The following is a 142,378-nucleotide window of genomic DNA, read 5'->3' on the forward strand; positions in this document are numbered from 1 at the left end:
CTCCACCCCATCCTGCCTGTGTGTCTTTGGAAGGATCATTTCCGTCTTTGGTCTTGGTGTCCTTGTTTACAAGTTGAGGGATGATAAGAGTCACCTGATCTGGGCAAGTCAGGGCATAAATAAGGCTTGTATGTAAAGGTGCCTAGCATAGTTCTTGGCAAAGTAAGGATCAGTCGATATGATTGAATTGGTTTCTGCATCTGGGAAGAATAAGCAGACTGCATACTGTGTGTTAGGGTGTAGGGAAGAATCAGACATGACCCTGCCCTCTAGTCATCTGGGTGCACACATTCTAGATTAAAGGATGTGGGGGTGGTAACTAACAAGGAGATGGAGAGGAGGTGTGCAGTTCCTGGGGGATCTGATGAAGAATTAAAGCAGAAGGGTAGGAGATGGAGAATGGGAAGGCGTACCTGAAACCCTAAAGCAACTCTTGATGAGTGGGCATTGGCAGGAGGCCCCAGAACATTTTCTGATCCTTAAACACTGAGAATTCATGTCTGCTGGGGAGCAGTAGTGAGGGTGCTAAGGGTTATGGGGGTGTTCATGCCTGAGTCAGGGGCTCTGGATGGTAGAGATGTCTGGGAGTTCTGATGGAATGGGGGTGAGGAGGCCTAAAGATAACCTGTTCATAGTCTCAGGGCCTTAACCATTCTAGCTGGGGAATTGGGAGGTGCTGATGGGGTATGCAGAGGAGGGCAGCTGTGATAGTACATTTCATCCTGAAAGCACTACATGAGGCTAATGACGGTAGTGATGATGATGCCCTAATTTAAAGTGTCATGGCAACATTTCTAAGGGGATGGAATTGGGTACCCTCATTAGTGTCATTTTTGTTTGAGAGATTTCAAGAGTCTATCTAGGTGTCATTTTAAAATCTATTGAAAAAAAATCTTGAATGCAGGTCATTGACCAGTTGGTTCCATGTAACTGCAGTGGCCTTCTGCTTCTACTAAAGCAATGTTGTGACAACATGGACAAGTCATGGGAAACCTATTTGAGACTTAGTATTTTCTTTTTCTTTTTGGAGCTGGGGGTCTCACTATGTTGCTCAGGCTGATCTAGAACTCCTGGGCTCAGACAACCCTCCCGCCTCAGCATCCCAAAGTGCTGGGATTACCGACGTAAGCCACTGCGCCCAGCTGAGACTTAGTTTTTTTAATCTGGAAATGAAGGCGACCTTTGTGATCCCAGTGGGCCCTTGCACTTGCGTATAAGGTGATTCCCAGCACTGCTCATGAAAGTAGTGATGGCAGAGTAGCCTCTGCTCTCCATTTTATTTTCGGGGTAGGGGGGCAGTGGTGGAGGGGACGATGAGGATGGTATTTCCATTAAATGAGTTTCCTTGTTGCGTTTCTTCAGGCACCACTGACCTCGAAGGAAAAATGGAAGTCCCCGGCCCAGGAAAGAGACCCAACTCTGTGGCTGTTCTGGATTAGTTTGTACAATGCCCTGCAGACCTACTCTCTCAGGAGGCTCCAAGTGACCAAATGTGACCAGAAAGTTTTTTGTCCAAGGCAGTTTGGAAGAGAAGTTGGTGACCGTCGGGATCCCACAGCCGCCCCAGGACGGCCTGGTTGAGACATTCACCGGAGGGCCTGGGTGCAGCCCGCTGCCTGGCCGGTAGGCGGCGCGCACACGCCGTGGGGCCCGGGTCCGGGCGTGCGCGCGGCTGGCAGCAGCGGGGCCGCGCACGCCAGGGTCCGGGAGCCGGGCCGGTGCCCCCGGAGCCATTTCCGGGAGGGGCGAGGCCGGCGGCTGCCGGGCCTCCAATCTCGGCGGCGGCAACAGGAGATCCTGGGTCTCGCGGCCTGCGAGTACGTCGCGTGTTGAGGGAGACGCAGGAGGTGGCGCCGGCCGGGTGCTCGAGGGAAGGAGACTGGAAGCTGGTTCCGGCGTGAGGAGGTAGAGGGGCCGCCGCGGGCTCCGGGGGGCTGTGAGGGTCGGGACGGAGGCGCCGCGGGATGAGGAGAGGACAGGGGCCCGGTGGGCCGAGGGCGCGCAGAGGCGGCGGGGGCGGGCTGAAGGCGTGCGCACCAGCCGCCGAGGTTCAAGCGAGTGGACGGCGGGCGGGCGCGGGGCAGCGGTGGGGCGGGTCTGGAGCCCACGCCTGCCGTGGGGTAGGAGTGGGCGTGGGCGGCCAGGATTTGCTGGTCCTCCGACGGGAGGGGAAGGCTGTGAGGAGGGAGGGGTGACAACGAGAGCGAGGCCGTGCTGCTTCTGAAGGGAGTGCGGAGGAGGCAGGACCTTGGCACCCTCGGCACCTTCAGCCCGGGTTAGGTGGCCTGGGCTGGGCTCCCCACCCCGATCGCGCACAGACGGGGCGTTTCCCCTAGTTTCCACCTGGGTGGAATGCTTTGTGGGAGTCTGGGTCTGGTTTAGTTTCATCAGCTGTGGGAGGGAAACCTAGTTGCAGCAGGATTTTGATTCGCTGGTCTGGGGTGCTAGGGGTGGAGTGATATCTGGGAGTGAAAGCTGAGCCTTCAAAGGAGGGAGAGAACCATAACTTGGCTGCTCTGGCGAATCTAGGTGGGCCGGCGAGACAGTTTAAAGCTCTAGAAGTAAACAAACCTGGTTCCCTTTTACAGAGTCTGAAAAAGGGGAGCGCGGAGAGGAGGCTGGAAGAGGAAGATGGCTAGTACAGACCTTCTGATGTTGGTGAGCCTTTTGCAGACATCCTCCTGGTTCCAAGGCACTTGTCTCCGTTTTTTTAGTCCAAAGGATCCCAGTGTGTAGATTTCACCTCTGATGCTTGCTTTTGGTAGCTGAGCATTTCTGCCACCTTTTATTTTGTTTTGTTTTGTTTTTTTGGAGATGGAGTCTCACTCTGTTGCCCAGACTGGGGTGCAGTGGCATGATCTCGGCTCACCGCCACCTCTGCCTCCTGGGTTCAAGCAATTCTCCTGCCTCAGCCTCCCGAGTAGCTGGGATTACAGGCGCACGCCACCACGCCCAGCTAATTTTTGTATTTTTAGTAGAGACGGGGTTCTCCATGTTGGCCAGGTGGTCTTGAACTCCTGACCTGTGGTGATCCACCTGCCTTGGCCTGCCGAAGTGCTGGGATTCCAGGCGTGAGCCACCGCGCCTGGCCAACCACCTTTTATTTTGGATGAATGATCAGGATGAATAAATGGCTGAATTAAATATATCAATACAGTATATGTAGAACTTAAGTTATAGAAGAATCTTTTTCAAAATTATATTATTTTTTAAATGAGACAGGGTCTTGCTATGTTCCTCAGACCGCAGTACAGTGGCTATTTACAGGCATAATCATAGCTCACTGTAACCTGGAACTCCCACTTCAAGTGATCCTCTTAGTTCAGCCTCTGGAGTAGCTAGGACTAGGAGCACAAGTCACCTCTCCTGGCTTTCTTTTTCATAATTCTTGCAGTTTTAATCCCTCCATTCCCATACTACCAGAGCAGTTTTGAAACCTCTATTACTACGTTTTATCAGGGTCTGCCGTATATTAGTTTATCTGAGTGTTTGTCTTCCAGATTAGAGTTATGGTTCCTCAGCAGGCAGATAATCGTGTCTTCCTTGTTTAGAGATGAATAAACACCTAGCATGGTGCTCTGAATATAGTATGTGCTTAACAAATGCTTGTTGGATTGAACCAGTCTGAATTTAAGTTCTTTTGTTGGGCAGAGAGGTATGCCTGCTTTAGAGCTGTTTCCTCTCCTCCTGAGATCTTTCTGTGCTGTTTTATTGAGCAGGGAAGAATAGCATTGCTAAATGCGTGTTTACCAAAATGGCATTTTATTTTTGGGACTTTTATGATTCCTTATGGACTTTTTAGTGAGAATTATGGAGAGTTTATAGCTTTGAAATTGTGGTATAGAAAAAGTGTCCGGGTTTAGTTTGTTTGTTTGTTTGTTTTGTTTTTGAGATGGAGTTTCGTTCTTGTCGCCCAGGCTGGAGTGCAATGGCACAATCTCAGCTCACTGCAACCTCTGCCTCCCGGGTTCAAGCGATTCTCCTGCCTCAGCCTCCCGGGTAGCTGGGATTATAGGTGCACAGCACCATGCCTGGGTAATTTTTGTATTTTTAATAGAGATGGGGTTTCACTGTGTTAGCCAGGCTGGTCTCTCAAACTCCTAACCTCAGGTGATCCACCTCCCTTGGTCTCTCAAAGTGCTGGGATTACTTACAGGCGTGAGTCACCGTGCCCAGCCAAGTTTGTTTGTTTGTTTGTTTTTGTCACTTCTCTGAGTGCAAAATCAGTGGTTTAAAAACAATTAATTTCTCTCTCTCTATTTCACTATACCAGAGGGTGGGTTGGTGTCACTGGGAAACTGGCAAAAACTGGTAGTGAGATTTCCTTATACTGGGTGCTGACATCGTAGTGGCATAACCTGTAAGGTGTGCAGGGGGCATAAAGAAGAGAGAAACTAAGTTTTGATCCATTGTGATTTGAGGCAGGGAACTAGGATAATTTTAGGTTGCATGTGAGAGACATAGATGAATACTTAGGTTATCCACAGATCCCAATGAAAAGTTGATCTAAAATAGTTTCTTGCCCCAAATTTCATGGATTTTTCAGTTTTAATTAATACCCTTATATAACTTAAAATTCTTATTAAAAGACCATTATGTTAGAAATACTGGAAACTATAAGTAAGGGAAAGGAAAGGGGATTTGTTAATCTCCTCTATCTCCTACATCCCCTTCATTCCCCTCTACCCCATGCAGTAATTTATCACCCAGAAATAACTGCTGTGAGCATCTTGGATGGTTAATGCAGAGTGACTTGTAGCAATTGACAGTTTCTGTTTATCCTCTTACAGAAGGATATGTTTATGTAAATTATAGGTTCTTATATGTAAGATATTTCCCCATGCACAGAGATATGGTTATTACTTCTAGGGCCTATGCATTTACTTCAACAGAACAATGACTGCTTTTACTCGGAATATTAACTTTGGAATCAGTTTTGTTTTGAGGTATTTCTCTAGCTGTTGCCACCACCTTTCACCTCCTCACCTGTTAATTTAGAATGTTTAGGAGTGTTGCTTTGCTTGTTGCTGTAAGGAATTAATCCACATAGATGTGAGTGGCCCTAGGCAGTCATCACTTTCTGAAGACAACATACATGTTGTGTGAAGTGCTTTCACTGGAAAAGTTGTCATTCATTCCTTGACTGTAATGTGTAATACCATTTGGAACTAAATGATAAAGAACCAATAACCAAGGCTGGGTTTTCAGTGGCACACTAAACCATCATTCTATGAGGTATTTATCTAACTACTTTATATGATATGTCAGACATGTTCTTGGCCCTCCACCTGGGAAGAAAGGACCTAAGTGAATGAAAAAATAACCTCAGTGCAGTTTAGCATCTCAGAATCAGAAATAATCTTAGAAGTCATGTGATGCAGCTTTTTTTTTTTTTTTTTTTTGGAGACAAGGTCTCACTCCAATGCCCAGGCTGGAGTGCAGTGGCATGATCTCAGCTTACTGCATCCTCAATCTCTGAGGCTCAGATGATTCTTCCACCTCAGCCTCCTGAGTAGCTGGGACGACAGGCACATGCCACCGCGCCCGGCTGATTTTGTATTTTTTTTTTGTAGAGATGGTAGTTCGCCATGTTACCCAGGCTGGTATCTAACTCCTGGGCTCAAGGGATCCAACCGCCTGCCTTGGCCTCCCAACGTGCTGGATTACAGGCATGAGCCACTGCACCTGGCCTGTGATGCAGCTTATATTATACACGAATCTGTTGAAGAGTGTCTCTGAAAAATGGATATCCAGTCTCCCATCTTTTCTGGTAATGGAATAAGAGAGCAAAAGCTAGGAAACAATACAAGGTGGATTCAGGAATAGTAATGTTAACTCCGATAGCTAACATTTATTGAGCATGTATTACATGTTAAGTGTAGGAATACTGTACTTATTTAATTTTCACAAAAACCTTTTGGTGTCCTTTTTACAGATGAAAAACGAGGCTTATAGAGGGTAACCACAGCAGTTGAGTGGTGGAGCCACGTTTGACCTCAGTTGGTCTGACTTCAGATCCCTCCCTCTTGCCTACTTTGTGTCCTTACCTCTGGTAAGGGTAGAGGTTGCTGACCATTATGACTGATGGGAGAGGGTCTTTGTGGAGCAGATGGGATAGGATAGCTCCACCCTCTAGGGGGCACTTTGGGAATGGGCGACTGGGGGAGGAGGGAATCTTTTTTCTTCTAGCGTAGTCTGAAAATACATGTTTTATTATTAAATTATTATTAAATCTTGTTTATTGGGTCAGGTGTGGTGGCTCATGCCTGTAATCCCAGCACTTTGGGAGGCGGAGGCGGGCAGAGTACTTGAGGCCAGGTGTTCTAGACCAGCCTGGTCAACATGGCAAAACTCTGTCTCTACTAAAAATACAAAAATTAGCTAGGCATGGTGGCGTACACTTGTATTCCCGGCTATTCGGGAGGCTGAGGCAAGAGAATTGCTTGAACCCGGGAGGTGGAGGTTGCAGTGAGCTGAGGCTGCACCATTACACTCCAGCCTGGGCGACAGAGCGAGACTGTCTCAAAAAAAAAAAAAAAAAAATTGTGTTTTATTCTCCTTTACGTCACATTTAATGAATTATATTGAAATTTTAAAACTTGTGTCTGCAGGCATAGTGTTATAATCTTTAAATGCCATTTCAGAATAGTAAAAGGGATTACAGAATATTTGTTATAAAAAGAGGGCATTGAGTCATAGGGTTGAAAACTACTTGTGTGGACAGCATGCTGTGAGAGAAAACCTGGAGATGACCTGGAGTCCACATATAACAAGCCTTGAATCCAGACTGACAGGCTCGGGCTATCAGCCCTCAGTGTGTTCCTGCCCTCAATTTTGTCATCATTTGATTAGGATAATTTGCTTGCCTTTTTCCATTTGCTAGTATGTGATGTGTCATAGACTGCAGTACTTTCCACCTGTGTCTCATAGAGAATAAAATGAGTATGTTCATCTGCTGAGAGTTGTGATGATGTCAGGGAATTCAAGTCAGGTAGCTTTGTAGCAGCCTTTCTCCCCCTTGGCAACCATTCTTTTTATTCATACTCTCCTCCTTGGTGCTAGAGGGTGGTATCACTTTGCAAGTTGCCAAATATTTGTAGTTTTTAAGAAAAAGGTATTTTATAAAGCCAGTCTACCCCTTAGGTGGTTTTTTCTTTTCTCATCAGAAAATGATGACTAAATTAGCTGGTATTCATAGATGAATCAAGGTTAGCGTGTGCACCCTGGTAGTGCTAGGTGGGGTTTGAGTGATAATTGCTTATCTAGGGCAGTGGTTCTTGACCAGGGGCAATTTTGCCCTCCGGTGACATTTGACAATGTCTAGAGACATTTTGGGTTGTCACACCTGAAGGGTTCTGCTGGCATCTGGTGGGTAGAGGCTAGGGATGCAACTAAACATCCTACAATGCACAGTTTCCTGCAAAAAAGAATTATCTGGCCTAGAATGTCAATAGTGGTGAGGTTGAGAAACTGGTCTGAAGGTTCTTACCATAGATACCTGGATATCTGTGTAGTCTATGCTTTCATATGGGTGGGGGAGTGATTCCCTTCTTGGAGGTTAACGTGTTTGTTATTGTCTCACTTGGGGTTATTTTGCCCATGGGTCAAGCCTTGCTGCTCAGGAATATGTATTGGAGATGGTGCAGCATGATCTTTTATAGCAGTGCAGAGCTCTTAAGCAATGCTGTCCTCTGCAACATTTCTGCACCACTCTTTTCTCGATTTGCAAACAGCAAGCTTTCCTCAGTTTCGTTTTTTGGGTTCAAAAATTGAATATTTCCAGGTCCCTGAGCGTCTTTATCTGTGACCCTTGAATCTTCTTCAGGGATGCTTTCTTTCTGAATCTCAAATGGGATTTAAGCAATAAACTGAAAGATTGACCTTAGGAGCTCTGTTCTATTATTTGAGCCTTGTGTCTTGTTTGTAGGATTTGTTAGAAGAAAGGGAAAATTCATTGGGATTGTTGCTAGGATGTTAAAAAATTTGTTGACATTTGAGTGGCCGTTGCAGGATGAGCACTGTATTTGGCATTCTCCCAATGTTATAGATGAAACAGATCTATAATAATTTCCACAGCCTTTGGTTTAAAGGAAAAGAGAGTTATAAACAGATAGAATCCAAATCCCAGTATTTAACTTAGCTTTTCAGTCTATGTGTCAGGAATTTTTAGTAATATTTACCTTCTTAATTAGGTTTTACCCAATCTAATATTACATACAGTTTGTGCACATTGGTGGCAGAATTGAGAATCAGCCTGGGTTTAAGAATTTCCATAGGGAATTGATGGGAATCAGTCTGTATGTGTAAACGTACAGAACCCAATTACTGAGAGAGAAACCATGCTGTGGGGGAAGGGGAGATAGGGGCCCTCTGAGAAGATGGAATAGTGAAGGCTGCGAGTAGTTTGTGGATATATCAGTCATATCTTGGCATAATCCAACAGCGTACTAAGGGATCAAGGGACTATTTTCAAGGCTGAGCAGGTTTAAGGAAAACATCTAGGTGAAACATCTAGGGGCTAGCTAGCAACAGGAGAGCCATTATCACTCTTTTTTTTTTTTTTCTTTTTTTGAGACGAGTCTTGCTCTGTTGCCCAGGCTAGAGTGCAGTGGCTCGATCTCGGCTCACTGCAACCTCCGCCTCCCGGGTTCAAGTGATTCTCCTGCCTCAGCCTCCCGAGTAGCTGGGATTACACTCTTAAGCCTGTGAGAGGGCAAGGAAGGGAGTATTTTCTGGAACTTTGAGAGAGTTGAGATGAAGGAGAAGGTAACCTGTAGGAATGCCAGCCAGTGACCCAACAGGAAAGGAATCAAGGGGAATAAATACTTCAAACTCTTTTCCTACCCTCTGATCTCATGCTGTAGCCTCCCATTGGTCTAACACAACTGGAAACCAGAAGTTAAGGAGTCTGGTTGATTTAATTCAGAGGGTGGAATCTGGAGGCACATAGCCGAGCTGGAAAATGCTGGATGGAGGATCTGGAGGAGGAGATCATCTGGAGGGGAGAACACCCAGCATGCTGGAGTTGAGGTCAAGTTTGTCTTAAAAGGCACAAATGAGGAGATAATTCTTGAACAGACTCTTGAAGGTGGATAGGATATGGATTATAGAACGGGCATGTTCCCACTGATTTTAACAGGATCGATTCGGAGGCACACAGTTGCCACAGCTTTGGCAAGCCCAAAGCTGCTTTGTTCCAGTAGTAGCCTTAGAATCTTAATTGCCTGAAGGGCCTTTAGAAGTCCTGCAGTCCAGCTTTCTTGCTGCCTAGGGATCCCTCTACAATGCCCTGTCAGGAGTGAGTGCTACATACTTTCTCAGGGAGTTCTTTCCACTGTTGGACAGCTTTAATTTTTAGAAAATCTTCCGTGTGACCAGATCACTGAATGCATCAGCTAGAATTAGTTTTGAGTGTATATAACAGAAAAACCTAAAGTAATAGAGATTTTTTAAAAGATACAAATATATTTCTTTAAGAGAAAACTGGCCCGGCATGGTGGCTCACACCTGTAATCCCAACACTTTGGGAGGCCGAAGTGGGTAGATCAGTTGAAGCCAGGAGGTCAAGATCAGCCTGGGCAATGTGGTGAAACCCCATCTTTACTACAAATACAAAAATTAGCTGGGTGTGGTGGTCGGCGCCTGTAATCCCAACTACTCAGGAGGCTGAGGCATGAGAATCGCTTGAACCCGGGAGGTGGAGGTTGCAGTGAGCCAAGGTCACACTACTGCACTCCAGCCTGGGTGACAGAGTGAGACTGTCTCAAAAAAATTACAACATAATACAATACAATACAACACAACACAACAATACAATACTACAATACAGTACTACAGTACAATACAATACAATGCAATACCAATACAATTCCATTCCATTCCATTCCATGCTGATAAGGCCATTCCTGAGTCTTTGAGGCGCCAGGCTGCTTCTGTCTTTGTCATTCCACTGTCAGTAGTGCATCCCCTACTGGGCCAGGGTAGCTGCCTGGGGTTTCACCTGTCAGGTTCATGTTTCATTCATGAAGAGGAAGAGGAAAGGGAAAAAGAAGGGCTTGTCTTCCATTTTGATTAAAGAAGGGCTTGCCCTCCATTTTAATTAAAAATTATTTTGGAATTTATTATACATGCAGAAGAGTATAGAAAGCACATATCTACATTTTAATGAACAATAATAAAACAACGATACCAGATTAGGATATAAACCATTTATCTCTAACTCCGTATGCTCCACCCTGTTACAAATACTTCCTTTCTTCCCCTCTAGGGATAACCCCGTCCTGACTTTTATAATTATTCCCTTGCCTTTTTAAAAATAGTTTTAACCACCTGTGTATGCATCCTAAGTTTAGTTTGTTTTTTTAAACTTGATGTAAATGGATGCATATGTATTTTTATTTTTGTGATTTTCCTGTGTTGCTCAGTATTCATGAGATCCATGTTATTGCATGTAGTTTAAGTTCATTCATTTTTATTGCTGTATATATAGTATTTTATTGTGTGACTAAACTGCAGTTATTTATCCATTTGACTTATAATTCACATTTGGGTTGTTTCCAGTTTGAGGCTTTTTCAAACATTACTGTTATGAGCGTTCTTATATAACAAGTGATCACAAGTGCAAGAGTTTTTCTGGGATTTGTGCCTAGGAGTGGAATTGCTGATTGTAAAGACGTACATGCCTAACTTCACTAGATATTGCTAAACTTTTCTAAAGAGACCAATACAATTTATACCACTATCAACAATATATGAGAGTTATTTCCACCCAACTTGGCAAACCTGGTATTTATAAAGCTTATTTTTTGCCAATCTGGTAAGCAGATAAATGTAATTTCCATATGCATTTCCTGATAACTGATGTGGTTAAGTACCCTTTTCAATGTTTACTAACCATTTGGATTTTCCGTTTTGTGGCTGCCTCTTCCAAGTCATATGCCTTATCAGTTATTTCTCCTTTTTAGTTCTATTATTAATAGATTTTGCTGTATATTTGCTGAGATTTTGTTACTAGGTGCATTCAGATTTAAAATTGTTACATCTTGTAAGTTGAGCTTTTCATATAATTTGCTTTTTGACATAACATAATATAGCTACATCAGCTTTTTGTCATGAAATAGGAAACTGCAAATGTATGATAAATGAATGAGTTGCCTGTTAGTATAGGCAGAAACTGCAGAACAATCCTAGCCCATTATTCAGGCTTTATGTATCAGCGATTTGTTCTGTTATCCCATAAAGTGAATGAGTCATTTTTGAGTTTAAAAAAATCACTGGGCTTTTTTTTTAAGGTCCAATTTGCATACAGTAAAAGGCACAAATCCTAATTATCCAGGTCAGTAAATATTTATGTATTAATATACTTCCAGATCAAGATATTAAACATTTCCAGCCCTCCAGCCAGCTTCTTAATGTCCCTTCCCAGTTGATACCTACCAAAGGTTTTGCTTAGTTTTGCCGATTTTGAACTTTACTAAAGTGGAAACATACCGTGTATTCTTTTTTGTAAGTGGCCTTTTTGCTCAGCATTGTGTTTGTGAGATTTAGTCATGTTCTTAGGTAGCATTAGTTTTTCTTTCTTACTGCTGTGTAGTGTTACAATGTATAACTATATTGTAACTAATTTGTTCTGTAGTTGTAGAACATTTATGTTTCTAGTTTTTTGGCTATTGTGAATGACACTACTGCCTTCTTGAACATGTCTTGGTAAACATAAAACGTAGAGTTGCTGTGTGGTAACGTGTACTGCCAAACAGATTTCCAAAGTGGTTGTACTAATTTACACTCCCAGAGAGTTTTAATATATAACTTCTTGATTTAGCTTTGGGCAGCAAATGTTAAATTTCTGTCATCTGCATACCACACATGGAGGAGAGCACTGAGAACTCTTTCCTGAAGCTGTATAGGCACTTTGATTTTATTTTTTATTTTTATTTTTTTCTGAGACAGGGTTTCACCCTGTTGCCCGGGCAGGAGTGCAGTGGTGCGATCTTGGCTCCCTGCAGCCTTGAACTCTGGGTCTCTAACCATCCTCACTGAGAAGCCTCAGCTTCCTAAAGGGCTGCAATTATGGGTGTGAGCCACCATACCCAGCCTGTACAGGCAATTCTAAAATGTGAAATGCCCTTCCTTTTCTGTAATTTCCCCAGAGAGTAAAGCTTACTGCATTCTTGTTTATCTAGTCTGTAAATGTTAATACACAATTGATGGGAATAAAGCAACCTTAGTTCTTTTTGAGTATGAAAAGGACCCTGTTAAGGGCAGAATTTAAAATATTTGTAGTAGTTAATTCTCAGGTTAAAATCATAATCTTCTAGAATGCTTTAGATTCTAAATGGCTATTGTAGTAACACTTTATACTCAATATTGGGGGACCATGTTGTTTGGAGGCTTTTGCTGAAGCATTTAATTCCATTCTTTTGAATTCATTTTGACAGATGGGTCTAAAAAGGAGTAGATCAATTCTGTATTGAATTCCAGTCTTAATGGCACCAAGTCTTTGAGACAATTGAGGCAAATTGGAAACTCTGTTTTCACATTCTTCTGAAAGGGGATGCCTTTCAGAAGTGTCCTGAAGGGCCCCGGGGAGGGCAAATATGAGGATGCCAGGGTAAGTCTGCTCCCTGTCTGGCTGTGTTGGGCCAGAGTGGAAGAAAGCCTAAGACTCTGTTACCCAGCCCTTTCTGAAAACGTTTTCGAATGCTTTCTCAAGAATCATGACCGCAGGAGTCAACAGTCTGTTTGGATGACTGAAAACACACAGGTTTACGATCTGTAAAGATAGTAGGTAACTGATTTAATCCTGTTGTATAGGTAGGCCAGAGGGCACTCACAGCCTTCTAATTGATTTAACAGATTGTTGAAGATTAAGAGTTGACTTAACATCTTTCTTAGAAAACTGAGAAACAGCTCATTACTAAGGTGTGTTTTATTACCACCATCTGTAAGAAAATACAACATAGGCATGGGAATCAAACTACTTAAAGCCTCTTCCAGCTCCTTTGTGACTGGGAAGGTTGCTTTTCCTTGTTGCTTATTGAAGAGAAAAGGAAAATGTTTATCATTAGATAATTCAGGTTCACTAAATATTTAATGAGTGTTTATTATCTGCAGTCATTTTCTTATTACCTTATCTCATTTAATATTCACAACAACCCTGTGAGTGGATGATGATATCTTTTTTTTTTCTCCTGAACTTTTTGTTGAATTATCCTGATGGCTTCTATTTTTGCAGATGAGCAAAGTCCAGTTGCATAGAGGTTTAGTGTTGTGCCACACATCACACAGCTTCTAAGTGAGAGCTAAAATTAGAGTTGAAGGTTTTGATTACCAGTCCAGACTTTCTAGGACACCACAGCTGCCTTTCTGTAGAACACATTAACATGACTCTCGGAGTCCACAAGAATAGTGGTGAGGTGTCAGTTCAGGGGAATACTCAAAGGTCACTGTCCTTTTCAGATATCTGGGTAGTTGCTACAGTATGTGCTTAGGAATTGCTGGAAAAAAAAATTCTTTAAAATCTCACCATTTTAGCAGTTAATAATCCTGGCTATAAACTCGTAAAAATATACCTTTAGGCAAGTTATTCTTAGGTAGTTATGGTTGCTTTCATTTGGAGTCCAGAGCTTTACTCTCTATTTCTGGAGTTGCAATTTCTGCTGTCCTTGGCCCATTTAGACACTTTTTCAGAAGGCCTTTTAAATTTTATTTTTTTATTGAAAGAAAGCCTGTGAATCCAAAGAATCTTAGGTGGTTTCTTAGCTGAAGGGACATTTGGTGAACACAAATGGAATTGTTAGGTTGTGATGCTTTTTTAAGTGTACAACTCTGGTGTTTTGTATATTCACAGTTGTGCAGCCATCCCCACAATCAATTTTAGGACATTTTCCAAAGAAACCCAGTACTCAGCAGTCACTTCCTTATTTCCTTCTCACCAGTCCTCAGCAACTACCAGTCTACTTTCTGTAGATTTGCTTAGTCAGGACACTTCATGTAAATAGAATCATAGAGTAAATATGTGGTCTTTCCTGATTGACTTTTTTTGCTTAATGGTTTCAAGGTTCATCCATGTTGTAGCATGGATCAGAACTGCACTCCTTTTTATTGCAGGTATAGAGCTTTTCCTACAGAATTTTAAGTAATGGATATATCTAACAATGTCTCTTGTTCTCACCTGCAGGAGACACAGGGCCTTGGGCTTACTTTACTTATATAGGACCTTTTGTAATACTGAGGCTGTTTCTATGCTTTATTGTAGAACAGAAGTTATTAACTGGGGAATATGGACCTTTATGACTGGCCTTTAGGATGTCCTGAATTCTTTGAATTATATAAGATTTTATGTTCACAAGCATTTTCTGGGGGTTGGAGGAGTCTGTGGAACAGCAAAGATCTCTAGCTTTTGTTGAAAGATAATTTTCAAAAATAATATCCTGACTCTTATACAGACATAAAATGAACACGTGTTGAAGATTTTATTTTATTCCAAAAGAGGAAACCAGGCAGATGTTATAACTCGTTCAAAGGAGAGGTCTAAAAAGCCGCTCACTTACAGATCAGGAATATCAAATGAATGTGCAAATGGAGGCAAAACAACTCTCTGTTCTAGGGGTAGGAAAGTCAGGTGAACCTTCACCTGACAGGGCAGAATTTGCATATTTAGGGATCTAGATTACTTTGCACTGCTATCAGTTATCTACAACTTTCAGAGCTGTAAACAGCCTCCTCATAATCAGAATCTGGTAACCCGGAGGGGTGTCCGAGATAATGCATAATTTTTCATTGGAAGCTGTAGGGAAAAACTCTCTCCTCTACTCTCACACCACAACAATCAACACAGAAGAGTTGCGTGACCAAATGTGTGGGATTTTTTTCTCCACACTCCAAGCAACAGACGTCACTGGGTATCCTCTAATTCAATTCTGACACCGTCTACCTGGAGATAGCGTCAGATCTATGGGTTGAGGGCTCAATCCCAACCCATACCTGTCTCCCCCAACCCTAACCTGTCGCAAGTCTGGTCCTTTGAAATGTCTGACTGACTGTCTTTAAGGTGAGGTTCTCACGACTTCCTCTTAGATTGGATTAATTTGCCGGAACAGCTCACAGAACTCAGGGAAACATTTACTTAGGTTTACACGTTTATTTTAAGGGATACTGCAAAGGTTACAAATGAAGAGATGCATGGGGCAAGGTATAGGGGAAGGGGTGTGGAGCTTCCATGACTCCCTGGGTGCACCACCCTCCAGGAACCTCCATGTGTTCAGCTATCCAGAGGCTCTCTGAACCCTGTCCTTTTGGGTTTTTATGGAGGCTTCGTTACATAGGCATGATTGACAACCATGTAGAAATGTGACTGGACGCAGGAGGCATGATCTCATACTAATAGACTGACCGGAAACCCAGCAAGGCCTGTCTGTTCAGGTTGTCGTTGGCCTTTCTGTGCAGCCTTCCTTCCTGCAGAATATGGGGCATGACCCTCCCAGGAGTGAGGGTTTTTTGGCCCACAGTTGGACTAGAGTCTTGCTTTGAGGCAGGTAAAAGGAGGACAGGAGAAGGTCGAGAGAGATTCTGTTTCCTGAGGCCCAAAGTGCCCCAACATTATAATAAAAGACTATAACAAGGGCTATGGGGGTTATGAACCAGGAACCGTGGATAAAAACCAATATATACATATAACATCACAGAAGCACACTTTCCTGCTCACTTTGAATAGATATCACAAAGTTTGAAACTCTTCCAAATATTAATTTTAAATTAAATTTACTCAGCTGTGTACTTCAGCTTTTAAAAGTAGGTTCTTGGTAATTTTGAAGGTGCACTTTCCAAAGGGTGTTTATATAGGTTGAAGGTCAGTCAGAGACCTAGGGATAGGTCCCTGTTTATACTTTTGAGCAGGCTTACGTTTTGGAAATCTCTAGAGAAATAGCTTTAGTTAGGTTACACTTCTTAGCAAATATCCAGTATTCCTCACTCTAATAGCAGCATGACTGTTGTAGGGAAGGAATTTCTGCAAATGGTTATGAAAAGTCTAAGTGTCTTAACTCCGAGACAAAGATAGAGAATTCTGTTAGTAAGATAAGTATGGGACTGGAGAAGTCAGCTAACTTCTGCCCTTCTTCCCCAATCGTGATATGCTCAGATAAGTTAAGACTTCTTTCTGTGAGAGAAATACGGGATCTTTTCCACTAGATCTTGCTTATTATCCAAGAAATTATCATTTCTAGTTTTTAGAGAATGATGAAACTCATTTGTACTTTGAAATATAACCTGTATACATGTGCACAGTAAGTCATTTAGCTGTTTACTTTCAGAGACTCTGGGAGTTCATAGCAAACTTAGCAACATTCCATGTGCAAATTTGTATATTTTTTCCCCCCATATCTTACCTGCTTGCCTTAGGCTGGGAGTTTATTTTCGTACAAAACTGGTAATTGCTCTTATCTCTGTGTCCTTCAGTGTGTTCCTCTGCTTATTGAATTCAGTTTTATGCATTTAGTCTTCTCTCCTAGTATAAGCTCCTCCTGATACTTTTAAAAATGTATTTCAGAAGAGAGGTGCTCAGAATTGTTACTTAACAGAATCAGCATCTCCCTTTACTTGATGCCTTGTCCTGACCACAAGTAAATTAATAAAGTGACCATTTAGCAGTGTTTCGGATTCAGCTTTTAGGAACTTAGAAGCTGTGGTTTTCCATGAGTGCACTTCTGAAGACTTAGGAACATTTCATATGTGTGTTCTTTCTGTGGTCAAGATGGTTTTGTTTTTTCAGGGATGGAAAGATGCTTTGCCTGAATACTCCCGTGCTAAGTGTATAGCAGTTGGTGCTTGGGGAATGGTACCAAGTGTACGTATCTAGCAAGGCCTGGCTAGAAGGGAAAATGTAGACTCTTAAGCTTTTTGAGACGAACTTCTCAGATACTGGATCTCTTGACTCACATAGTGGAATTTTGGGGGAAGTATGTGGTTTGCTTTTTGTCTCCTAAGAAATGATGATTCAGTTTCCTCAAACATTTCTCGCAGTCACTACTGGTTGCTTGGAATGGCGGTCTGGTTTTGTTGCTCAGTTCTTACTTCTTTAATGACCCAAGAGGATTTTCCCTTTGGGGTTGTGATGTGTTTTTTATGAAAAACTTTAATGCCTTTGGAGGCTATAAAGACAATAGTATTTTCTTACCTGTTTACTTTGCACTTTGAAGTTCTGTAGACTGTAATATGAAAGAAAATCAGATTAAATTAGCTTTGCTTTCTGTTTTTTTTTTTCGGGGTGGGGCAGAAGTTGATAAGAATAAATATACTAACCGAGTCTCTTCTGTATTTTAACTTCACTCCCTAATCTGAGGCTTAGTCCTTAGAGTAACATTTGAACTGGGTAGAACAGATTTTTCTTTTCCTCAACAGCCCATTCCTGCTGTAAAGCTCAGATTTATGGTCCTTCTGGAAAAAGTATTAAGCGTTGAATAGTTCAGGAAAACAAACAAGAAATTCTGTCTTCTTTGCAGGATTGTGGGGTAGAAGATTTTGATTTTGATTAGTATCTGGCCAAAGAATAAATATTAGGCAGGAACAATGAATTGATATCTAGTAGAGTGACGTGACTGGGCCCTGACTTTTAACACTTCTGAGGAAAGCTTGGTGGATATCTTTTCCCTGCTACCTGTATACCGGGTAGCCATTAAGTTTGGTGATTGGGTGTCAGTAATATGTTAAGTCAGCTACTGGGTCATCTTTTAATAAAATAAAAAGATGGGGAAGAGAAGGGATTCTTAAGCAGGGTTGCCTGTCAGAATCACCTGAGGGAGGTTTACAAAATACACATTCTGTACTCAGTGACCCTCTGGGTGGGGTATTCTCACCCAAGAAGATGATTCATTCCAGGAATCATGCTTCTTGGATGATATTGATGTACCCCCACTGGCTTAATGGAAAGAATATTGAAGAAGAAGATAGATTCTCATGGGGGCTGTGCCTCTAGTTTGAAACCAGGGAAGGCACATTTTGGTATTAGTCTGTGGCCTCAGTTTCTTCATCACTGAAATGAGATTGGACTATAGGTGGTCTCTAAGGTTCCTTCAGACAGTAACATTTTATGATTTTGAAGACAACTCTTCTGAAGTACTTTTCAAACTAATTTCTTTCCATCTTTCTTTTGTAAGCAAATAAGTAGTATGAGTGTAAGTCTCTAGCTCAGAGAAGAATGAAGCTTGCAGTTCGAGAAGGCCATGCAATAGCAGTTCACTTCCCCAAAATGCTCAGCCCTTGTAGGACGCTGTTAGGTCATCTGGAAGTTCTGTATGCCTTCACTGGGAGCATAGTGAAGATGAGAGCCTTCCCTTTGGCTCTTGGAGTAAACTAGCTGACAGGACTATGAGAACTGTTGGTCTCCTGATTTGTGCCACTGATAGTTTGGCTCTGGAAAACTAGGCAGTGGAAAAAACAATGCATTTTAAACCAGAAGATTTGAGTCCTGGCTCTGCTATTTCCCAGCTTTGTGACCTGTAGGCCTCAATGTCTTCATCTGTGAAGGACAGATTCAGCTCTGATGGCCTATGATGTGATGAACCTTGTGAACTTGTAGGTAGAGTGCCACTGTGTGCAGAGTCCAGTTACAGATTACCAGCCATTCTCCTCTGCATATTCAACCCACTGCCACTGTGTCTTGTTAAGCTTAAATAGGAGAGATGTGGGAGAGAGGAGGCAGAAACATCCTAGGATCTTGCAAAAACAAAACTGTCAAAATATAGGCAATATCATAATTACTTTATTTGAATAAACATTGAGTTCCTGCTGTGTTGAAGATGCTGTTTTAGGCAGTGTAGGAGATAGAAGACTTATGTCCTCCTCTTAATTTGTATTCTTATCAGCACCTGGTACCATGGAGAGTTCATATATTAAAATTATTTGGTTATTCTCCCTAACCAGAGTTGAATTCTTTCCTTCTAGGACAAATTAACTCATAATGCAGTAGGCTAATGCAGTTTGGCCTGAGTGACTCTTGAGAAATACCCTGAGTTGAGGCACACTGGAAATGTGGCACATTAGAAATGCCAAGAAGAGGCCGGGTGCAGTGGCTCACGCCTGTAATCCCAGCGCTTTGGGAGTCCGAGGCGGGTGGATCACGAGGTCAGGAGATCGAGACCATTCTGGCTAACACGGTGAAACCCTGTCTCTACTAAAAATACAAAAAATTAGCTGGGAGTGGTGGCGGGCGCCTGTAGTCCCAGCTACTTGGGAGGCTGAGGCAGGAGAATGGCTTGAACCCGGGAGTTGGAGCTTGCAGTGAACCGAGATTGTGCCACTGCACTCCAGCCTGGGTGACAGAGCGAGACTCCGTCTCAAAAAAAAAAAAAAAAAAAAAGAAATGCCAAGAAGACATTGTACAGGAGAGTGAAGGAAAACTTTCTGTGGGGAAGTAGCTTTCCCGGAAACTTGACTCTATAATGAAGCTATAGAGATCAGTAAAATCATTAGGGCATTACTGTTTTGAACATTTCCTCGAGTGAATAACAGACTTACACTCAGGGCTTTAGGTCTCTGTTGTAGCCCAGCAAGCTGCATTCAGACAAGGAGGCAGTTTGAGAGGTACAAGTTGTTATGGAAGCCTGAGAAAACTGGTTTGTGTGCACTTCAGTTTTGACCATACAACCTTCACTCACTTAGCGCTGTGCAGTAATCCACTGAGCAAAATTGCCACATTTTCCTTGGCAGGGAATCTGTGTGCCTGTGGCAGTTCAGAAATTATTTGTAGAGTGGGTCAGCCTGTCAGCAGGAATGTTTTTCTTTGATCTTCAGCCTGTTTTTCTTTAATGTGAGCAGAACAGTAAAGAGATAATACATTGGAATATCTTGTTGGTTCCCCTGTTTGGCTTTAATTACAGCTCTTTAGTTTTCTTTTTTTAGGTCATACTTTTCCAATTAGTATGTAGGTATTTATGATGTTTTGAAGCCCTGAGTGATGGTTCCAATATCTTGTGGAATTCAGCTCAGAGTGTGAAGTCCTGACTTTGCCTCTTTCTATCAGTTTGACTGAGCAAGTCACTTAACCTTTCTTGACTTCCGTTTTCCCCATCTAAAGAGTGATACTGCACACTGGTTTCTTTTCTTTTCTTTTCTTTTCTTTTCTTTTCTTTTCTTTTCTTTCTTTTCTTTTCTTTTTCCCCTTCCTTTTCCTTTTCCTTCCCTCTCCTTCTCCCTTTGCCTTTGCCTTTCCCTTTCCTGAGATAGAGTCTCACTCTGCCTCCCGAGTTGTATTGGAGTGCAGTAGCATGCTCATAGCTCAATGCAGCCTCAAATGCCTGGGCTCAAGTGATCCTCCTGCCTCAGCCTGCCGAGTAGCTGGGACTACAGGAGTGTGCCACCATGCCTGCTGTTTTTTTTTTTTGTTTGTTTGTGTTTTAAATTTTTTTGTAGGGATGGGATCTTGCTATGTTGCTGAGGCTGGTCTTGAACTCCTGGCCTCAAGGGATCCTCCTGCCTTAGCCTCCCAAAGTGCTGGGATTACAAGTACTTTATAATGTGTAAATGGCCTGTACATTCTTAATCTAATAGCCTCATGAGGTTATAAAATACAAATAAAATAACATGAAAGCCATTTAGAGTTTTAAGTTGTATAATACCATGTATTCTCATTAATTAAATTTTAATAATTAAAAGATAAAATTATTTTTATAAAATAAATTTATTTTTAAAATTTTAATTACGTTAAAAAGTTAATGCTTTTGTTTTTTTTTTTTTTTTTTTTTGAGACGGAGTCTTGCCGTGTCCCCCAGGCTGGAGTGCAGTGGCGTGATCTTGGCTCACTGCAACGCCCGCCTCCCAGGTTAAAGCGATTCTCATGCTTCAGCCTCCTGAGTAGCTGGGACTACAGGTGTACGCCACCATGCCTGGCTAATTTTCGTATTTTTAGTAGAGACAGGGTTTCCCCATGTTAGCCAGGCTGGTCTCAAACTCCTGACCTCAGGTGATCTACCCACCTCGGCCTCCCAGAGTGCTGGGATTACAGGTGTGAGCCACCATGCCTGGCCAAATTAAAAAGTTAATACTTTTTAAGTGCTTCACTCTTTCCTGTGCATGTTGTCTTGGCCTCTTTTTCTAAATTAGTTTTATTCCCTCTGTAATCAGAGGGTCACCAAATCTTTGAGTTTTAAAGGGAAGAGAAAGTTTTTAGTGAAACAAGTGGGTGGACTCTGATCCCTGTAAAATAGTGCCTTCATACTGTAGGCACTCCAAAAATAATTGTTGAATGACTGAAAGTCTTAAACAGCAGTAGGCATATGTATAGCAGAGACAACATTACAGAGTAGAGCTCTTTCTAGGTTGGCATGGTAGAGAGCTCTGAGGGACTACCTGAATGGAGATGCCATTGCTTTTGAATAAAACAAATATACGTGGTGTCTTAGTCCATTTTCTGCTGTGATAGCGGAATACCACAGATTGGGTAATTATAAACAATAGAAGTTTATTTGGCTCATGGTTCTAGAGGCTGGGAAGTCCAAGAGCATGGCACTGATATCTGGTGAGGGCTGAATAATAACATGGCAGAAGGGCAAGTGAGCACACGAGCTAGAGGGGATGAGCCAAGATGTCATCCTTTATCAGGAGCCGACTCCCAAGATAATGGCATTAATATACTCATGAGGGCAGAACCCTCCTGATCTCAATCACCTCTTAAAGATCCCACCTCTCAACACTGTTACAATGGCAATTAAATTTCAATGTGAGTTTTATGGGGGACATTCAAATCATAACAGGTAGTTAGCCCTGTTGAGTAATGGAGAAAGGATTGTATTAGTTCCAAGGAAAGATGCATCATCCAGTGTGGGTCTGGAAATATTTGCCAGATGGCTTTTCTCTTTTAGTAATATTCATTTGTAGAATGTTTCTTTAGGTATAAATTGGTGCTGAAATAATTTAATAAGGAAAAAATATCCCTGCCTAATTGGTATTTGGTCACGAGCAGTACCAGTTCTTAAGATTTTTTTGGAGGTGGCAAGGGGTGGATAGTGCTGCTATTGGAAGTTTGCTTATGGAATCTTTTGCTCTCTTGAAGTGATTTGGAGATTAAAAGAGTTTAGTATTATTGGGGATAGCTGTGGTCTACTGTCAGTTAGGAAGTAACTCATGACTAGATATCCTGGGCCTGTTACTTCAGATCATATTCCTGACCTCACAAAAATGTTAAGAGAATAAATCATAAGTATAGAAAGCACTGAGATTGTGTAGAGTGGAAAATAACATTAGTGTTAGCTCCCTCACTGTATTACACAACCACATTCTAAATTTAAGGAAGCCAGAAGTAAAATCACTCTGAAGCACTGGTTTTAAAACTGCAGATTATGATCCATTTAGACGGACACAAAATCAGTTTAGTAGATCAAGCATTAAAGAAGGAAGAAATAGAAATGTGAGTACATTACAAGTAATAAGGTGCTAAGTATTATTTTGGAAACTTTTGATTTTATATCTTTCTGTTTCTACCTGTATTAGATTGTGTTGTAAAATACATTTCTTTGGGACTGTATTTTACAACACAGTCTCATACACGTAGAATCTAATACACATATTGGAACAGTTTGAAACTCAGCAGTCTAACAAGTAGCATACCCCAAATTTACAATATTTGTAGCCTTCTGCTGTTGGGTACATTCACGAAAAGGTCTTGCACCCTTAAAGTGAAGGCTGGAAGAGTTTTATGTCATTGGGCCGAGTGGGCTACCAAGCTCCCATAAATTCTAGGAGCTGCCTTTTGTCTAATGATTAGGATTATTGAGTACTATTTTGATGCCTTTTGGGTATCATCTAAAATCTAATCATTGAATTGGAAATAGAATAAACAAGAGAAAGGCTAGTTTATTCATTATTTGACAATAGCTCTTTAAAATAGTTAATATTATGAATATTCCTACTACTAGGGTTTATAAGAGTTTGTTTTTTTCTTTAATGTTATACTTTAAAAAATACTATTCATTCACTGGGCAAATAATTTTTTTTTTTTTCTAAAGGAATACCTTTCCGATTTTATAACAGTGAAGGAAGGAATGTTTTACTTGTAGAAACTGTACCGAAACTACTGTTCTATTAAGCAAGGGTTGGAGATAAGCACCCCTGTCCCCCATCCCCACCCAGGCACACACATATACAGATACAGCTTATTTTATGACTGTATTGTTCTTGTGTTTCTTCTTCTAGATAAAGACATAAAGATTGATGAAATAATTTACCTGGAGTTGCACAGTAAGCTAGTGGCCTTCGTGGATGATCATTCATAGTTCTTGTATTTCCAGAGACACAGTACATTGATAAAGATGAAATAAACAGAAGCCTAAGAATTATAAGTATATATTCAGAGATATATAGACAAAAAAGTACTGTTATAAGTAAAAAGACATAGTGGAAATAGTAATTATAATCACATTAACTTCTGTGCCATCTCTAGCTAGATCAGAGGTGTCCAGTCTTTTGGCTGTCCTGGGCCACATTGAAAGAAGAATAATTGTCTTGGGCCACACATAAAATATACTAATGATAGCTGATGAGCTTAAAAAAAAATAAAAATTGAAAAAAAAAATCTCATGATGTTTTAAGAAAGTTTACAAATTTGTTTTGGGCTACATTCAGAGCTGTCCTGGACTGCATGTTGGACAAGGTTGATCTAGATGTTTACCTATAGTCATGACCTAACTATGTAATTTTAGTATGTTATACATGGTACCATGTATCCAGGGTAGATCCTGCCAAGAACATAAATTGTGAAAAGAAAACTCTTGGGATGCTGCTGGATTGTAATGTGTTACTCCTCTGCCCATGAATACTGAGAATCAAGAATTGAAAGGGTACTGAATACTGAGTCAAAAGGCATGCGTTTCTTGACTCCACTTAATCACAAGCATGTCTGTATGAGCGTAGTCATGTCATTTCACTTTGGGGTCTCTACTTGTAAAATGAAAATGTTAGACTTGATCTTCCAGGTTCCCTTCAGCTCTTAGATTCTGTGCTTCCCAAGGGCTAGAGTATTGCATCAGGACCCAGCCTGGGGTTTGTGCTGTTTTCAAGGCCCTAAGGAACTGCATCATCCTTTAACTGCATCATCCTTTAGTCCAAGGAAATAGGATACATTACACCAGAGAGCCTGATAATTCAGCGAGCTGGGAGTGTTGTGAGTTGCATCTACATTGGGGACTGAGCCTAGGTTGTAGTAACACTAGGAGGACCTTAGAATGATGCCAGGAGATGTAATTTCTGTGATCAACTAGTTGACTTCTCAAAAAGCTTGTCAGGACCCATCCAACTACAGTGTCATTCTGTCTTTGGTGTTAAAGAATTTAGATGTATCTCCTTTTAAAGGACCCCCTTTGAATTTAAGAATTGCCATTATCTTCGTAAGAATCAAAGCAAATACAAAGAAAATATATTCTTGCTGAATATAATTTTTAAATGTTAGTGAGAAATGTCTTTATATCTTAATTTTAAGGCTTTTAAAAATTAGTTTGCATTTCCTGGTTCTTTGCTGTCACCCTAATACTAGTTATATTACTTTTTTGCTCAGTGCTGTGAATTGTTCATAATATCTGTAGTCATCTTTTGACATTGGTAACTTCTGTTTTCTGGGTGAATTAGGAATTAGTATCACCAGAAGAAAAGCTAATCTGAATAATTGTTCTTTCATCATCTTGTTCATACACAGTATTTAACCATCTGGTTTGACCACAACTTTCACACTAGACGAGTCTTCATAATGATAGAAATCATGACATACTTTTGATGATAGACTCCTCTGGTCTTTCCCAGGTTTTGGCTGGTATTGCCATTGCTTTGGATTGAGGTTGTTGATGCAACAGTGGGCTCTGGGGAATGGTCACCAAGAACTATTGGGGAATTGCAGATAAACTGTCTCCATGGCTAGCCCTCCAGGGAACCTAATAGTTGTCTAATGTTAATTACCTTATACCACAGTCTAATTACCAAGAGTATTGTCTGAGTCCGTTCAGGCTGCTATAACAAAATGCCATAAATGTGGTGGCATATAAAGAAAAATCCATTTCTCTCAGTTCTGGAGGCCAGGAAGCCCAAGATCAAGGCAACAGCAGATATGGTGCCTGATGAGGCCCACTTCCTGGAAGGTGGCCTTCGTAAAAGTGGTTCATAGAAAATGTCTTCTCACTGTGTCTTCACATGGTAGAAGGGGCAAATTTGCTCTCTGGGAGTCTCTTTCATAAAGTCACTAATCTTATTCATGAAGCCTCTGCCTTCATGATCTAATGACCCCCCAAACGCTCCCTCTTCCTCCTACCATCAGCTTGAGGGTTAGATTTCAACATATGAATTTTGGGGGGATGTAAACATTCAGTCTATTGCAGGTATAAATGTTTTCAACAAGCATTTGTTAAGTATCTGTCCTTTTTCAAAGCTTTCATGTTCCTACTAGAACACTGGATGTGGATATCCAATAGGAATATATTTAAGTCAGTATCATTATCTTTTTCTCAAAACATCTACCTTCTTTACCTTCCCTTCCTCTTCTAGTCTTACCATAGTTAATAGTGATATTAACTGTTAACATCATAGTTAACCAGTCTGTCAAACTTGAACTTGAAAATTTTGAATGATCTATACCCACACCCGACAAAATTACTCACATACTTAAAAATCCATGACTTTTGTTTTGTTTTATTGCTGTTGTTTGTAATTTACTTATTTTTACCTGATACTATGTTCTGGAAATTTTTCTATGTAGTTCATGTAGATCTGTCTTCTTTTTAATGTTTCATAGTATGGGTACATAAAATACACGTATTATAGTTTATTTAACCATTCTTCTGTGGGTGGACATTTACATTATTTTTTCCCTTTTGTTATTACAGAGAATACTGAAATGAATATCCTTGAACATGTTTATTTGTATACATGTGCAAAGTATGTGGATGCCAAAAAGTGAGATTGCTAGGTCAAAATGAATATGCGTTTAAAATGTTGATAGATACCAACAAATTGCTTTACAAAAGTTCCTATCAGTTTAAATATCAGTTTTTCTAAGTCCTTTTTAAACATGGACTGGATTAGCCCATTCTTGCATTGTTGTTAAGAAATACCTGAGTCTGGGTAATTTATAAAGAAAAGAGGGTTAATTGGCTCATGGTTCTGCATATTTGTACAAACATGGCTTCAAATCTGCTTCTGGTGAGACCTCAGGAAGCTTACAATCATGGCGGAAGGCGAAACTTGGGCAGGCATGTCACATGGCAAGAGTGAGAGCAAGAAAGAGAGAGGGGGGAGGTCCTAGGCTTTTAAACAACCAGATCTCAGGTGAACTAACTGAGCAAGAACTCATTTATCACCAAGGGGATGGTACTAAACCATTCATGAAAGATGCGCCCCCGTGATCCAGTCACCTCCCACCAGACCTCATCTGCAATGTTGGGAGTCACAATTCAACATGAGATTCGGAGTATAGGCATCCAAACCATATCATGGACCTAGCATACTTCTCCCAGCCTCACATCTCTGATTTAAGTGTTCACTCACTTACTTGGGCACTGTTACTTGGGCACTGTCAGCCACTGTCCATGTTTGTATTCAGTATAAATTGTGTGCCGGGCACTCTGCCACGTGTTGGGGATTTAGCATTGGATGAGACAGAAATGGTCCCTGCCATCATGTAGCATACACTTTGCCACATAGAACTTTTGCCATATGCAGACTCTTTTTATGCATTTGCAGCTACTATCCTCTCTTTCTGGTGTGACTTTTTTCCTTTTAACTTTTCTACCTATAGAATTTTCTTTCATCCTTTTAACTGGCTTAAATTTTACCCTCCGTCATTATCTTTATCCCTTCAGACTTAGTCCTTCCTCAGTGCTTCATCTTGGCACTCATATGCTTTTTTTGGCTATTCCCCTGAGAAGTTTTCGTGATTTGTTTATATATGTATGTGCCTGTGTGTGTTTATGGACACACATCTACCTCTTGCATATTAGATCATAAACTCAGTATAGAGTTGGAACTATGATATGTACCTGAACACTTCCCCAGCTTACTGCCTTCAACCGTGGAGATGCTTAATCAATGTTGATTAAGTGAATGAATAGTAAACTATAAAATGACCTTAGTTTGTACAGGGCATTGTAGGGGATTGTAGATATGAATAGAACTGGTCTGTCTTCAAGGACCTAACCATATAGTCAGGGAGATAAGAAACAGATGAGTAGACTGCAAGGCAGGTTGTGATAAGCTCTGTATAGGACTTATCACAAATGAGTACTGGAGGAGAATTTAAAGGGAGAGAGGAATTCTCGTGAATGAGATACTCTGGTAAGTTTACAGAGGACAGATTTTTTTCTTGCTCGTACCAGGTGTTGTGAGGAATACACATGATGATAAGATATGGTTGCTGACTGAGAGATTATAGTCAAGTAAGGCCTTAGAGCAGGCATTGGTAAATTGTGGCCTACGAGCCAAATCTGGCTCTTGCCTGCTTTTATATGATCCTTGTGCTAAGAATGATTTTTACATTTTAAAAATTGTTAAAGAATATTTTATGAACATGAAAATTATATGAAATTCAAATTTTGGTGTCCATAATTACATTGTGTTGGAACACAGCCATGTTCCTTTGTTTACGCACTAACTGTAACTGTATTTGTACTCCAGCAGCAAAGATGAATAGTTGTAAAGGAGAATGTTTGCTTCGCAACACTTAAAATATAAAATAATTTAGTATCAGGCTCATTACAGAACCAGTTTGCTGACTACTGGGGTAGAGAATAGGAAAGATTCAAATAGGGAAGAGAAATGACATTCATATTGGGGGTATTAGTGTGAGTTAAGAGAGTGGGACAGTGATTCTGGCAGTCATATAGAAACTTTAGGGCTGAAGTGACGATCTAGCTTAACCCTCTTACTGTATAAAATAGGCACAAGATTGAAAATAGTCTCAAAGTCCACTAGCTGTTAAGTGCAGTGGAGTGCTGCTGGAGTGACTGGTACAGAAGCCTTGAGGGCTGTAGATGATCATAAGATTATTGCTGAAGGGCAAGATTGGGAATGACCTTGCCCTTGAAAAATGAGAGTTGAAGTACAAACTAAGAACGGACTTCTTTTCTCACCCTAAATGTAATGTTTCTATTTTTCACTTGTATTTCTAGAAGGCCTTTGAGCCCTACTTAGAGATTTTGGAAGTATACTCCACAAAAGCCAAGAATTATGTAAATGGGCATTGCACCAAGTATGAGCCCTGGCAGCTAATTGCATGGAGTGTCGTGTGGACCCTGCTGATAGTCTGGGGATATGAGTTTGTCTTCCAGCCAGAGAGTAAGTATGCTGTCTCCTCTGTAAAGGTATAGTGGTATGTCACTAGCCTCAAACTAATTGCTGATAGGACTAATTTATTGCCTTTTGGTTGTTTTTTGTTTGTTTGTTTGTTTTTGAGATGGAGTCTCAATCTGTTGCTAGGTGGGAGTGCAGTGGCCTGATCTTGGCTTACTGCAACCTCTGCCTCCCAGGTTCAAGTGATTCTCCTGCCTCGGCCTCCCGAGTAGCTGGGACTACAGGCACGCACCACCACACCCAGCTAATTTTTGTATTTTTAGTGGAGATGGGGTTTCACCACGTTGGCCAGGATGGTCTTGATCTCTTGACCTCGTGATCCACCCATCTCGGCCTCCCAAAGTGCTGGGATTACAGGTGTGAGCCACTGCACCCAGCCCTGGTTTGGTTCTTATTTTTAAAATCTGTTTAAATGTAAAGCAGTACTTTGTCTTCTGATTGGTCAAGTTAACAAGACTCTTGTATAACTAATACTCCTTACATTGATTTTTTTTTGGATTTGTAGTTTATGTAAAAACACCTCAGAATTAGTCACTGTAAGGATCCACAGAAATCTCAGTATGGCGTAAACCTTTGGTACCAGTTTCTTCCCTAGAACATAATTATGTCACCTGGAGTTCCCAGAGCAGGAATGTATTGCTTTCATTTTGTGCTATCCTTTTCAGTAAAGATTAGGTGAAATTGGAACAGCACTTATATGGTGACCATTTGAGCGCTTGTTATGTGCCAGGCACTGCATCAGGCTGTGGGGGTATCTGCACAAGTAGTACAGGATCTCTCTCCTCTTGGAGTTGAACTTCTGGTATCAGGGGATCGTATACTTTGAGCTTCCTAGAAGTGACTCAGTGCCAGATCAACATGGGGAAGAAGAGGCCACTTCTCAGGGTGCAGAAGATGAGCAGTCTCAGTGATCTGCTTCTGAATCTTCCACCTTTGCTTAGGATTAAGCCCCTCTCCTGCCCACCCACCTTTTTCCCGCCTAGAAACCTGGTTGCGTGTTACCTTCTTATGAGTTATTTTCCTCTGCAGTCTGCGCTTGGTAAGTGTTGTTAGCACCTAAACACAAGTAGTAGATTTGGTGCTGGATGTTCTATAACACTCCCCTGCACCCTTTCCCCACTCTTAGTAGGGTATGGGAGTTAACTTCCTTGGGATAAGAAAACAGTAACATTAAGATAATCATTAGCTGTTTCTCATTTGCTTGAAATTTCCCCACCACTTTGCTTCCCTGATAACACCTGTTTAAAAGGGCTCTTTATCTGTGGTTTTTCTGCCTTTCTTCTCTTGTTCAAGGAAAGTCAATTTAGAAGCCAGATTCCATTTTTATCTCTTTACCCTGCAAATAGCTTCTTAGCCATTTATGGCGCAGTAAACATTGCAAAACATGACAACCAAGAAGCAAGTTCCAACTGCTTAGAGTTTTTAAATTAAAGTGGAAATGTAACGTGACTCTCCTGTGTAAATCTGTAGCTCACTCCAGCTTTAAAAACCTTGTCCTCAGTTGCTGCTCCTAGTCCTTGCAAGATTTTCTGATAAACTCTTAAGAAATTAGACTGGCCAGCCCTTCCGCTGCATCTGCTCAATGGTTTGGATATGGATGTAGCTCGTGTCCTTCTGCTCCTGCTTATTCCTTTCCTAGGAAGTATTCAATTCAGTGAGTAAGGGGCCCATCTCAGAGGATTCTGAGGGGTAGCAAGAAATGTACTTTCTTTTTATTTTTTAACTTTTCATTAAAAAAAATCAGTCTCTGTTTATCCATCTTTCTATTATAAAATATATACAACATATAATTTGCCACTTTAACCATTTTTAAGTGTACAGTTAGTCCTGTGGCAGTAAGTACATTCACATTATTGTACAGGCATCACTACTACCAGAACTTTTTTATCACCCCACTGGAACTCCATTTTCATAAACATCAAATAATAACTGCCCATTACTCTCTCCCCCATCCCCTGGAAACCACCATTTATTGTACCTCCTTGTTTTACAAATATACTACCATTCAAAGGTGGTACATTTATGAAATAAGGCCAAGCTTAGAAATCTGAGATTTATATTTTACTTGCTATGATTAATATTAACTTTAGGTATTTACTTCTTTTTAAAACAAATTTTAAAATTAATTGGCAAATAAACATTGTTTGTATTTATCATGTACAACATATTGTTTTGAAATATGTATACATTGTGAAATGGCTAAATTGAGCTAATTAACATGTACTACCTCCCATATTTTTCTTTTTTTTGTGGTTAGGTATTTACTTCTGTTTTCAGTTATGCAGCTCACTGTGCCATACATTTTTCTTAGCTAATAGTAGAGACACAGCCATCTTAGGTTCTGATACTTATCTGCTTTTAGTGGTCAAAAAGGAATATGCTGGCCTCTGAGAGGCCAATTTTCCATGAGAAAATTGTTAGTCGTAGTATACTGATGAGATATGCCATCTAAATCCTTGTGGGCTGAACTCCAAGCCATTTGAGGTTTTTTTTTGTTTGTTTTTTTGTTTTTTGTTTTTGAGACGGAGTCTCACTCTATCACCCAGGCTGGAGTGCAGTGGCATGATCTTGGCTCACTGCAACCTCTGCCTTCTGGGTTCAAGCAATTCTCCCTGCCTCAGCCTCATGAGTAGCTGGGATTATAGGCTCCCACTACTACGCCTGCCTAATTTTTGTATTTTTAGTAGAGATGGGGTTTAGCCATGTTGGCCAGGCTGGTTTTGAACTCCTGACCTCAGGTGATCCGCCCGCCTCAGCCTCCCAAAGTGCTGAGATTACAGGCCTGAGCCAACATGCCCAGCTGAGTTGTTTTGTTTCTAAAGATATAAAACAAAAGCAGTGCATATTCACTATGGAAAAGTTGGACAATATGGATATATAATAAGAACAAAATTAAAATCTTACTACTGAAGGATACCACTATTGTATTTCTCTGTTTCTATATCTGAATCCAGTTTGAACCATGCAAAATGTAATTTTGTAAAAAAAAAATCGTCAAATGTTGACAATTTTATACAATTAGCACATATACACACAGCACACTTTGGTAACTTCCAACTTGAATTTTAGACACAGATAAGAATGTCTTCCCTCCAGAGATCAGGGATAATTTTGATAGAATATTCATTTTTTTTAGCACTTGCTCACTTGCCATGTGTTGCTGAACAATCAAGTTATTTTTAGTTATACTGCACTAAAGGAGTCTGAAGTCTGGACGAGTGATGAATTTTGCTGATCTTCCAACACTGAATCCTTCTTGAGGGAAGAGAGTATTTCTGGAACAAAGGATGGAGCCTGGGGTAGAGGAGAAGTGGGCAGCGGCATGAGCTGGGCAGGGGTTACCAGCCTCTTCCTTAATTCTGCATCTGTGATTATCAGCACACAGTTTATTACTTTTACTTTAACGTTGATTTTAACTGTGGGTTGTCCATAATTCACCAACAGAAATCAGCTTTATGTCATGGAGGAAATGATAAACTCTCAGTTTCTTGTTGTGTCACTTTGGGCGACACCCTTAAGCTCTCTTAGCCCATTTCCTTGCAATAAAGTGGACATCATAATAGCTGCTTTACCTAGTCATGGGTAATATGAGGACTGAATGGCATCTTTTGCATGAGTGGAATTTGTAAACTGTTAAGAACCATGCATTGTTCTTACACTGGCATTTTCTATTTTGTTAAACTTTTTAAATTCTTTTTTTTTTTTTTTTTTTTTTTTTTTGAGACAGAGTCTCGCTCTGTCGCCCGGGCTGGAGTGCAGTGGCACAATCTCAGCTCACTGCAACGTCCGCCTCCTGGGTTCAAGCAATTCACCTGCTTCAGCCTCCCAAGTAGCTGGGATTACAGGCGTGTGCCACCATGCCCAGCTAATTTTTGTATTTTTAATAGAGACAGGGTTTCACCATGTTGGTCAGGCTGGTCTTGAACTCCTGACCTCCTGATCCGCCTGCCTTGGCCTCCCAAAGTGCTGGGATTACAGGCGTGAACCACCACACCTGGCCTCACGTACCTTTTTTAATGGCGAGAACACTTAAAATCTACTTTCTTAGCAATCTTGACGTACGCAACACATTTTTATTTACTATGTTACCATGATCTCTCGAACTTATTGCTTCCATCTAACTGGAATTTTCTATCCTTTTGACCATCTCCCAGTCTTCCTTCTTCCCCTTACTCTCAATCCCACTAAAAAATTCTAATTACTTTTCATTCTGTACCTCTGGGGACTTTTGAGATAATCTTTTTAGGTCATGGCCATGAAATCTTTTAATTTTTAGTTTCTTCATCTCTGATGCTGTATTCTGTTCTTTTTACCCTGTACCATTTTTTTCTCACAACTTCCACAAAATTAGTGTATTCTTTTATCCTCCACCTAGTCACATTACTATACTTCTGGACAGCTGGTCCAGTTTGCTGATTTTTAGACTTCTTTTTACCTCATTAATTACTTCATCAAATAAGGAAGCATTTCTGAATGTGTACAGCTTTAACAGTTAGAAATAGTTGAATAACAAGAAGCTAAAATACCCAATATTAGATTACAGTCATTTGATGAACTATTATAACATTAAAAAATATGTTTAGAAAGAATTGTTAATAATGTAGAAAGTGCTATCAGTGAGGAGGATACAGTTATTTTACATTATACAGAATCTCAGGTATGTATTACAGTGTGTAGAACATAGGGCTAGAAGGCAATACTCCAAAATTTAAACAAAAAGTAACCACAAACAAGTGGTTTCAGTCTCTTTGTCTTCTTATTCAGTCTGTGTCTTAGTTACCTGGTTTTGTCCCAGGGGTTTACAGAATGTGGACTCTAGGGAGAGTTAGAAAGAGAGGGATGCAGCTGAAGCAAAAACAGCTAGCAGAGATGCAAGGCATGATGTGATAGATACAAAAAGGGGGTGCAGACACATCCCGTGGTTGTTGAGTGAAGAGGGAGCTCCTTCTGGCCAGGAAAGTGGGAATTCCCAGATCTCCTAGGAATGCAGTAGAAGTTCATATTCAGTTCACACCTTGGATAAAAGCCAGGCTTAGATTCTTATAGACTCAAACAGAAAATTCCTATGGTGCATTTGAAGCAGTATAGAGTCCTGGGAATCCTGGACTGAAAATACAAAGACTTCAGTTAAATCTTTGCTCCATCACTGATTTTATCTGTGGCCTTGAGCAAGTTTTGATGCTTTGATCTTGCATTGCCTTTTATGTCACTTGTGGATAGTATATAATGCCTTCTGTGCCAGCCTCAGAATGCTGTTGTCAGAGTCAGTCGAGATACATTGATTGTGAATGCATCAGAAGGTCTATTAGTCTATTTAGATGCCATGTATTTATGATTATTATAATCGACAGGATTAGTATTCCCTATTTGTTCTATGTACTGCCTGACACATTGGGCTCTGGCATCTGCGATTTTTCAAACTTTTTTTCCTTTTTGTTGAGACAGGGTCTCACTGTGTTGCCCAGGCTGGTCTCACCCTCCTGTGCTCAAGCAGTCCTCCCACCTTGGCTTCCCACAGTGCTGGGATTAGAGGTGTGAGCCACTGTGCCTGGCCAGCATCCACAATTTTGAGGGCATTTGTAGGTCCAGAAAATGTTAGAATCTGTGTTGGATGAGAGGCTGGACATAGATCCAAGAAAAACAAAACTAAAAACAGGCTGGCCATTAGTCTTGGGGGAAGGAAGAGAAATGTTGAACATCTAGAAACCTTAGGAAGGTCAAGAATTCTGGAACATATATATCATTTGACCTAGTAGTTCTGCTTCTGGGAGTTTATCCTGTAGGTGTGCAGTATGGTGTGTATTACAAGGTTATTTCAGCATGATTTGTAATAGCAAATATTAGAAGCAACCTATATATCCATCATTAAGGGGCCGGTTAAATAAATTTTGGCACATCCATAAAATGGAATACTCTGCAGCTATAAAAATGAATGAGGATGCACTGATCTTTAAGATAATACTCCTAAGTGGAAAAACAAGATCTACTACAGTGCTAGAGTGTGCTACTTTTTGTGCAAAAAAAGGGAGGCAAATAAGAATACAGCTTTACTGTTGGACGTGTATGCATAAAGAAACTGGGGGATAGCATGAGGGTCGGGGGGATAGGTTTGAGAGAGGGAAGCTTCACTGCTTTACTGTGTGTGTTATGTGTTTGTATTTTTAAAATTTTGAACCATGTAAATATAGTACTTATTTACATGGTTATAAGTACTATATTTACATGGTTATAGTAAAATTTAAATTTGAAAGTTTTTTTTTTTATTTTTTAAAGGAAAGAAACTCTTTGCAATTGGAAGGCAAGTGAGGTTGTGGAAGACACGTTGAATGGTTGCTATATGCCAGGTCATATCCATGGAAATTTCTTTGAATAAGAGAACCATTTGTTTCTTTTAGGTTTATGGTCAAGGTTTAAAAAGAAATGTTTTAAGCTCACCAGGAAGATGCCCATTATTGGTCGTAAGGTAAGTAGAATCTGTATATGTCATTTTTTCCCCTCTTGATAATCATACTTCTTTCTTTCTATTTACTAAACCTAATATTCTCAAAGTGGAGGGGTGATTTTGTCCCTTACCTCCAGGGGACACTTGGCAGCATTTGGAGACATTTTTGGTGGTCACAGCTTGGATGGAGTGGTGCTCTTGGCATGTAATGGATGGTGGCCAGAAATGCTGCTAAACACTAAACATCCTACAGTGTACAGGACAGCCCCCACCACCCGCCAAACAAAATTATCCGGCTGGAAATGTCAAAATGGCCAAGGTTGAGAACCCTGACTTAACCCTTTCTCCAACCTAACTGGCCAAAGGAGAGATGAGAAGCCTGTTAAGGAAGTTAAGAATTTGAAATGAGAAAACCTGACTGTATTGTTAGGTGCTTTGGAACAATATTCAGCTGGCTGACTTCAGGTGTTTATCTAGGATTTGGGTGCTTACATGGTTTAGGTCAGGGGTCGGCAAATGTTTTCTGTAAAGGGCTAGATATGAAACATTTTGGGCTCTCTAGGCCATATAATGTCTTGCAACTCCTCACCTCTGCCCTTGCAGAGGGACAGCAGCAAGAGGTTGAGGAATGAGCCTGGATGTATTCCAGTGAAACTTTCTTTACGAATTCAGGTAGGCCTTAGTTGGTTCCTGGCTGTAGTTTGCTGATCCCAAGTTGCACAGCGCTGTCTCTTGCTCTTTGCAATTATCTGTATTGTAGTATGCCCCCTTTGTTATGTCCTCTTGGCCCTCATCCATGCCGAGGATAAGGTAGTCACCTCTGTGCGCCTCCCACAGGTTATCACAGATGAACATAAACAGGGCAGGCCACTTGGCAAGCTCTAAGGAAGGCATATGAGTCCTTGGAATCTTCATCTCCTCCAGTGCCCTCCCCTGACGCCCCTTTGGTCTTTCCCAACTTTACCTGCCTTCAAGTTTTCTTTTACTTTTGGCTTTCAGTTCCCTTTCCTGGCTATACCAGGGTTCGTTTGCCAACCCCTGACCTAAAGTTTGCCAGTTATCTTTAACCTTTGGCTGAAATCCATTCAGACCGCTGTGCTAACTCTCCCAGAGATAGGTATCTTCAGGTTCATTTCCTGTAGGAGAGTGGAAGCAATAACAGGTGGTGAAGGGAAATGTGAGCACATAGGCTTCTGTTTGCTCTCCAAATTATTTAATCCCTAAAAGTAAATCTAGTCCTTACGGAGTATAAGGGGTGGGGACAGGGAAGGTATTGTAGAAGATGGACTGTAGCACAAAGGACATTAGGATTTCCCCTTATCTCCTGAATTTTTTTTTTTTCTTCTCGTTCAGTTTTCAGACTTTGAGACAAATAAATGCTAGGGTTCCAGAACCCACTCTTAAACTTATAAAGTAACAGAATTGGAAGATCCTTAGCTTGCTAAGGACTATCTAATCACTTTCCATTTTTCAGAAGCAGATTCTGAGGCTTAGATACAAAAAGTTACATGTTTGTATGTGTGTGTGTGTGCGTGTGTGCATGTATGTATACCTCTGTCATTTATTCACTTAACACATGCTTATTCAGCCACCTGCTCAGTGTCAAGTACTTTTCTGGGTGCTGGGGATATGGTGGTGAACAAGACCAAATCCTTCCTCTCATGGAACTTACATTTTAATAGGAAAGACAGAAAATAAAGAAGTAAACAAATTTATGGAATTTTATTTTGAAATAAATGCTTTGAAGAAATTAAAATTGGGTAACGTAATACAGGCTTTGAAGCAAGAATTGGGGGTAAGGAAGTACTTGTGCTTTCTAATATACCTCTCTGTCACTTTTTGTCTGTTTTATGGCAATAGCATACTCTATGCATGGAAGCTCAGCTTTCATAGCCTGTTCTGTTGCATGAGTTACGATTTTTGTGAATTAATGTTTTAGTTTACAACTTAAAAAATGTCTTCACATCCATAGCATGCCCAGGCATTGCCCAGGAGTGTAGCCTCTGCTCCCTGCCAGTGTGGGCCTCTTAGACTATTGCAGATGTGCTCGAAAGGAGTGGCTTTCCCTGTGGTTTCATTGAGGGCCATATCTAAGAAGATTTCTTGTATTCTAATTATCCTTGGCTAGAGATGAGAAAATCTTAGTGTGGAGTGAGTTCTGGCGTTCTTTAACAAATATATTGCTGAAACAATAGCACTGTGACATGAACAAATCGTGACATGTAGCTTTTCTCCCCAAACCTACTACCCAAGAGTCTTTTGCTATAAGTAGCAGCCCCTGCCCTTCTGCCTCCTTACTCTGCTATTTTTTTTCCCTCAGCACTTTTTGTTACCTGACTTATTTTCTGTCTCTCCTGCTGAAAATAAATTTCATGAGGACAGGAGGTTTTTTTTTCCTGTGTGCTCCATTGCCTAAGTTTGTTTTGTTCACTATGTATCCCTGGCCTGCATATTTGTGAATATGCAGTGAATATGAATGTGAATATGTAAGTGAATAAAAGAAAACAGCTCAGAAGCTGTGGCTTTGAGGATGGAAAAGAAGAGAACCATAGTTGATAAACTGCTTAGCAGAAAGGACCTTAGTTCCTTTTAACATTTTGGGGTCAGACAGTGCAAGCTGTCGACAGCAGCTTAAGGAGATACATTAGAGTCTTCCTGGCAGTTCTTAGAATGCCTTGTGCTAGTGTTGAATGGGGCCTCCAAATTCCTAGTGTGCTGCGTGCATGTCTGTTGAAGGAGCTCATCACTTGCACAAGGACCAGAATCACTTTTACTGCAGCATGGCCGGTTTTCTGGCTATTGTTCCTAGTTCTACCTTTGATGATTTTACATGCACACTGTAGCTGCTGCCAAGGCAGGATCAAAGTCCAAATATTGACCTCAAGGATGTGCTGCTGACTTTAGCAATGCCAACCAAGTGAAGCAGCAGCGATGTCAACGTGGCAGAGAAAAGGGTTATGGGGAAATTGGGTGCAACTTTTTTTTTTTTTTTAAGACAGAGTCTTGCTGTGTTGCCCAGGCTGGATGGAGTACAGTGGTGCGATCGTGGCTCACTGCAACCTCTACCTCCTGGGTTCAAGTGATTGTCATGCCTCAGCCTCTCAAGAAGCTGGGATTACAGATGTCTGCTACCATGCCTGGCTAATTTTTGTATTTTTAGTAGAGATGGGGTTTCACCATGTTGGCCAGGCTGGTCTCAAACTCCTGACCTCTAATGATCCGCCCACCTTGGCTTCCTGAAGAACTGTGATAATAGGTGTAAGCCACCACGCCCGGCTGAGTGCATCTTGACCTTTAGAGAGAAGCTTCGCTTTTCAAATTTTTAAGAGGCTGTTGTACGTGCGAGAAAGTAGCTGATCAGTCAGAATTATCACCATATATCTTTAGGAAAAATGTTAGTCTAGTTACTTGTGCAGTGCCTAGCATTGAGCAGTTGCTTGACTGTCATAATAATTCTGCTGTCTCTACTGTACTCTTGCATCTGGATAACTTTGTCTTTCTTACCTTTGGAGATTCAAGACAAGTTGAACAAGACCAAGGATGATATTAGCAAGAACATGTCATTCCTGAAAGTGGACAAAGAGTATGTGAAAGCTTTACCCTCCCAGGGTCTGAGCTCATCTGCTGTTTTGGAGAAACTTAAGGAGTACAGCTCTATGGGTATGATGCTTGGCATATACATGCTCTCTACTTCCTTAAAGAGATGGGTTTTGTCATTGTTTAATGTTCACATAGGTTAAGAATAACTCATCATTGGTTAATACATGTTTAGGAGGGCCTACTCTCTGTTTCACAGGTTGAATTTCCTATTTTTAAAATTATGTTTAGATTCATCCTTCATCCATAAAGCAAGCAAATCTCAGAGACAGTGGAACTTGGCTTTATTTCCTTTTGTAAGCATGAATAAAACAAATATATTTGTGTTGGAGAAGAGAGAATATAAGATATGTAATACAAATGAAATACATGTTCATGTAAAAATGTGAAATCTGCATAAAGGCACAAAAGAAAATAAGTCACTATAATTCCACCATCAAAGATAAACAGATGGTATCTATCTTTATGCATGTAGCTATAGGTAGAGCTGTCTATATAGTTTACATCTATCTATATATGTATATCTATCTGTTTCTGAGAATGCTAATAGTGTTTGTCTATGTGTATACACATATATGCATGAGCACATATGGGATGGATAAATACACCAAATAGCTTGGTGCTTAAGAGCGTAACCCTGGAACCAGCCTGGATTCATACCTTGGTTTGCCACTTAAAGTATGCCTTTGGCGAGTTACTTAACTTCTGTATGTCACAGTTCCTGTATCTCTACAATGGGGATAGTAATAGTAGTACGGTACTTACCTGAAAAGATGATTATGGGGATTAAATGAGATCATACATGTATAAATGTTTTATAGTGCCTGGCATATAGTAAGTGTTCAGTAAATGTTAACCATTATTGCTATTATTAACTCAAACAGATTTATGTTTGTTACTGATTAAGATCATATTACAAGTACTTTTTAAAAATAAGCTTTTTAGTTTGATATAATATATTTACAGAAAAGTAGCAAAGATGATAGGGATTTCCCTATACGCAGCTTCTCCTGATGTTAACATCCTCTATAACCATGGTACATTTATCAAAACTAAAAAATTAACATTGGTACAGTGCTATTAACTATACTACAAATTCTATTTCTAGTTCATCAGGGTTTTTTTTGTTTTTCTATGTTTTGTTTTAAGCTAATGTTCTTTTTTCTATTCTAGGAGCCAATCCAGGAGCCATGTTGCATTTTGACAAATACCCGTATTTTTAATTTTTTGAGACAGAGCCTCACTGTGTTGCCCAGGCTGGAATGCAGTGGTGTGATCTCAGCTCACTGCAACCTCCACCTCCCAGGCTTAAGCAATTCTTGTGCCTCAGCCTCCCAAGTAGCTGGGATTACAGGCGGGCACCATACCCAGCTAATTTTTAGTGTTTTTAGTAGAGATAAGGTTTCACCATGTTGCCCAGGCTGGTCTTGAACTCCTGAACTCAGGTGATCTGCCCGCCTTGGCCTCCCAAAGTGTTAGGATTACAGGTGTGAGCCACTGTGCCCGGCCTTGATAAATACCCTTACAATTTCTAAGTGACATGTGCTGAGGTCTTGACATTGAATAGTACAAAATTTGATATAGTCTAGGATGTAGATGAATAAAGCAGGGGTTAGCACTCTAAAACCTGGTGTTAAAGATTTCCATGATTACGAGAGCTGGTTGCCACCATCGTATTGCCTTCTCTTTAATGTTTAAGTCACTGTCCATTGCTGTATTCTCTAGCATCAGTAAAAGAACAGGAAATGAAACCGTTATCTTATTTTTGAAAGGCTGGTGACCACTGGTCTGAAGCTGTGTATAGTACAGAGCAGTGTCCTCTAAGGAAAGAGTGAAAGTCAAATGGGCAGCAAGCCAGAGCTTGGCAGATTGCTGTAAGAATGAGTTTGTCTGTATATTTACCACTTAGTTTTCTGTTCTCAAGAACTGAAGATCTTTGCTTTGGAGAGCCCATGGCTCCATGCAGTTTTTAGTTGGTGTGTTTCTGTAATAGCTTTCTCACTACCCACTTTCAACAGGGCACAGCTGCATTGTAGCACAAGGACCAGAGACACCCACATCAACAAATTTGTGGGTAAAATGAAGAATGTCTCGGGGAGAGAGGAAAGTGGAAAGTCAGATCTTATATTCTACTCAGGAACTTTACTTTTCTTTCCACACTGGGATAAAGGAGGTTTATCCCAATGTTGCCTATGTTCCTGATCTTGAATATGCTACAGCGTGTGCTGCTGGAAGCAGATAACTAGTTCTATGTGGGTTTCCAGGCTTGGCTTAAGGGAGCCGGCGTCTGAGACCGGGGTGCTCATGGTTTATACCTCATTGTGGTTTGTTTGCTGGTTTCATCTCTGATGATAATGTGCTGAAATTTCACACTTTTCGTCTTGCTTTCTTCTGCCAACTCTGCCCATAACAGTTCTCAAAATTCCTAGGACTGGATAGGAAAGGAGAGAAGAAGGAAGCTATTGCAGAAAAAGGCCACTCCAAAGCCATATAGAGAACAAAAAATAAGTATAGACAAAGGCAAATGTTCCTGCTGTTAGAAGGCAGTTAAGGATGAGGACAACATTATTATCAGACTGCCTTTATTGTAGCTAAATGCTATTAATATCTTTTTCACATTGCTGATAATAATGATTTTTCATCTTTATTTTATTGTGCTCTTTATTGAACTTTTTTCTTGATTTGCTATAAGAATGCTGTTGGGTTTCCACTCAACATTTTTTTCTTTTGTATCCAGAGGGGTTTCTTCCTGTTTCTTCTTTATTAGAACCTGTCTTCCCAGAGATTCTTGCTTACTGACCCAGTGACCTTACCTTTCTCTGCAGACGTCTTCTGGCAAGAGGGGAGAGCCTCTGGAACAGTGTACAGTGGGGAGGAGAAGCTCACTGAGCTCCTTGTGAAGGTGAGCGTCCAGTTCTTGAGGGAAGCCTATGAGGTCTGTGCCAGTTAACATGACCTCCTTTTTTCTCCTTACTTTTGTAATTAGAAAAATTACTGAAGGAAAGCTTATTGGTACAATAAAACCATAAAAGTTTCTCTTCACCCAAACATAGGCGAATATGTATAATATTATCAAAGACATCTTCAGTCTGTAAAATAGTAAAATGTTATTTATGTTTTCAGTCTTTGCAGATGTCCTGTCTAGAAGGCAGATTACTAGGGAAGGTAGTCCTGTCAGATGAGATTTTTGTGGTGAGACAGATTCTGTTTGATAAGAAGAGATAAGATAGGGAAACTCTTTCATAATTTTCTCAAATCATGTGACCCAAGATGAGCCGTGGTCTCATGTATACTTCGAATAATTCTCATTCTTAGCTTCTTCCATTTCTAATCAAATTTATTTTTATTTTATTATTTTTAGAGACAAAGTCTCACTCTGTCACACAGGCTGGAGTAGAGTGGTGTAATCATGGCTCACTTCAGCCTTGACCTCTTTGGTTCAAGTGATCCTCCCACCTCAGCCTCCTGAGTAGTTGGGACTACAGATGTGCACCATTACACCCAGCTAATTTTTGTATTTTTTGGTAGAGATGGGGTCTCACTCTGTTGCCCAGGCTGGTCTTGAACTTCCAGCCTCAAGCGATCCTCCTGCCTCGGCCTCTGAAAGTGTTGAGATTACAGGTGTGAACCACTGCACTTGGCCCTCATATTTATTTTTGAAACTCCACTTCATCGTATATAATTGGGGTTGTGCTGATGATCTCTAAGGTCTTTTGTTTGATTATTATAAATATGAAACTGTCCCTTACTAAATAAACATGGCAGGTTTTGCATAAGTTGGTGTAATGCTCTGATCCTCTGTGCTTAAACTCTTTGAGTAGCTTCCCATTATCTACAGGATGAAACTCAGGTTCTTATGCAGCAGAGAATGCAAGTTTCTTCATGAGCCAGCTCCCGCTTATTTTTTCTTAACTACTTCTTTATTTCCCACATAAACACTAATCCTGCCTTTTCTCTTTACTAAATGTGTCATGCTCTTATGTTGTTTTCCTTCCCTTTCGTCATTCCTCTTGTTCCAAATGATGATTCCTACTCATCTCTCAAAGTTCCACTCAGCAGACACCTCTAGATCACTCAGGATGTTAGTTGTTCCCTCTTCAGGGTCCCTTAGCACTCTGTACACAAACTTGATATTGCAGTCGATAACAACAGCTGCTTTGTGCCAGACACTCTACTAAGTGCTTCACATGCATTATGTTATTTAATTATTGCTAGAACGCTAGAAGATAGCTACCATAACAACTTCTGCATATGAAGAAACAACCTTAGATTATGTGACCTACACAGCTGAAAGTAATAGGCAAAGCTTAGACTTCCTGCTGGGTCGGTTTGGTGTTATAGTCTGCGCTTTTAACCATATTTATACTTCTTTCCTTATCACATTGTAAAATTATTTATTTACATGTCTGTCTCCTCCGCTATGTTTTGATCTTCTTTTGGTTGAGGAATATATCTTACCTTTTTTCCAGTTTCTATTGTTGTGCCTAATACTTAGAAACTGTTGTTTAGTGCATGATTCTTTGTCCTATATAGTGTAATAGTTTTGCTTTCACATCTGCTTGCATTTCTTTGCAGGCTTACGGAGATTTTGCATGGAGTAACCCCCTGCATCCAGATATCTTCCCAGGACTACGCAAGATAGAGGCAGAAATTGTGAGGATAGCTTGTTCCCTGTTCAATGGGGGACCAGATTCGTGTGGATGTGTAAGTATATGCAAGGGGCCTCCAATAGCCTTATTTTTTAGGTTAAAATAGAAGAGTTTTTAATAAATATTAATTATATTTTAATAAATAAAAAATATTAAAAATATTTTACTATACAAGAAATATTTGATCATTGTAGAAAGATCATTTTACTACACAAGGAATATTTGATCATTGTAGAAAGATCCTAATTAACTGCAGTTTTAAATGTTACTTGTAATTTTGTAACCTAGAGAATGTCAACATTTTGGTATATATTCTTCTAGATATTTTTCTCTTCACCTTTTTATTTTGAAAAACTTTGAACCTACATTCAGTTGCTAGGATAGCTTAAAGAACACCTTAGATTCACTAAATGTAAATATGTTGCCATATGTGCTCTCTACACTCCTTCCCTCCCTACCCGCTTCTTCCCTCATCCCCCACCTGCACACCTACCATTCCCCTGTTTATCTGTGTATACTTTTGTTGTACCATCCAGCAGTGTTTTTAGTGTACTTCTGGTTTTACCTGAGCCAAAGTGTAATTTATTATTTTGCTGTAAACTGAACCTCATTTAGTTGCTATTAGGCATAAAGAAAGGGGGAGGACATCATTATATTTAAAGAAACACGTGAGGATTCTTTGTTTTACCTGTTCTTTCAAGTAGATGGTTGTTAGTTTTCCTAAACTATGATAGGTAAACTTCTGTTTAGATCTGTTGTCTTTAGAAAAAACGAAATCTCAGGTTATGCAGGATAGATAGATTTAATTCAATATGCTGTAATGGTGTCCTAGAGGTGCTAATCCTATCAGATACTCATCATATTTGCAGTCATTATAAAGACTGCAGATTTAATTATTGAAGGGCCCATTCGAAGACAAGAACACCTAATAGTTTAGTTTCTTTTTTTTTTTTTTCCAGGAAGCATTGTTTTTGTTTTACTTTGTTTTTCTAATATGTTGGCACCATGAAAATCATCATGTTCAAATATTCAGTAGTAATAAAGGTGATATGCCTGGCATTCATTTTCAAAACAAAATACTGAAACTGTTAAAAACAGAACCACCCATAATGCAGCAGCAGTTTCCCTTAGAGTACTGAGGTGAACAGGGTGACTTTCAGAGGGAAGATGATAATGTACTTAACAGTATATTCTCCTATGCCATTAGACTCTTGAAGAACTTGTAAGAGGGCACAGAGTAAATAGCCACAGAACAGTTTGGCCTTATCTGGTAAATTTGAAGATACATATATCTTATGACCCAGAAATTCTGCTACTAGGACATACTCTAGAAAAATTAGCACATATATATATCAGGATATATGGACATTAATATTCATAGCAATGTTATTCATGATAGCTAAAAACTGGAAGTGATTCAAATGCCTATCCACAGGACACGGATAAATTGTGGAATGCTACATCCATTGTAGCTGTTATTCAGATTGATGCACAAATTACCTCATCCATCTTTGGCCAGTGGGAACATCATATTGGCTCCTAGGTCCATTTACATGACCCAAGTAATCTTTGAAAGCCTTTTTTCTCTTTCTTTCCTTTTTTTTTTTTTTTTTTGATGAAGTATTCCAGGTTCAGGTTCACTTTGTCCATTTCCTGCTCCAGGCCTACAATCAGCCATTTGTCCAAGGAGCCCTGGTTCATTTAAAACTAGGTAAAATAATTACATAGTTCCAAAGTCACATTTATGGAACAAGACAGATTAAAAAAAAAAGTTAACCAGAATGCAGTCCTGAGAGACAAAGAAATAGAAAGTATGAAAGAGAGGCTAAGAGATGCAAAGGATAGAATGAGAAGGCTAACACACATCTAATTGGTGTTTGAGAGCAGCCAGAGAAAATAGATTACCTACAAAGGCATAACTGTTAGGACAACTGATATTCTCAATAGCAACGATGGTTGGGGCAGTTGAGGGTAGGTGAAAGATTGGCTGTAAATTGAAAATTGCTGGAGCCTGGTGATAAGTAGAAGTCCATTGGGCTTTTAAATTTTATTTGCTCTAATTTCATTCTTAAGAATTCTGTTTTGTAGTTCTCCTTTTATTTTATTATTATTATTTTTTGAGACAGGGTCTTACTCTGTTGCTCAGGCCAGAGTGTAGTGGTGCCATCTCAGCTCACTGTAGCCTTGACCTCTCTGGGCTCGAGCGACCCTCCCACCTCAGCCCCCTCGAGTAGCTGGGACTACAGGCACGCACCACCATGCCTCGCTAATTTTTGTATTTTTAGTAGAGATGGGGTTTCACCATGTTACCCAGGCTGGTCTTGAACTCCTGAGCTCAAGTGATCTGCCCGCCTTGGCTTCTCAAAGTGCTGGGATTACAGGCGTCACCACACTTGGCCATCTTTTTTTTTTTTTTTTTTTTTTTTAATCTGCTTGGTTGTTTTTTATAGTCCCTTTCCTTGACTTAACTTTTGTTTACTTAAATATATTACACATAAATATCTTGTATTCTGTGTCTGATAATTCCAATATCCATGAGCCTTACCTGATTCTGCTGGCTTCAGTCATGGTTCCTTGTTTCCTTATATTTGTGATTTTATTTTATTTATTTATTTTTTTATGAGCCACTCATTTTTCTGGGAACCTAGGGATTCTTTGATGCCTAGATTGAAGTTAAGTCTGGAAGTTCTCTTCTTCCAGAGAAGATCTGTCATACTTTTGTGAGTTGCTGGGGATTGCCACCACACTGGAACCAAATTAAGTCAAATCCTTAGCTTGTCATTTTGTACCACAGAGGTAGTGTGAATTCTGACCACAAACTCACATAAAGGCTTCCTTGTTACACATTCTTTTATTTTTATTTTTTATTTATTTTATTATTATTATACCTTGTTATACATTCTTGAAAGATTTCCTATTTTTCTTTACTTGAACATCAGGGTTGAGAAAAACAGTTTTTCTTTTCTTTCCTCTTAAATCTTAAATAAATCCCAGTAGTGGGATTTATTTCTTGTACACTGAAGAGTGTGGTTTTTTCCAGCCATCTCCTGTTGGACGCCTTACCTTGGGCAGTCTCTAACGTATCTTCTGGTCCATCCTTTGCTCATCTATCAGTGTAGGAGTTTGAAGTCTGTAGGGGTTGGTACCACCTCAGGGTGAAAGCTAGTTTTGCCACTCATTTATCTTGCAGGATTCTTGATTTTGCTTTGTTTGGGGGTTTAGTAAGTTTCTTTATGTTAGCTTAATGATAGGTTTAAAATTTTTTTTTTGATGTTTTATCAAGTTTTTTAGTTATTTCAGTTAGGAGGGTTGCTCAAGGTATGTAATATTGCTAGAAATAGAAGTTCCATAATTGTTTTTTTCCATGTGACAGACCTTCGCCTATTTGAAAGTCCCTTTCTCCCTGAATCTTCTCTGCCCCACATTTTTCTGGGTTAGTCCGCTGTTCATATGATTTCACAGACTTCAGCCATCGCAGTCATTCTCTGTATGACTTTTGGTTGCCTCTGGCCAGATTGAACACAGTTCTCTACATGTGGAGTGGCATTGATCTTTCAGTCTCTGTCTTTTTTTAATCTGGGTTCAATAAACTTATCTCAGACCTTTTCCTTGAAGTCAGCATTTTTATTCTTGGCAATGTTGATTTTATTCCTTGCTCTTCCTAATGTCTTTGTTAGTTCTGTATGGATGCTACTGGCTTTGTTTTTTTAGGTCTGTAGCTCATTCTGTTGTTTCACGGTCTAGGTTTTGAACTCTTTGTTTTCTTTAATTCATGTTCTTATGATATTTTCCTATAGTGAGAAAGTTATAAGGGGTTTCCTTCGTCCCTTAGCTTGTTTCCTTCTGTGTTGGGTTTTTATTTTGCATGCTACGTACTACCTTTTCTCCTGCCATTTTTAGTATGTTTCCTTGCCATTTTCTCTCATCCTGGGGTGGCATTCTCCAGACATTGTTCTTATGCACTGTGGGTGCTTCCTGTCTGAGACCATTTGGCTGGGGACAAAGCTCAGCCAAAGCTTGTTCTATCTGTGTTAGAATAACCAGGTCTATTCTGAGATTCTCTTCAAAGTTACCTATCAGAGTTCACTCTCTTATTTGGAAGAGATAATACCCTTTGAGCTCTGATTATTTAATTCACTGAAGTCTTCACTCTAAAGAGCCAATCCTGATGTTCTGTCTCCCATTTTGCTCATTTCTCCCTAGCAGCCATGTTTACCACTCACTCATGAGAAGAGGAAGAAGATAAGGAAACCCCCTCAGCTTGCCTCTGCAGATTTGGGGGTATAAAGGAAAATTCTCAGGATTTTGAAGACTTTGCAGTACTGTTTCAAGGGCTGGTTAGAAACTAGTGTTTTGCTTACTTCTGCTCTCTATTTCACTGTTTCTTTTTTTTTTTTTTTGATTGCCAATATTTGAAGTTTATTGCCTAGATTATCTCTCCTTGTTTGGTTGTTGTTATTGTAGGTTTTGACTCTTTTCTCTCCCTGCCCTCACCCTTTTTTTTTCTTCCCATCTTACTCCAAAAGTCCAGGCCTAGGGGTTTTTTGCATTGCTGCAATTAAACCATATCTCTATTATTTTGATCTTCTTCAGCACATGTGTGACGGATCAGAAGAAGGATAGAGTCTGATTCCCAGGCTCTTCTAATATTTAGACTTTTATAAAATAACTAATCAGCACTGGTATTGTCGTTTTCCCTCTCCCACTCTGTCTCCCTCACTCCTCCCTTAGCTTCTTATTTGTTTCTCTGGATGAGCTGCTTCTAGTGAAGAAAGAGTTCACTGTTCAGAGGTGGGAAGCCAGAAGATAAGATCAAATGGCTGGGCAGTCTTTAGGCTATTCCTAGCTAAGAGTTGTAAGCTCTCTCATTCTTTGTTCTTCAACCTTAAACTATCTTTCCTTCTATTAACTTTATCTCAGTTACAATGATAGAGGTAACTTCACATACTAAAAGAAATTAGGTTACCATGTGAAACACTCTTCCTGGCTTGTGCTAATGTCATCAGATCCAAACAGCATCTGAAAGAAAATTTTCCAAGTAAATGATGTTCTCTTCTTTTCTGAAATACATATTGTATGTTAAAGTGAGAGTTTTTATACATGTTGAAAGAAGTTGAATAACATAACAAATAGTTACTGAGGCCTCCATTTTCTTACTTCACAGTTAAAATTCCTGTTTTTCTTTGGGTATAGGAGGTAGAAAGAAGTGGGAGAGTAATAGCATTTTAAAACACAGAATCAAAAATACATATTAAAAGTAGAAGTTAGGCCCAGGCACGGTGACTCATGCCTGTAGTCCCAGCACCATGGGAGGCTGAGGCAAGTGGATCGCTCCAGCCCAGGAATTCGAGAGCAGCCTGGGCAACTAGATGAAACCCTGTCTCTACAAAAAATACAAAAGTTAGCCAGGCATGGTGGTGTGTGCCTGTAGTCCCAGCTACTCTGGGGGGCTGAGGTGGGAGGATCTCTTAGGCCCGGGAGGTGGAGATTGTAGTGAGCCGAGATCACGCCATGGCACTCCAGTCTAGGTGAAAGAGTGAGACCCCGTCTCAAAAAAAAACAAAAAAGAAAAAAGTAGAATTTAGGTATTCCTACTTTTACAGTCAAAAGTACACTGGTGTTTGCATGACAAATAATGATGTTTTGACTAGTTATTGGACTAAAAATAGGACACATGAAGCAGGTGACTAGGAATTTGGAAATATTATTGCTTAGGTCATTACTGGATCTTGCGAAGAGATTGACGCACTGGTGACTTGGACTTTGATGGTCCCTCCCCGACTTTCTTCACAGCTGGCTTCACTCCTCTTGTGACATTCTGAGGTTTCATGCTAAACCACAGGACATGCTGCTGATTTGCAGAGCTGACCTCAGCTGTAAGCACTTTGTCTTCTGCAGCATAGAAATGTAGTGACCTACAAGTGCCCCATGCCCAAGTTCGGTGCATTATTTTGTGGTGATCGTCACATGTTTCATAAAGACTTCCTGAGTCAAAAAATGACTTTTCTCAGTTCATCTTCCATACAACTCCTGGCCACAGGGATTTTGTATCCAATGGTATTTTTGTCCTATGTGTGGATATTATTTTAGGAAAGTTCAGTGGTCACTTTCTCTGATTCCATCTTGTATTAAGCTACACTAAATATGAAAATGTAGAAAGTTTTACTTCTTATCAACACATGCTAATGTATGACATTGAGTGAAACACTTTAATTCCTCAAGGGCTCAGTTTTCTCACCTGTAAATTGAAAAAACCTTTCAAAGATTGTATGAATCTTCAGAGATGGTAAGTCTAAGAAGTTGTCCAACTAGTTTAGTATTGCGGCTTTTTGTTTGTTTGGAATGATTCCTTCTCATATATTATTTTTTTAAAAAATAGCCAGGTGGCTGTGACATGCCTGTGTTGGTCAAGGTTTACTGAGAGTCAAGTCAGGCATTAAGAAGTGTGAAGGCCAGGTGCAGTGGCTCACGCCTGTAACCCCAGCTCTTTGGGAGGCTGAGGTGGGCAGACCACTTGAGGCCAGGAGCTTGAGACCAGCCTGGCCAACATGGTGAAACCCCGTCTCTACTAAATATACAAAAATTAGGTGGGCGTGGTGGTGGGCGCCTATAATCCGAGCTACTCGGGTAACTATGGCAGGAAAATCGCTTGAACCCAGGAGGCAAAGGCTGCAGTGAGCCGAGATCATGCCACGGCCCTCCAGCCTGGGCAACAGAGTGACACTCTGTCTCAAAAAAAAAAAAAAAAAATGGATTGAGGGTTTGTTAGGTGTCAGCCACTATGTCAGGTGCTAGGAATGTTGTCATGAACAGACTGGTCCCTACCTTCATGAATTTATAGTCCAGTGAGGGAAATAAGATGGATAAAAAGACCCGTATGTCTTTTTGTTTGAACTCTGGTAAAGAAATGTGTTTATCGGAGGGGCTAGGCCAAACTTTAGGAAAAGATTTTACTTCATTTAAAAAATTAGGATTTTTGTTTTATTTCAAATAAGGCAACAAACTTCCATCAAGTGGAAACTTCTGCTTTTCTCTGTCTTTCAAAGTTGTCAAAACTAGCAGTTTACTTTGGAAAGTCTGAATGTCTCTTTTTAGTGTATTGCACAGTTTACTAGAATTGTAATCACAATTTCACATTCTTTTACAGGCATTGAAAATTTAAATTAAAATTCTGATATTTTTGAATGGCATAAAATGCTCTATCTTATCTGAAAATTGAAAAATTAATACAGAAATGTAAATGGATTGTGAATAGGTGGGATCTGGCCAAATGTGCATTTGTCTAGGCAGTGCTGAGTTTCTGCTCATTATTTAGTAGCTTTCATCCTTCTCCTGAGCCAAAATTAGGCTTAGCCAATAAAGCCAAATTTTCCTTCTGGAAGACATGGCAGTGTCTGCCTTGCAGCATGCATCCAAGACCTTATCTGTTTCTATATCAAACATTGTCAAGATCAGGGCATGAAGAGCTGGGGGCATTCCTGACTCCCCCAACAGGTGGCATCTCTTTTTTATTATAGGTGACTTCTGGGGGAACAGAAAGCATACTGATGGCTTGCAAAGCATATCGGGACCTGGCCTTTGAGAAGGGGATCAAAACTCCAGAAATGTATGTATGTGTGGCTGTTTTGTCCCCTTTTGGATTTGTCTGCCTGGAGTACTGCTTTATGAAAGTAAACCAGATAATCCATTTTTCTGCTGCTTCTCTTCCTCTGGTAATTCTGGTCCCCTTTCCCCCTGTCCTAGCCCCTCTGCCCTTATCCTTTTACATTCAGTAAAATTCTAAATGGATCAGCCAGTTATTTTTAAAGATCATTCCCATCCCGCCCCACCCCCAGATCATACATAGTATATACTACAAGCAAAAATAACATCCTTTTTCCAAAAGTGAGAGTTTGAGGACTACATCTTTGAATCCTGTGATATTTGCAAATTATTTGGAGCCTAAAGAAAGCTCTCTAGGTACTTTAGTTCTGCTTACCTTAGAAAGTTACTTAATATTATAGGCTGCCTTAGGGTGCTCTCTGGGAAAACTTTAGTGTGAGGGCTGTTTTCTGGGAGGAAGAATAAAAATATCTTTTTGAGATTTACCCACATTGCCTTCCTTGGACATACATTTGATGTTTGGTTATATTATTTTTTCCTAGACTGTCCCCTTGTACAGTATGTTTATCCTACATCTAAATATTTTTACTGCAAGTATCACTTGACAAAGGGGATTTATTGCATATGGTCTCATGCTGTGGTTCATATGTAGCATAAGAGAATAAACCAGGCTGCCGCCATTCTTTCTTCATATATCGATCTTTGGTGCTTGGTACTTCCTCAGTAGTAGAGGTTTTTCTCCTTAAAGGGAACAGATTCGTTGTATGAATGGAGTAGTTGAGGAAAGTCTAAAGCAAATACCTGTGACCTCATTTTCTCTTTCAACACTATTTGAAATACTGTTTCCAAATGTGTAGGAGAAATGGGGATTTTAGTTTCTTCAAGTTTGTGGTCTTTCAGAGTTGGAAGGGGCCACTGAGCTGATGCTTGGCCGCTATGTGAACACTTCTGCTTGAACATGCGTTGTGCCGGGAAACCTTCTTCTTCTTCTCACTGAGGTGCCTGTCTTTGGTAGGCAACCGTTAGCCAGCTCTGCCTTGTGTTGCTCTCATCCAAAGCCTCTGTCCCCCAGCTTTCCGCCTGCCCGCCTTGCTTTATGCTTTGGATCCCTCACTGTGGAATCACTTCTGAGTCCTCTTCCTATTGCCAGAATGATTTCCTAAATAGGAGGGAAGTTTCTGCAGAAAATCAGTTGGCCTCTTTTTGGGTGTGCTTAAAAAGAAAAGTAAAGCAGTCTAAACACTTAAATTTTTAATTAGGGGAAAAATAATCAGAATTTACTCCCGGTAATTTAGATTAGCTGCTAATGGTGTTTTCTATTATTTTGGCCTGAATTTCGTTATTCTCCTCTTTCCTGTCATTTAGTGTGGCTCCCCAAAGTGCCCATGCTGCATTCAACAAAGCAGCCAGTTACTTTGGGATGAAGATTGTGCGGGTCCCATTGACGAAGATGATGGAGGTGGATGTGCGGGTGAGTCCCTCTGGAGGGCCCACTGTCTGTGCTGGGCTCTGATAGCAGAAAGGTCCTCTTGTTGACTAGCCGTTTCCAGTCACACTCAGGTGGGTCTGACTGCCTTTGATTGTGGCAGCCAGAATATGAAAAACTGCATTGATAGTGGTGATTGACTGCAGCTTCAGTCTTTTCATAGGTTCATGAATTCTGAAAGGGAGGTGATCTAGTCACTAACTTGGGACTTGAGAGACACTGGTTTTGCTGTCAGCACCATCACTTTTCCTTTCTTCTCTCTATTTGTAAAATGAACATGGACTCACTTCCCCTAAGACTCTTACCATGGCCCAGGCATGGTGGCTCACATCTGTAATCTCAGCACTTTGGGAAGCTGAGGAGGGAGGATTACTTAGCCCAGGAGTTCACGACCAGTCTGAGCTGCATAGTGAGACCCCATCTCTACACAAAATTTAAAAAAGTAGCTGGACGTGGTGGCATGCACCTGTAGTCCTAGCTACTCGGGAGGCTGGAGTGGGAGGATCACTTGAGCCCCAGGAGGTTGAGGCTGCAGTGAGCTGTGTTCACACCACTGTACTCCAGCTTGGGTGACAGAACAAGACCCTGTCTCAAAAAAAAAAAAAGACTCTCACTGTGGTTTAGATTGGCTTGAATTAATACCATTGTGATTATTTTTATAGTGATTATAATAGTGATATTTTTATTCCTCACGTTTGTGTAGAGGAGTTTTCTAGTTTCAGTGTTCTGTCAGAATCCCATTTGAGCTTTATGACATTCCAGAGAGGTTGACGAAGCTGTTATATTATTGTAGTTCACAGATAAGGAACAGACTGAAGTAGTGTACTCAGGGTTTCACTGCTGGTAGGTTGTGGGGCTGGGGCTCACATTTGGCTCTTTGGCCTCTTAGCTCAATATTGTTTTCGCCCCCACAGCGATTCTATTCTTACTTTGTGCTCTCAGACTGTTCTCCAAATGGACTTACCTGGAGTCACCTGTGTCCTGTCACCATGGTGGGATGCAGTCTTCTCGCAGTTGGAGTGGTGAAGGAGCGGGTACTAGTGGAACTGGAACTCTTAAGCTAGCAGCCCAGATTGCTCTTGGCAGCAGAAGAGAAGAGTAATTGTGACATAGATTCTCATTTTCCTTTAAACTTTAAATCCCTAGGCAATGAGAAGAGCCATCTCCAGGAACACTGCCATGCTCGTCTGTTCTACCCCACAGTTTCCTCATGGTGTAATAGATCCTGTCCCTGAAGTGGCCAAGGTATATGAGAGAAATGGGCTGCTACGGCAGGCAAATGGATATTTTAAAACAAAGCCTAATGGGGCAGTACTTGGCAAAAAGAAGCGATTTTTATTTTTGTTTTTGACCACAGTAGTGATGAGTAGCTCTCAGCCCTAGGGGAAGCCCTGCAACTCTGTTCCAAGCCTCTAAAAGTTGCTAGTCTCTGCTGTGGGGGAGGATAGTACAAGGCTGAGGCCTTTTAAACTGGAAATTCTGAAATAGGATTGCCTTTTAGATTGAAATCTGGAAATAATCTGCATGTAGGAATGTGCCCACCAAAAGGGTGATATTCCACATGCTGCCCCTCAGCACCTCCCTCTCCCTCAGGCCTCATCCTGTAGTGACTGAGGCAGGACCTTTCCTTTGTGTGAGAGGCAGCCTAAATCAGAGCTCTGCTCGTTTCCTGCTTGATATTTCAGGGAGTTTGAGGTCATGCATGTTTAAATATAAAATTGATACCATATTTCAGATGAATTTTTTTGAAGGGAAAATACATTTGAAAGATAAATTTTGTTGGGAATGTTAAAAATAGCCATTTTTTAAAAACATGGGAGGCTTAATACAAAATAGCCTTGTGTTTATGGCCCATCTTCCTACCCATGTCTTGCAGTTTTTATTATAGGGCTATAAAGGAAATTCTTTTATGTTCTTTGTTTTTTGGAACAAGCTGGCTGTCAAATACAAAATACCCCTTCATGTCGATGCTTGTCTGGGAGGCTTCCTCATCGTCTTTATGGAGAAAGCAGGATACCCACTGGAGCACCCATTTGATTTCCGGGTGAAAGGTGTAACCAGCATTTCAGCTGACACCCATAAGGTGAGTTAAGGAGATCAAGTGTTACCAGTTGATTATTTTGACTATTATTGATAAAATAAATTGGTAGCTTCCCCCCAAAGTATAAAATTAACTATAGAATTCTCATCAGATGCTTGTTTTAAACTCTGTCTTTGCCGTCACCAGATCAGCTGGTTCAGGTGATGGGGTATAGTGGTAGAGGTGACAAACAATAGTGAAAATGAACCTATTACCTTTATCTCAAATTGGCTAAGAGAATTTCTGTATCCACTGACTGTGTGTAACTACAGCATGCTAGTGTAGTGGCTCCCTGAAGCCTTGAGCTGATTTGAGGTGGAGGGTAGAGGAGTGTGAGGGTTGGTAGTGGAGTTCCCATGCTGGTAGGTAACATTAGAGCTGCTGTGCAACTGGGCTCCTGAGCCTACATGACAGGAGAATGTTGACAGAAGAGTTCTTTGGGAAAGAGGAAGAACCTGTGTGCTCAGGAACATTCAGCATTTGAGATGGCCATGTCTGCCACCCTTGGTAGACTGAGACAAAGTCTAGATCAGTTGATAATGCTATTGAGTATACATCCAGATGTGGAAGAAGTATTAGCAGCCTCAGGAATGTGTACCTTGTTTTGATTGCATTTTCAGAGCTTGTTTTAAACTCAAGTATATTAAAGACTTGTTTTTCAAAATCTGTGTGATCTGCAGCTGATTTTCAGTCAGCATCTGTTTTTTCCTTATCACCCAGATAGCTCCTGTGTCCTTTTCCCATAACCATCCATTTGTGGATGGTTCAGGTAATGAAATTAGTTCCATGTTAGTTTTAGTAAGAGTTAATTAGGGGGCCAGATGTTCTATAAGGAAACCAGTTACATAGTTAATTTTAAAGCTGTATTAAGTAGCTTTTAGATTCTGAGCACCATTATGTTCTCATAAGCATAATATTCTTAGTAATACTAAGCAAAAAAAGATGGGAAGGGGGTCAGATGGTGATTGTAACTCAAAGTGACAAATTCCATCCTTTCCTGGCTTCCATTGCAAACTTATCCTTGTTTTCATCCTGACATATGGCCTCCAGAGAAATATTTTAAATAAGGTAAACCACATGCTGGGCAAGAGAGGGGGTAAACCACATGCTGGGCAAGAGAGGGAGTAAACCGATTAACTGGGCGCTTTTCTTCCCTGGGTCTCAGATTCCTCATTCCTAACAGAGAGAATGTAAATTCCATCCCTTAAGTTCCTACTACCCTTTAGCATTTTAAGTTTGAATCCTTAATGTGAGTGGGAAACATAACAGAGAAACTGAGAAATAAATAGGATTTCCTTTGCATGATGAGAGTTCTGGGACAAGGTCTGCCAGACAGAACTATACTCTCACTTTTCTTATCTGCTACTTCTTCCACAGTATGGCTACGCCCCAAAAGGCTCATCATTGGTGTTGTATAGTGACAAGAAGTACAGGAACTATCAGTTCTTCGTTGATACAGATTGGCAGGGTGGCATCTATGCTTCCCCAACCATCGCAGGTTCACGGCCTGGTGGCATTAGCGCAGCCTGTTGGGCTGCCTTGATGCACTTCGGTGAGAACGGCTATGTTGAAGCTACCAAACAGATCATCAAAACTGCTCGCTTCCTCAAGTCAGAGTATGTGTGGAAGACTGGGGTTTTGCCTTGTCTATTGCTTTTTTTTCCTAGTAGGCTCAAGGCACCTGCCTGGCTAAGTATCCATAGCCCTAGCCCACCTGTTGTCTCCTGCGATATAGAGGGCTTAGGGCAGCAGCTTAGGGCTTAGGCCAGACCAGCTGTCCTGGGAGGAGAAGCTCCCTTTCTCTGCCCTGACTTTTGGAGGGTCTTCACAGACGGGGGCCTCATTTGTAGTTTGTCTCATCTCTATGGATGTCTTAATAACTGGCAGCTCTTACCCTAAGGCTAATGTACAATTTAATGATTAGGACAGTGATTCCCAAACTTGAGCATGCATTCTAATCACCTGAAGGGCTTGTTAAAACACAGATAGCTGGGCCCACCCCTAGAGTTTCTGATTCAGTGGAACTGGGATGGGCTCTAAAAATTTCCATTTCTGGAGATACTGATGCTACTGCTCCAGGAATCATACTTGAAGAATCATTGGAATAAGAAAATAATTGGAAATGGGCCAGAAGGAATGAGGAAAGGAGGGCAATGAAATCTTGGGTTAAGCCGAGGCCAGAACAGGCTACATGCTTTGTCTAATGTATCTGTTAACATCTTATCTGCCCATCTCTCTATGTGTCACTTGGATTGGGGGGCTCTTTAAGTATATTGAGGGAGAAGGAAGGCTGCCTGCAGGCATTTCTCATTTGAGAAAGATCCTTGGCCAGGCGCGGTGGCTCTGGCCTGTAATCCCAGCACTTTGGGAGGCCAAGGCAAGAGGATCGGTTAAACTCAGGAATTAAAGACCAACCAGAGCAACATAATGAGACATTATCTCTACAACAAATTTAAAAATTAGCCATGAGGCCGGGCGCGGTGGCTCATGCCTGTAATCCCAGCACTTTGGGAGGCTGAGGCGGGCGGATCACCTGAGGTCCAGAGTTCGAGACCAGCCTGACCAACAGGGAGAACCCCTTCTCTACTAAAGATACAAAATTAGCCAGGCGTGGTGGCGTGCACCTGTAATCCCAGCTACTCAGGAGGCTGAGGCAGGAGAATTGCTTGAACCCGGGAGGCAGAGGTTGTGGTGAGTTGAGATGGCACCATTGCACTCGAGCCTGGGCAACAAGAATGAAATTCCATCTCAAAAATAAAAAAATAAATAAAAATAAAAATTAGCCACATGTGGTGGTGTGCACCTTTGGTCCCAGCTACTCAGGAGGCTTAAGGCAAGAGGACTGCTTGAACATCCCAGGAATTTGAGGTTACAGTGAGCTATGATCACACCACTGCACTCTAGCCTGGGTGACAGAGCAAGACCCTGTCTCAAATAAATAAGCAAACAAACAAATAAATAAAATAAAAGGTCCTCCTATAGCTCTGATAGGGCCATTTATTAAGACCTGCTATACCATTTCTTGCTTTAGGGATTACATATGACTTTTTAGAACTGTGAAGATGGGCAGATTACTTTTCCAGAAATTTTTTTAGTACATCTTTTATGCCTCAGAAGCATCTAGGGGAATATAATTGGGAGTTGGGTAGACAGGTTCGAAGTCAGTGATTGAGTCATTAGATCTAGATGGGGTTTGGGCCTTGGAATTCCATTTTTATCGTTCCGTCTATGATTCCGATCTCAGTAAGAACCACTGATCCCGGTGTAGCCTTCTTCTTTTTGAAGATGAGAAGACTAAAGCCCAAAGGGTTAGATTGCATTCATTATAAGGAAGACTTTGAATGATTAAAGAGATAGTGACCAGGGGACTGTATGTGACTGAATTTACTTTTTCTTCCTTCATTTATTTTTTTGTTTTAAGACTGGAAAATATCAAAGGCATCTTTGTTTTTGGAAATCCCCAATTGTCAGTCATTGCTCTGGGATCCCGTGATTTTGACATCTACCGACTATCAAACCTGATGACTGCTAAGGGGTGGAACTTGAACCAGTTGCAGTTCCCACCCAGGTAAGCTTGAAGAAGCCTCTTTCCCTTATTTTGCTCTATGACTTCGGAAGAACTTGGGTGGTACAGTAACCTGAAGTATAGAGTTTGACTGCTAGAGGCTAGCACGTTAGTAGCAACTGTAGTATCTAAAGGATTTCTCTCTTGCCACCTGGAATTATTAGTACAAAGAACAAGACCATTAGCTTTAAACTCTGGCAGAATTAGGTGACAGCCCCCTAGACCAGTGGTTGGTCATGAGGTTTTTCTCTCAGTCTCTAGCCTTTCTACTCTCCAATCCATCTTGTACACAGCCATCAAATTGCTCTTATAAAATACTCATTACCTGGCTAATATTTAGTTCAAGACCTTCCCGGGGGTCTCTAATCATTCAGGCCTGGCCTGCTACTGCCTTCTTTAGTAGACTTTTCTAACCTAATCTTCCATGATGCCTTTGAGTAAATGCACCACTCCAACTGAGTACAGGTCTGTTTATGTCCTCTGTGTACAGCTTAGCCTTCCACACGTTGGTGCATTGCCAGTCCCATCTGGACTATCTTTTTCCCTCTTCACAATTCCACTAAACCCCACTAAATTCCTCCAGGGCGAGGTAGAATTTCTTCTGTGCCCTGAAGTCCTTTAAGACCCCAGCCATGTGGCCCCGTCCCCATGAGAGTCCATGGGGGCTGATTATCTAAGATAAAAGTGTCTCATTGATGGTGACGTGGTTGAAGGAATGGTGGTGGAATTTGTGAGGGGATGGGTGGGACAAAGCAGCCAACCCTGTTCATCCTCTTAGCATGGTTCTCAGTCATGCCGAGAAGCTCTGAGGTCAGCCCATGCCTGACACCCCAAGCATGAGAGAGCCCAGATTCCCAGGACTAGGAACAACTTGGATGACTACACTTGTCAGAAATATTGTGAAAGGGCAACCAGGAAATTCCCGTATTTGGGGCTGCATTATTTTAGAACATTTTTTCTTTCTTCAAGGTTCATCTTTCTCTGTCTCTTCTTTCCTAGTATTCATTTCTGCATCACATTACTACACGCCCGGAAACGAGTAGCTATACAATTCCTAAAGGACATTCGAGAATCTGTCACTCAAATCATGAAGAATCCTAAAGCGAAGACCACAGGAATGGTAGGGACACTTGGAGTTTTTTTTTCTTCTCTTGGAAATTTAGGTGTTGGTGGAGAGTTTGAAAGAATCAAATGACCTGGAGTCTGTTCCTGCCTCTGCCCCTTTGCCACAGACATCTTTTATTTGTTGACTGGAGCTGATGATCTCTGCATCACTGACCCCTTAGGGTTGCTGAAGTCTCAAATGAGATACACTATAAAGCACCTTGTAAGTTAGAGACTTCTGTATAAAAGCAGCTGGTGGTAGTGTCCATTTGAAAAGAAAATTTTGACACAGGAAAGATAGTAAACATGTTTTTTCTGGAATTTTCTTAGGCTAGTCCCTTTATGCAGAAAGGCAGACTGGAAAGTCCCTGTGAAAAATTGACTATGCCAGCTGTTTTTCTGATAGAATGATAGGATGCCTAAGGTGGAAATGGGGTAGGGCAGTGCACATGCGAAGCTAGGACTCGGGGAGAAGGGGCTCATTGCTGCAGTTTTATTCTTGCTTTTGGACCTGGCCTCACTAATAATGTCTCTTTGTTTGGATTTGTAGGGTGCCATCTATGGCATGGCCCAGACAACTGTTGACAGGAATATGGTTGCAGAATTGTCCTCGGTCTTCTTGGACAGCTTGTACAGCACTGACACTGTCACCCAGGGCAGCCAGATGAATGGTTCTCCAAAACCCCACTGAACTTGGACCCTTTCTAGTCTCAAGGGGATTCCAGCCTTCAGAAGGTTCTTGGGGTATGGAACAGGCCGTGCACAACTTTGACATCTGGTCTTGCTCCATAGAGCACAACTCAAGATAGACCATGAGACAGCTTGAGCCTCAGGATTCTTGTTCTTCCTCTTGTCTTCCTTTTGTGGTTTTTAATTTGAAGACCCCAGAGAATTCCATTACATAATGATTTTGCCCTTGTTATAAATGTTACCCTAGGAATTGTTTTAACCATTTCCTTTTCTAAACTCTCTAGCTTTCAACTTTACTTAAACATTGTGTGGTAGCTGTGACCTGTCCTGATTCTTTAGAGAAGCTGGGGTACAGTTTATGAGATAGCTAGAGCTTCTTTGTTATCTCAGGCAGGAGGCGTTTACATAACAGATGTTTCCCCAGCTGGGTGTGAGGTATACTCTAAGCAGGAGGCTTTTTCAGCCTTCTCTCTCTTTTTTTTTTTTTTTTTTTTTTTGAGATGGAATTTTGCTCTTTTGCCCAGTCTGGAGCGCAGTGGCATCATGAGCTCAGCTCACTGCAACCTCCACCCACTGGGTTCAAGCGATTCTTCTGCCTCAGCCTCCCGAGTAGCTGGGATTACAGGTGCCCACCACCATGCCCGGCTAATTTTTCAATTTTTTTTCAGTAGAGACGGGTTCGCCGTGTTGGCCAGGCTGGTCTTGAACTCCTGATCTCAGGTGATCCCCCCCGCCTCAGCCTCCCAAAGTGTTGGGATTACAGGCGTGAGCCACCGTGCCTGGCCCTCTCTCTCTTAAGATTAGGTTCATTGTCCCTCTTAGAATCATTTCTATTGCAACTCATTTTCTTTTTCCAGGACACAGATTGACCAAGCTGCTGTTCCCTATTCTGCAGGACAGGACTATTCTAGCATACCTGCTTCATCCACCCAGGCAAGGTTTGGGGTGGTCTCTTCTGTGCCTGCAGTCCCCATTTGACGCTTGGTTGCCAACGTCTTTGGAGATTATTGTTTGGAATGATGCTCCCATTGGCTTATTCTTGTTACCATGGACTAGGAAGAAAACATGGTTTCCAAATAATCTAGGAGCTTTTGGCCATGGTGCTGCCTTCCTGAATTGGCAGTGGTCAGAGCACACCTGAACCCTATCCTGGGCTGGTGAGCAGAAATCAGACCTTTTTCTATGCTTTTCTGAATATCAGAGTAGGATGAACACCCAGATTCAAATATGTCACCAAAGTTGGTGGTGGTCCTTCCCTGCACCCTTGTGTTAAGCCGTTATGTAATGAAAATGTGTTTGCTTGAAGGAACAGCTCAAAGCACCTTCACAAGTTGCCTTGACTTACCCTAGGTGGGTGTGAAAGAGCACCCGTAGCAAGGAAAATTTTCTCTATTAGTGTGTTCTTCTGCCTCTTTCCCCTTGATTCAGCTTTCAGAGGTACTATGGCAGTTTTGCCTCAGGTGCTGGACATTTCTCAGCCCTGGCTAAAAGGGAGCAGCACAGGGAGAGAAACAGGATAGGAAAGCAGAATGGCGAGCAGCCTATGGCCCAGGGCCTGTAATCCCTTCCCAAGACTAGCTGCTCAGGGTGGTGTAGGGACAGGACCAGACCCTGCGCCCACTTCCTGCCCTCTTTCCCCTGTAGGGAACTCTCCTCTAGGCTGAGCCACTGTCCTGCTCTAATGACATTATATCTTGTGCCTTTCTCCTCAGCAGTGAGCAGTGAGCTACTCCTGGCCCAGGCCCTAGGGGAAATGGATCAGTCTGAGGTTTCTATTTGGGGAGGGAGGTACTTAAGACGAGTCAAGAGACACTTTCCTCTGTTCCATTCCCCATCTCAGGGACTCCTGAATATTCAGCCTCTCCAGGCTGGTATCTTCTAGTTTCCCCCACTGGGAATGCTGGCTGGGAGAGCCATGACTACCAGACTTTTCCTCAGGCTCCTTGGCATGTTAGTCTGAAGTGTTCTTGAGCACTGTACTACTGACCCAACAACTGTGACTAGCTGGCCACGCCATTCAGGGCTGGTGTGGCATTTATGTCTGTGTATGTGTTTTTCCTGTTTGCCCAGCAGTGCATTGTGGCTTCCAAGAGTGGGTAGTGTGTGTGTGTGTGTGTGTGTGTGTGTGTGTGTCAGAGGGAGACCTGGCAGGCACCACTTTGAGAGTAGCTGTGGTCAGAGCTGTGTGGTCAGTACATTATGTTGGATCAGGTCCAGGAACCCAGAGCTACCCAGCAGACACCACTGTGGCTTGCCAGCTGCCAAGATGGAGAAGCACGTGCCCCTATAGAGTGTCTCCCCAGGACCAGACCCTGAGCCACTCGCTTCCTCTGTGCTGTGACAACATTGGTGCCAGGGGAGATGGTGTTTTTCAAAGGGACCTACTGTAGCCACTTTAATTTACAATTAAGAGCCTTAGTTTGACTTAACACTTTTGTAGGCTTTTCATTTTGTATTTTTGTATATGTGTGCATATAGCAGCTACTCTGTAGCAGAGGTGGGTAGAGAGTCTTAATAGTATCATGTCGCATGCAGATGTCACATCGGCCTCTGCAAAAACTGTACTGTCTTGTTTCTGCATTAGACTTAAGTAGTCATGTGAATATACTGCTATGTCACTTTTAATATTACGAGTTTTATACTTGGAAAATGGTACTTGCTTCTTTTAAATCTCTGTCTTCTCTAACCTCCCCCTTCCCATTTCAATGCTCCCTTCCTAATTTCAGCAATAATCTCAAAAAGCAATTAAATAGTTAAATGACCCTAATTGTAATTACTGTGGATGGTTGCATTCATTTGATTACTTGGGCACACACGAGATCACAAATGGGGCAGTGGCCGTGCTTGAATGGGCTCCTGGTGAGAGATTGCCCCCTGGTGGTGAAACAGTCCTGTGTGCCCACTGATACCACAATCAATGAAAGAGACACAGTTAAGCAGCAATCCATCTCATTTCCAGGCACTTTAATAGGTCACTGATTGGTCCCTGCACCAGCAGTGGTAGTCGTACCTATTTCAGAGAGGTCTGAAATTCAGGTTCTTAGTTTGCCAGGGACAGGCCCTATCTTATATTTTTTTCCATCTTCATCATCCACTTCTGCTTACAGTTTGCTGCTTACAATAACTTAATGATGGATTGAGCTATCTGGGTGGTCTCTAGCCATCTGGGCAGTGTGGTTCTGTCTAACCAAAGGGCATTGGCCTCAAGCCCTGCATTTGGTTTAGGGGCTGACAGAGCTCCTCAGATAATCTTCACACACATGTAACTGCTGGAAATCTTATTCTATTATGAATAAGAAACGAGAAGTTTTTCCAAAGGGTTAGTCAGGATCTGAAGGCTGTCATTCAGATAACCCAGCTTTTCCTTTTGGCTTTTAGCCCATTCAGACTTTGCCAGAATCAAGCCAAGGATTGCTTTTTTGCCACAGTTTTCTGCTAAATGGCCTAGTTCCTGAGTACCTGGAAACCAGAGAGAAAGAGGATCCAGGACGTGCTTGGATGAGGAGGCCTGGCTTATCTAGGAAGTCATGTCTGGGGTGCTTATTGCTGCTCCATACAGCTGTACGTCAGCCCCTTGGCCTTCTCTGTAGGTTCTTGGCAGCAATGAGCAGCTTTCACTCAGTGACACAAGTAATTACTGAGTCCTAATTTGATAGCCACCAACTGTACCTGGGTAGGCAAAGTCAGATTTTTGAGAATCTTTTCTTGATTTGAAGTTTTAATTACCTTATTTTCTTTTATGCTTTCCTTTGTCTTGTAATCTCTTAATATCCTTCCCTATAATTTCAATTATTTGGATTAATTTTAGAATAAACCTATTTATTTCTAAAAAAAAAAAAAAAAAGTGTTACCTGTGTCTTTGTCACACATAAATGTGCTTCATACAACTGTAGTGCTGCCAAGGTTGGCTTTATTTTTTGGAGATGAGGTTTCGCTGTCACCCAGGCTAGAGGGCAATGGCATGATCATCACTCACTGTAGCCTTGACTTCCTAGGCTCAAATGATCCTCCCACCTCAGCCTCCCGAGTAGCTGGGACCACAGGTGTGTGCCACCATGCCCGGCTAATTTTTTTATATATTCTGTAGAGACAGAGTTTCTCTACGTTGCCTAGCCTAGTCTCTAACTCCTGGGCTCAAATGATCCTCCCGCCTTGGCCTCCCAAAGTGTTGGAAATACAGGCATGAGCTGTCCCTGCACCGGGCAAACATTTTTCAACCCTTGACCCATGAAAATAAGCAGAGGCAGGAATGTAACATAACAGCATAGTCCATACCTCCGCATCTGGCGTCTTCTGTCCTCTAGTCCTCCAGTCATCAGATCAAAGCACACTTGGAAAAATTTAAGTCAGAAGTGGAGCAGATGGGAGACCACTGTCTGAATCTTGTTTGCCATCAATATAGGTATTGAAAATCCTTTACTAGCATATATGCTAGGAACAGGGTCCCACTAATCCCTCTTATGAACAATACGCTTATTTCTCAACCTCCAGCCTCTGCCCCTTTCCTGGCCTTTGCTGGGGGACCAACTCATCCTGGCTGAGTTGTGACATTGCTAGATTCCTGCTCCAAGTGACCCTGGCATTTACAAGTCAGCTTAGTACTTGGGTTAGGAGACACAGACGAGAACTATTAGGAAGAAGGCTTCCCAGTCTCTGCATAGTGACATATGTGAGGTAAAATTTGTGTGGCATTCTCGTGGGGGTAGAGATGAGGCTGCTGTCAGTGCCCCCTTCATGACACGCGTGGGAATATTCTGTCCTAGAGAGTTCCTGGCTGGGGAACTGACTGTGCAAACCATCTCTTAACTGCTCCAGTGATAAATAGCCTGCCAGGTCCTAAGCTGCCTGTGTCTTCTCTCTTGTGGAGTAAAACCAGGCAAGCCCTAAGAACTTTGCTAAGATTTTAAGAAACTGAAGAGACCATCAGGATTTGAGATCTCCCATATCTGATATGATAGGCCTGTGTATTAGGATTCTCCAGAGAAACAACCAATACACACAAAGAGATTTCTTATAAGGAATTGGCTCATGTGATTATGGAGGCTAACAAGCCCCAAGATCTGTAGTTGGCAAGCTGGAGAACCAGGAAAGCAGATGGTTGCAGACGGAGGCCTGCAGCCTTGAGACCTAAGGAGAGTGGATGTTTCAGTTTAAGTCCGAAAGCAGGAAAAGACCAATGTCCCATCTTAAGGCAGTCAGGCAGGAGGACTTCCCTTTTACTTGGAAGAGGGTCAGCCCTTTTTAGCGCTTTTGTTCTATACAGGCCTTCAGCTGGTTGAATGAGGCCACCCATGTTAGGGAAGATAGTCGGCTTTACTCAGTCTACTGATTCAAATGTTATCCTCATTCAGAAACACCCTCACAGACACACCCAGAATGCTTGACCAAATGCCTGGGCACCCCATGGCCCAATCAAGTTGACACATAAAATTAGCCATCACAACCAGGAAGAAAATACAGGTTGAGTATCCCTTATCTGAAAGGTGTGAGACCAGAAGTGTTTCAGATTTTGGATTTTGGAATATTTGCATTATACTGACAAGTTGAGCATCTCTAATCTGAAAATCAGAAATATAAAATGATCCAATGAGTATTTCCTTTGGGCATCATGTTGGCGTTCAAAAAGTTTCAGATTTTGGATTTCCAATTTTCAAATTAGGGATGTTCAACCTGTTATATGGCCCCAGACTGCCTTTCTAGACATAGGTTCCACAATGCATATAATACCTGTGCCCTTCACACCCTTATCTGTGTTCATGGTGTTCTCTCAGCCATCTCTGCCTCCCAGGAATCCTACCCAGGTCTTCAAGGCATAACTCAAAGCCTCCAGATTTGCCCTTTTCACCATTAATCACTTGCGTTCCCTTTAGCTCATTTCTTATCCTGCCGTCTAGCATTAATTCATTTTAGTAATAGTTAATTAGTACTAGTTAATTGGTAATTGGTAATAGTTAATTGTGTTCCTGTTTGATGATAATCAAATGATATCCCCTAGATGATAATGAATCTGAAGGCAAGGTGGTCTGGTCCCTCACTTTTTCCAGTACCTTGAACAGTGCCCAGCACAGAGGAAATGCTTTCATTTAAATGCCTATTGACTCCAATTTGGATTGACCTGTGGAAAAGAAGTTTCTAGAGCCTGAGACCAATTGATAGAATAGTTTTATTTGAGACATAAAAGCACATGTGTTTCTGTTACATAGTGTGGGGTTTAGGGTCCTGGTTTCTAAGACAAGACTTTATTTCACCCTGTATCACAGCTTCCTGGGAAATGAATCAGGGAGCAAGACACAGCCTGGCAAGAAAATCATTATTGTTGCTGAGAAGTTGCAAAGAAAGGGGAGAGCTTATTCAAATTAGTGTAACAGAGCCCCCAGGACGAAGAGAGTGGTGCAGGGAAAAGGTCTGAATTCCTGGTGTTGGTGGGAACACTGGCACATCCCACAGCAAGGACTCACCCCTCAACGGCAGCAGCTGGGTCTTGGGAGGGGAATGGCGGGAGGGCAAGGGCTCCTCAGCTCCCTCCCTGGATTCCCGGTTCAGTCACCCCTTCCCCCTGAAGATTCAAAGAGGAAGGGCAGGATCTATGTCATGGACACTGCTACTTGTTCGATGAAGCTGGCCAGGTTTATGTCCCGTTCTGAAAGGCCGGCACATTCATGGGTGCTCAGCGTGATGTGGACCTGAAATGAAACCAGAAATTCTGCTTCCACTGACTTCACTTAAGAACAGGAGGGAGTCACTAGCTGCTGGGCGCAGCCCTGCTAGGAGCTCCAGAATAGCAGCTGGCCACTACGATCTCTCCTGGGGACTCCTTCCTGACATGTCTGTAACAACATCTTCTACATCTCCCCTTTGCTGTCTTTCAAAAATAATCATGACTTCAGCTATAGAATAAAAACTTAATATCCGAATGTCAAGAGCAACCTAAAAGCTAAAGACAAAACCAAAAACCAGTGCCAACTCCTAAACACTATCCATTCACAGACGGCCTCTTCTACCCTTACTGTTTTTATAAACAGAGACCAGCGGAGCTTTTGGGCACATGGTAGACATTTAATGACTGTTTCTATTCATTAAGCAAATAATTTAATAGGTTGGCTATGTGTGTGTGTTTTTTTTTTTTTTTTTTTTTGAGACGGAGTCTTGCTCTGTCTCCCAGGCTGGAGTGCAGTGGCTCAATCTCTGCTCACTGCAAGCTCTGCCTCCCGGGTTCCCACCACTCTCCTGCCTCAGCCTCCCCAGTAGCTGGGACTACAGGCATCCACCACCAGGCCGGCCTAATTTTTTTGTGTTTTTTAGTAAAGACGGGGTTTCACCGTGTTAGCCAGGAGGGTCTCGATCTCCTGACCTCGTGATCCGCCCACCTTGGCCTCCCAAATATGTGTGTATTCTTAGTTCAAGTTTATTACTTTTTCATTCTTCCATACCTCCAGCAAGATTAAAGCCGTTTAGAGCTACGAACACTGAATAAGTATGCCTGATTCCCACAGCCTTTCCTTTGTTGGGTTTTGCCTTCTTAATGCCTACTTAAATGTCTACTTTAACCACAACTATCTCATGCATCTTTTAATTTGCATTTCTTTCTATAGTAAGACTGATTTTTTTTCCAGGGGTATTTATGTTGATTCTAGGCATGTGCAATCTCAGTGAGATTGGAAATGAGATGAGTGGATGACCTATGGGTCAGGAAGGTGCATCGTTAAGTCCAAAAGCCTTCAGAATGTGTCGGAGTTCGCAGTATTTGGATGAGGGCAGAGCACAACAGAGGCACACAGCATCACTCACCTTGTTGTACACGTTAAACCATTCAGGATGGTGGTCCAGTTTCTCAGCCTGCAGGGCCACTCTTGTCATGAACCCAAAGGCCTATTTAAGTGGAGTGAGAGCCAGGTTAGTGTTCTAAGAGAAAGGACTTCTGGACATCACCAATTCAAGGCCTAGACGCAGGAGGATGAATTAGCTTCCCCCCAGGAGACTCCTCTATCTTTAATCATTTCCCCCTTGACATCCTGTCACTGGTTCTCAGGTCTGAGTTAGAGATTGTCCTTGCAGTAGGAAGAAAGTCTTGCTATTTAGGACGCCAACAAGGTGGGAACACCACAACAGGCTTTTGATCTGGCCAGTCTTGGCTGTCTGTTCAAATGTCTTCAGATGTGCATGTTTTCTACTTGAATTATCTCGTCAGAAGACTGTTGCTAAAAGTTCCAGGAAGGGAGAGCCCAAGACACATCCTCCTATGGCTCTCCAATCCCCAAAAATGATACTTTCTGAGTTAGACAGGAAAATTAATTTCCCCACTGGCACAGTGCCCAAATAACTGGATGAGTGTGGTGTCTGAGAGTCTTGGCTAACAAGACATGAAGGGAGAGAACATGCTTTGTGAGGTGACCCCATCAGCCCGTCTCAGAAAACTCTGTCCCACCCTGGTGCCATACCCTGTTGAAGTCTTTGAAATGAAACTGCTTGAAGATGGCATCGCGGCCTTCCAGCTCATTCCACCCCACGGCCCTCAGGTTTGGCAGCAGCTGGTCCCTCTCCTCAGCGCTCAGCCTGTGTGCTTTGCCAGCCTAGAAGAGGGAAAAAAACAGAGGCCCAAGGGCATTTCTCTTTATAGGTCAAAACAGAGGGGCTCCAACCTTTAGGGGAACTTAGCCTCCACTGGCTGCTTTGGACATGGGTGACCAAAGGGCAGCAGGTCTTTGAGCAATAAGCTGGGAGGCCTCAAGGGTGGCACCCTGCCCAGGAGGTGGGGTCCCGGCTCGTCCGCCGATAGGCTCTCAGGTCTTGGGTTTTACACTCCACACAGAGAAAGGAGATCTCAAAAGCAATGTAATTCATATGACGGGGACAGAGAAGCACTCTTCCCCCACCCTGCCCTCAAAGCCTTACAGACCTTCCCTCCATGAGATCTATTACATCAGTGAGGGCGTAAGAGCAAAATAAATCCCAGATGCAAATATACTACTCCACAACCTCTCAGGAAGAGTACCCATGACTGTCCCCCCTTCCTTTTCCTATTACGTACTTCATCATATGCACCCCACGTCCCTACTGTAACTTTCACGTGTATTGAAGAGGAAACAGGCCTAGAGAGGGGAAACGACTTGTCTGCTGTTCTTTCCTGCCCACCCCTAGCCAGTGATGGCGCAGTGTTGTCTGTGTGTCAGCTTCCCTGGGGCTGGACGAAGGAGCTACATTTAAAATAAGTGTCCAGCCCATTCTTAGCCACACTGCGGCTGACCGCCGTTGGCACTACCTCTAGTAGGTCCTCAGTCATGCTCCCAGGCAGCCTCTGGTCCTGAGCCGCCAGGGCTAGGTTTCTCTGGTTTTCCGTCTGTTTTTCTGGCTGGTTGGGAAGCTCAGGCCAAAGTGGAAGGAACTTGGCCAAAGGCAGCTGGCAAACCTAGTGCCCCATCCTATTTACCTAATGTGCAAAGTGCCCTCAAGGCAGCCCAAATTGGCACAATTCAGGCCATGAGTGGAACCTCAGAGAATGCAAGGAAGCAAGGGTCAGTTTCATCCTAGGAGGATCCAGGTCTGGGAGCTTAACAGATCCCAGAACCTAGGCTTCTAGAGTGGCACCACCCCAGGGAAGAAATAGAGTGCTGAATTGAAAAGATATCCTTAGGGGTGGGGAGGGAATGTGAGGGAGGTTAATTTAGCTTTTATGAGGCAGCCCGCAGTCTGGAGACCATGTGTTGATTGGCAGGAGGTTTGAGCCCCGCTTTCACCATTTACCAGCCAGGTGGCTGTACCTCTCTTGGCAGAACCTCCACCTCCACTGATCATCATGAGGCGCCAATGGGACACTTTAGGAAACTCTACCTCTATAAAGCAAATGTCATCTGCATTACAAAAAAAAATACTTCCTAAGGCAAGTAGGCTTGTGATGGGCCTGATAGCATTTGGGGTAGCTGAAGCATCGCAGTGCTTTCCTAAGTCGTCTTTTTTCCCTGCTGTTTCCCTCCTGAAAACGTGAGCTCTCTCTTGACTGATGGAGCTTGGCCCCTCTCTTCCCCTCGGCTCTGGATGGCTATAGGGATTGAATGGCAGCAGCGATTTGCATCATCTGCCCAGTAGGGAGGTCTCTACTCCAGAGCTGGCCTTCTCCCCGTGGCTGACCGCCTGGTCCGTGTATCCAGACAATCAGAAGTCAGCCAAAGCATCAGAGCCCACTGTTTACTTCCCTGGCTCTTAAAGGAGTGGGTGGGTCCAGGTAAGCTCTTAGAAGGCTTCCCTTTCTCGGTAGAGACTTCTGGAACCCCCCAAGTCGCACAGCCTGGGGCTGAACTGACAAACCTTCCAGGTGCCGGCTCTAGAGACAGAGAGGGGGGCGGAGCCCCGTTTGCCTCCTCTGGCGAGGTGTGGGGAGTGGTTACCGATTTCCCAAGCCTGCATCTCTGGGACCTCAGCGCCCCTCACAAACAGCCCCACTCATCCTCCCTCGCCCAAGTCCCTCTCCTATCAAAAGGCCCTCCCAGTCTTGCCTGCTCCGAAGGCCTGTGGACCAGAAATGGTCTGATGAAGCTCCCGAGCTTACAGCAGAGCAAAGGCCCCGCCCTCGCCCCGGGGGGTGGGTGGGGGAAGCTCACCTGGGAGGAGTGCTGCTCCAGCGCCACCAAGCCCCCGTGGCCGCGCATGGGCCTCAAGCCGGCGCGGGGGCTGACTCTGGGGCCCGGGACAGCACACCGGCGCAGAGCGTGAGTCCCAGGCAGACCCCGTACCCAGAGTGCCAGCGGGAAGGGGCAGCGGACAGGCACGCGCAGGAGCGCGCAAACTCAGCCTCCCTCTCGCTCCCACCCCAGTATAAAGCAGAATCGGGCCACTAAGGGGACGAGATCTGTGGACTCCTCCACGACTGTCCTCCCCGGCCCAGGAAGGTCGTAGGCCCCGCCCCCGGCAGGGTCCCGGAACGAGCACTGGCCGGGGTCAGGGCAGGCCTGGCCTCCCAACCGGGTGGGATTCGGACCCGCCACCGCCCCTCTCAGGGCCTCAGCTTCCCCTCCCCGCCGCCGGCGACAGAGAGCCGGGCAGAGACCCCACTCTCGGACCCGCGCGGCTCCGCAAGGGGCTCGAAAAGACCCTCCCCCGCCCCTTCCCGTTCCCACCTTGCCCGCGGCTGCCCTGGCCCCGCTGCCCCGATCGCGGCCGCGCACCCCTGGACTCACCATGGCGCGGGCAGCAGCAGGTGGCCGGCGGAGAGGGCAGGCGGCAGCCGGGCGCGCAGGCGGCCGTCGCGGGGCGGGGCCGCGCTGGGGCCACCCTCCGGTAATGATTAACATCCCCAGCCAGGGACGCGCTCGGCCTGCTTGCTTCCAGCACTTTCCTCGCTGCTCAGAGCCATCCTCCGTGCTTGTTTCAGGGAGCTAGGGTGAAGCATGAGGGCTCCAAATGCCCGCTTCTGGGTTGGAATCCTACCCCGCCGCTTACAGCTGGGTGGCCCTGGGCGCCAGAATACCTATTTTTTTCTTTATAAAAATCTCTTATTTGGATATAATTGACATGAAATAAATTGCACATATTCAACGTGTACAATTTGATAAATTTTAATATGTTTCCCTCGTGAGACCATCACCGAGATCAAGATTATGAACATATCATCACCCCTGCAAGTTTTCCCGTGCCCTTCGGTAACCCCTTCCTCCCGAAACCTCCTGCCCAGGCAAGCACTGATGTACTTTAGGTCACAATAAATTAGTTTGCATTTTCTAGAATTTTATGTAAATGAACCATACAGTATATACTCAGGATAACTGTTTTGGGGTTCAGCCATGTTGTTGCCTATATCAATGGTTTCTTCCTTTTATGGCTAAGTAAAAATTATTTTATAGTATTGCATTGTACAGATAGACTACAATTTGTTTAGTGATTCACTATTGGACATTTGCGTTGTTTACCTTTTGGCTATTACAAATAAAGCTGCTGTGAATATGGTGCACAAATCTTCGAAAGTACGTATGTTTTAATTTTCCTTGAGTAAACACTTAGGAATGGAATGCCTGGGTCATATGGTAGGTGGACTTTTATAACTTATTAGGAAACTGCCATACTGTTTTGCAAAATAATTGTATCATTTTACATTCCTAGCAGCAGTGTATGAGGGTTGCAGTTCTGTGTCCTCACCAACACTTGATATAGTCAGCCTTTTAAATTTTAGCCATTCTAATTGGTGTGTAGCAGTATCTCATTGTGGTTTTGAGTTTCCTTGATTAGTAATTGTATTGAATATCTTTTCATGTACTTATTTGCTAAGGATAAGTTTTTTTTACTGAATAGCATGTTTGAATTTCCTGCCCATTAAAAAAGAAATTGGGTTGTTTTCTTACTGAGTTTTGAGGGTGTTTTATTCTGGATATGAGGACTTGATCAGGCAGTGATTTGCAAATATTTTCTTTGCATTATCTTACGGTGCCTTTCAAAGAGCAAACGTTCTTAATTTTGATGAAATCCAATATATCAAATGTTTCTTTTATGGATTTCTATTTTGATGTTGTACGCATAGAAATCTTGGCCTAACCCAAGATCAAAAAAGTTTTCTCCTATGTTTTATAGCTTTGGTTTTACATTTAGTCTGTGATCCGCTTTGAGTAAATATTTTTATATGCTTCAAGTTATAGATCCAGATGCACTTTTGCACATGGCGGTTCAGTTATTCCTTTCTCCACTGAATTGTCTTCGCACCTTTGTAAAACATCAATTGACTGTATACATGTGGGTTTATTTCTGAGCCCTTTCTTCTGTTCCATTGATCTGTTTGTCCGTCATGACAGGACACTACCTTGTCTTGATTATTATAGCTTTATAATAAATCTTAGAGTCAGATTAGAAAAGTCCTCTCACATTTCACATTTTTTCTATTAACTTTTATTCTTGTACTCCACTTTTATTCCCCGCCCCCCCGTCACCACCCATAGCAGCCTCTCTAATGTGTTAATGTGTATTTTTGTTTGCACATGTTCTTGCAAAATGTGTGGTGTTGTTTCGTCTATATATATTTTTAATTTATGTAAATGGTATTATGTAAATATATTACATTTCTCAGTCTGTTTCTTACAAAACAGAGTATTTAATGGAAAATTAAGATCTACCCATGTTGCTATATGTATATTCAATCTGTAGCTTTTAACTGCGGCCTAATATTTTGTAATGAGAGTCTGCCATGGGTTTCTTGTTCTATCAGTGATGGACACTCAGGTTCCCTTCAACTTTCTGCTGCTACCACCACCTCCCAAGCCCGTGAGCATGTGGGCACACAAACACATACATACACAGAGTTAAACAACAATGCTGCTGCAGTGAACATCTCTAATAGCTCCCTGGGCTGTGGGCAGTCTCTCAGGCAACTTAAGTATATCCATACCCTATAAATCCAGCAATTCCCCCCATGGGTGTGTATCTCAAAATAGTTCTAGATGATGTCCAGAATGGGGACACCAGTCCTCATTCTCGCCTGCACGGTGTGAGGGGGTACTATTTCCATATGCACCTTACACATACATACTTACACTTCCCATTAGCCAGCTTTTTATTTTTTGTCAGGCTAATAGCTATGAAATGAGAGCTTTTTGTGATGCAGGATTTTTCTTGACCTCTTTGCTGGGGTTGCAGCAGGGAGTGCCCTATCTACTCAGCTCGCCAGGACACATCTGGCTTGCGTTACAGCCCACGGCTCATGCGGCCACTGCAACTATATGCTCAGCCCCTGGCGGGAGGGAGCATGTGACCGAGTGAATGCAGGGTCCGGCCAACTGCATTGAGCCATGACACAGGAGCAGGCTCTGTCTGGGGCCCACAGCCAGACCAGGTGTGTCACCCCAAGGAGACTGTGGCAGCACCCAGGCAGGGGTGTCTGAAGCCCCAGAGAGGGGTGTTGCAGTGGGCTAAATAGCTCTTTTATCTCCACCATCTGCAGCCTGATGGACAGCGGCATGTTAGCAGCTCAGGCGGCCCCTTTCTCCACTCTGGCCCGTGGCTCCTGGACCAGCTTGGCCCTGCTGCGGCTTCTGTTCTGTGGGGCAGCTGCCCTCCACCAGTGAGGGTAGAGGGCCAGTGTTACAGCCTTTGTGGGTGGCCACATTTGGTGGGTCCTGGGCTCTTGTTTTGCGTCCAAGAAGAATGAGGTCATGCTGACAGTTGAAGGGTGATGAGGATGGAGAATTTTATTGAGGGATGAAACAGCTCTCAGTGGAGAGGGAATGAGAAGGTGGGGTTGTCTATCTTAGTGTGGCTGAGTCTAGGGGGTTTTATAGGTGCAGGATTGGGGAGGGGTGGGCTGTAGGTAGTAATAGAAAAGGCAACATTTGATTGGTAAAAAAGCATTATTCAGAAAGAACCAATCAGGAAAGGGTGGGCAAACAGGAACAGAAGTTCTCACCCTGGGTTGAGGAGTTTCATCCCAAACCAGCAGTCCAGGCTGTTTTTGGCTTGAAGGTGGGGTTTCACCGGGGACCCACCCCCATCTGCTGCCTAGGCAATTGTCTGCCTCCTGCCGCTTTCAATTGTTTTACTCTACATTGTTTTCTGATGACTAATAGTTTTGAGAACCTCTTCATATGCTTGTTACCATTTGGGGGTTACTATTTGTGCATTGCTTTTTAATATCCTTTGTCAATTTTCGAGAATTTATAGTGCTCTCTTTTTTTAGTTGGTTTGTGGGTGTTTATATAAAATCTAGACATTAATTACTTGTCAGTTTTGATATTGCAAATATCTCCTCCCATTCTGCCATCTGTATACTAACTTCTTCCATGAGATCCATGATGTCTGTGGGCAGAAATCTTATATTTTGGTGTAATAAGATTTATCTTTTTTCCCTCTGCCTTATAATTTTGTGCATTTGAAAATTTATTTGATAAGTCCTCTCCCCACCCTGCTACAAAAATATACTCCCTTTTCTTTTGTTAACTTTATAGTTAGATAGATTTAAGACCTAAATGTGAAAGGTCCCTTTTGGTATATAGTGTTAGGCAGGATGTTAGTCTTCAAAGATAGCCCCCAATGAACCATGACTCCCAATATTCACACCCTGCATAGTTCTCACCCATGTTGAATCTGGGATGGCCCAGTATGACCAATCAAATATGGCAGAAATGTCACCATGTAACTTTGTTTTGATACAGTGTCTTGCTCTGTCACCCAGGCTGGAGTGCAGTGGTGCAATCATAGCTCATCGCAGCCTTGACCTCCTGGGCTCAAGCGATACTCCTGCCTCAGCTCCCCCAGGTAGCCACCATGCCTGGATAATTTTTTAAATTTTTTATAGAGGCAGGATATTTTTATGTTGCCAGGCTGGTCTCAAACTCCTGGGCTCAAATGTTGGGCCTTGGCCTCCCAAATGTGGGATTCCAAGTGTGAGCCACTACACCCAGCTATAACTTCTAAGACTAGGCCAAAGAAACGCTGGGATCTGTTAATCATTCTCCAGCCACGTGAGTGAGCCTCTTGGATGCCCAGACCTGCCAAACCTTCAGATGACTGCAGCCTCAGGAGACATCTGACTTAAATCCCACGTGAGGCCCCAAGTGAGACCAGTCAACCCATGGAAGCATGAGAAATCACAATTTTTGTTTTAAGCCACTCAGTGTGATGATTTGTTCTGCAGCAATAGGAACAAATGGCAGGAACAAAATTTGATGCCTGAAAGTGGAATGTTGCCATAAAAGCAACCTAAAATGTGTAGCATTAGGTTGAGAATGGGTGGTGAGAGACTGTGGAAGGAAAGACTTAAGGACAGCAAGAAGTATTCACCTTCCACCCAGGAGGCAGAAAGCCTTGCTCTCATGATTAACAACCAAGCATCCTGAATTCCAAGAGGGCAGGTCCCTCCAAGGAGAGGCAGGATGTGCAGTCTGGCTCACTTGGGCAGCGCTTGGAGGAAGGGGCAGCCTCCATTAAAGTGGGTAAGAAGAAAAAAATCAGTTCAGTTTTAACAAATTGTTGGGAGCCAGGTATGGGCTGGCCTGTCGGTCTGAGATAGCAGGGGGCCCAGACAAGGTGAGAGTTTGCACACACTAACCGCTTCCTCTCTGTGCATGCTCGCAGAGTGCTCCTCTGGTGAGGGAGTGGAGAAGGATGAGGGAAGGAAAGGGACCCACTCAGTGGTGTGGGGGCTGAAGGGGCTGTTTTTGCTGTGGGAAAAGCGCCCAACCCCCTGTCCTAAGCCCCCTGTTCAGTGGAGCAAAAGCCTTACGCCACAAGCTGAGGCCAGCAAACCCTGTCACTCCCAGGGCACAGCCCCGTGGTGGCTTCATTTCTGGTAGGAGAACCCCCCTACCCTTGGGGGAGGTCCAGGAAACCGTACTGGGACCAAGATCCTATGTTAATATCATTCCAGGTCAGCTGCCTCTGGGGCAGAGTGGGAAGCTCTCCCACGAAGAACTTGCCCCGGATATAAGGCAGGGTCCACTGCACTGAGGCAGATGGGTGGGAAGGCAGAGAAAGCTCCACAGCCCCGGGCAGCAGAGAGCCTACACTTACCTCCCCACCACGAACCTGGTGGTGGGCAGCCAGCCTGGTAGTCACCACCGGGAGAAGGGCAAGAGTATGGAAAATATGAAGAAAGACACCTCTTTCCTGTGGGGCCACTGGGGACATGGCAATTACTATCACAATGAGAGACCACTGTACACCTCCAGAATGACTGGATAAAAGGCCACCTGACCCTACCATGTGCTTGGCATCGCTGGAACTCTCATGCTTTGTTGGTGGACATGAAAAATGCTTCAGCCACTTTTTTTTTTTTTCAAGTGTAGTTAAATTTTACTTATATTTTGTGGTTATTTGCCTAGTGTCTGCTGTGTTAGCTTCCTAGGGCTGCCATAACAAATTATCACAAACTTGGTGGCTTATTCTCTCACCATCCTGGAGGCCGGAAGTCTGAATGGAGGCGTCAGCAGGGCCATGCTTCTCCCGAGGGCTCTAGGAAAAAGTCCTTCCTCACCTCTTCCAGCTCCAGGTAGCTCCTGGAGTTCCTTGGCTTGTGGCAGCATCACTCCTATCTCTGCCTCCGTCTTCACATGGCCTCCTTCCCTGTGTCTCTACATCTTTTTCTTCCGTGTCCAGAACCCAGGAGCACATTCTTCACTGAAATCATTCTCTGCTGCAGCTTTTGGAATCCAGTCACTCTTGAAAACACCAAAGGCCACTGGAGCCTGCAGCTGCCCATCATGTCAAGATCTGCTGATGTCATGGTAGCACTCAGCAGTGGCAGCCCATTGCTTCAGCTCCTGGAAAAACAAAAGGCCATCTGCTGAGTCAGAGGTCCCACCAGAAGCCAAGTCAGCCACTTCTGAAAACCATTGGGCAATTTCAATTTCTTATGAAGTAGAACAGACACTTACCTATGTATCAGCAACCCCACTCCAAGAGAAATGAAGACACGTCCACACAAAAGCCTGTGTGCTAATGCTCATGTTTGTGGCAGCTATGCTTGAAAACAATCCAAATGTCCATCAACAGGTGAATGAATACACAATGTCGTATGTCCGTAAACTGGAATACTAATCAGCAATATAAAGAAATGAACTACTGACACCTTTGACTACATGGGTGGATATCAAAAGCATTATGCTGGGAGTAACAGCATGGAAGACTGTGCTATATTATTATTTTTCTTTTTTGGAGGGGCGGGAGAGGGGAACAGAGTTTCTCTCTTGTTGCCCAGGCTGGAGTGCAATGGCATGATCTCAGCTCACTGCAACCTCCCCGTCCTGGGTTCAAGTGATTCTCCTGCCTCAGCCTCCCGAGTAGCTGGGATTATAGGCATGCGCCACCACGCCTGGCTAATTTTTGTATTTTTAGTAGAGACGGGGTTTTGCCAAGTTGGCCAGGCTGGTCTCAAACTCCTGACCTCAGGTGATCCACCCACCTCGGCCTCCCAAAGTGCTGAGATTACAGGCGCGAGCCACTGTGCCCGGCCTATATTATTCTTTTTATATGACATTCTGAAAACCACAAAACTAGCTATAGGGAGAGAAGAGATTAGTGATTGCAAGGGGCAGGAAGGGGTGGGAGGGAAGGAGTTGACTATAGAGGGGTACAAGGGAAATCAACCAAAACATTCTATGTATCTTGATTGTGGCGTGATCACATGACTAGATGCCTTTGTCAAAAAGATGAATATGTAAATTGTATCTCAATAAACCTGACTTAAAAAACAAAGCTAATCTACCATGTTAAGTCTGCAGATAACTATTACCACTGGGGAGTTAGTGCTAGAAAGAGACTATGAGTGGGTTTCTGGTAGTACCCTGTGTCTTCCTCTGGCAAAGTTGGTCTTTGGGTGTATACGTCTGTCAGTCTGCAAAAATTCTTCAAGCTGAATCCCTATGAATTATGTACTGTTATATATGTAATATTTCAATAAAAAGTTTTTTAAAAGACAGTGAGGAAAATATTATTGGAAAAAAAGAAGATTCAAGAACAAGTAGGAACACTCTTTCTTCAGTAACCTGGAAGAGAGGAATGGTACCCACTGAACTCATGCTTGGCTTCTAGCAGCCTAGAATACCATTGAGAAGAGGGAGAGCAATGAGCTAAAAAGAGGGCCTTGGACAGACTTCTCAGTTAGCAAATGATTCTCAAGGTAAGAAGTGGCTTCATGGTAAAGGTCAACTCAAGGGGAAAGCTGTAAGACTCCTGTTATGACCTTAGAAAGATTTAAGACTCTGTCTTACAGATACTTTCAGGTAAACAATAGGGCTTCTAAGAATCTGCATGATGTGCCTCCTAGACCAACTTTGCCAGGCAAGAGGGCTGTTAAAGACCTAAGAATTTTGTTTCTCAGCACCCTGACTCTTGGACCAAGGTACACAGGGGCCTCTCTTCAAGAGATTTGTGGCTGTAACTTTTGTCCAATAGAAGGAACCTCAGTAAGGTCTATAGGAACCTCACAAAACTTTTAGTAGAATTGTATTGGTACTGGCACTACCAACTTGAACTAAAGACAGAGACAATTCAAAACAAAAAGAGTCCACTGTACTTCCTACCTTTCAGAGTCAGACTGAAAACCTACTCCACTTCAAACATGGACATATCTAAAAGAAAAGATAAGTCAGATTTCAGAGATAAGAGCTTGGCTTTTTGAGCCAAGAGCTATAATCACTTCCAGGGAGCAGGACTGGGCTATCACTGGGGAACTGGCAACATGTGCCCTGCTGGATTTTAGAATTACCATGGACCCAAAACTGCTATGTGCCCTCTGCCTTTTTTTTTCTTTTGAACAGGAGTGTTCAAGTTGTCTGGGGCCCCATGTTGTGCTGAAGCAGCCTCAACTTCCCTCTTTTGATGCCTCTGTCTATCAGGATGGGCTGGGTAATGCTGCAATAACAAGTAACCCCCAATCTCAGTGGCTCAACACAACAAAAATTTCTTTTTTTCTCTTATAACATGTTCAATACAGGTAGACAGAGGGACTCTATGCCTTGTAGTTACACAGGAACCCAGGCTGATGGAGGTTTCATCTCTCATATATTTCCATAATCGCTGCAAAAGTGGGGTGGGATCATGGGGGGTTAGCAGCAGTGGATCTTAAGTTTTAGCTCACATGGCTGTGCCTAGCTTCAAAGAGAGTGGGGAAGTGTAAATCTACCGTGTGCCCGAAAGCAGAGTGCTGGAATTCTGCATTTGATGAATTACATGAAGGACTTTCATAGGGACCCACTATCCCTGTGATGAAGCACCTAGTGAAATCAGCTGCTGGCCCAGGTAGAAAGAGAAGTCACCCTTTAGGCTATACATCCTGGGACTGGGGACCTGGGCCATGTGAAACTGTAGGGTGTGGCCTGGTCTAGGGAAACTATTGTGCCCCAAGGGACCTCTGGGCCACCCTAGTAGAGTCTAGAGGCTGGTAATGTCTGGATTTCTTTGGGCCATCTCCTGATCATCCCATTCTACCCCCTAGAATTTTGCCTCTCCATTAAAATAATTCAATAGTCACCTCTTCCAAGGGGCAGGGACAGATCCAGAATTTTGTATGAGCCTGATGCTTAATGGAATTTTGGACACTTTAAGAGGAAGAACACAAATTACAAAAACAAATTAAAGTACAAATATAAATATTTACTTAGAAGGAGAAAGGAATTAACAACAAATTGCAAATTAAAAAGAACTATTAGAAACATCACACAGTTCAGAAAAATAATATTTTTATGAGCTGGCTGACACACCTGTAACAGTTTTCCTTTCCTACCATTTTGGCTACATTTTCATGGCCTCTTCATATGATGATGATTTGGCATTAGCACTTCTAAAGAGAGAATAGGATGGTAAATTTTGATAATCATGCTAGAAGGAAGACTGATTATTTTTATTATTGATAGTTCGAATGCGTAAACTTGATGGCACACACATATGTGCTTGCTGGTTGGGCCTAATGAAGGATGAAATTCTGATACATTCTTTTTGTGCAATTAAAAAAAGTGATAGTGTATTTATCCTTGAATATGTTACATTATTAGGAATATTTCTTGGCCAGGCACATGCTGTAATCCTAGCACTTTGGGAGGCTGAGGCAGGTAGATTACTTGAGGTCAGGAGGTCAAGACCAGCTTCACCAACATGGTGAAGCCCTGTCTTTAACAAAAATACAAAAATTAGTCAGGCGTGGTGGCGGGTACCTGTAATCCCAACTACCTGGGAGACCGAGCCAGGAGAACTGCTTGAACCCAGAAGCTGGACGTTGCAGTGAGCCAAGAGCTCACCACTGCACTCCAGCCTGGGCGACAGAATGAGAACCTGTTTAAAAAAAAAAAAGAATATTCCTAATAAGAGAGACCATCTATTTTGACTAGGTGTTGATGAAAATGAAACTGTCTGCTTAGAAATATTGCACACCTGATAACTGCGAGAATTTTCCAGAGGTCTGATGCCAGCTCTGTACATATGGAGCCTTGTTTCCCTGCATTACCCATCTTTCTCTGCCAGAGGCCATGGGACATATCTTATAAGTGTGTATATTCCTAGAAGGCACTTCTATAACCATGATGGCTAGCGACAACTTACTTAGATATGGTAGTGACAGAGAATGGCATAAATGTATCCCTCTAAACCCAAATGAAGTGTATGCTCAACACACCTGGCCCTCCACCAGATCTGTAAACACTCCCGGCATCTACTGTGATACCACCCAACGGGAGGGGTGTGACATGGGGAAAGTTGGAGTGGAAAAACAAACTGGGCCTGGCCTATTCACTGGGCCTACACTGAAAATATCTTTCTTTAGAAAATTTTGCAAAAACATATGACCATGTTGGCTCCTGGGTGGGACCCCTGAGGCTCAGGCTTTATTTGCTTCCCAGGAATTCCACTCCTGCCCGGGAGCCTTCACTGCTGAACCTGCCCGATTCCTGCCCACCCTGTAGGTCTCTTTCCTCAGTGCTTCATTTCCTTTTTCCCTTGCTCCTGAAGGGTGAAGAATGATATATCTTTGAATCCCCCGGGGCGTCTGGAAATCTGCCCTGCACTTAATACCTTCTCAACAAATGTTTCCCAAATTCATGTTTGTGTATTTCTGCAGGGAGCTGAGACAGCTACTCAGCACCATGTAAACGGTATTCAAGAAATACTGTTCAACAGTGACAACCCTGAAACACTAACATTTATGTAGTATAATCTTTTGCCAGGTCCCATGCTAAGGATCTAAAAAGGTTTATAAAAGCTTTGTTTCAAATCATAGAAGGAGCATGTGCTGATAGTAAAAAAAGAAAGAAAAGAAAAAGGTGGGCCCATATGGTTGGTATAAAGAGAAAGGTAAAAATCCCCTCTGCCACCCCGCTGTGTACCCACCCCAGGTCGACAGGCGGAGGTCACCACAGCCTCTGGAGGCAGCGTCTGCCCTGAGGTCTGGCTCCTCCACTTGCTTAATTGTGGAATCTTGAGCAAGTTACTTAGCCTTTTGCAATATCAGTGTCCTCAACTGTAAAATGGGGATAATAACAATAGCAGCCTTGTGGGAGATTGTAATGATTAAATGAGACATTTCATGTTGAGTGTCTGGCAGTGCCCCCTGTATCCTCTCAACCCCACCCTGAACGTGACCTTCAAGAGCAAGACTTTGCCCTCTCTGCCTGGGGAGGCTCCCTGCCAATCGAACATGCTCTGCCCACATGCTGGACAGGCTGCAGGTGACAGGGAGTTAATACCCTACTCTCAACCAATGTAGGATGGGGGTTGGTGGATACGTATCCACTTCCTTATCCCTCGGTGGAAGGATTCTGGTATGTTTACACAATCGCTCCGAGGGTCTCCAGCAGGACTGAGTGATAACCTGCTCTTTTGTGCTTACTTACTCGGCTCTCCTCACTCCCCATCCTAACCTGCTTTTTTTTTTTTTCTTAATTCAAGGTTGTCCTTTTGTTATTGGTTTGTAGAATTACAACCCCTTGTTGATTATCTATGTTGTAAATATTTTCTCCGAATCTCATTTACTTTTTAGCTTAGTGACATAAAGAAATGTTTGGTTCTTAGATAGCCCAGTCTGCCTGACTTTTCCTTTACAGTTTCTAGACTTATGTCTTGCTTAGGAAGGACTTTCTCACCTCAGGATTAACAAATAGCTGTGTCTCTATTGCCTCTTAGTACTTTTTCAGTTGGTAAAAAGTTGGTAAAAGATTTGTCAATCTCTTTGGAATTTACTTTTGGGTATGATGTGAGATATAATAAGAATAAGAATAAGAAAAGTGACAGTTATTTTATTTCCAAATAGATAAACAATAATCTCATACTATTTTTCAAATACAAAGAATAGGCCATCCTTTCGCCACTGATTGGAAATGCTACTTTTGTAATATACTAATTTCCCATAATCCCCACAGCTTGGTTTCTGGGTTCTTTGTTCTGTTCCTTTGATCCATCAACTCCATTCTGTTTTAATTTCTCTAGTTTTATAGTTCGTTTTGATATCTGGTACATCAAGTCCAATCTCATTTTTCTTCTTCAAAATATTCTTGCCTATTCCTGCTTGTTTACTCTTTCAGATGAGCTTGAAAATCAGCTTGTCAAGTTCCATAAAAATTCCTTTAGGATTCTGATTGTGAATGCATTGAATTTATAGATTTAATTTGGGAAGAATTGACATCTTCATATTATTGGGTCTTTCCATCTTGGAGTGTGATATATTACCCCATTTATTCAGGCCTTCTGTATGCCCTTCAGTAAAGTTTTACTGTGTTCCTCATGCAGGACTTGGACATGTCTCGTTCAGTTTATTCTTAGGTGTTTTATAGTCAGGGTTGGCTGCTGTGCACGGGATGATTGCTTCATTACATTTCTAATTGGCCTTTGCAGGTATATAGGAGAAGTGTGGATTTTGATGTGGTATCTTGTCTTCAGTCATGCTGATAAACTCTCTATTTAGTTCTAATATTTGTCAATGGATTAGAAAAACTTTGAACCAGTCATGCTTGTCGCACACGGGATAGGCCTCCAGGGAAGGGGCAAGGAGCTCCGCAGTCCTGATGGCCACTATTGAATCCGCAGATCCTGTTAGGGCTGCTGTAGAGACTGCCGTGTGTATGGGGCATAGCTTTGGACAAGACAGCCTTTAGATCCCTTCCCATTCTAAGCTTGTAACATTCACAATTCCAGTGCCTGTCTGCTTCATGCACTGTCTCCCAGTTGCATAACGACCAAAGCCAAGTTCCCTTCCTTCCCTCCCTTCTTCCTTTCCTTCCTCAACTATACTTTGATCTTCTACCTGCCAAGCTCTGTGTCAGGTTCTGGGAAGGTGGGGAGGGGGAGATCACGATGATTGTTGCAGAGATAAGTTCTCCACACCCTTGGGATGCAAACGATGTTACTTAAATCGTCTCAAACTAGAATGTGGTAGAGCCCCCGTGCCCCGCCATGGGCTGGATATACAATCTACACTTGGGGGCTCCCCCGCCTCCTACCCCACCTCCCTAAGTGGTTCATGAACGCTAGGGTTTGCCCGGTCCCAAAGGAGGGCTTCCACTCTCAAGGAACCCAGAGCCGCGCCGCCTCTCCCCACTGCTGTCCTTGCCTTTGCTGCGCAGGGTGCCGCCATCAGGTCCTGTTGTACTTCTGCTCAGGGAAAATCTCCCAGGCTCCTGCCCAGGGGTGGCAGCTCCCTGAGCTGCTAGCCTTCTATGCAGGTGCCCCCAGGGAGGGCCCCTATCCCTCGGCAACCAAGACTGCTCCTCAGGGGCCCTCTCTGCAGTTCTCCCAGGGCATCTGCCCCAGAGCCCGTGGATCAGGACAGCAGGGTCAGGCCCCTGCCTCGTGAACCTTGAAACCGGCCACCTCTGGTCCCCTTCCTGGGCCCACAGAGCTGCCCAGGGCTGCTGCTCCCCTCCCTGCACCCCCGGCTCTTTCCACCCATCTCTCACAGGGGGCTGTGACGATTGCCCATCAGAAGGGCCCAGAGTGGTGGCTTTCCATCAGGGTGGTAGTGAATTTTTTCCCCCAGGGGACAGTTGGCAAGGTTTGGTTGTCACAACTGGGGATGGCAGTGCTGCTGTCATCTAGTGAGTGCCAACCAAGGAAGCTGCTGAACATCCTACAGTGCATGGGACAGCCCCTCACAAGGAAGAGCTGTTCAGCCCCAGAAACCAGTAGTCCTGAGGGTGGGGCCCTGGTCCACTGTAGCACTGGCCAATAGAAATATAACGGGAGCCACAAATGCAGGCTCTGCATGTGAGTTTACACTTCCTAATGGCTACTTTTTTTTTTTTTTTTTTTTTGAGATGGAGTTTCGCTCTTGTTCCCAGATTGAGGTGCGATGACAGAATCTCGGCTCGCTGCAACCTCCGCCTCCTGGGTTCAAGCGATTCTCCTGCCTAGGCCTCCTGAGTAGCTTGGATTACAGGCATGCACCACCACCCCCGGCTAATTTTGTATTTTTAGTAGAGACAGGGTTTCTCCATGTTGGTCAGGCTGGTCCCGAACTCCCAACCTCAGATGATCCACCCATATTGGCCTCCCAAAGTGCTGGGATTACAGGCATGAGCCACCGCACCCAGCCAGATAGCTACATTCTTAAAAAGTAAAGAGAAACATATGAAATTGCTTTTAATTTACTGCATGTTATTTAATCCCAATATATCCAAAATGTTATCATTTCAACATGTAATTGATATAAAATTGAGCTGTTACATTCTCTTTTTTCATATAAGTTTTCAGAATCCACTATGTATTTTACCCTATGGCACACCTTAATTTGAACACTAAATTTTTATCGGAAACACTTGATCTGCATTTAGATTTTATAAAATTTATGGTTGAAAAAGTAGATTTACATGTCAAATTATTTATCAGTGTTTAAATGTAAATTAAAATGAATTAAAATTAAATAAAATGTCAAAATAAATTCCTCAGTCACAGGGCATATTTCAGGTTCTTAGTGGCCACAAGTCACTAGTGGCTACCCTATTGGGCAGCACAGGTCTAGACATTAGAAATGGTAAGTTCCAGTTTCCTCCTTAGGGAGGCAGAACCTGCCGCCTCTTCCTCTCTGATGGGCCAGACTGCCTCCCTGTCAAAGAAGGGCAGAGGGAGCTTTTGGCAATAGTGGTGGAGACTTGACACATGACTTCAGTTCTTAGTGTGTCCCTGCCATGCTGAGAACCAGTGTCTTCTCTCAGGGACCTTCTGATCTAGGGAAGAAGATGATCAAACCAATGCTACAGGTGACAAGTGCTCTAACAGAGGCCGTGAGGCCAGGCTTCAGTGGAGCGACAGCAACTCTACACATGGGAAGCACTCACATTGGAGGGAGTGCTTAGAGTAAGCTTGAAGATTCATTAGGAGCTGGCCAGGCAAAGGCAAGATTGGGCAGGGGGATGACCCGGATGGGCACCTGGGCAGAGAAGGTGGCCAAGCAAAGGCCAGCCGGTCTGCGAGGGTGTGGCGTGCTCCTCTAAGCGAAGACCTGAGAGCGCTGAAGAGGTTGGAGAGGCTCATGGCGACAGGCTCTGCATGTTTCTGTGTAGGTTCCCCTGGGGAGCCCAGTTCCCAGCTCTGCTCCATGAAGGAAATAGACTTGGACTTGGCCCAACTTGCTTCCCGCCTTCCCTGCAACACTTCTATCCACCAGAAGGGGGCAGGGCCACCTCAGGAAACGAGATCCATTCTTTGTGGCTCAGTCAAGGTTCAGTCCTGAGTTAGGCGAGAGCTTTCAATCCTCAGTGGACAGGTACTGAGCTTCAGGCCCCGTGCTGGGACCTGGGTGCACTAAGACGAGCCCCACCCCTTGCAGCCTGTGTCCGCAGTGTCCCAGGCCGAAGGGACTGTGGGGGTTTCAAGGAGGCAGTGGGCAGCTCTGCCTAGGGGGAGGCCAGAGGAAAATGAGGACCAGCTCCCTAGAGGAGGCAACTCTTAAGCTGAAGCAAGAGAAGAAGTTGCCTTCTCAGCTGACAGGGTTGTGAAGTGTGCCACTCTGAGGGGGCACGGCAGGTGGCATGCAGGTGTGACCGCGGGTGTGGCTGGTTCCTGGCTATGTCCTGGATCCTGGAGCATAGGGTGCAAGGGGCTGGGGTGACCGGCCATGGCTCGTGGGGGGCCCTGGAGCCACACGCACAAACTCCATTCTGGTGCAGCAGGGAGAATAGACAGAATTTCCTTTTTAAAAAACAAAAAAATTATCTTATGAAAACTATCAAATAGGCACCAAGTACAGAGAAGAGTTCACGGACCCCCATGTACCCAGCACCTGGCACCAACAGAGATCTACCAGCTTCTCATCCATTCTCCCTCCACATTTGTACAAACCTTTTATAGATAGAAATTGTTAAACACACGAAAGAAGGGAGACTGGCATAACGAGCCCCACAGACACACCAGCCAGCTCCACCAGGAACAGTTTCCAGGCTGGTCTCGGCCACCCACTCCTTCCCACCCTCAGATTATTCTGAAGCAAATCACATAGCATTTTATATTTAAATATTTCAGTGTATATCTCTAAAAATGAGAGACTCTTTAAAAACACAGGTTTGCACTACTATGATCACACCTGAACAATGTGCACACCGTTTTTTTTTTTTTTTTTTGAGACGGAGTCTGTCTCTGTCACCCAGGCTGGAGTGCAGTGGCGCGGTCTCGGCTCACTGCAAACTCCGCCTCCTGAGTTCACACCATTCTCTTGCCTCAGCCTCCTGAGTAGCTGGGACTACAGGCGCCTGCTACTACGCCCGGCTAATTTTTTGTATTTTTAGTACAGATGGGGTTTCACCGTGTTAGCCAGGATGGTCTCGATCTCCTGATCTCGTGATCCACCTGCCTTGGCCTCCCAAAGGGTTGGGATTACAGGCATGAGCCACTGCACCGGGCCTGTGCACATCATTCTTTCACTTCATGCCATACCAGGACAGAGAGGAATTCAAGCCCAGGAATGGCCAGGTTCAGACTGGCATTGCAGGAGGGTTGCCCTGGCAGGGCATGGAGGAGGAATCTGGGGGAGAAGGGGCGAGGCACGAGGCAGGGCGTCCACAGGAAACTTTGATGAGGGTCTGGGGGAGGAGCAGTGAGGACGTGGACTTAGCTAAGGCTGAACTGTGGAGGGAGGAGGTGTGGAAAGCTTACCAAGTGCCAGACACTCTGCACACGTTGTCTTAATTAATCCTCACAAATGCCCCACGAAGGAGATTCTATTATCTCCCCCTTTTACAGACGAAGAGACTATGGCTCAGAGAGACTAAATCGCTCTGAGTGACATAGCAGAAATAACAAAGTTGCAGCACTGGGCTTCAAACACGCTGGGTGGTCCCGCAGCTCCGAAGCACGGCCTTCTGCAGCCTGGGGGCCACAGAATGGGAGAAGGCATCTGTGCAGAGCTGGTACGGAGGCAGTGCTCACAGAACTTGGCACCTGCTTCGACGTGAGGGCTGAGGTGGGGGAGCTCCACCCTCGGCTGCAGCCCTGTGGAGCCCGGGAGCAGGTTTCCAAGAGGCAGCCTTGGGATCGCCCTCCCCGCCTCAGCCACTTTCCTCATCTTTCTTGAGAATCAATCACGTCTTCCTCTCCAGCTCCTGCCCTCTGAATAGTTCCATTAGTCTCCAGCCCTGCCTGCCTTCCACCTCCCCTCCACTCCCGGCAGACCCGTTCATCTTTGTTGGGGCCTGGGAGAAGCAGCCTTACTCGCCTGAGCCTCCCAAGGCCTGGGCACCCCGGGCGGGAGTTCTGGCCCCCGTGGCTTTGCAGGAAGATGGACACGGCCTAATTGGTCTCTCTTTGTAGCCCAGTGGCCCCCGAAGAGGCCCAGCAATCGATGCTTCTCAATGTCTGAATCAGATTCCTGCACACCCCAAACCAGCCCAAACTGCAAGGGCTGCCCCTGTGGGAGCCACGGGGAATCATAGCCACACGGGGGCCAGAAGGCCCACTAGGGAGATTCGCTTATTCTCTAGAGGAGACAGACAGCCAGAGAGTGAAGGACTTGCCCAAGGTCACTGCCAGCTGGGGGTGAGGTGGGCCAGGGCTGGAGTCTGCTGCTGTCCTCTTCCTGCGTCCTGCCCGCCCGGGCCCCTCACTCCGCAGTAAGCACTCAGACAAATGAGGGCTGGACGGGGCTCCCCGGCCCAAGATGCCTAGAGGGGCTCTGGTGGTTTGGACTCTGCTGGCAGACCCTGACTCTCGGAGATCTCAGCTACCTCAGAGCCAGAGGGCACTTTAGATCTCACGGTGTCCAGCCCCATCAGTGGAAGGGGTGAGGGCACAAAGAGAGGAGGGGTCTGCTGTGTCCATGAACCCACCGAGATTTCCTGTCCATGGTGACCATCCTGTTTCTTCTTACTCTCCTCCTTTCCAACCACCCGTGGGCCAAGGGAGGGAGATGGCCACCGCGGCTGCCCCAGGAAGTGGGATCCCAGAGCACAGTGGCCTTGGCTCTGCCCCGTCCCCATTTCCCTGCAAGCAGGTGTAACATGACAAAGTCTCCCTCCTCCTGTTAGGTACTGGGCTCACCTCAGTATTCCTTCTGGAGCCTCCCCAACTCAGCTTTGGGGTGGTTGGGGGTAGCTGCTGCCCTGGTTAGATCACTGGATGGGGAGTCCAGAGACCTGGATTTGAGTCCTCAACCTGCTCATTGCTGTGTGATCTTCGGTAAGTCACTTCACTTCTCTGAGCCTGCGCATGGTGATAATTCCAACAGCCCTGCCTCATCAAAGGGAGTCAAACCTGGATAAAAACCCTGGACAAGTGTAAGGGTGGGCCTGTCCTGAGATGGCCAGAGAGAATGTCCAGAAGGTGGTCCTTCCTGGGCCCCAGAATACTAATTCCAGTTATGTTGCTGATCTGCTGTGTAGCCCTGGGCAGGTGGCCAACCCTCTCTGGGCCTCATAAAAACATGGAGATAAATGCTTCTCTCTGCTGTGGTATCGACCTCCTGGCAACAAGGGGAAGTTAAATGTGGAAAAGCTTTAAGAGCCTTAGAAGAAAGGCCATCTATAAACGTAAGAGATTATTAACACCATCCAATAATCATGCTGTCTGCTGACAAAAGCAATGACCCCCTGAAGCTGGGCATGGACAGCAGCTGTGTCAGCACGCAGCGGCTCCGAGCAGGGCTTCCTCTTAGCTTATAACGCTCTGTGTATGTTTATGTGGGGTTTTGCCTCTACAAACCAACCGCGAATTAGTTCCTCCATGGGCGTGCCCAGAAGGGAGGCAGGAAGGGCAGGGGATGATGAGAGCTGGAGCCCCAGGAAGGAGGTGTCTAGCCGGGACACCCAGCCAGGTAAGTACGGGTGGGGCTGGGAACAAAAGGTTCTCCTGGTTCTCAGTGCCCACTTCTGCTGCTCGCTGTCCTGAGCACCTGGGCAGATAGTGTTCCCTCTCTGGGCCTCAGTTACCCCACCAGGGCTGCCAGTGCAGGATGGTGGGGAGGCATTATGGGATGTGTGACTTCAAATCACCCTCTGACTTTCCCACTCCCCCTTTCTTCTCTGTCCTGCTGGAAGCTTGGTGTTGGCACAGGGAGGTGCCCATTGCACTTTAACTCCGAGCCTGGGGAATCCCGCGGTGGGTCGTCTCTGTGGCCACGACCTCTTGGCAGTGCCCAGGAGTCAGTAGCATGTCGTGGACTCTCTGAGCCTCTATTTCTCATCTGTCCCCACCCTGCCAGATGGGAGTGCCCAGATCCTGGGTGCAGGGAGCCAGAACTGCACGGCTTTGGGTGGGGTTATTATTCTGCAGCCCTTCTGCAGGGCCCAGGTTGAGCTGCAGGACGATCCTCAGCCCAGCAGGCCGACCCACGGGTGGCAGGGAGGCTGCCTGGGCGGGAGAGAGGCTGCGCCTTGCCGCTGTCATTTTTTAACCTCACCGAGGCCTGCAGGGCCTTTCCCCCATCCCCGGCTCCGCTGCCTTCTCTCTCTTCAGACAACTGCCCTCATTCTGTCTCCCACTCACCACACTGCCTATTTTTAACTTTCGGCTTTGGGGGAGGTGGAGGAAGGGAGGTCGGGTGGTGTTTTTTCCCTCTGTCCTCCTCCCTGGTCTCATGTCCTTTCTGGGTCCTCCTCTGGGGGTCCTCCTCGCCGTCTGCCCTCCCCGGGCTCCTCACAGCCCTTCCGTCCTGCCTGCCTCCTTGCCTACTCCTCTCCTCCTCTCTCTGCCTCTGGGGTCTTCTGCCCAGGCCCCTCAGCTGCTTCTGTTTCTGCTGCCTCTCCCAAGGGACCCTCGCAGGCCCTATCCCTGTCCCCGTGGCTTTTCTTCAGTGGCAGGAGTGGCAGCAGTTGGTCAGAGCGCTTGCTCGTGCCACAATCCCTCCTGACAGCTAGTGGCGGCTGACACAGGTGACCTCTCCCTTTTTCTGGAAACCTGACCTTTTCCTGGAGTTCACACCCTGCCAGGTGTGCGTTTGTGCGGGACACTCCATTCCCCCATTAACGCTGGTGCTGGCTGGTGAAGTGAGCAGCTGTGGGGGTGCCTGCCCAGCACGCTTCCACCTTCTTTGGCTGCCAACACCTAGACTTTCCTTGGACCCCCTCCCCACCCACTCGCCCCATTGTTTGGGTGGGGCTGATCCACCTCCTGGCTTCGGAGATGTGCTGTGTCCAGGCCTGGCCAGGGTGAGCCCAGCCTAGGTTTCTGCCAGATAGGAAAAGAGGTCTTTCCTCTTGCTTATGTGGTGAGACGTCAGCTTGGAGCTGCCTGGGTGTCTTGGCCACTGCAGGGAGAGCCTGCCTGAGGAAGAGGCTACCAGGGAGGAGAGCAGAGCCGAGTGATGGAAGAAGGAGAGACTCCCAAGCTCTCAACTGAGCACTTGGACCCAGCGTTCCTTGATTTTGGTGTTTCGGTTCCATGAACTGAGGTTTTTTTTCCCTTCAGCCATTTGGAGTTTGTTATTTAACACTGAAAGAGTCCTGGCTGTTCTGCTGGGATGCCGTCTGCTCTCTTCCCAGTCCACCCTCTGCCCCGCCGCCTTGTTCCACTCTATGGCTTCCCTTGTCCTATGGCTGGTCATAGTCCTAAGTCCCCAGCCCAGAATGTGCTCCTGGACTGCAGGCCTGTGCTGTTAGCTTCCCCTAGACACTTTTGATGGGATGCCTTGTGGAGGCACTCAAAATGCAACATGTCCCAAACAAAACTCATTCTCTGTCTTTTGTCTTCCAAGGATTTCTAATTGGCGATGAATGCTTTTTTCATTCCACGAATCTTTCCATCCATCTTCCTCCCTCCCTCCCTCCCTCCCTTTCTTCCTTCCTTCCTTCCTTCCTTCCTTCCTTCCTTCCTTCCTTCCTTCTTTCCATCATTACACTCACCATGGTGTAGTGTTCCATCCATCCATCCATCCACACACTCACTCACGCATTCATTTCACCTCCTCCTCATAACAACAATGATGATAATAATAACTTATGTTTATTGAGGGCTTACATGGTGCTAGATGCTGTTCTAATCAATTTTCACATCCACATTTAACCCTCACATACACATTTAACCCTCACATGCACATTTAACCCTCACATACACATTTAACCCTCACACGTATACATTTAACCCACATTGCACCCACATTACACATACATATTTAACCCTCAAAACCAACCTGTGCAATAGGTAGTATTACTGACTTGGAGGTGAGGAGCCTGAGACACAGCGGGGTTAAGTAGCTTAGCGTTACTAATTGCACAGCCAGGGTGCCTCGTTGCTGAAGCCGGAGACTTGGGAATTGTCTTCATGTCTCCCCATCATCCTGAACATTTGGTCATCACATCCTGCCAACTCTGCCTCCAAAGCTCCTCTCAGACTAGCCTGTTTCTCTCAACTGACCTACCTCAGGGCACCCCCATGTCTTTCTGAGATCGCGGTCCCAGCCTCTAAGCTCCCGTCCCCCTCCACTACCCCATCCCTTCTCAGCCAGGCCCACGCTGGCGGGTAACCTCCATGAGAGCCCATGGCACAGGCAGGTGGGCCTTGCTGAGAATGCATCTGCTGCAGGGCCCAGGCCACATCTGGGCTTTCACCGTCACATCCCCTGAGCTCTGATCAGCCCCTGGCTCAGGCCAGGCACTTAACAAATGTTGTTGAGTGAAATGAGGCATGGACGGCAGCTTGGGGAACCACCCAGGGGTCCTGAGCACACGTGGAGTTGGTCACTGGCTTTCAGGACGACATGCCCCCAGTGTACACTGAAGGCTTCAGTCACAGGTTCTCGCCTCCTTCCATCCCTTCCATTCTGGGATGGCTCCAGCCACCTCAGCAGAAGTTCTTTCTGATGGGTGAGGGCTATGTCAGGAACAGCTGAATGTCTGCAGCCGTTGTTCAGCTCAACACCTGTCCACCCACCTCCAGACAGTCTCAATCCCTCCACCCCCACTCCCTCTTTGATGACTTATGGGCGGAGAGCATCCGGAGCTGGGTGGGGACACGGGGACTCTGTGCGCCTGCAGCTACCCCTCACCTCAGGCGGGTGCCCCCTGTGTTAGGCCATTTTGTGTTCTATAAAGAAATGCCTGAGACTAGGTAATTTATAAAGAAAAGAGGTTTAATTGGCTCACGGTTCTGCAGGCTGTACAGGATGCATGGTGCTGGCATCTGCTCTTGGTGAGGCCTCAGGAAGCTTCCAGTCATGGTGGCAGGCAAAGGGGGAGTAGGTGCATCATAGGGTGAGAGCAGGAGCGGGAAAGAGGGGAGGTCCCAGACTCTTAAACAACCAGGGCTCAGGTGAACTCACTGAGCAAGAGCTCACTCATCACCAAGGGGATGGCACTAAGCCATTCATGGGGGTCTGCCCCCATGATCCAAGCACCTCCCACCAGACCCCACTTCCCACACTGGGAATCACATTTCCAATGAGATTTAGAGGGACCCAACATCCAGACCGTGCCACTCCTTAAGGAGGGAGCCATCAGCAGACGCGGCGCAGGAGGCTGAGGCTGGGGAGATCTGGACCGACCAGAGACCCTGAGTGGGCTGCTGCTTGCGGTCCACTGCGGTGAGTCTCAGGGCTCCTTCTGGGGGCGGCGGGAGGGTGTGCCTGAGGCTGGGGGCAGGCCTGGGAACCCCATGTCCTCTTCAAGGCCAGGCCACCCAGCCTGTCAGCAACACTGCCTTGGAGCCTGTCCCTGGAGAGGAGATGAGGCTGCTGAGCTGTGCCAGGGCTGCCTCAGCGGGGCTAAGCGTGTGGGAGGAGGCTCACATTCCTGGGTGTGCTCCCACGGCATGTGGGGTGGACCTGTTCAACCTGGAAGGACTCTGGCCCCAAGAGGTCAGAGTGGCTGCCGTGGAAGGACACCTCTCAGGCCTCCCTTCAGGAGAAGCTACTCCAAGGGACAGGGCTGACCATCCCAGCTGCTGCACCTGCAGGCCCCGCTGCGGTACACTCTCCCAACACTTCCTCTCCCCGGACTGCCCCTCCTGGAGGCTGAGCCCGCGAGGTCATTTGCAGATGTGGGACTCCTCCACTGGGGGGTCTTTGCCTGGGTCTCTGCATCGCCTGGCTAAGGCATCCCTAGAGCGGTGCTGGCTGAGGCTCTTCCTCCCACTTCTCTTTCTGCCCCCATCCTTGCAGCTGTGACAGCCGGATGCCAGAGTCTGAAGGCTCTCCTGCCTATTCCTGCTCTGTCTCCCCTTTATCCTTCAGAAGTATTTCTTGGAGGACCCCCAGATGACTCAGCCTGAGGAAGGAACAGTCCTGCCAAGAGCCAAGGGCCTCAGCACCACCCATAGCCCTGGCAGGTGTGTCTGGCAGGAGATGCTGCCTGGAGACAGATGGAACCCCCCCATGGCAGCACCCCCAAGTCCAGCCTTTGAAGGGGCTTTTGGGGGCAGTGCTTGGAAGGCTTCAGTTCCCACACAGCCTTGGGCCTGACTCAGCTTCACCCACAGCCCTTGGTCTCCCCGTTGGCAAATGTGTGCTCGTCTGGGCCCCTGCCTGAGATCCCTGCTGGCCAAAGCTCCATCTCGGTTTATCTGGATCATTTTCTCCCAGAGTCTCCTGGCCCTTTGTGGGATTGAAAGGATGTCAGGGCAGGAGGGCCTTCAGACTCTATCAGGCTCTACCACTTAAATCTACAGAGAGGCACAGAGAGGGTAAGTAACTTGTCTGAAGTCACACAGTAGGTCTGAAGCAAGCTAGTCAGGACCATGGTTGTGTGATGGTCCTTCCTGGGCTCTTCTCACCTGGCTGGGTGATTTCTTGTGGCCTCAAATCAAATCAGAGGTCACTGCCTTCAAGGGCCATCCATATGCAGCCCAGACCTCTGAGGGGAGGGCAATGGGCCTCAGCATCTGCCTCCCCAGCCTGCAGACCAGACCCCTCCACTGACATTGCTGTGGCCTCCCCAGCCTGGCTCAGCTGCCTCTCCTGGTTCTCCCAGGCCCACCTCAGGCTTTCACTCACTCCCTTGCCCTCCTGGGGGACCTTCTCCTCTTGACCCATGTATTAGTCTGTTCTCACGCTGTTAATAAACACATACCTGAGACTGGGTAATTTATAAAGGAAAGGGGTTTAATCGACTCACAGTTCAGCATGGCTGGGGAGGCCTCAGGAAACTTACAATTGTGATGGAAAGGGAAGCAAACATGCCCTTCTTCACATGGTGACAGCAAGGAGAATGAGAGCTGAGTGAAGGAGGAAGCCCCTTATAAAACCATCAGATCTCGTGAGAACTCACTCGCTATCACGAGAATAGCATGGGGGAAACTGATTTAATTACCTCCCACCAGGTCCCTCCCACCACACGTGGGGATTATGGGAGCTATAATTCAAGATGAGATTTGGGTGGGGACACAGCCAAACCATATCTCTTCGAAGGTTTCCATGACCCCAGCCTAAATAGCATGCCCTGGGCCTGGGATTCTTGCTTGGCCCTTAGTGTAGCATGGTCCCCACTGGGGTCTTTGCTTCACGAACATCTCCTGCCTCAGAACCAGCCTGAATGCACCTTGAAGGCTGGAGGTTTGAATCCTGGCTGCACCTGGCCCAGGTGGCTGGCTTTCTCAGCCCATGAGGTGGAGGTAAGAAAGTACATGGGCTTTGGAGTTAGACTGGGGTTTGAGCCGCAGCATGGCTGAGGTGGTCTCCTCACATCTTTGTGAATCAATTTCTTTGCATGTAAAATGGGGAAGTTGAAACCCATCTTGGATATGTGAGGATGAGCCTGCTAATGTATGGAAAGTGCTCGGGATGGTACCTGGCCCAGTGGCTCTCCCCAACCATCTGAGCTCCCTCCCCTTCCCTCCCTGCCTTAGGGTCTGGCTCAGGGCTAAGCACCCAGGAGATGTTTCAAATCCAGAGGTGGAATTGTGGGGGAATAGTGGAGGAGGCCTTCTGGGAGGGGTCTGCTGGGGAGACAGTGAATTCCTGTCAGCTCGCAGTGGAGCTCAGAAACACTGATTCAGCACTGGCTTCCAGAGTGAGAAACTGCAGGGCTGGGAGTTGTGGGGAGAGAGAGGAGATGGGAGGTGGTGGGGTGGGGGTGGGGGTGAATGAAGGAAAGAAGAGACAGAGAGAGAGAAAGAGGAATAGAGGCGGAAAGAGAGGTCAGAGATACAGACAGACCCAGAGGGAGAGACACCAAGGGACTGGCAGAGAATGAATCAAATAAACACAGAAAGATGGAGAGAAATCCAGACAGAGGCAGAGAGCCAGAAGAGAAAGTGTGCAAGCTCAGGAAATGGAGAGAGAGATGGAGACAGAGAGAGAGAGGGAGGGAGATTCTGGGGGTACCGTTTGCAGGCCAGGTCCCCTGCCTGAGTGCCTCTCCACAGGGCAGGTGGGGAGGCTTCCTTTTGGGTGAGGACCTTTCGGGCTGTCTTTTTCCTGGTCAAAGGCCACGTCCACTCGTGACCCCTGTGAGTGCCGCCCTGGAGTCCTGCAGCCCAGGGCCAGCAGCAGAGTTGGCTGCGGCCTGATCCATGGGGGCTCTGGAAATCCTGGAGCTTGGTGATGAGCCGTTCAGAGAACACCTCCAAATGCCAGTGCCCCAGTGGAAGGGCTGAAAGCAGGGCAGGGAAGGGATACCTGTGGACTTGTATCTCAGGCCAGCAGGCCTTGAGGTGAATGGAGGAGGAGGAGGGCGAATGGGCAATAGTCTCTCTGGGGTGGACAAGTCCCCTCTGCCTCATTCCACTGCCTTGGCTTGAGTGCCTCTAGGGCCAGGTGGCTCCCGCACCCCCTAAGAAAGCCTGCTGTGAGAGTGGGAAGGTCTTCACTAGGTTGGTGCTGCCACTCTGGCCTTGGCTGGTGGGTGTGTGTGTGCATGCTTGTGTGAGTGTGCACGCAGGTATAAGCTGTAAGCCAGCATGAGACCACAGCTCTGCCTGTGGGGAGAACTTTTCTCTGCTCCCCCAAAGGAAGCAGGGTCATTTCTCTTTGGGTCCTTTAGTTGACTTCAAGCCCCTTCAGTCTCAGAAAAGGACTTTTGATAGATTCATTTATACCGAAATGCCAGGAAATAACTTTGTAGTTTCCTCTAAAGGGGCAGTTTTAACCTAAAGCATCACTTCTCTCTGGGGCAACGGCAGGCAATGGGGTGGGGAGAAGTTAGCGGGAAGGGCTGCTCTCTCTGGCTCCCATTGCCACCAGAATCCCTCCTCCCACCTCTACAGCAGGCTCTTGGCAGGCGGGGACCATTTCTTCTGTTTCTTCTGTGTCCTTCCCAATCAGGGCACAGTGAGGTCCCTCCAGAGGGGGCTCCCAGTGAGGGGTAGATGTAGAACAGCAAGAAGAGTCTTTGCACCCGTGAGCCACATCACCAAGCAAGCACTGACTAAGGTGTGAGTCCCAGCCGTGGGTGGCTGCTGTGTGGCCTTGGACAAGTCATCACCCTCTCTGGGCCTCCATTGCCTACCTGGGAAAGATGAGGTTTGGGAGAGTGATGGTCATTGAAGGCTCCTCTTGTGGTGGTGTCTGAGGTTCTGGGCCTTTCACCCTCCTCAGGTTGCTGGTCAGCACCCAAGCCAGGCACTGATTGCCACAGGACCGGGTGATGGATTCTAGATGACCCCGTGGCCCTAGACCAGCCAGGCAACCAGACTCTTCCATCCAGAAATAGTGGAAACACTCTTTAGACACCTGCTTGTCTGACTCCCTCAGTGACAGGTGGGGAGACCGAGGCCTGGGTAGAGGGGTGGCTTGCTGGAGTCCCACATCATGTGAGCATCGGGTCGAATTACGAACAAGTCTCCTGCCACTTTTAGCAGGTGGTTGAGTCTCAGGGATAAATCCTGGTGGGCTCCCTGATAGAAGTGAAAGCTAAGATAGGTTCTGAAGGAAAGTGTGAGTGGGAAGAGATGGGAGGGGTGGGTGTGATTTGCAGGTCTTACAGAGAGGGGCCCCAACTTCTGCCCAGAAGCCAGTTGGGAAGGGAAAGGGGCTAGTTGGTCCACCTGCCCTTGGCCTGTGTATCTCCTGCACCCTAAGGCTTCAGAAACCCCTGGCAAGGGCTGGCGTCTAAGCTGGCTGCTCTGCATTTGGTCTCTGGTATGAGTAATGGGGGACACCTCTCCCTGTGGGCTGCCCCTGGGTCAGTGGCTAGACTGGGCTGGCCACCGTCATAAATCACCCAGGGAGCTGGGCTAGTGGACGTGGTTTATGCATCCCAGGCACCCAGTCTGCAACTCTGAGAACGGACGGCAACATGTCATTTTAACAAAGTTGCAGATTTCCTTGTCACCCAGGAGGTGGACAGCCATGGCCAGCACCACCTCACTCACCCCCAGACCCCTACAGGACCTCCCCAGCATGGTGAGTGGGTGCAGAAGGTGAAGGCTGACAGGTCCCATCAACTGGATTGGGGAGAGGCACCCACCTCCCCAGTGGAACTGGCATCTGAGTTTTGGTACCCCCTGACCTCCCACTCTGCCTCCTACTCTCTTGACCACTCTCAGTGGGATCTCAGCAGATCCCACTGTCCCTGAGTGTGCTGTGCCAATTTCTCCCCCAGATGTACGCACACTGCTCCTGCCACCTGGAACACATTCTTCTCTCCCATCTATCTGGATTCTTCTTTCAAGGCCTAGGTGAAGACTTCTCCCTCCAGGAAGCCTCCTGTGGTTGTCCTAGCATAACCCTTAGACCTCTGAGAGCAGGTGAGCTCCTTTTGCCTGCTAACTTTGGTGATCAGGCTGGTTGCTGCCTGGAGCACCTGATAGAGGCCGCATTCAGGCTCAGCTGGAGACAGTTGCATGGATTGGCGATGTCTGTCTGGGTCAGGGAGAGGGAGGCTGGGGTGGCTTATGTTTACTTTCCTTGCTGAGGCTTCTGGGCCATGTGGCCATTGTTCATACCCTTTGTGCACGCAAAACTTCCCTCACCTCTTTACCCCCTGTCTGCTCAGGGGATACATAGTCCCCTGGCGGCAGGCATCCAGCCTCATGCTTCCTCTGTGGCCCTCATCACGCTGGGCACACATAAGGCTCCATAGACCTGAGTCAGATGGAGGGGCAGAGCATAAGATGCTGTCACTTTCCATGGGGAAACTGAGTCATAGAGTTTCAGAGCCATTTACAGGGAAGGGACCTGGGGCTCAGAAGGGGAAGGCATTTTCTCACGGCCCCAGAGGGAGTACTGGGAAGGCTCTACCCGAGGCTGGTGGTCAAAGTGTAGCTTCCCTGCCTGAGGGGTGTCTGGCAGTCCAGGTGGAGCAGGGGTCCCGATACTGCCTCCCCATGCCCCTGGCCCTGCAGAGGCCCCTGCTTTTTTCATCCGAGGCTCTGAGAGCATTCATTAGTGCACTTTACTCCCATGTGGGGTATCCATGCCTTTCATTATTCCCATTTTACAGATGGGAACATGGAGGGAGCACGGGGTTCATGGCTGGACCTCAGGTCCCATCCAGCAGGTTGCCAGTGGCTGTAGTGACTCTGGCCCCAAACATGGGCTGGCCATGACCCTGGCTCAGGTTGGGCCCCAGGCTTATCAAGGAGATGCTTCTCCTCTTAGGGGATCCCAATGCAGAGAGTGTCTGAGCTAGAAAGTCACTTACAGGTTACAGATTCTGAGCCCCTGATGATCCAGACGGAGAAAATGAGTCCCAGAGAAGGTCAGAGGCTGGTCCCAGACCACACAGCTTCCCTTAACAGACAGGCTTCCTGACAACCAGGTCTTCCCCAGTCTTCCCAGAATGCAGAACAGAGGGAGAGCTGTGGCCGTGTGTCTGGGTCCTTGCTGGAGCTCCATCCTGCTCAGGCCCGAAAACACTGGAAAGGGGACCTGGCAGGATGCTCCAGTAGCCTGCCCTGGGCCAGCATGGCACTGAATCTCTGCAGTCTCACCTAGCCTCAAGTTCTCACTATAGTGTAAATGACATAGCAGAGCTTTTCCTGCAGCCATGTTGGCAGGAGGGGGAAAAGAGCCCCTGAAAGAGGAAATGGTACGCTTCTAGGTGTTGCAGGGATGCGTTGTGATGTAGTCCAGAGAGGGAGTCTGGGGGCCTGGACACTCAACTTCTTCTGAGCCCCCCTCCCAGATTGGCCCTCCTCGTCTCCCTCCTCTTCCTTCTCAGTCTCTCTGTCTCCCCTCCTCTTGTTCTGTTGCAGCAGCTGTTAATCCAGCCTCCCCTCCGCAGGGTGCATTGTAAAGAGCTGGCCGTCTGCCAGATTTGCATTGGTGGTTTATTGATTTAATTAAGCAGGGACCGTAAACAGTGCCCCCCTCCTCAGCCTGAGGAGCATGCACAGGGCAGCTGACTGGCTGGCATTAAAGACCCGTGGAGGCCGCTGACTGTGGAGGCAGCCTGATTTAGGGACCTGTGATTCCTGTGACCTTCGTTCCTCCATCCCTCTTGGATTCTATCAGAAGTGCCATCACAGTGGCAGTGATGGCTTAATCATAGCCCAGTGCCTCTGCCAGGGAGAGAGGGCCTCAGTGGACAGCAGGCAGAGGGTCTTGGGAGCCCTGGTTCTCAGTCTGCCCCACCCCCTCTCTCTGGCCCCACCGGTCCGGGGCCCACCCCAGCTGTTCCCGCTCCTGCGAGTGCCCTGCCCAGCGCTCTGGGACAGCTGCTCTTTTGTCCTCAACAACAGAGCCGCAGTTCCGGAGGCCCATGGTGTACTTTCCCGTGCCCACTCTTGCCTGGCATCTCCAGATGCCACCATAGAGCAGGCATTTGCTGCGTCTGCAAAAGAGGCAGGAGTGACTGTAGGTGACTGCTGTGTGCCCCACTCCCTCCCAGACCAGGGAGTGCTGGCCTGGGAGACAGAGACCTGGGGTAACTGTCCCCTCCTAGCCCTGACTCTGCAGCTCTGCCTCCCAGCTGCTGTCTTCGGGCTGCTCTTTCTGGTTGTGGGTAAGGGGATGGAGTCAGCACTATCCAAGCTCCCTTCTAGCCTGCTAGTCACCTTTCCTCTTTCATGGGGAGATGGTCTTATGCCAGGGAAGGCTGGGCACTGGGCTGGGCAGGATTCTCACACCTACAGGGTCAGCCGATCCTCACAGCAGCTCTGCAAAACAGTAACCTTGTCCCCCACCCGCCCCTTAGAGATGAGCAACTCAGACGTTGAATGACCTGCCTCGGGTCACTCAGCCCTTAAATGCAGAGCTTGGTTTGAGCTGAACTAGTGCTAGGAGAGGTGCCTAGTATCTGCCCCTGATGCTACCTCTCCAGTCAGTCGTAAAGTCCCCTTCCCCAGAGCCCCAGGGAGATGTCTGACCCGGAGGAATGGAGCCTGGGTGACAGAGAGGCTGTAGGTATGCAGCCTGGGTGATGGAGAGGCAGCAGGAACGGAGCCTGGGCGACGGAGAGGCAGCAGGAACAGAGCCTGGGTGACAGAGAGGCTGCAGGAACGGAGCCTGGGTGATGGAGAGGCAGCAGGAACGGAGCCTGGGCGACGGAGAGGCAGCAGGAACAGAGAGCCTGGGTGACAGAGAGGCTGCAGGAACGGAGCCTGGGCGACGGAGAGGCTGCAGGAACGGAGCCTGGGTGATGGAGAGGCAGCAGGAACGGAGCCTGGGTGATGGAGAGGCTGCAGGCATTCTTTGGCTCCTTCCATTGTTGAGGAAGACCCAGGCCCAGGTTAGTGTTGCGCAGCTGGCCATGCTTCCCTCGGAGCCAGGGGGCTGGGTGAAAGCGGTGGAGCATCTTTGCAGGCTGGGGGCTGGGTGCAGGGGCTTGTGGCTCAAGCCTTGTGGCTCAGAGCCTGACGGCTGACAGAGTCCTTGGAGGCCCACTGCCCAAGATGAGAACACTGAGGCCCAAGGCCACATAGTCCGGGTAGGGGTCTCCCTGGGGGAGCCTGGCCCTCTCTCTGCTGATCCTCCTCCCATTTACAGCCCTACGCACCTGGACCAAGGTGGGCAAAATCAGCTTGCTGGGCCTCTGGGGGGTAGAGGGGCGGCAGGCAGTGAGGGGAAGGGAGGAAGAGGCAGGTGGGAGCTGACGGTGGCAGGGACGCACACCACAGATCTGTGTTAGCTGTGTTTGTCTGGGAGTTCACAGCTGCTGGTGAACATCTGCTCTGTCTCCCACCTCTCACCACTGCCTCCCGCCTCACCTCCCCTGCCCGGCGTCTTTCTGGGCGCTCCCTGTCGTCCCTCCTCTCCCCAGCCCTGCCCTACCTGGTTTCTGCTTTTCTCAGTTTCGTTGCTTCTCCATTTCTTTCTCTCTTCCCTCTTTCACACTCTGAGTCTCTCAGAATTGGTCCTCCCTGCCCTTCCCCAGGGAGGCAAGCCCCTCCAGCCCTCTGGGCCTGGGGGAGGTGTGGAGGTGAATGTGACCAGCTGGGCTTTGGTCTGCAAGGCTGGGGCCTTTGCCATTCTCTGGCTGGCCTCTCTGAGCTTCCGCTGCCCCATTTGTAAAATGTGGACTGAGGGGCAGGGATAGTGACGGCTGAGGACAGTGCCTGACATCTTGCGGGGCTCCCTCTGTCCCACGTCCAGGTGCAGAGTTACTGCCACAGTTATCCAACCTGCCTGTTCCCAGGAGACCTGGAGGAGCACCAGGACTCCTGGGAGCCCTGAAAGGTTACAGATTCCCAAGCCCATTATCCCAGCGCCATCCAGTCCAGTGGGCCCCACCCTCCTGCATCCCTGCCACGTTGTTCCTCACAAGTGGTCATCCACCCCTAGTGTGACATGGTCACCGATAGGGTGAGTTGACAGACTGGGGTCCTAGCACCACCACTCAGCTCTCGGATCCTCAGTTTGCTCATCTGCAAAATAGGAAGAATAAGGTCTGGTGGGGTGCAGTGGCTGACATCTGTAATCCCAGCACTTTGGGAGGCCAATGTGGGCAGATTGACTGAAGTCAGGAGTTCGAGACCAGCCTGGCTAACATGGTGAAACCCTGTCTCTACTAAAAATACAAAAATTAGCCTGGCGTGGTGGCAGGCACCTGTAATCCCAGCTACTCAGGAGGCTGAGACAGGAGAATTGCTTGAACCCAGGAGGTAGAGGTTGCAGTGAGCCAAGATCGCACCACTGCACTCCAGCCAGGCAACAGAGCGAGACTCCATTTCAAAAAAAAAAAAAAAAAAAAAAAAAAGAATAAGGCCTCCTTCATAGGCTTGATGAGCACTCCCCATTCTGACCTCTGTGGCAGTGCAGGGTCTACCATGGGCCTCAGAAGGACTCAACAAATGGGGCTGACTGTTCTTGTTGAACTCCTCTGTGGTGGAGAGTTCACCCCATGTGAAGCTGCTCAGAGTATTGGAATGGGATCCCAGGGTGCCCATTCTAGACGGTACCTGGGGGTGTTGAAATGCTTCAGTGCCCCAGTGGGTTCCTGTCCAGCCTGCTCCAGTGGAGCCCCTCTTCCTCCTCCCAGCACCTCCCCCACCACCTGCCCATGCTGCTGCCACCTTCCACTGGCCTCCCACAGCATGACTGGCCCCGCCCACACCTGGCACCTGTTTCCTGATGGTTGACTCACTCTCCCTTCTTCATGTGCAAAAGCCTCCCAAGTGGTTATGCTGCTTCCCTCACCCTCTCCACTCCAGTCTCTGCCTCCACCTGGAGGGATAGGAAAAAAAACCACTTTATTTGGGGTATTTCTTAGTATAAAGTGCTCACATTCAAAATACATACATATATACACACACTTGATAGATTTTCACACATGTATACAGCCATGTAAAAGCCTCATAGATCAAGATACAGAACAATTGCAACAGCCCAGGCAGTTTGATTGTGCCTTTTCCAGTCAGTAACCTGCCCAGAGGTAACCTCCATTCAGGCTTGGATCCCCAGGGTTAATTTCATCTAACCTTGAGCTTCATATGCATGGAGGCATTTAGCACACACTCACTTCTGTCTGCCTTCTTTCCTTCAGCATTCCCACTGTGAGATCCATCCATATGGTTGCATGTATCTGTAATTTCTTCTTTGTCATTGCTGCATAGTATTTCATTGAATGAATGTACCATGATTTGTTTATTTATTCTACAATAGATGGGCATTAGAGTTGTTTTCAGTCTTGGGTTATTACAAATAAAGCTTTGAGGAAGATTTTTGTACATGTCATTTGGCAGTCACTTGCTTTCATTTCTCTTGGGAAAATACCTATGGCTGGAATTGCTGGATCATATGCAGGCATGTTCTTAACTTCAGTAAATATTGCCAAATCATTTCCCAAGTGGTTGAAGCAATTAACACTCCCGCCAGCAACGCAAGAGTTCTGGTAGCTAGCTCCAAGCTCTTGCCAAAATTCAGAATTATCATTTCTTTTTAATTTTAGCTCTTTTGGTGGGAGTATAATGGTATTTTATTGTGGTTTTAATTTGCATTTCCCTAATGATTGATAATGTTGACAACTTTTCACATATTAAATGGACGGCTGGGTATTATCTTTTGTAGATGGTCTATTGAAGTTTTTTGCCAAAGTTAAAAATTGGATTGTCTATTTTGTTCTTGATTTGAGTTTTTTCTCTCGTTCTTTTTTTTTTTTTACATATTCTGGATTTGAGTCATTTTGGGATATATGCATGGGTGATGTGCTTCTCTATCTTTATTACCTACTTTCCTACCCTCTCAAAATCCCTCACCCTGTCTGAAAGCTCACTGAGCCTCAGCCTCCGAATGTAGGGTTCCCTCTGCCAGCAGGGACCTCACCCTCTTCTCTCCTTCATCAGGGCTTGCTTTTCAAGACCCCAGTCAAACCCCACCTCCTCTAGAAAGTCAGCCCTTCTGCTCACAGCCCTGGTTGATATTCCCTGGTTTTGGAGGCATCGGTGCATATAGCCCGTTGGATGCTGTGAAAGAACACATCTTGGCTTCTGAATACACCTTGTGGGCAGGGACAGTGTCTTCTCTTTCACATCTGCCCCGCGTCTCAGGTGATGCTGGAGCTCGATCAGCTCTTGTGGACTTTCGAAGGTAGGGTCAAGGTGTGGCCCAGTTTGCCTGAGACAGTCCCAATTTCCACTTACTGACACGGAATGGTTAATAACAGCCCCTCCTGAGGCCCAGAGGAGAGGGGAGCTGAGATGGGAGCCAAGGGGCCGATTGGGAAGAGAACACTTGTTTTAGGGCCAGGACTGGGTCTAGTCCTGACAGCCTCCTGTGTGCCATGTGCTCTCAGATGAATCCCTCATCCTCTGCACCTCAGTTTCTTCTTCTGTACAACAGAGAGAATAAATCTTCACCTGTCTCACCGGGCAGTTATAAGGGTAAATGAGCCATCAGATGAGGCTGTGACAGCAGACAGTGCAGATGTACAGAGAAGCTGCTCCTGTCCTCCCACAGCCCTGCTTGTGACAGGGAATGTGGTCACCTGCCCCGTGGCAGTCCCACGGGCCCTGGGAGAGGGGCATTCAGCATGCTCAGAGGAGGGACTGGGATGTCGCAGTGGGGGAAGCCTGGCCGAGTGTTAACATCAGTTCAGTCCAGGTAGCAGCTAAATGTTCTCTTTTAAATGTTCAAAATATTTCGTGAATAATTTTTTTCTTTATTGAGCTATAATTGACAAATAAAATTGTATATATTTATGCCTTACAATGGGATGTTTTGATATGTGTGTACATTGTGAAATGACTACTGCAGTCAAGCTAATGAACATATCCATCACCTCACATAGTTATCTTTTTTTTTTTTTTGGTGGTGGAACATTTAACATCTACTGTCTTAGCAATTTTCAAGTATCCGATGTATTATTATTCACTATAATCACCATGTCATACAGTAGATCTTCAGAGCTAATTTGGCCTGCCTCACTGAAACTTTGACCTACATCTAAGTTTAATTTACATTTAAAAAAAATTTATTTACAATAGATTTTTTAGGTTTTTAGAGACTGGGTCCCACTCTGCTGCCCAGGCTGGAGTGCAGGGCTGCAATCACAGCTCACTGCAGCCTCAACCTCCCGGGCTCAAGCAATCCTCCCATCTCAGCCTTCTGAGTAGCTGGGACTACAGGTGAGAGCCACTGTGCCTGGCCTAATTTTTTTTTTTTTTTGAGACGGAGTTTTGCTCTTGTTGCCCAGGCTAGTGTGCAATGGCTTGATCTCGGCTCACCGCAACCTCTGCCTCCTGGGATCAAGCGATTCTCCAGCCTCAGCCTCCCGAGTAGCTGGGATTACAGGCGTGGGCCACCATGCCCAGCTAATTTTGTATTTTTAGTAGAGACGGGGTTTCTCCATGTTGGCTAGGCTGGTCTTGAACTCCCGACCTCAGGTGATCTGCCCGCCTCAGCCTCCCAAAGTGCTGGGATTACAGGTGTGAGCCACCACGCCCGGCCAATTTTTTCTTTAACTATTAAAAAAGTGTTGATTGGGCTCTTCTAATGCTCTCGGTTGCTGCAAGGAGCCGCCTGCCATGTCATTCAGGCATAGCGTGTTTATGGAGCCGGGCTCCATCTCCCTGGTCAGAGGACACATGCCCCTGTGTGAATTAACTCTGTAGACTCCTTGGATGACAGCTGGCTGGGGACAGGGGTGTGAGGGGTTGAGGGAGAGTGACTCAGCACCCGGGGCTCTGTCAAGGATAGGTGCCAGTCCAGGCCAGGGTGGGGCTGGAGGTGACAAAGGCAGGCGGGGCCGATCTCACGGCCAGAGTGGGGCTTCCTGAAGCTCGTGACCCTCAGGTCTCTCATTGTACAGATGGGGAGACTGCGACCCAGAGGGCAGAAAGAACTTGGTCGAAGTCACGTGGAAAATCTGGGGGCCTGATCTCCACATTGACTTCATTTCCTGCTTTTACCCACTCTTGCCAGGGACGTCAGGAAGCATTCTTCTGGGTTCCTTCAGTTTTCAGAAAGCTCCAGGCTTGGATTGGCCTCTGTGTCTTTGATCCGTGTTCTCAAGCTTGGAGGTCCTTGGGGTTCTGGGGAATGGGTCCCCAGAAAAGCCCAGGATACAGGATGGGCGCTCTGGGTGCTGGAGCTGGCTCCCTGGCTTGTGGAGTTCGTTATGCACATCTCTTCCAAGCTCCGAGCTCAGGGACTCAGCTGGCACCTGAAATGGCTGAGGAGGGAGTATTTACACCACAGAAATTGGCCGACGCTACAACCCAGAGCTTTTCTCCCGAAGCTGGGAGTGGAACATTCAGCAGCACACCACTGCCTGGGCCCCATCCCCCTTCATCCCAGGCAGCTCCATGTCATCTGTTTTATGCATTGGTTCTGGGGGAGATTTCATTTGAGGGAGGGTTTAAAAAAATTTTTTTAAATCATGTATTTGTTTTAATCAATCCTGGGTATACCAAGTAAACCTATGCATTATGGACTAACCTGGGCTAACTTGTGTGTTTTGAACTGATCTCTGGGCTAGCAGGTATTCCAAGCCAATCTTTGTGTATTCTGGGATACCTTGTGTCTCTGAGCTGGCTAATATGTGTGGTTTGTATTAAAGTGTGAGTTCTAGGCTAGTCTGGGCTAAGCGATGTGTTATGAGATAACAAGCATATTCTGAGATAATCTGCGGGTTCTGGGCTCCCCTAGGAACTTGTTCCAGGTCCATCTGTAGACAAGGAACAAACTCCAGTCCCAATCCCCTCTTAGTTCTTTAATGGTGGAGAGAGGCCCTCAGTTTTCCTTCTGATAAATGAGAACTAGAAGCTACCAAGAAACTTGGAGCTCCTTTGAAAGCCAGTGCCTGGGGTGGCTTGGAAGGTCCAGAGCCAGACTCTTCCTGGACTCCTGTAGGAGGGAGAAGATGCAACTTCTCCTGCCTGAGTCAGCAAGGCTGGGCTGGGTGCATGACCCACTGTGGGACCATTGTGGGCTCTGGGGAGGATGCCAGACAACAGGAGAGCTCTCTCCCTTTCTGAGTTTTCTTCCAGAAGGAAGGCAGGGACCTCATTAAGGATGTGGGTCCACCAAGTCAAGAATACATTTTGGAGTCATTGGTGCATATATGGAACTTAGAGCTATGAAGTTAGATGGGCTTAGAGATGTTCGAGGCCTGCTACCCAGGACATTAGACTTCAGGAGCTCAAGGCTATAGGAGACAGGGGGAGCAGCCACAGGGATGATCAAGGGGACAAGGCACAGGGGCAGGTGCCTGGAGCTCAAGAGAGACGAGGGCTAGGAGAGGTTCCAGGAGGCGGGGGCACAAGGGACTTAGAAAGGTGGAAAGATAGCAAGTCTGGGAAGTGAAGAGTGGGCTGTTTCACAGAGGGCTCTGAGTATCAGCACAGGGAAGGGTTACTCCATTCTATCAGCAATAGGGAGCCATCGAAGGTTGGTGAGCGGAAGACAGGCATGAAAGACATGGCAGGACTGGGGGCCCACTTGGTGACTGCAAATAGGAGAGAGGGAGGGCTGGAGGTGGGGACTAGGCTGTGCCCAAGCTAGGGTCTCGACATTAATTTAGGTTTTGGGTGATCTTGAACCTCAGTTTCCTTTTGTTTCAAGTGGGGTAAAAATTCTAACCCTGCCAAATTGGCCGTTTTCTGGCGGGGGCGCTGACGTGCTCCATCTTCCCTGGGCGCCATGACCTGCCATTCCGACTCTGGCCGCTGGGTGGCAGCCGGCCCCCAGCAGCCCAACCCGCAGCCCCGGGACTGGGTCAGGGGGACTTTCCTGCGCGGTGACCCGGCTCAGGACCACCTCCATCTCAGCCTACAGTTTTCAGGTGGAGCCTTCGCTCCTTACCATCCCACCAGCTCCTGTCCACTTGGAGGCTCCAGGGGCCTCGGGGCCATGAATGAGGAACTCACTGTCCACACTGCCCGCGTGAGGCCTCTCTCTGGGGCAGCTCTGTGCCAGGCATGGGGCATAGGGGACGTTCTTCATAGGGATGCCAGATTTAGCAAATAAATGCAATACTTGGGATATAATTGTACTAAAAATTATTCATCATTAATCTGAAATTCAAATTTCTCTGGCAACTCTGCCCCTATGCCACTGGCCCCCGTTGGAGGAGGCCAATCACTTGCACGTCCACCCTGAGCACAAGGTGCCTGCCAGCCCGGGCTGCCAGGGCCGAGGACTGGCAGAGAGGGCGCTGGCACAGCGCTGCGGGGACCGGCCTCTGCTCACGTCAGCTCCCTGGATGCTGTCCACCTGCCCGTCTACCCGTCTGACTCCCCTCTCAGGACTGGCTGGGCTCTGAGGATGCAGAGACCACCGCCACTGTCCTCATGTTCTCTTGGGCTCTATTTCCGTCCTTCCAGGTCCCAGCCACCTGGCTTCTCTGCAAGGCCTTTGTGAGTCTGATGTGGAGCCAGATGGAACCCACAGCTCCTGCCTGCTCTGGGGGCCCTGCCCTTGGCTCAGCCTCTGTGGTGCACTCTGCCTGGGCTCATGCACTCTGCTCACCACCCCTCAACTGGACCAGGGTAGCCAGAGGGCTGCCTGGGTGGCTCAGTGTCCCTGGGAGCATTGGCAGTGAGCCTTCATCAGGGTAGCCACATGCCTGAGCAGGACTGGGGAGGGCAGGGAAAGGAAATGGGGAGGCAGGGGCTGGATTCTGAGGCACTGAAAATCAGCTGGGGAAGAGGAGAGATCTTTCTAGCACATGGAGACATCATCCGTCTCTCTCCTCACCTTCTCGGAAAATATGAGGCTCTGAATCTAGAAGTCTGGCTCTGGGAGGCTTCCAGAGACCAGCTGGCCTTGCCTCCTGCTGGATGCTAGATGTGGAAACTGAGTCCCAGAGACAGTTAGCAAGCAACCCAAGGGTTGTCCGGCTCCCTGAGCTTGGTCCCTGCCTCCTCCAGGCTGGCATCCGCCTCTGGCTCTTGGGCTTCATGAGGCACTTTCTGTCCCTCAGGGTCCCCAGAAGACCATCTGCAGTGATGCAGGCCCGGTCCGGAAGACGTGGCCTCATCCACTGTCTTTACTAGGAAGAAGATTCACGAGGCAGGTGAGTTGGTTTAAAGGAACCTGCAGTCTTTTTATCACCTTGATGGCTATGATGGATTTTGTTTCAGGGAGTATCTGTAAGACTTTAATTAAATCAGGAACTCAGGCCCGGCCAGCCTCCCTGCTGCTTATCAGCTTCTTAAGGCCGTGATTCATTACCCAGGATTATTTTTTTTTCATCCCTGAAATAATCTTTAAATGCCTTCTATCAGGGAGATTAAAGCCATAAGTCATACATGCCCACGTGGATGCTTTGTTTTCTCTGCACATGGGTGGTGTAGAGCCACCCAGAGGACTGGGCCATGGAGCTGCCCCAGCCTCCTGGGCTCCTGCTGGGCCCTCTGCTGCCAGGACCAGGAGTGGGGGGAGTATCTGGTTGGCATGGCTCTCTGGCTGGGCAGAGGTTCGGCCGTCGTTGTGGGTGCTGAGGTAGCCTAGGCAGGTGGGGAGTGGGTGAGAATGGAACTCCCTGCTTTATGATTTTTCTCCTTCTTTCATTTAACAAATGTTCATTGGCCCCCTGAGCCACTTCCTGTTCTGGGTGCTGGGCAGAGCAAGACAGATGACATGCCTTTTGGGGATACAGACAAGTAAGCGAGCGATGGCACCACATTTATTTCTTACTCTGCCTCCAAGCCTCTTTATCTCTTTGCCTTGACTCTCTCTCCCTGCCTTTCTCTCAAATCACAGAAGCAAGGCTTTCTTTTCCAACGGGAGGTAGGATTGCTTACTGGAGGTAGTGGCTTTTGATCTCATGTTGAATTATTCACTGTGAATCTCTCCTGAGCCAGTTTCAGGGGCAGGATGGTCTCAGTCTGGATCCCTAGGCCATTAAGAATTAATAAAGCCTCCAGTTCAGCCTCTAATGGGGACAGAGGTAACTGGGGGTTTAGAGAGAGGAGGGTGGGCTGCCTGGAGGAGGTGGCCATGGGGACATGGAGGTTGGACTGCAAAGAACTTGAACCTAGAGCACGACCTTCCCTTCTCTGGTTGCAGAAGGAGCCAAGTGGATCCTGGACCCTCGGGCTCAAGTGCCTGCCTCACCTCTTTTTGAGGTAAAATATGCACTGCTGAGGTTCAGCCCTTGATAGGCCCTTCCACATGTTGGAGCCCTGTGCCCACTGTCAGTCCGTTAAGTTGCTAGTCACACGGCCAGAGTCCATGGCTTTGGAAATGTTACTGTATTTGTGCAACGTTGTTTTGAGTCATAGTTGCTCGCAGGGTCAGCGGGCTGCCCCTGATCATGGCTGCTATGTTTGGGGAGAGAAGCAGGAGATGGAGCTGGGGAAAGCCTCCTGTGAAGCCCCAGGGGACTCAAGAGTCCCACCGCACCTGCTAGACAGTGGGGCGGGAGTAGCCACAGGCACTTGTTTGCATGAGCTGACCTTTGAGGAAAGTGTGTATGGGAAGAAGCAATCCCAAGCATGGTTGTGGGTGGACAGAGAGAGGGTGAGGGGTCTAGGGAGCTGGGGACCTGAGATGAGAGTCGGCCCCTTCCCCCCAGCTCAGGGCTGCAGCAGACTCCGTACTCCAGCACGTGACTTTCCTTCCTTTTCTTGAATGTGTCTTCTCTTCTTCCCCTGCCAGGTCTCTCCACATCTCTTTCTACTGCCACGTCACCTGGGGTCATCCGTCCGTCTCAGTGTGCCACACTGCCCAGATGAGGTCAGGCCCCTGTTAATTGCCACCCCTGGAGTGGCTTTGTGCCATGACTTTGTGGGGCCAGGCTGCCTTTGTGGTTGTCAGTCCCATGAGAGTTGGACGGTGGCTGAGGGTTCATGGCTGGGCCCCTCTATCTGGCACAGAGCAGACCCTCAAAGAGTGTTTGCCAAAGGAAAAGATGAACCGAGGGAGGCGCGGTCACACTGGAGGGCCTTTGGAGACAGGAGACATGGGGGTCCCTGCTTTCGGTCCCTGGTGGTCCAGCATGGCCTGACCCAGGGAGAGAAGCATCCCCCAGCCCACTTCTGTCCAGAACACAGAGGGCCTCATGATGCAAAGAGGACTGAAGGGTTGACCTGGGAAGGGATCAGACCTGGGACCCCCGCTCCTTTCTCGTGAGGCTACATATGAGGCCTGGGCATGAGCGCATAGGGGAGGTCCCTCCCCTACCCTCCCTGGGCCCCCCACATCTTTCTGGGGCTGCAGTAAAGCAGGTGGAGATGGTGCAACCCATAATCTGGGGGTGGACACTCTGTGACCTCCTTTATCCCACACTGGCCAGGTTGGAAGACATTTATATTTATATTGATTTGTGTCACCCATGATGACTTCACTTTCTGAAACAAAACTCAGAAATACATGCAGAATTGTTCCAATCCAGGCCACGCTGATTTTCTATAACATCTGCTCCCAATACTGTGTTGCTCGGCGTGTGTGCGTGCGTGAGAAGCCCCGGGATTTTATTAGACAGTGATTGAGTTTTGGGGGGCTGTGGGCTGACCTGCGGTTCATCCAGGAGTTGGGGGGGAAAGCCGACCATGGAGAGGCAATTAGCTGGTGATTCTCAGAGGCAAAGCCTCTGTCATCACAGCCCCTCTCACCCGCGCCCAGCCTGCCTCCGTGCTCCAGGCTGTGTGTGCACTGCTTCCGATAGCCTCCCAACAACCTTGGCGGGTAGTTGCCACTCTCCCATTTGACAGATGAAGGAACAGAGACCCCAGGGTGCCTCATTCATTCATTCATGCATGCATTCATTCATCAAAAGCTTTATTGTGGATCCAGTGTGTTCTGGGCCCATGCGTGGAAGCGAGGGAGCTGGGCTAGAACTCAGCCCCGTTGGGACCTGAGCTGGTGCCCTGCCCTGTCACAGGCCTTTCCTCTCCCTGCAATGCTGCTGCCCAGAAATGGGCACCTCAGAGGCGTCTGATAAAATCCCAGGGACTGACCGAGTTAACAAGCCAAGGAGATGGCATTGCAGGCAGATGGGGCCTGGGTGGCGAGGCTGGACCCAGGCTCGGAGGCACAGGTACTGGGGTCTGGCCCTTGGGATGCTTGGAATCCAGCCCCGTGCTGGTCCCAGCCCTGCGCCACCCCCTCTGCAGGCTCCACTCCCACTAAATCCTGCTGGAAAACGTAAAACCTTAACAGTCCTTCATCTTCCTGCCTCCCCTGAGCCCTCAATTCCCCCCAATCCTTGTGGCAGCAGCCCAACCCCCTTGGTCCTTGCCTTGGATACAGCACGTTGAGGTTCTCAAGACTCTGTTTTTGTCTTGTGTTAGATCAACATAGCAAGAGCGGCAGCAGCAAGGACGGTAGAATAATAAGACTGCTTATGTGTCAGGCTCCGTTTCCTAGCCATGATATCAGTCTACCCAAGGACTGTAGGAAGGGAGTACTTTGATCATTACACCCATTTTCAGCAGAGGAGACTGAACGATGACTTTCTCTTCCCCGCAAAACATGGCCACAGCAGACGCTGCTTTGGCTTAATAGCCGGGGCAGGAGAGCTGAAGGCAACAGAGGCTTATAGCTGAGAGGAAAGAGCGGACATTTGGAGTCCAGTCTTGGCATTGAACCCTCAACTGTTCTGAGCCTTAGTTTCCTTGTCTGCGCAATGGGCCAATGAGTGCTCCCCTTTCATGTAGCTTTTGCGAGTTTCGTGAGATGGTGTGTGGAAAGCCCCGGGCTCAATGCTGGCACAGAGCAGGTGGGGACAAAAGGCACCAATGAGGAGGAGAGTGGAACAGAGAAAGCGAGAGAATGATTCTCTTTCTCTGGAAGATAAGCCAAAAAGCAGTTCCCCGCTCTGCCTTTCTGGCCTCAGAGGGAAGGGAGACCTGAGGCACCAGGTGCTAAACCAGGAGTCCTGGAGTTTGGGCTGTGTGGCTTCAGGCCGGGTCATCTCCCTGAGCCTCAATTTCTTCCTTAATGAAACAGGACAGGCTGAGCCTCATTGTCCACCTTTTTAGGGCATCCCAGTGGCTCGAACAATGTCAGACAGGAAAGCTTTCTGAGAAGTTCCCGGCATTGCTCAAATGGGAGAGCGACTGGCTTTTCCAGCACTGCTAATAATTTACTCTGTTCTACCTCTCAAGTGGTGAAAAAGAAACTGCTGCAAGAGGATGCTTCCAGCCTGAAATGATTCATCCCCTCTGTGAGATTCCTGTGGCTTCCTGCCACACCATTTCACCTGCCTCCTGAGCTGCCGGGCCTCACTGGTCTTGGGTTGGCCTTTGCTGTTTGAGACCCTGGGGTCCAGTGCATTGGCTCCTGGAAGTCACAGTGCTACCAGCTTGTTGGGTGGCTGCTCCCACCTCAGAGCCTCCTTTCTCAAACGGCTGGGATTGTCTGCAAGATCCAGCATGATGGTGTAAAGACATGGTGGCTGGTGCGCAGCTCACAGGAGGTGCATAAGACATGTCAGGCCGCTCTTTCTTAACTCCTCGGCCCAGTGCCTTCCCCTCCTTCCACATCAGCTTCCTCATCTGTAGAATAAGGAGTTTGGAACTTGAATGACGGCAAAGTGTGAGGCCGTACTTTGGGCTGCCCCACATTCTCTAAGGCCAATGGCAGCTGCCACTCATCAGCCTGAAGTAGCTGCGGAATCCTTAACTCAGGACCCAGAGAGCCTCAACCCAACAGATCATGGAGGGCTAGAACTTCTAAGGCATGGATTTCTAGGGTCTGAAACAGTTTTGAGGTGGGGTGTTCAAAGATTCCATGTGGGGGAGAGGATCTCAAGCTTGCTGGAAGGAGGAAGAAGAGTGGGAGGAGGAAAATGATAATTCCCTATGTGTATAAGCCTTGTGGTTTACAGAGCATCCTCACCTCGAGGGTGCCCTGTGATACAGGAGGGCCTGCCTGGCAAGGAGGTGAGAGATGGGGCTGAGAGGCCCAGGCCTTGGGCTCTGCTCCCTGTGACCCTTCCCCAACTCATGGCTCCAGATGGGCTCCAATACCTGTCATGGCCACCATCCTTTACTGAGGGCCTACTGTGCGCTCGGCCCAGAGCCAGGCATGCGCGTCTATGATCTCACAACTCCTCACAGCCACCTGCACCCCCATCTTACAGACAGGCAAGCAGAGGCTGAATTGCCATGACTTGGTCATCAAAGGCTGCACAGCTAGATGGGAGCTGAGTGGGTGAGCTCCCGTCTATTCCTGCTGGATTTGCCCAGGCCATTAGCCAGGTCCCCGACATAAAATGAATTCTATAATTTGTAAACGCAGCCGAGTGGCTTTTACAGATGAATGTCGGGAAGTGATAAAAAATACCTCTGATAGATTTATGGAGCAGCTGAATGCCAGCATCTTGCCTCTCTCCTGCTAGCTCCAGGAGCCACGTGAGGCCGGAGCAGAGGCCCAAGCAGGCTTTTGTGGCTGACAGCCAGGCCTTTCATCGGCTTTTACAAGACAGGTTTATAGCATGGAAGAGATGGTGGCACAGAGTGGGAGGAGGGAGTCGCCTCCATCTGGGACTCAGGCAGAGTAGATGACAGATCAGCCCCTGAAGCCAAGGGGGTGAACAGCCCTTGCCCTCCCCCGGGGTTCTATACCCTCCCTGCCAAAGCCTGGGGCCTCAAGGGCTGGGGGCATCTTGGGGTGGGGCTAGGAACCTCGGTCCTGACACATGGTGTGACCTGGGACCCTTGGTTTTCTTCTCTGGGCCTCAGTTTCCCCATCTCTAATGCAAGGGGCTTGAACTAGTGCAGTGGTTCTCAACTCCCTGCGAGCATCAGAATACACACCCAGCAGGCCCACCCAGCAGGGATCCAATCTGGGAGCTGTGTGGGGTGGAGTCTGGTGAGGGGTCTGCTGTGACTCTGATGGACAGATGGGGCTGAGAACCACTTCCACAGAGGGAGGAGCTCCAAGACCCGTGGGCTGGTGAGTTCAGGAGGCTGCAATGCTGTCTGGGGTTCCACGCCTTTCCTGAAACCCACCTGCTGGGAACAGAGTCACCTGGGCCTAGGTATGGTGGAGGGCAGGGAGACATGTCCAGCCCCCAGGCCTGAAGGCTGCAGCTGCACTCAGGATGCTCTCCCCATCCCCACCGCCCTCCAGGCTCAGCATGAGCTGATGTCAGCTGGGAGTGTGTGGAGCAGCACTGGGGACAAGGGACCCCCCTGTGCGCCTCCTTTTCCACATTACTGTGTTGAATCCACTGCCAAATCCTTCAGAGTCCACCTTCTAGATACATCTAGGATCCATACTGCACTCCATCACTCCTGCCACGCCCTTCTCCAAGCCACCACCATGGCTTCTCCTGGATGCCAGCAGTAGCCTCCCCAGTAGTCCCTACCTCATGATGTGGCTTGTTTCCCCTGCAGTAGCCAGAATGAGCATCTGCAGACGCAAACCAGCCTCTGTGGCTCCCCAAAGGCTGCTGCTGCACTCAGGATGCTCTCTCCCTGCCCTGCCCTCCAAGGCCCCACTCTGCTTCCTCTCAGGAAGGGGTAGCTGGGGCCTGATGGAATTCACAGACAGAGCTCTGGAAGGCATGGAGCAGAGGAGGGGGTGAAGGCAGCAGGGTGAAAGTGGGGCCGTGATGTCCCCTGGTGTCCCCTTTCTGCTCATCACCAGCACATCAAGGCTGGAAATCACTCACTGGAGAAGACATGCCCGAGGTGCCCCAGGGGTGTGATCACAGCCTTCCAGGAATTAAAGGGTAGTGGCCAAGAAGAGGAGGCAGGCACATGTGTGTTCTGGAAGCTCTAGGAGCAGGAGGAAGAAGGAAGGCAGGGGGAGAAGGGGAAGGGAAAAGTGACTGAAGAAAGGCCACTGTTAGCCTGCTGTAAGAACTTTCTAGCCCTTAGAGATGGTCCCTAATGGAATAGATTGCCTGGTGTGGTGGGGAGCTACGAGGAGCTGTGGGCATTGGAGCAGAGGACAGTGACAATGAGCTGAGGGACATAGTGATGAAGCTGATGGCCTCTAAGACCCCCCCATCATATATGGTTCCACCCTGGCCCCATCATATATGGAAGCCATTGGGAGAGCCACCAGAAGGTTAGAGTAGGGTGACCAACTGTCTCAGTTTGCCTGGCACTAAAGGGTTCTCAGGGGTATGGGACATTTTGTGTTAAAGCCAGGAAAGTCTTGGGCAAACGGGAACAAGTTGGTCACCCTACGAAAACATGTCTTGTGAGAATGAGCCCCTCCCAAGTTAGCATGGCTCTGGCCCACACACTGAACTACCAGGCTGGCAGAAATGCCCTGGACCCTCCCTGCCTCCACTCTGCCCCTCCCCTTTCTGCCCCGAAGCCAGGAATAATGGAGCCTGCCTCACGGGAGGGGCAGACATGGAGCCCCCTGGGCCAGGAATGGTTGCTAATGACAGGCCAGGCCACCTAGAGGCCCTCTCACTTGCCTTCTGGGCCTCTATTTCTCGTTCTGTGAAGTGAGACCATGTGGGATGGGTGGCTGGAGAGGGTGCTTCCATGGGTACCTGTCAGCCCGACACAGGGCCCCAGTCCCATCTCTCTTCTCCCTGGCCTGAGGCCGCCTTCCCAGCCTCTTTCCTGCTGCACATGGGTGTGTGGGGAGAGGGAAAGTGGCAGTTTCCTCCCTCTTCCTCCAGCAGGCAGGCTGGGGAGCAAGGGGCCTGCTCATGCCAGTTTCCTGTGTGCTGCCTGCCTCAGCTGTCTGTCTGTCTGGCCCCAGCCAGGCACCCTCTGTCACTCCCACCCAGCTTACTGTGCCTGGGCAAGGAAGGGTAGAGGGCTGGCAGGAGGGGTGGGCTCAGGCGAGAGCCTCTGCCTGCTCATGGCCTATGGAGGGCACACACAGAGCTGCGCCTTCAGTCCTCAGTCCTCAGTGGGTGGCTGAATGAGGGTCCCAAAGTTCACCATAGCTGAGCTTCAGCCCTGGTGCTGCCTGTAACCAGCAGAGCCTGGGGTGTGGAGCAGATAGCACACGGCAGGGGTAGCCTCAGTCCAGGAGCCATGAAGCTGGGGCCCCATGCTGACCCCCCACTGACCTGGGCAGGCCAGCGATGAGCCTTGGTGTCATTCCTGCCAATTGCTGTGGCTCAGGCAGCAGGCCCTGCAGTGCTGGCACCTCGGATGGATGCAGGTACTGACTCTTACCATGAAACCCGCTCACAGGGCTAGTTGGTGCCTAGCTCTCCAGGAGCTGTACTTCCAGCTTCGCTCTTCCTCACATGTCCCCTGAGCCATCTACAGATTCCCTCATGGCTGCCATGCCCAAGTATGCACACTTGCACACACACCTTCCAACAGCCTACACCTTCAGACTCCCCATCTTAACCCAGCCCCTGCCTCCACCCCCAACATATACACCTTCATATGCCCCACACACCTTCACACGCTCACACACTCACATATACCCCCAGCCCCAGAACTACCTGGGAGGGAAGGCGATGGAGTGACAGCAGGAGATCATGTTAAGAAGAAAAAGGAGAGGTTTGCTTGGGAGCACCTGAGGGATTGGCAGAGGGGCAGGCCAACCAGGCACTGAAGCCCTCCCTGTACTCGAGGAGTCCTGAGCTGATCGCTCGGTCCAGGCCCCAGGCTCTGGTCTCCCTCTGTCTAGCCCTCCAGGGTGCTGGTCACCTGACAGTGCCTGAAAGGTCACCTGGCCCTGTGCCCCTACCACAGCCTGGTTCCGGGCAGCGGCTCGGCTCTCACCACTCCACATCCCCGATGCCGAGCTTTAGGCCTCTTTAAAACGCAGGAGGAAATGAAGCAGGGAGAGCAAAGGTGACTGGCCCAAGGTTGCGTAAAACCAGGAAGGAAACTAGATCTCCCCAGAGAGGCTGTGAGATACACTAGAAACAGCAGAGCCTCCTTCAGGAGACAGGGCTGTGCCGGCCCCGCCCGACCCTCTCCACCCTTGGCCTCAGCCACCCTCCCTGGTCCTCAGTTTCCTTCTTTGTCAACCACGGATGCTGGCCAGGCCACCCTTCCCAGGCTTTTTCCTGCCCCAACATGCCAGAGAGATCTGCAGCCTCACTCCAAGCCGTGACTGGGCCTCAACTGGCCGGACTCCTACGTACACTTGGGGTGAGGTGGGAGGGGCTCCTGTGACAGGAGACTGGATTCTGGCCGCAGCAGCTAACTCTGATGGGCCCCGGCGCTGGGCCATGAGCCTGTGCAGCATGGCCTTCCAGGTTGCTGGTGTCTCAGGCTGCCAGTTTCCTGAGCGCTCTCATCCCACAGAGGGCCCTGGGGCAGTGGTGGGAGGAAACCCCAAGGGTTCTGTGTTTGTGGAGGAGCCCGCAGGAGGAAAGGCATTCATCTGTTTGGGGTGCTGGAACCCTTTACTCAGTAATTCCAGAGGTTCATCCAGATGGCCTTAAGATAATGAAGTTTATTGGGAGGAGAGATGGAGCCAGGAGCCAGGCAGCTCTGGACTCCTCCCTGCCGCCTCTCTGCCTCCTTCCTGCCCCACCTCCGGGGTCTCTGACTCTCCTTCTGCTTGTCTGCTCTGTCCTCCACCCTCCTATGGCCTCTTGCTCTAGCTTTTCTTTTTGTAGAGATGGGGTCTCACTGTGTTGCCCAGGCTGGTCTTGAACTCCTGTTCTTAAGCGATCTTCCCACCTCAGCCTCCCAAAGTGCTGCGATTACAGGCATGAGCCAGTGTGCCTGGCCCTCTTGCTCTAGTTCTGTCCATAGCCCTATCTGATGGCCTATTGCCCATGGAGCAGAGCCCTTAGTGCCAGTTCACATGATGGGCCTGGCTGCCTATGGAGGATCATTTCCCCATCCAATCAGTGCCATCTGGCAGGTGTGGGTAGGACCATCACAGCTAGAAGAGGACATGACACCCTGAGTGACATGGCAGTACATGGGGATGTTGTGCAAGGCTTTCTAGAAGAGGAGAAGTTGGGACTTGATCCTGAAGGAGAAGCAGGATTTTAAAGCGTGGTGAATGTTCTGTTCGTAGCTCAGGGAATGCTAGAAATGTGGGCTGAAGAATGGTCCACCTAGAGAAGTCTCAGAAGCCATGGGGTGAATGGATCAGAGCGACCGTGGAGAGAGGAGGAGGAGGAGAGGAGGAGGAGGGATTTGCAGGCCAAGGATGCAAATCTGTAGAAGGTTTGCATTGCAGGAGAAGCTCAGGGGCGAGAGCCACTTGGGACTGGGACAAGAGTTGGAGCAGGGCTGGAATGGGGCTGTGTGTCCCAAAACCAAGGGGAGTGGGCAGCAGCTGTGAAAGAGTCCAGAGTGACAATTGGGAGGCTGAAGGTGACCTGGTGAGAGCAGCTTCTATGGTGTGGTAGGGCTTCACCTGATTGCAGGGGTGAGGGTGTAGACACAGCAGGCATAGGCCTCTTTGGATGTTCATGAGTGAGAAAGGGCCCTGACACCTGAATGCTTTGCATGCCCAAGGTGAGCAGTGAGAAGAGTGAGTGGCGATGCTCATGCCTGCCTCTCCTGGGGAACCCTGTGGGGTCGGCATGGTCTGGACAGAACCAGAGGGAGGGCGGTGGGAGTTAGGGTGGAATGCCCTGGACCAGGGTGTGGAAGACACCCCTGCCTGGGCTCTCCACTCTCTCTCTGGGTGACCACAGGTTGCTTCCATCTCTGATCCTAATTCCTTATCTGTAAACTGGGAATAGTGATTCTGCTCTGCCCCTGCCTCCCACGGTCATGGGAATTGAAATGAAGAATCATGGTTTAGCCCAAGTGCCTATTTGTTGATGGATGGGGCTGGGGAGGGAAAGGAATGACCACGGCTTCATCATTCACCAGCACTGAAGGCGAGGGGGTGACCTGGGTGCCTGTCCAGGAGGCAGACCCAGGGCTTCTCCCTCAAGGAAGCTGCAGAACAGAGATGACCCTCCATGGTTGCTGGGAGAAGGTGGGTTGAGTGAGTCTGGCCCTGAGAGGCAGGGTCTTGGTGGAGTGGCATGTTGGCTTTGCTAAGCCTGGGCTCCGTAGGTTGACCTGCCCTTGCACAGCATCTGCCCTTTAACTAGGAGCCTTAGCCCGAAGGAGCCCGTGGCTGATGGGAGAGTTTCCGGCATCCGCAGGTGGGCAGGTGAGTGAAAGGTGAAGTCCTGGGTGAGGCCCTACTGAGAGATCCCAAATCGATCTGAGGATCCAGCAGCCTATTCCTCAGGGGGCTCCCTTTGCTCTGCTTCCAGAAAATTAGGGACAGTGTGGGAGTCAAAGGATGGCTGTTGCAGTTTGGGGTGTTGGGCAAGTCTCATGGGAAATGGCTGCTTAAAACATGTTTTGAGTCCCAGGCCCTTGATTTCTATGGGGTGTTTGGGGGGGCTTCTGTCTATGATCTATGAGGGCCACCCACTGCCTCCATTCCAATTGGGAGTGGGTGGGGCCCTCACTCAGCAAGAACCAGAAGGAGGAGGAGAGACAGCTTCTGTTGAGGTCTGGGCACTCATTTGGGGGTTATATCTCCCTGGGAGCCAGGAACAGTTGATCCCCCAGAACTTGCTCCCTCGTGGCCTCTCTGTACCCTCAAAGTTGTCTATGCCCCCAGCTTTTCCACCTGCTTCCTGCGCTCCTGGCACCTCCTGCTGGACCTGTGGGCAGGAGCAGGTTGGGATCAGACTCAGAGGCCTTGGCTCACTTTGGTGTTGTGCTGAGGGGCTGGGGTCCTTGTTTGCCAACCCCCACACTCCCGCTCCGCCAAACCAGTTTATGAAACTGCAGAACCACAGTAAACTCCTTCCCCTGGCAAGCCAAGGTGGTTGGGCGGGGTTGGGGTGACAATATGTTTCCAGGGGCCCCAGGGTTCTCTCTTCACAATTACCCTGCTAGAGACAGCCTCTGATGATCCAGTCTGGGCATGTCACCAGGCTGAGAGGGACAGCCCACCCAACAGAAGCCACAACAGGTCCCCAAAGAATTTCTGTAGGCTGGGACTCCTGAGTGAAATGAAGAAGTGGGATTGAACAGAGAGAAATGTGAAGTCTGCCAGCTAGGTATGAAGGGCCAATGACTCAACTTGAGGGAAGTTTGTGCAAAATCTACTTGGGAACGTTTGTTGACTTCACACGAACTAACAGTGTGAGCAGCTGCCAAAGTCCTGTGCAGGTTTGCGTTGCGTTAACTGTTGACATCGGTCTGGCTGTGCACAGACCTCAGCCCCAGTGAGGGACCCTACCCTTGGATAAATGTTGGTGAACTGCCCCGTGTCTTTTGGAGAGGAGTGGGTGGTGCCTGGGCTGCAGAGCCAGGCCAGGGCAGGACTTGGGAGGAACGTGATGGAATTCTCCAGGTCTGAATGTCTGTCTGGAGGAAGGAGAATTCCACTTGCGCCAGGTGATTCCTGAAGGCAGAGCTAGCTCCAGAGGGTGGGGAGGGCCAAGAGGTGATTTTCAGCTCAAATGAGGAGAAGTTTCTAGGTTGCCACTCTTCCCCAGTGGCTGCTGGAGGCACTGGGGCAGGAGTGAGTGTCTCAGCACCAGCAGCAGTGTGAGAAAGGGATGGTGCTTTGTCACATGTCTTGCACATCCAAGGTAACCAAAGGACATTTAGTCCAAGGGATTTCTAAGAAAGGGATGACTGAGCCCTGCACCTGGGGGCTGATAGTATTGTCTGTGAGACTTGACTCAGACAAAACACACAGAGGAAACGGCAATCAGTGGCAGATTGGTTCTGCCTTTCTGGAAGAAGTTGGTCTCAGTTAAAGCTGCCCTGCAGTGAGCAGCAGCCTGTCCTTGCAGGAGTGCAACTGAGACCAGATAACCTTGGGCTGGAAAAGGGATTCCAGTTTCAGGCATGAGGAGGGGGTTGGATGTGAACAGACAATCTCTGCGGTTCCTTTGAGTCCAGAGCTCCTTGGCAGAGAAAAACACCCGCAGAACTCTGAGCGGTAACGTAACACAAGGTTACGGAGGACGGAGCAGAGATCCGAATATAGCTGGCGGGAGGAAGGCAGCAGCGGGCGAGGGGAAAGTAGGTCCTTGGAACAAATGAGGTGGGGCATGAAATTAACGAGGCTGGAAAAGGGCTGAGCTCAGGGACTCCTTTTTAAAGACTGTCTTTTAGTAAGAAAAATGAGGAAAAGAAATTTGGGTAATGGAGATATAATGGAGATTGTAAATGTAGCTATTGACAGCTGGCCCATTGGCCGGAGAGAGGGGCTTCTTGGAGAACGAGGAAGAGATGTAGATCAGTGGGTCTGGGGTGACCCCAGCATGGCATGCAGGGTGGATGGGAGTTGGCTGCTGACATCAGCTGCCCACACCTTGAAGGCTACTGTGCTCCAGCCCTTGAGCTGGGCCATTCTGTCCCCCTACTGTCACGCACTGTCCTGTGATCTGTTTATCTTATCCCCTGACCTTGGCACATACTCATCCCTCACTGGGCATGCCACTTTTCTCCTTTTTGCCTTTCTGGGTTTCACCCCAATCACTCAGCTGAGTCCCTACCTCTCCAAGAAACCTTCTCTTAAGGGCTCATAGCCCATGTCCAGTTCTGTTCTGAGCATCTGGGGGCCATTCCACCCACTTGGCACTTGGATGGACACATTCTTAGGAGCTCAAGCAGCCTGTCTGTGCAATGGGGGAGGGCCTGTCCACCAGGCTCGGTCAGCAGAGTGGTTGGAGGGCATAGGATGGGCAGTTATTTGCCCCCATGGTGCTGGCCCTCTGGAAATTTAGAGTCCCTAGAAGCCCCCGCCATGTCCTGCTTCTTACCTGCGACATAGGGGTGGAGATGGAGGGGCTTGAAAGGGCCCCTATTGGCTTTCCCTTCCCTGGCCACTAACCCAGGCTGCCTGCTCCCTCTTCCCAGCCCTGCCAGCTGGCCAAGCTTATCCTGTGGCCCTGTCCAGGTGACAAGGCCCTGGAAGAGGGCCAGCCAGCTGGACTTCTTAGGAGCTGTCACCAGAGCCGCAGAACATGGGGGGGTGGAAGGATGCACAGAGGCAGCAGGGCCCCTTCTCTGGGGAAGACAACCAGGGACACTGGGAGCCTGAAACCAGAGCCATTTCACACCTTGCCTATTAATTGCCGGATTGATTTTGGATCCCAGTCTCCAGGAGGACCTAAAAATCAATCCCCTCCACTTCATGCTTCTCTGGGCTCAGGAGTTGTTCTTAAAGCAGCAGCTGTCCTGGCTGCTGTGGCTGAACCTTCCTGTCCAAGAGCAGGCTGTGGGTTCCAAAGCATGCTCAGGGCTAGGCGGCAGCTGTTGGCTTTATTCCAGAACCACTGATCTCTGTGTAGGAAGACTGTTACCCTGAAGGGGAGCCATGTGGTATGACTGGAGAGGTGTTAAGAAGGCTCTCATCCTCAAAGCTCCCTCCTACCAAGATGCCTGATATCCGTAATTCCACCATTAGGAAGTCATTTCTTTGGACACATTTAGGTCAACAGTCCCAGCTTCCAAAATATGGAGGCCCAGAAGAAGGAACACAGATTAGGGCTGTACCATTGGAGTTCCTTGTGAATGGAGGCACTGGAGGCCTCAAGGCATCAGGAGAGCTCTGTGTGAGGGATGGGGAGCAGGAGGCAGATGTCAGGGCATGGGGGAGGGAAAGTAGAAGTTGAAGACCACCCAACAGGAGGCTGTGGAGGGGTGGTGAGCAAAGAACAGTAGATACCCCCAAGGCACTTCTCACTTCGGGGGCTGCTTTGGGGCTGTGTGCTGGGAGACTGGCTCTGTGGCAGGTGAGATAAGATGAAGGAACTCCCGTTGGCTGGGTACCTTCTGTGCCTCCAGCCTTGAGCCAAGCACAGTGGCAGTCTGATGTCACCACCACCCTGTGGGAAGGGCTCCCACAGCCTTGTTTCTTAGATGAGACACTGAGGTGGTGCATGAGGCTGGACGACCTGCCTAAGGTCACACAGCTGCTCCTGCAGCATAGGGGCTGGAGCTCGGGTCCGCCACCTCTTCATGCCGTGATTTCACTGCCTCCCACCTCCTCTGCAGAAGGGGCCAGGAGTTGAGGAGACTTCTAAGAAGTTGGGAGAGCCAGAGCACAATGGAAGGGGTACCTGAGGTCAAGGATGCCATGATTTCAAGAAGCTGAGGCAGGAAGTTCTATGACCCGCTGATGTTAGAAGCTGGGGACAGCCCCTGGGCTTCTGTCCTCAGCCTCCCTGACATCCTGCCCTGTGCAGAGCCCTCACACGTGGGAAGGCCTGGTGGGCAGGTCTCCTGCAGCCTCAGCCCAGTGGCTGCTGCCTGCTACTCCATCATGGCTGTGGAGATATGGGCTTTAGGCAGGGTCACTGCAAGTCACCCTGTGTGCTTGGGGACATGGGGACATCATTGCTCATCCCCTGCCCACATGGACCCAATTACTGATGCAGCACTGCGTGTTCCCACAGCCACCAACAAGGGCCTCTTTCCTGGTAGCATCACAGATGGACAGAGAGGTCCTGGGCCTCCCTCCACCCCCACAAGCCCATTACGCTAATTTCAAGTGTGTCTCCACTTTGCCAGCCTGGAGGGTGGAGTGTGGTGTGTGTGTGTGTGTGTGTGTGTGTGTGTGTGTTGGGGAGGGAATGAGGCAGCAACTGCAAGAAGTTTGGTGCAGTTACAGGGAACAAGTCTCATCTTTGCCCAGCCTGTGAGCCCCTTGAGAGCAGGGGCCATGTCTGTTTTCCAATAACTGACCCCGAGGGCCTGGCATGGATGTGGGTACTCAGTGCATGTTTGTTTAGTGACTGAATGGCTGAGTGAGTGAATTAGGAATCTCTTGGTGGCCATCTCAGTCCTCGCCCAGCCACAGCTATGCTGTGTGGCTTTTGGTGAGTTGCTAGATGTCTCTGTGTGCAGATGCCTGAAAATAGTGCCAACTGGGAAGAATGGCTAATGACAGGCACGTGCTGAGGGGATAGTGTGGGCAGGAGGGCTCTGCGGTTTGTGGAAGGTGCCCACAGTATAAACTGCTGGGGACACTGGGGTCTCTCTCTTTTTCCCAAGGCAAGGCTGACATGGTTTGGAGCACAGTGTAGTTTTGAGTGGGAGGAGGGGGCTGTCCTAGGCTTGGTTGGGGTGGGGGCATGTGGACTGGCATTGGAACTGAAGGGTGACAGGGAGGGCTGGGTTGGGGCTTGGCCAGGGGTTGAGGTCAGGGGCTGGCTCAGGCAATGGCTGGGGGCTCACGCGGATCCTGAATGAAGAAGTTGGTCAAGGCTGGGCACAGCTGGGGTTGGCTTCAGGACCTCAACTCAGGGCTGGACCAGAGATCTCTCCAGGTCAGGGCCAGTGTCAACCTGGGGCCAGTGCAGATTCTGTCCAATAGGAGCACTGGGAATGGCTGACTGTCCTGGCCTCATTTGCTCTGAGCACATAAGCTGAGTGGGTGGATAACCAAGGCTTTCTGAGGGTGATGACCTTGAAGAAGTCCTCCTGTCCCCAAGTTGTCCTTGGGGAAGTTCAGGGCTGCCCAGGGACCCAGGGGCCATTTCACTCTGTCTGTGTGTTGTCAGGGGAAGAACAGAATTGCCCAGCTAGCACTGACTAGCAGCTGGGGGGTGGTGTCATCAGCATTTCTCACACATGCACGACACTCTATAGTTTATAACCCCTTTCCTACCCTGCATCTTCTCATCCTCTCCACAGCCATGAGAAGCAGGCATAACAAGAGAGGATGCCCGTGTTACAGATAAGAAAAACAGAGGCCCCGGGAGGAAGCTTGCCTAATGCCACTCAGGAGGTAGAGGCAAAGCTGGGAAAGGCCCTGAGTCCCCAGACTGCCCCTCTGGAGCTCCGCATGCAGCCGCCCTGCTGTCCTGCCTGGGATGCCATCGCCAGGCTAGGCTGGCGCTCATGCCCATGCCCTGCTGTCCACTGACACCCCGCAGAGCTTAACACCCTGCTGAGCCTGCCCTGCAGCCCTTGCCAAGTCTGTCCAAGTGGCCTCAGTCATTGGCAAGTCACATTGCTGACATCACAACTGCATAAAATTAATTTATTTAGTTAAGGGAGGTGTTAATTAAGAGTTCTCTTTTATTGTGTCCTTGCAGACAGCTCTCGGGGGCTTCTGAGTTGTCATTGCCAGTGACAGCAAAAGCTAATGGTATCACAAGTTATTAATAGGATGGTGTGAGAGGCGGAGGGGCAGGAGCTGGGGCTGTGGGGGATGGGAAAGGGAGAGTTCGGGGAGGGGAGAGGATGGTCCCCTACTTTCTTCTCACCAAGTTGGGCTTCCCTCTGCAAGTTGATCCGATAACAGGCATTTTCTGGGGGATCTGGGGTTTGCTGCCAGGCCCCGTGATGCTCAGGATTTTGTGAGCCCTGAAGAAGTGTCCCCAGGCCAGTGCCCACCCACTCCTGCTGCCCCCATTCCCACAGTTCTTGGTGTTTGCCTTGAGGAGTGTTGGCTCTCACATAAAGAGCTCATTCTTTGCTTGCTTTGTCTCTTCACCTACCCTAACCCTGAATATCTTGGGGTGCATATAGTGACTGTTTTAGCTCTGCCTCCACAAAGCTTAGCACAGAGCTTGGAGCTTCACGGGAGGGCAACAAACATTTGCTAAGGGAATAAGGGGTCCTCTGCCCCCCAGCTGGTCTCCAGGTCTGTCTGGCCTTCTTGCTGAGTGATCTTGGGGTCATGGGCGGGGATGGTGAGAGAGAGAGGGCAGGTGGATCCACAACTCCACAAGTCCCCAGCCTCTCTCAGTGCCCTCAGCCTTGCAGCCCTGGAGATCCACAAATTGGGGAGTGGATAGATCTTTGCTGATGAAGGTGAGGTGTGTGCAGGTATGGGCAGCCAGGTGTGGGGCAGGCTTGCCAGGGTAGGGTAGTGAATGGGGAGTTGTTGGTGAACTCTGCACAAGGACCACCATGGGGAAGAGGGAAGAAGATATTTTAAACTATTTTTAGCTAAACAACAATGGCTGCAAATCAGCCACTTGGTGCAGTGGAACAAACACAACCAAGCAGCTCAGACCTGCAGGCCTGTCCCTGACAGTCTCCATGACCTTGGGAAGGTAACTGCTCTCTGGGCCTGGCTTCCCATCTGTGAAATGGAGGACTGGGCTGAAATGGACAAATTTCAATGCCCAATGTGTTCCACACCTCCCATGTCCTGCACAACTCATCTTCGAGTAGATGTGCCAGGCCCTTCATGGTTATCATCTCAAATGCCTATGGCTTCCCTGTGAGGGAGATAGTCAATTATCACCCATTATATTTGGGGAAACTGAGGTTCAGATGAGAAAACAGAGGCCATTTAATTTGCTCAAGGACCCATAGTCAGTGGAATTTAAACTCGGGTTGGTGCTCTTTCCAGAATATCAGCTTATCTCCACTGATCACCTGGGATGGGGCCGGTACAAGGGAGACCCTGCGTTAGGTGTGGGCTCGTTGACCAGGGCAGGCAGAGCTGAGAGAAAGGAAGAGAATAGAGCACCCATTGGATTCAACAGGCCCAACTGCTGAGCTCCTGGGGCATGGGAGGACAGGTTCTGAGACCACGATGGGACCAAACACACCCTGCACCATGAGTTCCAGCAGCCCCCTGCCCCAACAGCCTCCTGCCTTCCCTTCCTCCTCTCATCTCAGAGACACCGTCATTCATTCAGGACACATTTATTAGGGAGCTGGCCTGACAGCTGGGAGATGGATCAGGCTGTCCCCTGCCCTCAAGGGGCTCACCACTGAGTGGGAGAGGTGGCCCTATAAACAGTAAGCCCCACGATGGTTCACAGGGATAGGGATAGCACATGCACCCTCCCAAGGAGCGAGGGAGCAGGGGGCAAGTTCAGGTCACCTAGGGCTCCCTGGCAGGAATCATTACCTTTCACTGAGGGTGGGTGGTCAGAAATGAATTCCTAGAGGAAGTAGCTATGGAGCTGAGTCTTGAAAGGTGAGTAATATTCACCAAGTGGAGGGGATGGGGTTGTGGGGTGGGCCTTCAGGTAGGGTGAGTGGTGTGAGGAGAGTCTTGCAAGTGTGGGAAGAAGGGTATCCAGAAGTGAGGTGGGCAAGGGCTAGAGCACGTGGGGCATTGCACTCCAACTTAGAGTCTGAACTTCATCTGGTGGCCTCCCCGGGGGATGCTGCTGAGAGTAGGAAGAGGGAGATTTAGTTTGGGTTCCGCCAGAAGCCAATCCTGAGACGCATTTAAGTGCGGGAAACACTGTAGGGAGAGCAGGAAGGCAGGAGGGGCACTACCGAGCCAGCTCCCATGGTGGGTGAGTGAAGCCCAGTCCTGCTGGGGAACCTGAGAGCTGGCATGGCACATGCGCCCACCCAAGGAGTGAGGGAGCAGGGGGGTTTATGTAGCAAGTCTCACCAGCCATTGCTTGACGGCTGCTCCCAGGAGGCATCCCTGACGTTTCTGGCCTTCTCTTCAGCAAAGAGGACCCAGCAGTCAAAGTCCTCAGGCAAAGAAATAAAGATGTTGGCAGTTGGCGATTGGGCCAGTGTGCCCTGAAATGGGAAGGAAGAGGGGATATAGGTGGAGAACCAACAGTGTCTGCTACAGTGGCTGAGCTGTGAGAACGTCCCAGAAAGGCAGGTAGAGCGCTGCTCAGCTTCTGCCAAGTCTAGGTGGGTGGACTCTGAGGTCTGCTGCTGGTGGAAGAATTGCCTCCATCTGCACCGTCACCAAGGCCTTAGTCTGGGGGCCAGACCTTAAGACAGGAGGGTGCAAAGAATTTGGTCCTAAGCTCCAGCACTTGACAAATACAGATCTGAGTTCAAGTGCTGATTGCCACTTTCAAGCTACGTCCTTGAGCAAGTTACTTATTATCCTTGAACTTGAGTCTTCTCCTCTGAAAAAGGGGAGATAATACTACCCACGCTGTGGGATTGTTGTGATCAATAAATGAAATGATGTCTGTAAAGTATTTAGCCCAGTGCCTTGAATACGTTATGTGCCCAATGAAAGTTTATTATCATTATGATTTTATTATTCCAATGATTGGTAAAAAAGGGAGGAGCAAGATGCAGGCTTGTAGAAAACACTGCCAACTTACCAGCCCAGAGTAATTTTCAGTGGCCCACTTTGTCATTAGGAGGTAAACAGGCGGCCGGGTGTGGTTGCTCACAGCTGTAATCTCAGAACTTTGGGAGGCTGAGGCGGGCAGATCACCTGAGGTCAGGAGTTCAAGACCATTCTGACCACATAGTAAAACCCTGTGTCTACTGAATACACAAAAATTAGCCAGGTGGGATGGTGCATGCCTCTGGTCCCAGCTTCTCAGGAGGCTGAGGCAGGAGGATTGCTTGAATCCAGGAGGTGGAGATTGCAGTGAGCTGAGATCATGCCACTGCACTCCAGCCTGGGCAACAGAGCGAGACTGTCTCAAGAAAATAATAATATGATATGATATGATATGATATGATATGATATAATATAATATAATGAGAAAAATGGAGTAGGCAGTTCCTGGCCGATAAGGCCATTCCTGGATCTTGGAGGTGTTAAACAGGCTCATGTAGCATTTCTGGACTTTGTGAGCATAAATTGAACTGGCAGCAAGTGACTTTATATGTCTCTGCTCATAGGTACTGGTTGTGACAATCATTTCTTTGTCTATGACACCTGTCTCCTCAAGAACTCAAGATCAGCTTCAGACATTATCTAGTGATTATTGCATGATCTCAAGACTATCCTTGAAATAGTCTCTGAAGATATGGAGCAGAAGGAGGAACATTGAACAAGGAGTCTGGGTTCTTATTTAATTTTTATTTTATTTTGTTTTGTAGAGACAGTGTCTTGCTATGTTGCAAGGAGTCTGGAATCTTATTTAATTTTATTAATTTTATTTTTCATACAGATAGTATCCTGCTATGTTGCCCAGACTGGTCTTGAACTCCGGCCTCAAGTGATCCTCATGCCTTGGCCTCCCAAAGTGTTGGGATTGTAGGCGTGAGCCACCATACTTGGCCAAGGAGTCTGAATTCTAATTCGGGCTCTAAAATGAATGTCAAGTTCCTTGTCTGAAATGTGGAGATAAAACCACATCATCTTGGTCTCTTCCTAGGGCTGTTGTGAGGATCACATAAGATCATGAAAAAAAAGATCATGAATGTGGAACTACTTTGAAAACTACAAATTAGCATCCAGAGTTGGGACTAGAGCCAGGTGACTTGATTCCTGTGCCCTGGGGGCTTCCAAAGTGCCTAAGAAACCATGGCCACTAGAGAAGCCTTACATGTCATCATGCCACTGCAAGGATGGCTCAGGCTTAGCCTCTGGTGCAGGCAGCCTGGGAAGAAGAAAGAGTGCCTGGGGAACCTTGGACCTTGGAGGAATGCCTAAAGTTCTTGCTCAGGGACATCAGTGGGGGATGCTCTCAGCTGGCCCCTGGGGATGGAGGAAAGGCAGAGGACGATGAGATTGGCAGTTATTAAACCAGGAAGTGAGGTGGTTACCTGAGAAGCATTCTGACCAGTTTGGAGCAGTTTTTCTCATTTCCCTATGCATGCAGGTACATTTCAGGATGTGGCTTAAGGGCCTCCTGTCCACACCCAGTTGGTGAAGTCCAGGGAAGCTGGTTCTGGCCAGGTTGGCAAGACCAGTGGTCTCTCAGAGGTCATGTGGCTTTCTTTTCTTCCTGGCCATAGACTGGCCTGCTCTCTAGCCCTTCATCTCAGCCAGACTGAATGCAACCCCACCCCATCTCAATGGTCAGCCTTGGTGTCCTGCAATGTGAAGTCACTGTGTGCTGGAGAGGTTGTGGATTTGGGGCTGGAGGTCCAAAAAGAGGGGACCTCTGCTTATACAAGCAGCTTTGGACTCAGAATCCCCAAATCCATTTTCACTATCACCCAGAGAGTGAAAGTCATGGCCTTAGTGGAGCAGAGACAGGAAAAGATGCATACCCCAGCTTGGGATGTCTGGGTGGGATGTGTCCTCCACAAGAGGATAATAATCTCTCATAATGATAGTGAGTGGAGACCACCAGCATGATGCATTGTCACCTTCTCCTTAACCCCATAAAAGACACCAAATGGATAAGTCTTCACATCCTTCCTGAACCCCACTTAGAGTACAATGGCTTTGTGGGGCTATTTTTATTTTGGGGGCATTTCTCTGTGACTTCTTGATTGGAGAGACCTAAGATATAGAATGAAGATTCTTGCTGCTATTAAAACCCCTCTGCTACCTGAAAAAGGCCTGCTTTGGTGACCTCAGGGCTCAGACATGATTGGTTCAGGGCCAGGGATGGCAGTATTGAGAAGTTTTTGCATAGGTTCAGATTTTAATCTAGATTCAGAGACCCAGTAAAACTGTCCTCCTAAGATCTTATTTTAGTTTTCAAAGCTAAAACCTCTAAAAAATTGGCTCTGCTTGCTTGCAGTTTAAGTAAAAACCTTCATATTTATGGCTTTTCTAGTTTTCCTTCAGTAGTTCACATCCATTTAACCCTCTGAATCTAGAACATGCTTTGTGAACTGAGATTATGAGAGGAAGCCAGTTCGGAAGACAAGGGTCATAGCATCCAGAGGTTTGGAGGAGAGGGACCTGGGAGGGGAGTATACAGGGATGTAGTGGGGGAGGTAAAGAGGGGATATTGGTAAACCAAAGAGTAAGAGTGAATGGTAAGTAATCCAGTGGTCTAGGAGAGAGGGAGGGGTGAGAGTTGAAGGGAGAAAGAGAAAAGATGGAGGAGAGAATAAAATAAAGGATTCGAAGAGAGGTGAAAGTGCAGTAAAATGTGGGGACAAGACATGAGGGAAAAGAGAGAGTGGGAGGCAGAAGAGACGAAGAGGAGGCAGATGAGGCAGGGGAAGTGAGGTGGAAAGAAGGTGGGAGGGGGGTAGGGGTTGAGGCATGGAGGTCCCAAGATCTGGACTGTTTTTTGTCATCATGCATCTGTACAGCAGATAAATACAATGCAGCTGGGCTTTTCTCTCTTCTTAATTGGCATCTTTGGATCTATCCCCGCTTGACAAATCAGGCCACTTATTATTAGTGATGACAAGGATAAATATGACAGGCATTCATTTTGCATCTGGGCCCCCGATAATAGAAGTCAGCACACCAGCCCCTCTCCCCACTGCTTTCTCACCCCCGGCTTGGGCTCCCCACTGGGGAAACTGAGTGGCCAGGAGCTGTCCATGGCTTTGCAAGGTGCTGAAGGCATCTACAAACCCCCTTCTGGTGGGAAGCCAATGGACAGGAACTGTCCACGATTTGAATGGTGCTGAAACCCTCTATACCCTGCCTCTTGTCTGATTCCAACGTAAAAGCTGGGTGGCTGGAAGCTGTCCACAGCCTATGTGGTATTGAAAGCCCTCTCCCCAGGGCTGGGGTTGCAGGGTGCATCTCTTTCCCACAGAACACAATTACTTCTGGCATGGAGTGGCCAGTGGCTTAAATTTGCCTGCCTTGCCATGGTTCTAAAAGGCCTGGATGACTTTAAGTGTGTTCCTTCCTAACTCTGGGTCTCAGGATTTCCACCTTTAAAATGAAGGGCTGGATTAGGTGTTCTCTCAGGGCCCTCAAGCACTAGCCCTTTCTGTTATCAAAAGCCTTCAAGAGATTCCTTCTGCTTGTAGGATCGAGCTACAAATCCTATAGCCAGGTCCTGCAGGCCCTCTCTGGCCCCTCTCCACTTCCCGGCTTTGTCCTCATTCCAGCCAGATGAGCCTTCTCTCAGGCCCCATACACATTCTTCTTTTCTTCCCCTGATCCTTTGCCATCCCTACCGCCCTCCTTCTGCCTCTGACTGTCTCCCTTCCTGATCTCTGGGAGCACTGACCACCTGAGCCCCTCCTTGAAAAACAATGGCCTTATACTCAATGTGCTTTCAGTTTCTTTTGTCTTCTATGGCTGTGTCTTACATGGCTCCCCTTGAGGGACTCCCTGGGGCCAGGGCCATAGTCCGAATCAGTGATCAGTGGCTTACAGTTTCCCATGACCATGTGTGTGGAGCATGGGTGAGTACTTGTGGTATTTTGACCCAATAAGCTCTTTTAACAAAACTTATGATTGCTCTTTCAAGGCTGCCAGTGAAAGAAGATTACTCCAAGAAGTGCTTAGCTGAGGCTTGTGGCCCCCTCTTTGAGACAGAATCTTTCTGAGGCTCCCACTCCAAGCTGGCATGGGTGGCCAAGGTCACACTTATGTAGACAGATAATCCTGCCTCATGTCTCCATGGAGTGGCCAAGACATGGTGGGTCACACACAAGCCTCCATCTCTGTTTACTCTGAACCTATGAGAGTTGACCCAATGCTCTCATTGTATGGTTGTCACAGCTGTCCCACCTTCAACTTTAGGGACCTTTCAGGGAGCTTCCAACCCACTCACCCCACTAGAGCTCAGACTGCCTCATAAAGTTTTCTCTCTGGAGCTCAACTGCAGAGGATCCAACTTGATTAGTGGAGATGTGAGAGTTTCTCTGCACACTGTTCCCATACAGGTGAGTTGCCTCTCCCTCTGCCCTCCAAAAATAAGGAGCTTCCATCTGTTTGGCTGGGCAAGCAAGTAGAGAAGTGGTGGCTCTTTTCTTCATCAAACCCATGGGGAACTAAAAATGGCCCAGAGGTGGCATCAAGCATGAGGTGGGCATCATGCAAAGATGGGCATCATGAGATGAGGGACTCCTCATCTCAGCTGAGCAGGCAGAACCACATCCTGACAGTCTAGAAAAAAATTCTTGGAAAGAAAATTATCTCTCCTCCCTAGGCCTATTAGCCAATTCACAAGGACAGGCCTTGGCATCCACTCTGCCCACTGCCCACTGCTTGGCAGAGCCCCTAAAGCCATGGCTAGTAACCAGAAGTTCCAAATGGTTTAAAGGGGAGAGCTGTGTTTGCTAACGGATCTGACTGTGTCTGACAAACTGAAGCCATGTGCTTGATGGCCTCAGGTCCTCTGGGAAAGTAGGCTCAGAGCACTCACCTTCCCTCGAATATACTGGCACATTCTCAGAATCTCAGCGTTTGCCCTGTTGAACCTCATATCAGTGATCAAAGGGCTTGGAGATGATTTTAGATTCTAGAACAACTCCTTTTTTTAAAGATGGGAAAGCTGAGATTTCCCCAGGAAGGAAAAATCAGTTGCCCGAGCTCACACAGCAGAGAAAGGAGCATCTCAGTCTCATGCTCTTCCTCCTCCTGCCAGAAGTGTTTGCATTTTAATAGACTTGTAGAGGCTGAAGTGCCTCAGTGACCCCTCTAATGGTGGGGACATCAGGTTTGGTGACATGTGGTGATGGAGCTTTTGGGCATCCATGCTGAGGCTGAGTCTCCTGCCTTGTGGAGAATGTCTATGACCTCCAGCACAAGAACTGTACAGAGAACAGATATGTCAGGGCACCCCTTTAGAAACTACCCTTAGGACTCTGTACTCTCCCAGGCTGTTGGGGGTTGGAGGGCCTCATTTGTCTCTGCACTGGGGGATGAATGGCTTGGGAGGAGCTAATGAAGCTGTCTTCCCACCGACACACCAAGACAGTGATGGATGGCTCATGCGGAAAAGGCAGGTGTTGGCACATGGCCCATTGGTCAGGGTAGAGAATAACATGTCCCTCAATGTCACTGTAGGTCACAGTGATGGCTGTGGGGGACGGGGCATGTAGGCTCTGGAGTGCAGTGACAAAGACCCCAGGGAAAGCCAGTGCCTCCCATAGCCCCCTTTTTGTGACTGGCAGACAGAAGGTCAAAGTTAAAAGTGTGGTAACAACCATATAATCCTGCTAGCTCGTTGTCCAAGTGGAAGTATAGAGGCCCAGAAAGGGATAGTGAGTTGATCAAGGTCACACAGCTAGCTAAGGTCAGAGATTGCTGCAAAGGTCCTCAGTGGTCCAGGAGAGGGAGAAGAGTAACCTCAGGATGTATCACTGCAGTACTGTTCTCACCTGGAGGGGAGTGGGAGGGGAGGGTTCCACTTTTTGCCTGGTATTAGAAACCTTGATGATCCGTCTGCACCTTCTCTTCCTCCTCACTCTGCAGCCCACACCATCTGCCTTCCACTCCCAAACTCTGAGCCTTACCTCATGCCCGCTGAGGACCAGTTGTCCTCCAAGGGCCTCCCATCCGTCTGTCTGCTTATCTATGAGAGGCATGGGCCCAAATGCCATTTGTCATCTTGCATTCCACTTGGCATTCTGAACTCACTCCCAGTGCAAGTCCCCTCCTGAGTGGTGTCCCATCACCATGCCCTCTCCCCATTAGTATTTTGGAAAACCTCTCCAAAGAACATTCTCTTCCATGGCAACCATTCCTGAAGTTTTGGAAATAATACAGCTAGATGCCAGAAGCCTGCATTCCTGGTGTTTAGGAAATAAGTCAGGCCAAAGAGGGGAGAGGGATGGAAAGAGAAAAGGGTGGAGTGAGTTCTTGGCCTCTCTGCAGGCCTAGAGCAGTTTCACCCCAACCCTGGCCACTGAGATCTTCACTTCTTTCTGGTCCGGGTGGTCAGTCTAGCCTGGGTGGGTCTGTGGGATTTGATGGACGAAGCAGGAGAGAGAGTGGCACCAGATGCAGTTGCTCTCCTCACCTCTGCCAGGGGCTCCTCACCACAGAAAGTGGTCTTGTGAGCATTAGCTTGCCTGCCACCTGCCACCACAGCCCTGGGAGGTGAGCTGGGCATTGTTGGCCCCATTTCCCAGATGACGACACTGTGGTCCAGGGAGAGCAATGACCCAGCCCAAAGGGATCAGTGGGTTAGTAGCATTTGTTCATTTTCTCAAATCAATAAATATTTATTGAGGCACTGTGCTAGGTGCTGGGAATATGAAGATGAGCAGGGCAGACATGATTCCTGTCTTTCAGGGCCTTTCAGAGGCCCCAGGTGCCTGCATTGCTGGGTCTCTGGCCTCTGGAGGCACATGCATTGGCAGGAGCACTATCTTGAGAGTCCTCCCTTGAAACTCAGTGTGCAGATTTGTACCTCAGAGCTCTTCCTCTTGTCCATGGGACTTTTTTGGAAGCCAGCATTCTTGTGGGCACTTCCCCACCTTCTTCCCTCGGCACATCCATCGGCCCCTCACAGTGTCTGGTTTTCAGTGTCCCACCTGCCAGGACCTCCTCCCTTATCTGCCACTCACAATTCCTGTCATTCACCTTTCACAGGGAATGAAATGAAAGAACAAAGAGGAAAATCTTAACCTGTACAGCCTCTTGGATGATGGGGTGGGAAGAAAAGACCTGCCCCCCTCCCAGTTTCCTGCTGCCTGGAGAAATCTGGAAGATCTCCTAGGGCTTTGGAGAATGAAGGCACCCTTGTTTGGATGCCGCCACAACCTCCTCCCTCTCACCCCCGCCTCTTCCTCCTCATCTTCAGCTCACCAAGGCCAGATTTGTCTTGCAAAGTGGCATCATTATAAACACATCAGCCTCCTCTGGATGCCTGTGCCTGCTCCCGCCAGCCCATCCAGGCTCGATTACATCTGAGGCTGTCTGGGGTAATTAAGTGACATTAGGACGCATCCTCCGTTGTAATGCAGTGTTCAAAGCCCTGGGCTCTTGCTTCCCAAGAGCTGCTGCCGCTGCACTGAGGCTGTGTCTGCCTAATGCACCCCACTGTGATTGCAGCTAATTACTCCACAGACAGGCCTCATTAGTGGTGGGTTCGGGATGGAAGGTGAGAAGCAGGCTGTCTCCCCTGCCTCCCCCAGCCCACTGGCTTCCCCTCTCCCTCCGTGGCCCAGCTTGCCTTACTTTGCTCTTGAGGCAGGATTAGAATAGGGCAAAGGATTTCCCAAAAGAGGGCTCACCTGGACAAGGTCATCTACTGAGCTACAGGGCCTTCAGGAACTTTCCAACTGCTTTATTCATCTAATGGGAAGCCAAGGCCCAGAGGGGGTTACTGACTTGCCCAAGGTCACACAGGACAAGTGAAATGTGCCACCTTTCCTAACTGCCCAGCTTGGAGGGGTGAGGGTGGGCCAAGTGGGATTATGCATAGCCAAGACCCACCTGGGTCCAGAGCTAGTGGGAGAAAGGGCTCATGGGCACCCAGGAAAACAGCTGGATGGCTACACTACCCCAGAGGCTCTTTCTAGGTCTCTAGGCCTTTGCAACTCTTGCCTGGAAGCCTCTTTGATGCTCTCTACCTGTCACCTTGCACCTGGCTGACTCCTTTCATCCTTCAGGTCTCACTTTCTCCAGGAAGCCTCCCCTAACTCCTGAGTTTTGTGCTCCTCATCCGTGCTTCCATGATACTCTGTACTTCCCCATCTTGGCAGTCATCACTCTGAATTGTCAAAACCTAATACCCCACATGACTATACCCATAGGAGGAGCAAGCTCTGAGACCCTCTTGTTCATATAGTAGGCATTGGCCTAGCTCACAGATGGCCTCTGATAAGAATTAGTAGAAGGAAAGATGTAATGATTGATGGCTGCTTGACCAGTACAATGAGTACCATGGTAAGGCTGTTGGTTTTCACTCACATCTGAGAGTTTCTTTATACTTCCCAGCCTCCCTTGCTCTTAGGTTGGTCACATGACTCACTCCAGCAAATGGGATGTGAGCAGAAGGTATATATGTTACCTGGAATAAGGTGAATAATTATCTGGTGTGCTTTTCTACAATCCTCATTGCCTGAGTGATGCCAAGATAATTTTGAAGCTGCAAGATGGTGGAGCCACAAGATGAAAGGAACCTGTATCCCTGAGTCACCACACAGAAGAGAGACATCTAGGAAAGCTGCCTGACCTGGGTCATATGGGTAAGAAATCAACCTTACTGCACAAAGCCACTGAGAAATCAACCTTACTGCGCAAAGCCACTGAGATGTTGGGGCTACTTATTAGAGTGGCTAGCAGGAATTACTCTGACTAATATAAAGGGGTTAAACTTGATGGGATGCAAATAGGAAATGGCTTAATTTTTTCCAATCACTTCTTTAAACATGCTCCTATTAAGCCTCCTTTCCCTGTCTCTTGACAACGTCTTGGACAGATTCTAAGTTTTTGGTTACTGTTGGTTGTAAGAAGAGTCTCATATTAGTAATTAGGACTCACTTTCAGGGCCAGTTCAGCCTCAGAGATTTATGCTCACATCCAATTGAAAACTTCCTCCTTTCCTTCAGCTCAGGGCTGACCCATGGCTTGGAGATCAAGGTTGGTCGGTTTGTTTGCTTCGCTTCTACTTTCTTGCCCTCCTGCTGCTGGCTCCTTGAGAGTCAGAGCAAGGAGATAGAGGAATAGTAGAAAAAGGGGCTAAAAGTCTTAGGTCCCTGTCACTGTTGTAATCCACTGCTGATGTCCTGGGTGTCAGGTTCTCAGAGGCTGGTGTTTGGGACAGTGTTTTTGTTGGTCCTTTTGAGGCACTACATGGACCATCATCTGCCCCCTTCTCTGATGGTGGTCATGCAGAATGCAGCTCGGGATGGCCTCCTGTTATTCTCTCCTGTCCTGCCCTCACCCAGTTTCTGCCACCAGGGGTATGTCCAAGCCCATGGGGAACACATGCATCCTTCCTACCATACGACAGCAGGCTGCCCCCTCGATTCTCACTGAGTGTGGCCTGTGCCAAGGCAGGCACCTGAAAGACCTGGGAGGTAACAAGTCCAAAAATGAGTGGAAGCATCTGTCCCTTCTTAGGGGCCCTATGGAGGGAGGAAAGAAGCCTGAAAAATAAATGGGGCTTGGAATTCTGTTGGCTACAGATTTGTAACATCGAAGTTGAGGGGATTATTTTGTGTCACAAAAGGATTCTTCTAGGAGTTACTAACTTGGAGTTTGGCTAAGTGGAGGGGTAAGGGTGAGACAGATTGTAGCAGTGGTCTGTGCTCTTTGTAGGACATGGGTTCTTTGGAGAATATGATGAAAGTTCCCTAGAAAAATGCATGTATTCCTGTATGGATAGCATTTATTATGAAATTTTAGGGCATCCTGAATCCCACTGTGTCTGCCAGAGGGGTCCATGAATCCCAGTTAGTTATCTCCAGACAAAAGTGCTGCTCCCCTGAAGTCTGATTCCTTCAGTGTGGACCCATTTGGGGACCCTGGCACCCACCCCCTGCCCCCTCCTCAGACTCTCTCTGCAGCATTGCAGTGAACTTACTCTTCTCCAACACACATGACAATTCCTGCCTTCATGTCCTAGCCTGTGCTGTGCCTCCCCGCTTGGGCATCCTTTCCTCCATGCCACCCAGGTCTCACTGTTGTGCAGAGCTCAGGCTACGCACCATCTTCTCTAGGAAGCCATTGGTGGTAGGCAGGATTCTAAAGACACTGCCCCAAGACTCCTGTCCCTGGCTGTTCAGTTGAATATGAATCTAGGTAGGCTGTGAAGAAGGGATTTTGCAGAAGAAATTAATGCTACTAATCAGCTGACCTTCAAGTAGGGAGATTAACCTGGATTATCTGAGTGGCCCAAATATAATCACATCAGCCCTTAAAAGCGGCAGAGGAGGGCAGCAGAGTCAATCAGAGAAATGTGGTGGAAGGGGAGGGCAGAGAGATGAGGCAGAAGAGAAGGTCAGAGCAGAGCAAGTCACAGTGCAAGGAGGACTTGACACTGCATTGCTGGCTTTGAAGATGTGGGAAGAGGCCAGGAACTGAGGATGTGGGCAGCCTTCAGAAGCTCAGAATCATGGCAAAAAAGCGGGGACCTTGATCCTGCAATGGCATGGAACTGAATTCTGCCCACAACATGAATGAGCCTACAAGCAGACTCCTCCCCAGAGCCCTCAGAAAGGAACACAGCCCTGATGACACCTTGCTTTTGGCTTTGTGAATCCCAGAGCAGAGAACTAGCTGAGCAGTGCCATGCCCAGATTTCCAACCTACAGAACTGTGAGGTGATAAATAGGTATGGTTTATGCTGCTGAATGTGTGATAATTTGTTACAGCAGCAATAGAAACTAGCACATAATTGGCAGTGCATTAAATAGGGCCACAAAGTCTTTGACATATTGAGAGGGAGAGGTGCTTCCCCAGCCCTTTAATCTCAGCTGGTCTGTGACTGCTTTGACCAAGGTGGCCAGCAGAAGTGAAGATATACCAGTTCCAGGTCCAGTCTTTAAAAACACTGAGGCCAGGCACAGTGGCTCATGCCTGTAATCCCAGCGCTTTGGGAGGCCAAGGCAGGTGGATCATCTGAGGTCAGGAGTTCAAGACCAACCTGGCCAACATGGTGAAACGCCATCTCTACTGAAAATACAAAAATTAGCCAGGTGTGATGGCGGGTGCCTGTAATCCCAGCTACTCGGGAGTCTGAGGCAGGAGAATCGCTTGAACCCGGGAGGCAGAGTTTGCAGTGAGCCGAGATCATGCCACTGCACTCCAGCCTAGGTGACAGAGGAAGACTCCGTCTCCAAACAAACAAACAAACAAATAAAAATACTGGCTGCTCCCACATTGGTTTCTTGGAGCTGGGACCTGCCATTTAAGAACTTTGGCTATGCCAAGACATCCATGCAGAAAAAAAGCCCAAGCTAGCCAAGTGGAAAGGCCATGTGGTCAGAGGTGCCTGGTCAGTTTCAGCTCCCAGCCATTAGTCATCCCAGCGGAGGCCATGGACATCATGGAGAAAAGACAAGCCATCCCCACTGTTCCCTGTCTGAATCACTGACCCAGAGTACAGAAAGATACAATAATAATAAACTACTGTTCTTAAGTCATTAAGATTTGAGGTAGTTTGTTACGCACAAATAAATAACTGGACTACACCATGTCAGTTTCAACTCCGAAGGATCTCTCCCTTCTTTCAATTCCTGGAGCTCACTATACTGCTGCATGCACTTGACTGCAGAAGCTGCTCTAAATACGTCTGCAGCAAGAAGGGTCAGTGGTGGGGTTGGCATGTTTCCCCTGCCCCGAGACCCATCCTAGCAGGTTACACTGCACACTTGAAATTTCTGGGTGAACTCAAGGTCTTGAGTCTGCATCTGCAAGTCAGTGCCTGGTGGACCAGTGAAGACTTCTCTGGCCCAGATCCTTTTGCATATAGTGTGCTCTGGACTATGTGGAGCTCTCCCCACAGCCAGCTAGTACTACCAGGAAGACAGCTGTCCCTGGTGGTGGTAGCTGTTGGAGGAAAGTCACTTATTATGCTGGACATATCCAAGGATTACCTTACTCACATCCCTTCACACTGATGCGGCTGTTCTTCCCTCTGTTCCCCGTTCTCATTTCCTCTGGGATCGCCCCCATCTACCTCAGAGAATACAGAAAAGGATTTTGCCCCATCAGCCATGCCCCAACTCCCTACGGTTGACCAGTTCTCAGGTTACTCCCAGGAAGCAGTGGGACACTTTATGCATACTAAGTAATGGATTATACCAAACCCAAAGATAGCCACCAGACTTTGTGATCAGACATGATTTTGTCTTCTTCAGGGGACTGAGGGTAGAGACCATGGCTTAGATTTCTCTGGGTCCGCAGTGGTACCCAGAATGAGTCTGGGCACGAACGAAGGTTAATTTATGAAGGTCAGTCAGCATCTCTGAAATGAAATTTCAAGTCCGGACATCAGAACTATCCTTACAAAATATCCTTCCTGGGTTTTGATACCTTTCTCTGCAGGTACCCTTGGTTCAAATGAAGTCTTATGTGGAAGCTGCACAGCTGTGTCTCGGAATTGGGGGATGGACAGGAGGCCCTGTTCCCTCTACCTTCTCATCACTCCCATGGCATCTCTGAGGCAGCTCCAGGGAACTCTGAGATCCATACGGCATAGTTTGAAACCCATGGATTCATCCATTCTCGTGGTTTTCTAGCAGAGAAACTGAGGCTCCAAGAAGGTCTGTGGGTCTGTGGCTTGCCTAGGGTCACACAGTGAATAGAAATATTGGGACTAGATCCCCCATCCTAGCTCCTTACCTTCTTCCACGTCCCACCGTCCTAGCCAGAATCATAAAGCCCTAATATGGACAGGCCCTCTAGGTCAGCACCTCTGGGAGCAGGAACCCTTTTTGTAGGCCTCTAACAAGAAGGACGGCATCAGCTTGCATTCCCTCCAGGGGTTGGTTGCTCACTACTTCCACGGCAGCCCATTTAATAGTGAGACTGTTCTAATTCTTAGACTGCTCTCTTTTATGTGGAACCCAAACAGATCTTCCTGTAAATTTTTGTCCCATGTTTCCAGGGTCAAGGTTATGATATATTATGTATATGAGGGCCAAGAATCCTATGTTGTGGCCCTGCTGCAGGGACCTTTTAGTGTGTGTGAGAATGTGTGTGTGTGAGAGTGTGAGAGTGTGTGAGAGAATGTGAGTGTGTGAGTGTGAGAGTGTTGTGAAAATGTGTGTATGTGGCGGTGAGTGTGTATGAGTGTGAGAGTGTGTATTTGTGTGAGTGCATGTGTGTGTATGAGTGTGAGTGTGCATGTGTGTGAGTGTAAGAGTGTATATGTATATGTGTGAGAGAATGTGTGTGAGAATGTGTGAGTGTACAGTGTAAGTGTGTGAGAATGTGTATGAGTGTGTATATGTGTGTGAGTGTAAGAATGTGTGAGTGTGA

The 142,378-nt window shown here is 46.9% G+C and overlaps 2 protein-coding genes and 1 long non-coding RNA gene across 5 annotated transcripts; 2 read left to right on the forward strand and 1 right to left on the reverse strand.

Annotated features, from left to right (window-relative positions):
* The first annotated feature begins 1,680 nt into the window (after window positions 1–1,680).
* On the forward strand, window positions 1,681–63,379 carry SGPL1 (sphingosine-1-phosphate lyase 1). Of its 2 annotated transcripts, XM_030798070.1 has the most exons (15): window positions 1,681–1,905; window positions 2,589–2,658; window positions 28,140–28,305; window positions 34,716–34,783; window positions 38,275–38,422; window positions 41,185–41,261; window positions 42,935–43,063; window positions 50,526–50,614; window positions 51,976–52,081; window positions 53,243–53,341; window positions 54,030–54,179; window positions 55,554–55,792; window positions 57,598–57,744; window positions 58,741–58,861; window positions 59,396–63,379. In XM_030798070.1, exons 2-15 carry the CDS (start codon window positions 2,632–2,634, stop codon window positions 59,534–59,536), a joined length of 1,707 nt encoding a protein of 568 aa, XP_030653930.1. In that variant the 5' UTR covers window positions 1,681–1,905; window positions 2,589–2,631; the 3' UTR covers window positions 59,537–63,379. The 2 variants fall into 2 exon arrangements, with proteins under 2 accessions (XP_030653930.1, XP_003271253.2); XM_003271205.4 differs by lacking the exon at window positions 1,681–1,905 and having other exon boundaries at window positions 2,513–2,658.
* Window positions 63,380–65,680: 2,301 nt separating this feature from the next.
* PCBD1 (pterin-4 alpha-carbinolamine dehydratase 1) lies at window positions 65,681–70,962 on the reverse strand. 2 transcript variants are annotated; one of them, XM_003271204.3, is made up of 4 exons: window positions 70,707–70,962; window positions 67,974–68,105; window positions 67,324–67,404; window positions 65,681–66,218 (listed from the first exon to the last, which is right to left on the reverse strand). In XM_003271204.3, exons 1-4 carry the CDS (start codon window positions 70,818–70,820, stop codon window positions 66,120–66,122), a joined length of 426 nt encoding a protein of 141 aa, XP_003271252.1. In that variant the 5' UTR covers window positions 70,821–70,962; the 3' UTR covers window positions 65,681–66,119. The 2 variants fall into 2 exon arrangements, with proteins under 2 accessions (XP_003271252.1, XP_004091183.1); XM_004091135.2 differs by lacking the exon at window positions 70,707–70,962 and adding an exon at window positions 70,026–70,670.
* Window positions 70,963–120,897: 49,935 nt separating this feature from the next.
* Window positions 120,898–125,983, forward strand: LOC101178862. The gene is made up of 2 exons (XR_179736.2): window positions 120,898–121,025; window positions 125,623–125,983. It is a non-coding gene; the product is annotated as an uncharacterized LOC101178862 (long non-coding RNA).
* The last annotated feature ends 16,395 nt before the right edge of the window (window positions 125,984–142,378 follow it).

Source organism: Nomascus leucogenys, chromosome 18 (assembly GCF_006542625.1).
Source record: "Nomascus leucogenys isolate Asia chromosome 18, Asia_NLE_v1, whole genome shotgun sequence".
NCBI lineage: Eukaryota > Metazoa > Chordata > Mammalia > Primates > Hylobatidae > Nomascus > Nomascus leucogenys.

Excerpts from the sequence above, each read along its gene's own strand:
- SGPL1 (XM_030798070.1), top strand. The coding sequence starts at position 2,632 with ATGGCTAGTACAGACCTTCTGATGTTG. Across the intron at positions 34,784-38,274 it reads TGCCCATTATTGGTCGTAAG|ATTCAAGACAAGTTGAACAA; the intron begins GTAAGTAGAATC and ends TTACCTTTGGAG. Across the intron at positions 43,064-50,525 it reads GACCAGATTCGTGTGGATGT|GTGACTTCTGGGGGAACAGA; the intron begins GTAAGTATATGC and ends TTTTTATTATAG.
- PCBD1 (XM_004091135.2), bottom strand. The coding sequence starts at position 70,178 with ATGCGCGGCCACGGGGGCTTGGTGGCGCTGGAGCAGCACTCCTCCCAG. Across the intron at positions 68,106-70,025 it reads TCCACAGGCCTTCGGAGCAG|GCTGGCAAAGCACACAGGCT; the intron begins GCAAGACTGGGA and ends TCCCTCTTCTAG. Across the intron at positions 67,405-67,973 it reads ATTTCAAAGACTTCAACAGG|GCCTTTGGGTTCATGACAAG; the intron begins GTATGGCACCAG and ends CCACTTAAATAG.